The sequence below is a fragment of the Vombatus ursinus genome, unplaced genomic scaffold (assembly GCF_900497805.2).
Source record: "Vombatus ursinus unplaced genomic scaffold, bare-nosed wombat genome assembly UNPS02014662.1, whole genome shotgun sequence".
NCBI lineage: Eukaryota > Metazoa > Chordata > Mammalia > Diprotodontia > Vombatidae > Vombatus > Vombatus ursinus.
In genome coordinates, this window is record NW_020954440.1 from 985,552 (window position 1) to 1,110,703 (window position 125,152).

Consider the following 125,152-nt stretch of genomic DNA (forward strand, 5'->3'; position numbering starts at 1 on the left):
GAAGGTATTTCCTGCATGGATGGAAGCATTCAAAAAGCCACAGATGTAGGAGCCAATGACCAGGCAAATGCACACCCTTATGGTCATAGTGGTGGTGTAATGGAGGGGCTTACAAACAGCTGCATGGCGATCATAGGCCATGGAAGCCAGGAGGTAGCATTCCACTGTGGCAAAACCAACAAAGAAGAAAAACTGGGCAGCACATTCTGAGTAGGAGATGATTTTATTCCCTGAGTAGAGGGCAGCTGCCACCTTGGGAGCTACAGCTGAGGAGTAACCCAGATCTGCAAGGGAAAGATTACTGAGGAAAAAGTACATTGGAGTGTGGAGGCGGGTGTCAGAATGGATCAGCACTATCATTCCCAAGTTCCCTACAAGGGTGAGAAGATAGATGAACAAAAATACCAGGAAGAGTGGGAGATGAAGCTTGGGGTCATCTGTGAGACCCAAGAGAATGAACTCTGTCACTTCCGTGCTGTTTCCCATGAAATTTTTCTCCTTCTTATTTCTCCTTCCTATGGGGAAAAAGGAAAAGGTGCTGATGAAACAGGGATGAGGTCATTCGTGCATTCATTCAACAAGCAGTTATGGAAGACCTACTATACATCAGACACTAAGCTATGTGCCAGAAATACAAGAAGAAAACCTAAACAGCCCTTGCCCTCATTGGGCTTAGCTTGCATTCTCCTGGGGGCAGCTGTATGTATACACATGAATAAATACAAAATCTAGATGAAGTAGGTAAAATATATAGTAAGAAGAGACATAAACACCAGATACTTTCACATAATAGGTGATTGATATGACTTTCTTTATGTCTGGATTCTGGTCACTCCTGAAATTATAAGGAAGAGGAGAACCATTGGTCATTAAACAATTGTAATTTACGAGACAGGGAAAAATATTGGGCACAATTGGACTCATAAGAGCTTTAATCATTTATGGCTGAAGTTTTTTCAGCAGCTAAGTGACACATGTAGAGTGCCAGGCCTGAAGTCAGAAAGAACTGAGTTCAAATCTGCCCTTAGAGACTTCCTAGCTATGTTACTCTAGGGAAGTCATTAACTTCTGTCTCAATTTCCACATCTATAAAATGGGGATAATCTTAGCACCTACCTCCCAGCATTCTTTCCAGGATAAAATGTTTGTTGTTAGTCCTTCTTTCTCAAAGAGGACCAATGACATCAGGCTGGTGATGTTTTGACTTGCAAGTGAATTTGATTTAAGTGAGGCAGAGCTGTGCAAAGTTATTAGCCTCACTCTTTCCACCAGAATCTTCAGAATCCAGTGGCAAGGCATAAGTCAAGAATACTGGTGAAGGACCCCATGCAGTAGGTCACCTTGGCCTTTTTAAGCTAAAGTTTTCCCCAGGTCTAAGTTTATCTAAAGCAACATCCATTAAGTGGTCTAAGGATAGGTAAGAATGGAGGCAAAAAATGGTTTTATTTGCCTTCTCAAAAGAATCAGTCTTGGAGGGGAAGATCCTCAGGGTTTCTGGCCAGAACCAAAACAGTTGCTGTTTACACTCACTCCAAGCCCACAATCCCAAACAATAACCAAGTCAGGCTTACGCAAAGGGGCCTATTATTGGCCAGTGAGAGCCAGAGTGATTAGGGTTTGAAGGCATAGTCAAGTAGCTGCATTTGAATCCCAATGGGCTTTATCACAACCTGGTTTTTCAGAGCTGTACTTCAAGAAATCATATATAAAAACAGGATAAAATGAAAGAATATTTATAAAGCTCTTTACCATTCTTCAAGTATTATATAAATACCAGCTGTTATTCTCAAGCAGAGCTCTTTGACTCTGGTCCAGGCTCTCTACCTGGTTGTTTTTCCATGAAACATATTCAGTTGTATGGAAATTATTCAGAAAAGCCAGTGCTCCAAACTCTACCCTCAGGGGATAAACTGGGGAAAGTTCTAACTCCTAATTAAAACCAACATATTTTAGATAGTTTTATTTTCTATTGATTTTCCTCTTGAATTTATACCTTTTATTTCACTATAGCTATACAGATCCCTAGGTAGAGTAGTAATCAGGGTGGGGCCAAGGTGGAAAAGTTAAAGACACAAGGCAAGAACATCCCAGAGGAAACTTCTTCCCCAGCACTTACCTCAACCAGCAGCCCTGAAGACTGCCAGAGCATGCTCCCTCTCCCTTCATCAGGGCAGAAATCTGCATGTCCCAGAATGGTGCTTCTCCCTGATAACTAGAATGCTCTTCCTCTCCAATTAGCAAGAAGAAGCCTCACTGGGAATGAGAAGGAAGAAACTTCCCCAGGGTTACACTCCAGGTGAGCTCCCCCCTCTGCTGTCTGAGGCACAAAGATTGCTATTACTCACTGGGCAAAATGACGTGGCAGGATAACCAGGCTAGGGTTGGTTTTGTCCCCAAGAAAAGGGACCCTTGAAAATTCATTCCTTTGGACATTAGGGAAGGAATGACAGTGGGATGAGAAGGCAAGCAAGAGAGATTCTAAAGCTGGTTCTAAGATTCCCATTAAAAGGGTGGAAGGCAGGGGTGGAGCCAAGACAGCAAAGTAAAAGCAGTGACTCGCTTGAGCTCTCCCCCAAACCCCCCCAAATACTTGTAAAAATGACTCTACGCAAATTCTAAAGCAGCAGAACTCACAAAAACACAGTGAAACAAATTTCCAGCCCAAGACAACCTGGATGGTTGATCAGAAAGGCATATTGAGCCGGACTGGGAAAAGAATGCAGTTTGGCATGGGCGCGCAGGCCTCAGAGGACTGAAACACGGGCATCTGTGGTGGTTTCCAGACTTCTCAACCCATGGACACCAAAGACAACTTAGAAGGTCAGTAGGAAAAGTCTGTGTCTGCAGTGAGAGAGAAGCATGGGGTTCTAGCCCCAGTCCCTGAGAGCAGCCCAGGGGCAGCAGCTGCCTCCTGAGCTTCCAGGTCACAGACTGAGGGGGAATAGAGTAGCTGATCAGAGGGGGTTTGAAGGGATCTCTTTGCTGGGGCAGAATTCTCTTGCTTTGCCCATGCTTGGATCTGGGTCACAGTTCTGGGTAGACACCTTGGGGTGAGGAGGAACACAGGTGTGGTGGAGCTTATAGTGGCTGTGGAGAGGATACCCTCTTCACAGTTCCAAGACAGAAAAGAGTGCTTGTGGTCACTGATAGACCAGAGCACTAAACACCTCACCCTTGATCATAGCACCTTGGAAGAACTGAAAATTTACAGGTCCCTAGAAGTATCTCTGAAAACAGCTGCACAATACCCCTGAAACTTGGGACAGTACATTTTCCACACTGGAAACAGGCCCTGACCTTAACAAAGAGTTTATAACTCAAGTAATTGGCTGGGATCATGAGCAAGCAGCACAAAAAGAGTCAGACCATAGAATCAAGACTCAAGAGAAGCGTGGAGAGGTAAACAGGAAAGAGAAGTCATAAGAGACTTATTAAGGTTGAACTGTTTACATTCTACATGGAAAGATGATATTTGTAACTCATGAGACCTTTGTCAGTATTAGAATAGTTGGAAAAAAATATATGTATGTATAGATAGATATATAGATAGATACATACATACACACATAGGTAGATAGAGGGTGCAGGGTGAGTGGAAGATGAAAGGGTGGTATCTGGAGAATAAAATTAAGGGGCGAGAGAGGATTATACTGGGAGAAGGAGAAAGGGAGAGGTAGAATGGGTAAATTATCTCACATAAAACAGACAAGAAAAGGCTTTTACATTGGAGGGGAAGTGGAGGAAGGTGAGAGGGGAATGAGTGAATCTTATCCTCATCAGATTTGGCTTAAGGAGGTAATAACATACACAATCAATTGGGTAAGGAAAGCTATTTTACCCTACAGGAAAATAGGTGGGAAGGGGATAAGAGAGCAGGGAGATAATAGAGGGGAGGGCAGATTGGGGGAGGAGGTAATCAGAAGCAAACACTTCTGAGGAAAGACAGTGTCAAAAGAGAGAATAGAACAAATGGGGGGAGGTGGGATAGGATTAAGGGAAATATACTTAGTTTTTCACCACATGACCACTATGGAAGGGTTTTCCATGACTACACATGTATAACCTGTATTGAGTTACTTGCCTTCTCAATGAGAGTGGGTGAGGAGGGAGGAAGGGAGAAAATTCAGAACCCAAAGTTTTAAAAGCAAAAGTTAAAAAAAAAATGTTTTCACATGCAACTGGGAAATAAGATATACAGCAAATGGGGTATAGAAATCTATCCTGCCCTACAGAAAAATTGAAGGAAAAGGAGATAACAGAACAGGGAGAGAGCTAGAAAGGAGGATAGATTAGAAGAAGGGGTATTCAGAATGCATGCCATCTTGGGGTGGGGGGAGGGATGAGATGGGGAGAAAATTTGGAACTCAAAATCTTGTGGAAGTGAATGCTGAAAACTAAAAATAAATAAATTAATTAAAAATTTTTCTTTTAAAAATGGGTGGAAGGCTGGAAATACTCAGGAGTCTAGGCTGAAAACCTCTACTTAGTGGACTGGCATCAGGGAATTCTTTGTCTATTTTATGCAGGTTGTCCAAGTCATACTCTTTCTAATAATAAAGGCTTACAGGATTTAGAGCTAGAAGAGGGTGCCTAGTCCAACTAAAAGCTTCCTTCTATTGTAGAAAAAAACCAAGGCGCAGAAAGAAGAAGAGACTTGGTAATTAGCAAAACTAGAATTTGAACCCAGGTTCTCTAATTTTAATATCTCCATGAAATAAACAATGAAAGCTCTGTGGTGGAAAAAGTGAAAGGAATCTGAAATATATGGTATAATCTTACTGGATTCCCACAATAGCTGTGAGGCAGGTAGGGCAGCTGATGGCATCTTTATTTGACAACTAAGGAAACTGAGGAACAGGGTGGCTAAGGGATAAGGATCACACAGCTTTTAAGGAATAGGAGTAAGGCCTCCCAATCTAACCCACCACTACTTCTACATAATTGATGGAGTTGTGGAACCTGAACTCCCAAAAAGAAAAGACCATGTATTTGTGACCTGGACCCCTAAAAATCCCTAATCTTTCCCACACTGATATTTTGCCTGAGGCTTCTGGTCTATCCCAATCTACCTAGATACTCAATAATCCCTTCAACCGCCCCTTCACTGTGTTTCTCTGAGCACTTTACTCCTTTTGTTGTCTGTACCTGACCCACCCTAGGCTATTTACCACTCCTGAATCCCATCCAGATCTTCTCACTCTCTTTCTTGTATATAAGTACCAATCTTATCCCCATTAAATTATGCAGATTCTTAGAATCTCCCCTGCTCCTATTGGCATTACAATACTGCAGATTTACTAGGAATCTTGCCCACCTAACTAGTGTTATAATAAAACCTCCCTACTCTGATTAAAAGAAGGCTTGAGTGGTTGAATTCTTTAAAGGCAGATCCCCTGTACCCTTGCATTTCAGGGTTCCCAGCACCCCAAATTACACCATAAGCACAGTCACTTTTTTGGTGAGGCAAGTATAGGTAGGGGAAAAAATTCCTCATTAGTCAAGGTATCTCTGTGCTTTAAAAAAGCTCAGAGGAAACATCCTGCCTCCTGTCTCCACATCAGTAATGGATATCTAATGATAGATTTACTATAGCCACCATTCCCAAATGTGGGCAGGAATACTAGGTTGGAGATATTCCAAGAAGCCAAGAATCTAATTTTGTGTGCATTGTGAATGGGTTTCCAAAACTCTTCTTGACTCTTAATTCATCAATGTCCCTCACCTGAAATTGACCACTCTAGCATATTAGCTGAACTTGCTGTGATCTGATCAATCAGAAAAAAAAAAGTAACATTTCTGCCCTGGATTCACCTTATTGAACTATCCTACCTCAGGCTGTCATCATCATCCAATAATAATTAATATTAAAGGCCCCTGATCCATGGTGCTCTCTGTGCTTTCTTGATGTGAAATATTTCCACTCCATATTCCATTAATAAATGATGCCAAATGAAAACCAGAAGAGGGAAACCCGGGTAGTGATTCTGGGAGGATACTAGAGGGGGAGAAAGAAATGGCTTTACTAGCTGGTACTAAGATTAAAAAAAAAAAAAAGATGAGTCCCTCTGTGTGAGAGCTAGGGCTCCAAGGGAAATCATTGTGGGTGTCTCAATAAGACTAATGTTTTGAATACCTGTGAAGTTAACTTAATGGATATCAAAGTGAGTCTTCAGAGGGAAAAGATACTGAGAGTCATTCAGCCTGAGGTCAGTGAGTCACTAGACATTCCACAAGTGCCTACTATGTGCCAGGCACTATGTATGCTGAGGCCTGGAATACAAAGAAAGACCAAAAGTATCGCCTGCTCTCACAGTCTAGTGTTTGCTTGTTGCATGCAAACAATGATGTGCAAACAGGATAAATTGGAAATGTTCAACAGAGAAGGTGCTAGCAATAAGGGGGATTGGGAAAAACTTCCTATAGTTGGTGGGATTTTAGCTGAACTTGAAGGAAACCAGGGAAGGCAGGAGGTGAAGATGAGAAGCAGCTAAAATAGAAACTGAAGGGAAAATGCCTAAACATTTGAGAGAGAAAGAGACAGAAAGAGAGAGAGAGAGAGAGAGACACACACAGAGAGAGAGAGGGAGAGAGAGAGAGAGAGGGAGAGAGAGCAGACCAATGAATTGGGTGTGAAATTAAAAAAATAAGCACAAGAATAAAAATTCTGGATATTAAAGAGATAAAATTGAAAACAAGTATAGTGTTTGTAACTAAAACTATCAATCATTGTTTTGAAAAGACTAATGAAAGAGACAAAGTGTTCATTAATTTCATAGAGCCAAATCAAATTAACAATATTCAAAAAAATTAATAAAATTCAAAAAAAGAGAAAACAAAAATAGTTGCTTCAATCTATTTTGCTTAATTTTATGTCTTACAATACCAAAAATCTTGATAATATTGGATGCATATTTAAGGAAAAAATCTAGATTCAGAAAATATTTAAAATAGATTCACAAAATACAGAATTTATACCTGATCTAAGAAAAAGAGCTTGATCAAGTCATTAATGAACTAAAAAAGTAGGACTGGAAGTGGGATAGGCAATATGCCTGGGTGTCTGAGGACTTAGTATTTGAGTTCAAGTGGGGACCATCTCCAGTAGTCCTGATTTATATCTTGCCACTGTACCCAGATAGTTCCTGAGGAGAAAGTAAGACTGGTAACCTTGCACAGCCTTCCTTCACTTAAATGAATTCACTTGCCAGTCATGGAATCATCTTCCTGATGTCATGGTCCTCTTTGAGAACTAAGGACAGACAGCGACCTGTGAGTTATCTGAGCTGCACACTGGGAATCCAAATGCCATTTCCAGTTGGGCAACTCTGCTCCTTCTGTGCTCCTTTCCTTCCTTCCTTCTTCCTCCTTCCTCCTTTATCCTTCCTCCTTCCTTTTCCTTCCCTTCCCTCCTTCCTCTGCCTCTGTACATATGGGGTACCATTCCCTTCTGCGCAGGTGCTCTGCCTAAAGGATTGAAATTTTGATGACTGAAACTTACTTTACTGCCTAGATTTCTTTCTTAAAGACCATACCTTAAACTGAATTCACTCTGGCTCTCCTTGATTGGCCAGCAAAAGGTCCTAGCCCAAGCACCATTTAGTGGTCATTGTTTGAGCCCTGGTATCTCTGAGTGAATGTAAATAGTAATTGTATCTATTTGGGCCAGAAACACTGAGCATTTTCCCCTCTCAGACTGATTTTTTTTAATTCAGTAAAAAGGGCCATTCTTTGGCTCATTTGTTAATTAGGTTTAATCATTGCTTCAGTCAAAGTGAGAATTTGGAAAGATTTTACCCTAAAAAGGTCAAGGTCTCCCACTGCATCCTGGGCCATCTCCAGTCATGCTGATCTATATCTTGCCACTGGACCCAGATGTCTCCAGAGGAGAGAGTGAGGCTGGTGATGTGGCACACCCCTCCCTCACTTAAATTCAATTTACTTACAAGTCATGGCATCATCTTCCTGATGTCATAGTCTTCTTCCAGAACCAAGGACAAACAACATCTGAACTCAAGTCTTCAACAAGTGAAATATGCTGTCTCTGTTCAGAATTTATTGGGAAACATGGGCTCTATCAAAGGGGCAAATGATATACAGGAAAGTTTGATGGGATTATTATATGAGATAGGTGCACAATTATCCAGAAATTCTTTCACCCTGTGTACTCAGAATTTGACTTATACCTGCTGCCATTACAATAAGGTGAGGTCAGGAGTTTGAAAGATGACCTTAAACTAATAATTTGCTGAGCATTTGGAATGAAAGTGGAGTGTAGAGGCATGAGACCCTATAACACTGAAGTTCGTAATCTTTTTTGGTATCATGGACCACTTTGGCAATGTGATAAAGCCTATGAACTCATTTCCAAAGTAATATTTTAAAATGCATAAAATAAAAGGCATAAAACTACAAAGAAAGTCAATTATAGTGAAATAGTTTTATATATATATATATATATATATATATATATATATATATATATTTAATTCGCAAAACCCAGGTTAAGAAAGAACCCACTACAGAGGAAGGAAAGTCCAAGAAGCGTGCCCTAGTTTTGAAGTCAGGAGACCTGGGTTCTAATTCTGTCTGTGTCATAAACTGGATGTGTGACCACGGGCAAGTCACTTCTCCTCTCTTGGCCTCAGCTTTATCATCTGTAAAGTTATGGGATTAGATCAATTGAATAAGTATTTATTGGGTGCCTACTAAGTGCAAGACACTGAATGCAAAGACAAAAATTCCCCACAAACATCACAGAAATGAGCCCTTAGGTCTCTTAGTGCTAGCTGAGAAAGTCATCTCCTTCTCTCCCCAGCTCCTAGTACCATCCTATCTACCCAGTGACAGGAAAGGGACAGTGGGGATTGTCCCAGATCCCAGGATTCTATGGGCTTCAATTTACTTTGCCCTCAGGATGCTCTGACTGTACCTCATTTGTTTAAGAGAAGGTGGGAATCTTTTTGCACCCATCTATGAGCCTCTGTCTCCCAGAAAGTTTCCCTCCCCTCCTACCTAGTTTGCCATTATTGCCCACTAAGAGTTGGTTATTAGGACATACATACCTGGCGCCCTGAGGATGTGGGAGCTTTCTGTGATGGTTAATTTACAGCTGCCTCCACCTGCTGGCCTTAAATTGAAGGGATCTATGCCCAGCAAAGAGTTAGAGTCCAGGCTCCCACATGGCAAATGTCTCAATTTTCCAGGATGCTTCTGAGGTCAAGAAAATGGAAGGCCCAGGGCCCTGGTGCATGCGGTAGGTATGCTGGGGTGTGGTGGTGCCTAATGTCTTTTCACTTGAGAAGTCTGGTGAAGAGGAGGTAACAGGAAATGGTAGATTCCCTTCTTTCTGGTTTTAAGCCCAGTGCTCTATCCACTGAGCCACCTCACTGCCCTAGGGTTGCTAATAGAATCAAGAAATGAAAAAGTAGTATGCCAGAGGAGGAAGTCTGAAGCATTGTACAGAGGATTCGATTCAACAACATAAAAACAATCTTTGCCAAAGGAATGTTCTGTGTCAGACTCTGAATGTGGATTTTTGGTGCAGATGATTCAGTATGTCTCTGATGCTCAAGAGGTTTCAGATATCAAGGTATTTGCACAGGTTGTACCAGGAAGATGCTTTGACCTAAGCTCAGTTGCTATGGGTGGTAGGGATCATGGTGGAAGCTAAGATGGACCTGCCTTGGGTTTCCAGTGCAAGAGAGCACATCCCACTGATCACAGGGGCTGAGACCAGACAGAAACTTGCCTATGTGTATGTGCTCAAGTCCTCTGGGGCAGAGGTCTCCTGTGATTGAATCCCCAGGTTCAGAGTTTTGTTTACAATTAGCACAAGCAATTAAACTGTTATTTCTGGGGGTGCAGGGTGATGGAACCGTAATTGTTGCACAGAGGGACACTGAAAGTCATAGATGAACCAGGGAGAATCACATGATCATAATCATTGCATGTTAGAACCAAATGTGTCTTAAAACATAAAATCACAGAACTTTGAAGGAACTTAGAACACGGGACCTTACAACTAGAAAGGACCTTTGACCTGCTATGTTTTATATTCTAAGCTCCCTTTCAGCTCCAACATTCTATGTCCTAAGGTCCCTCATAGCTCATACTCTGTATTCTAAGGTCTCTTCTAGCTCTGACATTTTATGTTCTATGTTTTGAGCTGGAAGGGACTTTTGATACTGATTTAGTCTAGGCCTCTAAATTTATGAAAGAGAAACTGAGGCCCAGGTAGAAGGAACTTGTCCAAAGGCACATAGTTTGTCCAATGTTCTCCCCACTCTAAAATCATAAATGAGTGTATATCAAGAAGGAACTCTTTTATCAACTGGTTTTCAATTGTTTAGTAGAATTAACCCCCCCCAACAAATGAAATGTCCAACAAGGATGCCTGATGTCCATTAGATTAAAATTATATATAGCACTTCACAGCTACAAAGCACTTTGAATGTGATATAATCAGAGAATATTAAGGCGATAAATCACTTAATCCAAACCTCTAATTTTACAGATAGGGAAACTGAGACCCAGACAGATGACTTACCCAAAGTCACGCAGCCAGGTGAAGTTTAAAGTCCCTGATTCTACTCTCTGCCATTAAATCTAATCCTCTGTACAATGCTTCAGGCTTCCTCCTCTGGCATACTATTTTTTCACTTCTTGATTCTAGTAGTCAACCTTAGGACAGTGAGGTGGCTCAGTGGATGGAGCACTGGGCTTAAAACCAGAAACAAGGGAATCTATCATTTCCTGTTACCCCCTCTTCACCAGACTTCTCAGGTGAAAAGACTTCAGGCACCACCACACCCCAGCATACCTACCACATGCACTCGGGCCCTGGGCCTTCCATTTCCTGCTGTATGCAGTGTGTCCCAGAGCAAAGACTGCTGGAGGCTGGGCCTTTCCCATTTCCCCAAAGTAATCTTTTCCATCTGTACTAGAACAAGGCAATCTCCACCTCCTGCTTCCAGCCCAATCTCTCAATTAGGATATGGAGAACTGGGTAAAAAATTGTATCTTATTCTGTTTCCCGGAACCTCCTCCTCTGGTCAATATTGAAAGTTTACATGTAGCCAGTATAAAGAGAAAATAAGATTTGCAAAGGAGAACTTGGAAGTCACATACAAACTGTCCCAAAAATCAAGGAGCATAATTTACAAAGTGTATCATACATTAACCAAAATTCACATCCTGCTAGCATGTGCTGAATCAGTAGAAAACATCTGGGTGCGGCTCCTCCAGGTTTCTGGTCCTATGATTTGTAAATTCCACACGAGTTCCAGACCAGCAGAACACCAAAAGGTGCTGATAATTTTGAGATGATGTAGACACATTAACTTTAAAGGTTTTGCCAACCATTTGGAGATGATTGGAATATGTTAATGAGCTAACACCAAGGTGGCAAAAATAAGAGTCTCTTTCCCAGAAAACCCTATAAAAATGAGACCTTAAACTCCTGTCCCCAAGGACTCTTCCATCCCCATCAAGTCCTTGTTGTGAAGTGCTCCCAACCCTACTCATTGGTTCGATGAATAGTATTGTCTGCCTCTCCCCATCCTGATCCTTTTCCCCGTCCCTTCCTCACCACCCTCTCAGTACTCTAGTGTCTAACTGAAGTACAGTTGCACCTCTACTTCCCACACCGTAGTGGGCTTTCCTGGTTAGTGCCCAAAGAACTGAGTGTGCATGATCCTATTTCATAATTTCATAATCAATCTGAGAATCCTTCAGTGCAAAGAAAAGTAACACTCCCTTTGACTTTAGACATCCAATCTCTTGCTAGGCCTGTTTTTTGAGGACAGAGGAGTGGTTTTCTCTGCTCAGTAAGGATCATTCTGACACCTAATAACAACCCAGTGACCTCTGAACTCCTATAGATCATCATCCAAACCCCATGGCCTTCCTCCTCAACCTTTCCACCCCAAAGTTTCATCCTAACTTCACCCAGCCCTTTCACTGCCCTCTGGAAAGTTTGTTCCATAGACAGCAAATTTCCCTTTGTCTTAAATCTTTTCCTCTCCCATTCCTTCCATCTATTAGATTTTCCTGAACCCTGTGTTCCCTCTTATGACACAGCTTCCCTGGCTACCATTTCCAGTACTGGCTGCATCTTCACTCATTCGCCTCAGTTCACTTGTTAAGGAAGGGGAGTAAGAATGACTCTAAACAAATCCTAGAGCAGCAGAACCCACAAAAAGACAGAGTGAAACAAATTTCCAGCCCAAGACAACCTGGATGGTTCATAGGAAATGTCTGTGGCATCAGGCTGGGAGAGGAGCTCAGTTCAGTCCATACCCCACAGGTAGAGACAGGGCCAGAGGAATCCCAGAATAGGCCTCAGGGGACTGAATCATGAAAAGCTGTGGTGGTTTCCAGACTTAACCCACAAATGCCAAAGACAACTTAGAAGGCCAAGAGGAAAGGTCTGTCGCACTTGGGTAAGAGCAGAGCACAGTCTGGCCTCAGCCCCGAGGAGGTGGCAGTGTAGGCTGCTTCCAGAGCTCTTGGCCCACTGACAATAGGGGGATCGAGTGGCTGATCAGAAGGGGATTGCACAGATCTCTTTGCTGGCACTGAGGCAGGATTCTCTTGCTTTGCCATGCTTGGATCTGTGTCACCGTTCTGGGTAGCGGTCCTGGGGTGAAGAGGAGCACTGGTGTGGTGAAGCTTGTGGTGGTGGTGGAGAAAGAATCCTCCTTACAGTTCCAAGGCAGAAAAGAGTGCTTGTGATCACTCATAGACCACAGTTCAGGCCAAGAAAGGAGTAAGCACCTCACCTTTGATCTTACCACCTTAGAAGAACTGAAAATGTACAGGTCTCTAGAAGTACCTCTGAAAACAGCTACACAAAACCCCTGAAACTTGGGACAGTACACCCTCCACACTGGAAGCAGAACCCTACTTTAACAAAGAGTTTAAAAGTCAAGTAATTGGCTAGGAACATGAACAAACTGTGGGAAAATACTCAGACTATAGAATCTTACTTTGGTGACAAAGAAGATCAAAACATACAACCAGAAGAAGAAAACAAAGTCAAATCTCCTACATCCAAAGCCTCCAAGAAAAATATGAATTGGTCCGAGGCCACAGAAGATCTCAAAAAGGATTTTGGAAAGCAAGTAAGAGAAGTAGAGGAAAAATTGAGAGAGGAAATACTAGTAATGCAAGGAAATCATGAAAAACAAGTCAACAGCTTGCTAAAGAAGACCCCAAAAAATACTGAAGAAAATAACACCTTAAAAAATAGACCAACCCAAATGGCAAAAGAGGTCCAAAAAGCCAGTGAGGATAAGAAAGCCTTAAAAAGTAGAATTAGCCAAATGGAAAAGGAGGTCTAAAAGCTCACTGAAGAAAATAATTCCTTAAAAGTTAAAATGGAGCAAATGGAAGCTAATAACTGTGAGAAATCAAGAAATTATAAAACAAAACCAAAAGAATAAAAAAACAGAAGACAATGTAAACTATCTCACTGAGAAAACAACTGACCTGGAAAATAGATCCAGGAGAGATAATTTTAAAATTATTGGACTACTTGAAAGCCATGACCCCAAAAAAAGAGCTAGACATTAGCTTTCAAGGAAAACTGCCCTGATATTCTAGAACCAGAGGGTAAAATAGAATTTGAAAGAATCCCCCGATCACCTCCTAAAAGAGATCCCAAAAGAAAAACTCGTAGAAAATTATAGTCAAATTCCAGAGTTCCCAGGTCAAGGACAAAATATTGCAAGTGGCCAGAAGGAAACAATTCAAGTGTTGTGGTAACGTAATCAGGATAACACAAGATTTAGCAGCTTCTACATTAAGGGATTGGAGGGCTTGGAATATGATATTCCGGAGGTCAAAGGAGCTAGTATTAAAACCAAGAATCACCTACCCAGCAAAACTGAGTATAATCCTTCAGGGTAAAAAATGTAAATTCAATGAAATAAAGGACTTTCAAACATTCTCGATGAAAAGACCAGAGCTGAGTAGTCATTTTTTTTTTTTACTTTCAAATACCAAACTCAAGAGAAGCATGAAAAGGTAAACAGGAAAGAGGAATCATAACAGACTTTTTAAAGTGGAACTGTTTACATTCCTACATGGAGAGATGATATTTTTAACTCATGAGACCTTTCTCAGTATTAGGGTAGTTGGAGGGGAAATACACACACACACACACACACACACACACACACACACACACACACACAGGGCACAGAGTGAGTTGAACATGAAGGGATGATATCTACAAAATAAAATTAAGTGGTGAAAGAGGATTATACTGGGAGAAGGAGAAAGGGAGACGTAGAATGGGGTAAATTATCCCACATAAAAGTGACAAGAAAAAATTTATGATGGAGAGAAAGAGGGGGGAAGTGAGAGGGAATGAGTGAATTTTACTCTCATCAGATTTGGTTTAAGGAGGCAATAACATACACACTCAATTGGGTATGGAAATCTTATCTTACCGTATAGGAAAATAGGGAGGAAGGGATGAGAGAAGGGAGGGCAAATTGGAGGAGGAGGTAATCAGAAGCAAATACTTTTGAGGAGGGACAAGGTAAAAGGAGAGAATAGAATAAATGAGGAGGTGGCATAGGATGAAGGGAAATATAGTTAGTTTTTCACAACATGACTATTATGGAAGTGTTTTACATGACTACACATGTATAACCTATATCAAATGGCTTGCCTTCTCGATTAGGGTGTGTGAGGAGGGAGGAAGGGAGAGAATTTGGAACTCAAAGTTTTAAAAATGAATGTTAAAAATTGTTTTTATCTGCAATTGGGAAATAAGATATATAGGAAATGGAGTATAAAAATCTATCCTGCCCTACAGGAAAACAGAAGGGGAAAGGTATATGAGAAGAGTGGGTAGAAGGGAGGGTAGACTGGGGGAAGGGGTATTCAGAATGTACACAGGCTTGGGGTGGAGGTAGGGGAGAGATGGTGAAAATATTTGGAACACAAAATCTTGTGGAAGTGAATGTTGAAGACTAGAAATAAATAAATAAATTTTAAAAGAATAATTAAAAGAAAAGATACTGTCCTAAGAATGAAAAAAAAAATGTTCCTTGCTCCTTGTTGCCACTTTCAGGTTCTCCTCTTTTCTCCAACACTCAGTAACCTCACTTCCTTTAAGGTTCATGATATTCACCTCACCCAATCAAAATCCTGGAACTATTATCTACAGATTCCTAGGTCTTTCCTCTTCCTCCCTTAAAGATTTTGATACCTGGCTTCCGATTTTTCTCTCCTCCTCAAATCTTAACTCACACTAGAGGACTTCAACATTCATACTGATTCTCCTTCAAATATACTAACCACTCAGTTTCTCAACCTAATCACCTCCCATGAGCCATTTCGTAACTTTGCCTCACACACACACACACACACAAAAAAACATAATTCTGATCTTAACCATAACTCAAAAATACACCACCTCCATCTTCAAGAATTCTGAAAACCCCTTATCAACCATAATCTATTGGCTTTTTACCTCTCCATCAGTCTTCCTTTATGAAATCCTATTCTTCATTGAAACCATAATCTTCAATCCCTTCACCCCTCAATACTATCCCAGGCCATCTGCTCTGTACTAGCCAATCTCTCCCCTTCTCACCATCTTGATTCTTTTGTAAGACAATTCAGTCCTACATTGTTCTCCCCTCTTGACTCCCTAGCCCTTTTATTATGTCACTGATTACTTTCAGCCAATGCTCAGCCTTGGATCACTCCAGCCATTTGTTGCCTTCACTTTTTCAATTCTTCAATCATTCACATTGGTACTCCTGTTGTGAAAGATGATCATCTTAGTTCATGTAGCTTTTACATCTCTTATTTTCTGTACCCTTCATTTTTACAGTTAGTACCACTCTGTTTCTGACATCTGTTATATTGTATTGAACTCTAACTTCTCTCCTATATACAGCACATGCCCTGGAGCTCTTATTCCAATTCATGCTCACCCTGATAAGGCAGTTCTTCGAGTGTAGCTACTGTGTCTCCTCAGGGCTCTAGGGTTACCTCTGAGGGGTTGTTTTTAAATGTTATTGCTCACAAGCCCCCATCCATGTGCTGCCTCTAATGATTATCAGTTGATATCACTTAATCTAAATGAATTTTTAGAAAGAGATATTTTACTAAGTTAGTACAGTAAGAAGAGTTGGTGCAGAATATTTCCCTGAAAGTCTGTGATATATTCTCCCATAGGTACATTCAGAGTCCAGAGGAAAGTTGGCTCAGGCTTAGAGAACACATGAGGCAAAGAGAGAAACTCACAATTCCTCATCGCTGAAAGTCCTTTTCATTCTTTCACAGAGTATTTATGAAGTTTCCTTTAGATATGGCATAGCTTTTCTGCTGGATTCCTGGTAGAACGCTGAACCCTCCTTTCTTCTTCTCATTTTCCAGCATGGATTTGCCTCTTAAAACAAAGACTGCGACCAGCTACTGATTTCCCAGGGACAATGCTAAGATACCAATGGAGAGATTAGGAGTCCAAAATCCTCTTTTGAAAGTGACAAAGTCTTCCTTTGGCTAAGTCAAGGGAAAGGAGGGTGGAGCGAGAAGAAGGTCAAAATAAAAGCCAAGGAAAATATTTCCATTTCCTTCCACATGGCATGAACTCAAGGCCCCTTAGCACCCTAATTATGCTCTTCTGGATATACTCTAGTTTACCAATCATCTTCCTAAAATATGATGCCTCTGTGACACTCAAGATGTCATAAGACTAGGGAAGAGTACAGTGATATTCTCACTTCTTTATCCCTGGAAATTATCCCTCTCAAGATAGTCCAGGATTGCATTCAAGGTTTGGGTGACTATATCACATTGTTGACTCATTGGGCTTACAGTCTATCAGAATCCCCAGATTTTTTCATATAAACTTCTAAGGACTCCTCCATAACTTGTGCTTATGAAGTATTTTTTTAATCACAGCTTACAACTCCACACTTAGCTCTATTATATTCCATCTTGTTAGTTTCAGCCCAATTTTCTAGCCTGTGAAGACACTGGATTTGGATCAACAGGTAAAATGCAGACCAAACATCTTAGTTTAGCAGCTTGCCTTCACAAACATGAGTCTGGGAAAACAACAGATTGTGAACTTCTTAACTCTTCTTCTAAAATGTGTACTTTGGCTTGTCGTTAACCCTAACATAAGTATTCAGATTAGAATTTCAGCCATTCGTTGACTCCAACTGATTACCATATTTGATCCTCTCCTATCCCTCTAGAAAGAAATCATATCAATTATGTATGCTATCCATAATGTCTCTCTGGGTGGGTGTTTTACAAAGGCTGTGGATGGAAATTCCCACAATCATACTTGACCTCTAGAAGGCTGCAGGGGTTTCTAACATGGCTAGCTTCTAACTGGCCTCATTGGTTAGTCATTACTTTGACACACCAGATACACTGAGCCTGTGCCCATCCTGTCCATGTTTAAAACTTCAAGGACTACCAGGTGTCTCATAGTCTAATTCAACACAGCTATGGCTCCCATAATTAAGGCTCCACTTCTAGGAAATGACAACCACAGATGGAAGATGGAATTCCTATGCTCAGCCTCATTGCTGGGATCATGACAGACTTTCTATATAAATTCACTGGAACTCCATAGGGATATAGTCATCGGGTACTCTCAAGAGAGAATCAACTTTCAGCTTGGCTCAGTTTGAAGGCAACAAACCTGTAATTACCTGTAAAAGTACTATATTGAGAAATGTATTGATCATCTGGCTCCTGTCAGAGTGGTCCACTCTTAATAGCCTCCTCTCTGCTCCCACCTTCCTCCAACCAGCATCCCATAAATGTGCATTCTGAAGAAACTTGCTTGCCAGTTCTCTGCCTGACATGCCTGCTCCATCCTCTCTTGTCCTTTGACCCCTACCCATTCTTCAAGCCTAGCCCAAATCTCATTTCTGCTCTGAAGCCCCTCACCCCCACCATGGACCAACCCTGAGCTAACCCTAAGTTCCTATGAAACATACTGTCTGTTCCACTCATTTGGTACTGCTATATAAACAATGACTTTCTTTGTTATGGTCTATCTCTTTCTTTAAGCTCCTTAAAGACAAGGGCTTCGTGTTATTAGTCTAACACAACACCAAGCCTTAAACATAACAGGTATTCTATGAAAGCTTCAAATTTTTATTTGCAAGCAAGCAGAGGGGAGGAGCAGAACTCCATTACCTTGCTCATGAATTCTACTGAAAGCTCTCCAAACCTCAGGATCATTGGCTCACAGGCTATTGAAATGCAAGGGATCCTGGAGACCATATAATCCAACCCTCTCATTTTAGAGATGGAAAAACAGAAGTCCAGAAAGGAAGTGACTTTCTCAAGGTCACAAATTAGCTCAACTGATCATCGTAACAACCTGGTGAGGCTGGAACTCATTTAATGGGCAAGGAAATTGAAGTTCACAATCTAACACTGAATTTTAGTGTTGCAAAGCACTTTGACATCTGTTTGCTCACCTGATTCTCCCAATGACTCTTATGTTTTCCATGTGACCCAAGAACTCTCCTCAATTTTCAGTTGAGGAGACTGATATGACTTATCGAAGGTCACAGGGCTAGGAATTGGCTGAGCATTCAATGTCATGTGTTTGCCTCCAAGACCCATAATCTTTGCTCTTCACTACTCTCCCTTAGTACAAAGAGAGAGAAGACGTATTTTTTTCTCTGAACAAAGCCAGGCATACCGCAGTCATAGTTTCTAGTGCCATGCATCTTGGTGGGGAGAGGGGGAGGAAGAGGTAGACTATTTTCAATTAGAACAATAATTACACCCATGCTCATCTTCAGTTCATGAGCCAGAACTAATTAGTGCCTAACATTTGATACCTGGAAGGAGGCTCCGGTCATCTGGGCATGTGATGTCAATACTGGAAGGAATTTTAAACTATCTAGGCCAACCCCCTTACTTTTGAAAGAGGAGGAAGGGGGAGATATGTGACCTTGGACATGTCCATTATTCTCTCTGAGCCTGAGGGAAAAACAGTGAAGAGCAACCTGCCCAGTGGCAATGGTCAAAGACTTGGAATGGGCTAGTAGATTAAGAAATGAACTGGGAGGCAGGGGACCATTGGTATAGTCCTACTGCTGTTGCAAACTCCCTTTGTGACCTTGGGCAAATGCTTCCAATCAACCCTTGAGTTATTATTTTGTTGAATGTCTAGACTTAAGAAAGTGATGAAGACAATGTTAAGAACATAGTTTAAGCTTTAAAGTGTGTTGAGTATGAAAAATTTTGAGAACCAGTTGTTAAACTTACCACCATCCCCATGTGACTGGCACTTTTATCCTTGTTTTAAAGGCAAGTAAAATGAGGTTTATGGAGGTGAAATCATTTACCCATGATAACACAGCTAGTAATGATCAGAGGTAGGATCTGAACCCAGGTCTGATTCTAAGCCTTGTATTCTCTGAATACTGGAAGGGAATTGAGACATCATTCCCTTCATTTTGCAGAGACAGAAACCTAAAGTGAAGAATGGGGAAATGAGTTGCCCAGGGTCACAAAGGGAGTTAGCAGCAGCAGCACCAGGAATAGATCCATTGTCCTCTGCCTCCCAGTTCATTCCTTAATCTACTATGTCATGTTTTTCCCTGAATATCACACCCCAGTTTCCACCTGTGCATTTTTGCTGGTTCTTCCCCAACCCTGGAATGTGTTTCCTCTTCATCTCTGCTTCCTGTCTACCCTGGCTGCCTGCAAGACTCACTTCAACTCCTACCTTCCACAAGGGGCCTTTTCTCAGGCTCTTCTACTGCTAGTACTCTCCTTCAGAGATTACCTCCCCTTGACACTGGAGGTACCTTATATGTGCATATTTGTTTTTCCGTCATCTCCTCCTTTCGAATGTGAGCTCCTTTGAAGACATGGATCGTGTTTTTATGTTTCTTTGAATTCCCAGTACTTTTGCATCGTTTATGTTTAATAAATGCTTGTTGGATGACTGGCCATTGCACTTGTTTTTGAATATGGAAGATAGGCTAAACTTCACACCTGTAATAAAGTGGCTTCTTTGCACTCCAGGTAATGAACCTTAGAGAGTGGCGGTACCTGTGCTGGACTGCAGAGGCATCAAAATATGCAAGGCCCCATTCTTAAAGCTGTAGTCCCCATGAAAGGGGGGACCTTAAAGGTCTTTGGGTGATGGCAGAGGGGATAACAAAGCCCCCTTCCTGCACCTGCTGCCTTCACCACACACAATCAGTCCTCCTACCATGGAAAAGCTTTGAAAAACCCCACTACTGAAAGTACCAACTTTGAATCTCAGCCATCTCAATGCCTACCCATGGAAACCTATTCTCAACAAGAAGAAAAAAGTATAAAATGCTTCACATATGTTTCTTTTATTTAACCCTTACCCTGATTTTGTAATATAGTGATGTAGGACAAGCATCATCCTTGTTTGTCGCATTGGGAAAACTGAGGCTCAGCTGAGAATATTGAGTCTCAGAGAGGTTAAGAGTCTTACTTAAGGACGTACAAGCACTAAGCAGAAGGGACAGGACTCAAACCCAAGCCACTCTTCTGGTTCCTTTCTCTATGTCATTATGCACCTAAGTGGCTTCTCCTGGCTGTGTGCAGTTGAAAATAAGAATCAATCTCTTATTTCGCTACTGTTGAAATCCCCAAACATTTTGGGTTAGAAATGAATGGGAACTAAAAGCTGCATCAGCCAATTAATTAATGAGATACAAAATTCAGCATTACCTCTCCCAACTTGTGTATTCACTCTCTTTCGAGTATAAAACCAGATCAGCACAGTAGCAGGACTTGGGAGCTGAATTACCAAGTCATTACTATCTTAAGAGGCAGGGACTTTTCCAAACTGTCCTCTGGTTCCTGGTTGCAGCTAATCAGAGTGAGCAGCTAACATGAGGATGTGGCAGGGATCTGGAAATGAATAGAATTCTTGAGGAATAGGGCCAAATAGGGCCACAAGCCACTGTGTGCATGCAGAATAGGGCTGGCTTATTCCAGCTAATGTGAACTCACAGGTTTGTGTCAAGGATGTATTCTCAGGCACCTCCCTGGAGAACCATTCTTGGACACCATTGTCAAATCTGCCAGCTGAAGCATAAAGAGCTGGAGAGGTTTATATTTACTCTGCTTAAAGTTTGGACCAAAGGTGTGAATGGAAGAGCTTTGCCTGATGTTCTGGGTAAAAAGCAGTACCCGAGGTTCATGTAAAATCAGGGTCTTTCAAGAGGGAAAAAAATGTTGATTATTTTTGTTTGAGATGGAGATTAGATGGATTAGGGCCATGAAGGAACATCAATGACCATTTTTTTCTTCTCTGAAAATAATAGTAGTTAGCATTTACGTAACACTTTAAGGTTTGCAAAATAGTATCTGTCTACATCTAGATAAGCATACATATCTAATAACAGTACCTGCTTCCAAGGGTTATTGTGAGAATCAAATTATATAGGCAGATAGATAGATAGACAAAATATGAGATTTTCCTTCTATTGTATGATATTATACCATGTGATATGACATAATTATCTGTTATCTATAATTATATATGGTATGGTATATATTATATAACATATGATATATAATGTCATATGAGATTATATATTATATATTATTGTAATATAACATGTGTATCATATAAATATATATATACATTTAAAAATCTTATTTGATCCGTACAACAACCCTGGGGATCTAATGCTAATGTGTGTGTATGCTTGTCTGCATGCGTGCATGCATGTGTGTGTATATATATGCATGTGTGTATGAATGGGTCTCTCTTTATATATGACATATATGTATATATGTGTATATTACATACACATAGGTTTATACACACATATGTGTGTATATAGTGCTTTACAAACTTTAAAGCATTATGTAAATGCCATTATTATTTTTATAGAAGATAGATATATGTATATAAACATATATATATATAACATATAATTTTTTTTCTCATTTTATTCTTATGACAACCTGGGGAGGCAAGTGCTATTATTATCCCCATCTTATACATAAGGAAAATGAGGCTGATAGAGGGAAAATGACTTACCCAAAGTCACAGACCTAGTAAATGTCAGAGGCAGGATTTGAACTCAGGTCTCCCTGACTCCAAGTCCAGTGCTCTATCCAATGGCCATGCTCTGTGAGCAACAAGCTATGAGAACTGAGCACTCATGTATGATACTATTATTATTTCATTTTTATCTTTATGGTTCTGTGGAACTCAGATAGAAAAGGTCCTGGGACAAATTGTTACCCTATTATTAGGTTTTTACTTTTAAGATTTGGTGAACTATTGTGCTAGTAGATTGTATGACTGTGTTTTTTTGTAATTAAATGTAAGTGCTAGGATGTGAGTTCATCTTCTTCAGACTCATGGGAAGCATTTCTGGGTTGCCTCCAGTAGCAGCCGAGATGAAGGAATTCACATACACACCTTCCTGCTCCCACGTGGTTTTGATTTCTTCCTCGGTGTCTCTCAATTTGAAGAGCTTTTCATTCCATGTAGTTTGGAAGTTTCGAGTATTCTGTAGTGTGACACCTATTAAAAATATCATCCTTCAAATCTTTGTGAGTCAATATTTTGTGTGAGCATTTGAAGGGCTAGTGCTGTCTGTGCTGATGTTCATTGGTTAGATTATTCTTCAGGAGGTTTAGGAGTTTGTATTTGTAGTATGGGGATTTTGGCATTTTTGTTGCTGTTAATCATCATGATGGACAGAATGATGTAGTGGAGAGAGAAAATCTCAGAGTCAGGAAAATCAGGTTTGAAATTCCTCTTGGGCACATACTTGACCTCAGGCAGCCCTCTAAGGCTATGAGTGTCAGGGCACCGCTGAAGTGCATTTGTATAGTGAGTAGGATGTTGTGGACCAGTGAAATCAAAAGTAGAAAAGAAGATGGAGATGAGAGGGAAGATGGCAGACCAGACAGGGCACTGGACTTGGAGTCAGAAAGATCTGGTTTCAGACTCTATCTCAGATACTTTCTAGCTGTGTGACCATGTTCAAATCGCTTAACCTCTCTAAACCTCAATTTCTCCATCTGGAGACTGGAGGTGGAGTAGAACTCTATGACCTCTAAGATTCTTTCCAGCTCAAAATCTATAATCCTATGACTTCTCTGAGTCTTGGTTTCCTCATCTGTAAATAGAGGGGCTTTCATTTTATAGCCTTGCGCCTTCCAGTTCTAAATCTATAATGCTATGACCTCACTGAATCTCTTTGTCTTCATATATAAAATGAGAATAATTAATGTGAAATGGGGATGTGAGTACACCTAGGATCTGCCCCCCAAAACTGCTAGACCCAAAGTAAGATAATGCTCATAAAGGGCTTTCCACACTATTAAGAGCTATACAAAGAGCCAATGATTATTGCTATTTATCCCTACTCAATTGGACCTTCTTAACACAATAAAAACACCTACATCAGAAGGTTCCTGGAAGATCTGATGAGATAAATGGAAAATGCTTTGTAAATCTCAAAGTGTTTTATACTTTTGCTTGCTATTATTGTTGGCAGTTAATTAGATTTGCCCCTAATGTTCTAACTCACAAGGTTCCCATCCAAGAAACAGCCTTCCCCTCCCCTACCCCACCTCCAGCTAAACACATCAGTAGAAACTTCAGTTGGAATTACTTTCTGCAGAGGAAAATGGGATTTACTTCAGATATCAAACTCTGAATGGGGACTTAGAATAAGGTTTTAAAGCAGGCAGGCACAGCCACTGGTCAAGTCCTAAGGAAGAGATGTATGAAGTAATATCTGAAGCAACCTTGTATTGGAATGTAGCAAAGACATTTAATCCTAATATCAGATTCACGGATTCCGGCAAAGATAAATTCAAAAAAAGGCTCACTGGAGAGTATAAATGGCAATAGTAATTCATGGCTTCTACCAATGCATTTGCCCCAGTTCATTTTCTTTGTCTTTAAACATGCAGCCATATTGCTAGCCTGCACTGCTCTGCACTGTGCCTTGGACACAGTTAAATACTCCTCTTGAATTTCCATAAACTATTATTCTTCTTGTTTCACATAACCCAATTGTATTCTGTGACTTAGTGGACTACTTTATGCTTTGCTAGAGCAGAAACTACAGAAATTTCAGGCCACAAGACTGTAGATAGTTGGGAAGATCTCCTGAGTTGGCTTATTGCTTTTTTTTTTTCCTAACTAATCTTACACATAAAGATAGTCCAGTGTAGCAGATAGAAGTCAGGGCTTGGGATCCAGAAAAATTGGGTTTGGTTTCTGCTATGGGATCATAAGCAAGTCATTTGACCTCCATGTGGCCCCAGGAAAAACATAAGGACTTAACTACTAAGTCTTAGATTGGTTGTGATTTACAAATGTATAACAGTAGAAGGACTTCTCATTCTTGCTTCAGTGAGTTCACACCCCAAGATTCATAGGACCATTCATCTAGAGCCATAAGGGAACTTTGAGGTCATCTAGTTCAGTCCCATTCCAATTTACAGATGAAGAGACTGAGGACCATTCAGTTAAAGACAACTAGAAGTGCCAGAGATGAAATGCCCCTATTTGCTGGAAAGTTTAAACATTCCTAGAAAACCTCACCTGTCTGATTATTTTGCTGAGGGCATTTTTGACTTCTTTGTTCCTCAGACTGTAGATCAGGGGGTTCAACATGGGGATCACCACTGAGTAAAAAACAGATGCTATTTTATCAGTGTCCATGGAGTGGCTGGAGCCTGGTTGTAAGTACATGAAGATGATTGTCCCATAGAAAATGGAGACACCAGTAAGGTGGGAGGCACAGGTAGAGAAGGCTTTCTGGCGGCCCTCAGCTGACCGCATCCTTAGGATGGCGATGCAAATGAACAGGTAGGAGATCAAGATGACCAGGAGAGTAAAGAAGACATTAAAACCAACAGCAAAGATGACAACCAACTCTCTGACATGGGTGTTAGAGCAGGAGAGAGCCAGGAGTGGGGGGATATCACAGAAAAAGTGATGAACCACATTAGAACTACAGAAGGAGAGGCTGAAGGTATCTCCTATATGGATAGAAGCATTCAAAAAACCACAGATGTAGGAACCAATGACCAGGCAAATGCACACACTCACTGTCATAGTGGTGGTATAATGGAGGGGCTTACACACAGCTGCATGGCGATCATAGGCCATGGCAGCCAGGAGGTAGCATTCCACTGTGGCAAAACCAGCAAAGAAGAAGGACTGGGCAGCACATTCTGAGTAGGAGATGACCTTATTCCCTGAGTAGAGGGCAGCTGCCACCTTGGGAGCTACAGCTGAGGAGTAACCCAGATCTGCAAGGGAAAGATTACTGAGGAAAAAGTACATTGGAGTGTGGAGGCGGGTGTCAGAATGGATCAGCACTATCATTCCCAAGTTCCCTACAAGGGTGAGAAGATAGATGAACAAAAATACCAGGAAGAGTGGGAGATGAAGCTTGGGGTCGTCTGTCAGACCCAAGAGAATGAACTCTGTCACTTCCGTGCTATTTCCCATGAAATTTTTCTCTTTTATTTCTCCTACCTATGGGGAGAAAGGAAAAGGTGCTGATGAAACAGGGATGAGGTCATTCCTTCATTCAACAAGCAGTTATTGAAGACCTACCACAAGCCAGACACTGTGCTATGTGCTGGGCACACAGGAACAAAAACTAAACAGACCCTACCCTCATTGGGCTTACCTTGAATTCTGTTGAACACAACTATATGTATACACATGAATAAATACAAAATCTAGATGAAGTAGGTAAAATATATAGGAGGAAGAGAGACATTAACATCAGGTACTTTCATATAATAGGTGGTTGATATAGCTTTCCCTCTGTCTAGATTCTGCTCACTCCTGAAATTATAAGGAAGAGGAGAACCATTGGTTAATTCACAATTGTTATTTTAGAGATGGGAAAAAAATATTGGGCACAACTGGACTCATAAGAGCTTTAATCATTGATGGCTAAAGTTTTTTCAGCCACTAGGTGACACAATGGATAGTGTCAGGCCTGAAGTCAAGAAGATCTGAGTTCAAATCTGGCCTTAGACACTTCCTAGATGTGTTACTCTAGGGAAGTCATTAACCTCTGTCTTTCTCAGTTTCCACAACTATAAAATGGGGATAATCATAGCACCTACCTCCTAGGATTCTTGTGAGGATAAAATTTTTGATGTTCATCCTTCTTTCTCAAAGAGGACCAATGAACATCAGGTGGGTGACGTCTTGACTTGCAAGTGAGTTGGATTTAAGTGAGGCAGAGCTGCGCAAAGTCATCAGCCTCATTCTCTCCACCAGAGTCATCAGAGTCCAGTGGCAAGAGATAGGTCAAGACCAAAGGCAATGGCCCTGAATGCAGTGGGAGACCTTGGCCTTTTAAAGCTAAGGTCTTTTCAAGTTCTTACTTTGAGTGAGGCAACCCCCATTCTGTGAATAGACTGCTTTAAGAAGTGAGTCAAGGCAAAAGATGAAAATGTTGGAAAAGATGTGGGAAAATGGGAATACTAATATATTGTTGGTAGAGTTGTGAACTTATCCAAACATTCTAGAGAACAATTTGGAACTATGCCCAAAGGGCTATAAAACTGTACATACTTTTTGACCCAGCAATACTGCTTCTAGGTCTGTATCTCAAAGAGATCATAAAAATGAGAAAAGAACCCACATGTACAAAAGTATTTATAGCAGCTCTTTTCATGGTGGCCAAGAATTGGACATTGAGGGGATGCCCAGTAACTGGGGAATGGCTGAACCGGTTGTGGCATATGATTGTAATGGAATACTATGGTTCCATAGGAAATGATGAGCAGGCAGACTTCAGAAAAACCTGGAAAGACCTGTATGACTGATGCTGAGTGAAGTGAGCAGAACCAGGAGAACATTGTGCACAGTAACAACACTGTGCCATGAGTAACTTTGATAGACTTAATTCTTCTCAGCAATGCAAGGAATGAAAAAAAACTCCAAAAGACTCGTGATGGAAAATGCTATGCACACCTAGAAAAAGAACTATGGAGTCTGAATGTAGATCAGAGGATACTATTCACTTTCTCTCTCTTTTTTTTTCGTTTCTTCTTTCCCATGGTTTCTCCCATTGGTTCTAATTCTTCTTTACAACACGGCTAATGTGAAAATATGTTTAATATGAATGTATATGTAGAGCCCATATCAGATTGCATGCAGTCTTGGGCAGGGGGAAGGGAAGGTGGAGGAGAAAATTTAAATTCTAATTAATTAATTAATTAATTAATTCGATTTAATTCAAAATCTTATAGAAGTGAATGTTGAAAACTAAAAATTAATAAATTTTTAAAAAGAAAGAAAGGAGTCAAGGGATGACCCATTTAATAAAAAAATAAAAGCCAAACTGGGTGAGGAAGACACTCGGGGTTGCTGTACAAAGAGAAACAGTTGCTATTTTCAGAACTATGTTTCATGAAATCATAAATGCAAACTGAGGATAAAATGAAAGAATATTTATAAAGCTCTAGGCCAACCTGTTATTCTCAAGCAGACCTCTTTGGCTCTGGTCCAGGCTCTCCACCTTGTTGTTATTCTATGAAACAAAGAACAGTTGTATGGAAATTATTCAGAAAAGTCAGTGCTCCAAGTTTCACCTCCAGGAGGAGAGTAAACTGATTGGGGAAAGATCTAATGCCTACTTTTTCAAAACTTGTATTTTAGACAGTTTTATTTTCTATGGGATTTTTCCCTTGGATTTATGCCTTTTCTTTGATTATAGCTATGCTGCTCCCTAAGCAGAGCTGTAAGCATAGTGGGGCCAAAGTGGAAAAGTTAAAGGCACAAGGCAAGAACATCCCAGAGTAAACTTCTTCCCCAGCTCTTACCTCAACCAGCTGCCCTGAAAACTTCGAGGACATGCTGCCTCTCCCTTCATCAGTGCAGAAATCTAAGTGTCCCAGAACGACTCTGCTTGTCGCTGATAACTACAATGCTCTTCCTCTCCAATTAGCATGAAGAAGCCTTAGAGGGAAGGAGAAGGAGGTAGCTTCCCTAGGGTTATACTGAAGGTGAGCTCCCACCTCCTGCTATCTGACGCACAAAGATTGCTATTACTCACTGGGTAAAATGAAGTGGCATGATGGCCGGGCTAGGGTTGGTTTTGCCCCCCAAGAAAAGGAACCCTTGAAAATTCATTCCTTTGGACATTAGGGAAGGAATGACAGTGGGATGAGAAGGAGAACAAGAGAGATTCTAAAGCTTTGCTGGTTCTGAGATTCCCATGAAAAGGGTGGAAGGCTAGAGATACTCAGAAGGAGTCTAGCCTGAAAACCTCCACTTAGTGGACTGGCATCAGGGAATTCTTTGTGTGTTTTATGCAGGTTGTCCAAGCCATACTCTTCCTAATAATGAAGGCTTACAGGATTTAGAGCTAGAAGAAGGTGCCTAGTCCAACCAGAAGCTTCCTTCTATTGTAGAAAAAACCAAGGCCCAGAAAGAAGAAGAGACTTGGTAATTAGCAAAACCCAGGTTCTCTAATTTTAAGACCTCCAGGAAATACACAATGCCCTTTGGTGGAAAAAGTGAAAGGAATCTGAAAATATATGGTATTATTTTGTTGGATTCCCACAATAGCTGTGAGGTAGGTAGGGCAGTTGATAGCATCTCCATTTCACAGCTAAGGAAATTGAGAAACAGGCTGGCTAAGGGATTTGTCCAAGATCATACAGTTTTTAAGGGATTGGAGTCAGGACTCCCAACTGCCAACCCAATGTTCTTTCTACATAATCATGTTGTAACTTTTTTGGTGAGGCAAGTATAGGTAGGGGGCAAAAATTCCTCATTAATTAAAGTATTTCTGTGCTTTAAAAAAGCTCAGAGGAGACATCCTGCCTTCTGTCTCCACACCAGCAATGGATATCTCATGATAAACTTACCACCACCACCATTCTAAAATATGGAGCAGGAATACTGGGCTGCAGATATTTCAAGAAGACCAAGAATAGAATTTTGTGTGCATGGTGAATGGGTTTCCAAGACTCGTCTTGACACGTAAGTGATCAATTTCCCTCACCTGAAATTGACCACTCTAGCATATTAGCTGAACTTGCTGTGATCTGATCAATTAGAAAAAAAAAAAGTCCCATTTCTGCCCTGGATTCACCTTATCGAACTATCCCGCCCCAGACTGTCATCATCATTCAACAATAACTAATATTAAAGGCCCCTAATCCATGGTGCTCTCTGTGCTTTCTTGATGTGAAATTCTTTCCACTCCATATTGCATTAATAAATGATCCCAAATGAAAGCCAGAAGAGGGAAACCTGGGTAGTGATTCAGGGAGGATACTAGAGGGGGAGAAAGAAATGGCTTTACTAGCTGGTATTAAGATTTTTAAAAAGTCCATCTGTATATGGGCCAACACTCCAAGGGAAGTCATGATGGGTGCCTCAACAAGACCAATGTTTTTAATATCTGTGAAATTAATTTAGTGGATATCAAAGTCAGTCTTTATGGGGAAAAGATACAGAGAGTCATTGAGTCATTTAGCTTGAGGTCAGTGAGTCACTAGACATTTCACAAGTGCCTACTACGTGCCAGACACTATGTGAGCTGAGCTCTGGGGATGCAAACAAAAAACAAAGGCACTACACGCTCTCACAGTCTAGTAGGGGAGACAACATGCAAACAACGATGCACAAACAGGATAAATTGGAAATAGTCAACGGACAAGGCACTGGTGTAAAGGGGGATCAGGAAAGGCTTCCTAGAGAAGGTAGGATTTTAGCTGAACTTGAAGGAAGCCAGGGAAGTCAGGAAGTGAAGACAAGGAAAAGCTAAAATAGAATAGAAACTGAAGGGAAAATGGCTAAACTTTTTATGCAGAGAGAGAGAGAGAGAGAGAGAGAGAGAGAGAGAGAGAGAGAGAACAGACCAATGAGTAGAGTGTGCAATTAAAAAAATAAGCACAAGAAGAAAATTTCTGAATATTAAAGAGATAACAAAATTGCCAGTGTAGTGTTTGTAAGTAAAACTATTAGTCATTGTTTTGAAAAGACTAAGGAGACAAAGTGTTAGCAAATTTCATTGAGCCAAATCAAATTAACAATATCAAAAATTTTTTAAATAAAATTCAAAAGATGAAGAGAAAATAAAAGTAGTTGTTTCAAGCTATTTTGCTTAATTTTATGTCTTACAACAAAGAAAACCTTGATAATAAAAATGCATGCATTTTTATCCAAAAAATTTATATTCAAGAAATATTCAAAATAGATTCATGAAATAGAGAATTTATAACTGATCTAAGAAACAGAGCTTGATCATGCCATAAATGAATTAATAAAGTGGGGCTGGAAGTAGGATGGGGAAAACACCTGGTTGTCTGAGGACTTAGTATTTGAATTTAGGTCTTCAATTGGTAAAATATGTTGTTTCTGATCAGAATTTATCGGCAAACTTGGGCCCTATCAAAGAGGCAAAGGATGTCTAGGAAAGTTTGACAAGATTATAAGTTGAGGTAGGCCCAAAATTATCAAGAAATTCTTCTACCCTGTATACTCAGAATTTTACTTATACCTGCTGCCATTCTAATGAGGGTAAGGTCAGGAGTTTGAAAGATGACCTTAAGGTGATCATTGACTGAGCGTGTGGAATGAAGGAGTGTAGAGGCATGGGACCCTATAGGACAGAGGTTCTTAATCTTTTTGGTGTCATGGTCCCCTTTGGCAATGTGATGAATCCTATGACCTCGATTCCAGAGTAATGTTTTTAAATGCCTAGAATAAAACATATAGAACTACAAAAAAGCCAATTATAGTGATATATATATATATATATATATATATAATGTGATATATGTATGTATATATAATTCACAGACCTCAGGTTAAGAAAAAACCCATTACAGGTGAAGTAAAGTCCAAGAAGCATCTGTGGTATAGTGTCCTAACTAAGAGACCTGGGTTCTAATTCTGTCTCTGTCAGAAACTGGATGTGTGACCACGAGCAAATCACTTCTCCTCTCTTGTCCTCAGCTTTATCATCTATAAAATTATGCTAATGGACCAATTCACTAAGTATTTTTGGATGCCTTCTAAATGCAAGACACTGAATACAAAGACAAAATTTCCCTGCCACCAGTGTCCCCCATCACAGCCCTTAGGTCTCTCTGTGTTAACTGGGAAAGTCATCTCCTCTTCCCTGCTCCTAGTTGCCTCCCATCTACTTAGTGGCAGGAGAGGGACAGTGGGGATTGTCCCAGATCCCAGGATTTTGCGCGCATCAATTTGCTTTGCCCTCTGGATGCTCTGCCTGTACTTTATATGTTTAAGAGTGGGTTGGGATCAGCTAAGAAAGACTCAGCTCTTCTCAGCAACACAATGGATCCAAGACAAGTACAGAGGACCTAGGAAGGAAAATGCCATCCACATCCAGATAAAGAACTGATGGACTCTGAATGCAGGTCAAAGCATAATTTTCTCACTTCCTTTATGCTTTCTCGTGTTTTTTTTTTCCTTTTGGTCTGTTTCTTCTTTCACAACTGTGACTAATACGGAAATACTTTTTACACTATAGCACACATATAAACTATATCAAGTTGTTTACCATTTTCAGAAGAGGAGAGGGGAGAGAGAGGAGAAAAATTTGGAATGCACAATCTTGTAAAAGTGGATGCTAAAATTTTCGTGACATGTGCTTGGGGAAAAATAAAATAATATTTAACTTTTTAATTTTTTTTTTAATTTAAAATAGTGGGTGGGAATCTTTTTACACCTATCTATGAGCCTCTGTCTCCCAGAAAGTTTCCCTCCCCTCCTACCCAGTTTGCCATTACTGCCCACTAAGAGTTAGTTTTTAGGACATACATACCTGGCTCCCTGAGGATATGGGAGCTTTCTGTGATGGTTAATTTACAGCTGCCTCCACCTGCTGGCCTTAAATTGAAGGGATCTATGCCCAGCAAAGAGTTAGAGTCCAGGCTCCCACATGGCAAATGTCTCAATTTTCCAGGATGCTTCTGAGGTCAAGAAAAGAAACTGGTCTTAACAACATAAAAACAATCTTTGCAAAAGGAATTTCTGTGTCAGACTCTGAATGTGGATTTTTGGTGCAGATGATTCAGTATGTCTCGGATGCTCAGGAGGTTTCAGATATCAAGGTATTTGCACAGGTTGTACCAGGAAAATGCTTTGGGGGTAGGGATGGTGGTGGAAGCTATGACGGGCCTGCCTTGGATTTCCAGTGCAAGAGAGCACGGCCCACTGATCACAGGGGCTGAGACCAGACAGAAACTTGCCTATGTATTATGCTCAAGTCCTCTGGGCCAGTGGTCTCCTGTGGTTGAATCTCTAGGTTCAGAGTTTTGTTTACAATTAGCACAAGCAATTAAACTGTTATTTCTGGGGGTGCAGGGTGATGGAACCCTAATTGTTGCTCAGAGGGACACTGAAAGGCATAGATGAAGGGGAGAGAATCATATGATCATAGTCATAGCATGTTAGAGCCAAATGTGTCCTAAAGTTTAAAATGACAGAACTTTGAAGGACCTTAGAACACTAATGCATTGTTGGTAGAGTTGTGAACTGATCCAAATATTCTGGAGAACAATTTGGAACTATGCCCAAAGGGCTACAAAACTGTGCATATCCTTTGACTCAGCAATAAAACTTCTAGAGCTATATCCCAAAGAGATCATAAAAATGGGTAAAGGACACATGTACAAGAATATTTATAGCAGCTGTTTCTGTGGTGGCAAAGAACTGGAAATTGAGGGGTTGCCCATCAATTGAGGAATGGCAGAACAAGTTGTGCTATATGAATGTTTTGGAATACTATTGTGCTATAAGAAATGATGAGCAAACGGACTTCAGAAAAACATGGAGAGACGTGTATGAACAGATGCTGAGTGAAGTGAGCAGAACCAGGAGAACGTTGTATACAGTAACAACCACACTGTGTGGTGACTAACTTTGATAGACTTAGCTCTTCTCAGCAATGCAAGGATCTAAGACATCTCCAAAAGTCTCATGATGGAAAATGCTATCCACATCCAGAGAAAGAACTATGGAGTTTGAATGCAGATCAAAGCATACTATTTGCTCTTTTTTTCCCTTCTGTTTTGTTTTATTTCTTCTTTCTTGTGGTTCCTCCTATTGGTTCTAATTCTTCTTTATAACATGACTAATGTGAAAATATGTTTAATAGGAATGCATATGTAGAGCCTATATCAGAATGCATGCCATCTTGGGGAGGGAGATAGGAAGGGAGGGGGAGAAAATTTAAAACTCAAAAGCTTATGGAAGTGATTGTTGAAAACTAAAAATAAATTAATTAATTAAAAAAACAAAGTATATTTAAAAAAAGAACACGGGACCTTAGAACTAGAAGGGACCTTTGACTTGCTATGTTTTATATTCTAAGCTCCCTTTCAGTTCCATCGTTCTATATCCTACTCATACTCTACATTCTAAGGTCTCCTCTAGCTCTGACATTTATGTTCTATGTTTGGAGGTGGAAGGGTCCTTTGATATCAATTTAGTCCAGACCTCTCAATTTGCAAAAGAGAAACTGAGGCCCAGGTAGAAGGAACTTGTCCAAAGGCACATAGTTTGTCCAATGTTCTCCCCACTCTAAAATCATAAATGAGTATATATCAAGAAGGAACTCTTTTATCAACTGATTTTCAATTGTTTAGTGGAATTAACCCCCCTCACACACACACAAATGAAATGTCTAACAAGGATGCCCGATGTCCATTAGATTAAAATTATATATAGCACTTCACAGCTACAAAGCACTTTGAATGTGATATAATCAGAGAATATTAAGAAGATAAATCATTTAATCCAAACCTCTAATTTTACAGATAGGGAAACTGAGATCCAGACAGATGACTTACCCAAAGTCACACAGCCAAGTGGAGTTTCAAGACCTTGATTCTACTCTCTGCCACTAAATCCAATCCTCTGTACAGTGCATCAGACTGCCTACTTTCAAACCCTATTTCTTCATTTCTTGATTCTAATAACAACCCTAGGGCAGCTAGATGGCTCAGTGGATGGAGCACCGGGCTTGGAACCATGAAGACCTGAGTTCAAATCCAGGCTAGACACTGACTAGCTGTGTGACCCTGGGCAAGTCACTTAAGCCTATTTACCTCAGTTTCCTTATCTGTAAAATAAGCTGGAGAAGGAAATGGCTATCTTTGCCAAGAAAACCTCAAATGGGTTCACAAAGGGTCAGACGTGACTGAGCAACAAGAAAATAACAATCTTGTGAGACAGAGTAACGTACATATTAATAACTTAATTTTACATGTAATACTATTTGTCCTGAAGTTCCCCCTTGCTGCCTGTTGTGAGAATTACTAGGGGTTTTAGGAGAGGGGAGCAAAAGAGGAAGTAACATGACACTGAGGTCACAGAATGATGGTGAATAATGTGAAGAAAAACACTGGACATGCACGGGAAAAATGGCCTCTTGTGGGGATTGATATTCTATTCACTATGTCCTGGAAGGAAGGAAGGAAGGAAGGAAGAATTTAATGAGTACCTACTATGTGCTAAGTGCTTGGGATACAAATAGAAAGTGAAACCATCTCTGCTCTCCAGGTGTTCATACTCTAACTGGGGGAGACAATACGTACTAGAGACTTCAGTTGAAGGGCATCTGGAAAGGCCTGGAAATCTTAAGGGTCCATAAGCAGCTTAGATAAGAGTCCCAGGAGGTCTGTAGGGTGTAGCAGCAAGGCAGATGGTGCCTCTATGAGACAGTGGCAGATGAGTTGGCAAGGCACAGTGTCCCTCCATGTTACTGAAAAGACTGTAATTGGTGACTCACAGTTCATCAGAGCAGTATGCACAGTCATGTCCCCTCTGCATGGCAAGGGGCCTGAAAGAGCCCAGTCTATCATTATTGAGAAGTGGGGATTCTTTGTCCCCTACTGCACAAAAGGGGGAGGAATAGAGAAAGGATGCTGGGGGCCAGGCCAGTATCTTTTATCTGTGAAAGTTACATTTCCTGTTACCATCTCATCACCAGACTTCTTCAGTGAGAAGCCCCACCCCCACCCCCTCCCCATTCACTAGGGCCCTGAGCCTTCCATCTCCTGCTGTATGCAGTGTGTCCCTAAGCAAAGGCTGCTGGGGGCTGGGCCTCTCCCATCTGCCCCAAAGCAATCCTTTCCATCTGTGCTAGCACAAGGCAATTTCTACCTCCTGCTTCCAGCCAAATCTCTCAACTAGAATATGGAGAACTGGTGGAAAATTGTATCTTATTCTGGTCCCCCTGAACCACCCCCCCCCCCGGCCAAGACAATGAATATAGTAAGTTTATAAGTAGGCAGTATAAAGAAGAAATAAGATTTGCAAAGGAGGACCTGGAAGGCACATACTAATTGTCTCAAAAATCAAAGGAGCATAATTTACAAAGTGTATCATATATTAACTAAAATTCACATCCTGGTAATATGGGCTGAATCAGCAGAAAACATCTGGGTGCTGCTCCTCCAGGTTTCTGGTCCTATGATTTGTAAATTCCACACAAGTTCCAGACCAGTAGACCACCAAAAGGTGCTGATAATTTTGAGATGATGTAGACATGTTAATTTAAAAGTATTACCAACAACTTGGAGATGATTTGAATATGTTAATGAGCTAACTCCAAGGTCACATAGATAAGAATTAGTCTCTTCCTCAAAAAACCCTGTAAAAATGAGACCTCAAACTCCTGTCCCCAAGGATTCTCCCATCCCCATCAAGTCCATGATGTCAAGTGCTCCCAACCCTACTCCATGGTTCTATGAGTAATGTTGTCTGCTGATCCTCTTCCCCACACTGCCTCCCTACCTTCCCCATTCCATCCCCTCACCATTTTGTCTCAGTACCCTCTGTCTAACTGAAGTGTGATTGTAGCCCCACTTCCCACAGCCATAGTGGGCTTTCCTGGCTAGTGCCTAAAGAATGCCAATTCTTTATGCCTAATCCTATTTCATAATTTCATTATCAATCCCAGAACACTTCAGTGCAAAGAAGAGAAACACTCCCTTTGACTTCAGGCATCCCATCTCCTGCTATACCTGTTTTTGAGGACAGAAGAGTGGTTTTCTCCACTCAGTGAAGAACATTCTCACACCCGGTAATAACCTTCACATCCCAGTGACCTCTGAAGTCATGTCGACCATCATCCAAACCCCGTGGTCATCTTCCTCAACCTTTCCACCCCAAGGTTTCATCCTAACTTCACCCAGCCCTTTCACTGCCCTCTGGAAAGTTTGTTCCATAGACAGCAAACTTGCCTTTGTCTTAAATCTTTTCCTCTCCCATTCCTTCCATTTATTAGATTTTCCTGAACCCTGTGTTCCCTCTTATGACACAGCTTCCCTGGCTACCATTTCCAGTACTGGCTGCATCTTCTCTCATTCTCCTCAGCTCACTTGTTAAGGAAGGGGAGTAAGAATGTTCCTTGCGCCTCATTGCCACTTCCAGGTTCTCCTCCTTTCTCCAACACTCAGTTACCTCTCTTCCTTTAAGATTCATGATATTCATCTCTTACTACCCAATCAAAATCTTGAAACTATTGTCTGCAGATTTCCAGATCGTTCCCCTTCCTCCCTTAAAGATTTTGATACCTGACTTACAATTTGTCTCTCCTCCTCTCAACTCTTACCTCATACTAGAGGACTTCCACATTCATGTTGATTCTCCTTCAAATACCCTAACCTCTCAGTTTCTCAATCTAATAATCTCCCATGAACCATTCCACCACCCTGTCTCACACAAAGTTAGTCAAATCTTTGATCTTGCCATAACCCAAAATGTACTGTTTCCATCTTCAAGAATTCTGAAATACTAAGGGCAGCTAGGTGGTGCAGTGGATAATGCTCTGGTCATGGAGTCAGGAAGCCCTGAGTTCAAATTCAGCTTCAGATACAGGACACTTACTAGCTATGTGACCCTGAGCAAGTCACTTAACCTTAATTGCCTCACCAAAAAAAAAAAAAAAAGAATTCTGAAATCCCCTTCTCAGACCATAATCTATTGACTTTTTCCCTCTCCTTTGGCCTTCCTTTACATAATCCTACTCTTCATCCACTCCATGACCTCCAATCCTTTGACCCTTCGATTTTCTCCCTGCACTAGTCAATCTCTCCTCTTCTTCCCATCTTGACTCCTCGTTGAGACAATTCAATTCGACATTGTCCTCCTCTCTTGAATCCCTAGCCCTTTTGTTATATCACTGATTACCCTCAGCCAAGGCTCAGCCTTGGATCACTCTCATCCTTTGTTGCCTTCACTCCTATGCATGTGCTTCTGAATGAAGGTAGAGCAAATCACTCAACCATTCTGACAGTCTACTACCTAATCTCAACTAGGCTCTCATTGCTGCTAGGCAATCCTACTACATACATTCCTTGCCATCTCACTTTCCACAGTGGATCTTCCAGTGACAAGGCTAGTGAAAGGGGAAGCTGGGACTGGAAACCAACTCTTCTTGATTCAGATCCATAGACTCCTATATCAGTCTCAGTTGCCTCATCTGCGATTTTTTTAACCAAACTTGTGACTTCTTGGATGTAAGGAGCTCCTAGTAATGGACTTCCTCCACTGTAACTTACGGTTCTTTCCATGGAATCATACAGTGTTTTCCTTATGGAGACTTGGAAAATGAGTAGCTAGCTAGTCAACTATCTTGGTTCATTGGTGTCATCAATAAATATAATGCAAGACTCTTTTCTAGTATCTCCAACCCCAACAAAGTACAAAAAAAGTGACAGAGGATTTGTTTTTGAAAGGAGAGCTTAAAATCGGTTTTCCTGTTACATAGATTAAGTTCATCTCTGTGAATGCTGAAAACTATCTTTATGTGTAATTGGAAAAAAAATACTATTAAATCATCACCCGACCCTGTCAAGTCGATTGCTCCCCGCTGCTTATAGGCTAAAGTGAAAATTCTCTCCTCTTGTATTTATTGTTCCCACGATCTGCCTCTAACCTTCAGCCTTATTTTTCCAATGTTTCTTCTGAATCATTATTCCTTCCACTCAATATACGCCTTTTCCTCTCCTATTTCCTTCTTTTCCTTCTCTCTGTTCCCTCTATCTGGAGTGCCCTTCCCCTCCTTTATATTTATCCAAATCCCACCCATTCCTGGTACTGCAAAAAGGCATCAGAAAAACTGAATTCAAGTCCTGGAACTTGCTGTGCCAGGACAGCGGTGGACAGAGCACCAGGCCTGGAGTCAGGAAGACCTGAGTTCAAATGCAACCTCAGACACTTACTAGCTACGTGACTCTGGCAAGTCACTTAACCCTGTTTGCCTCAGTTCCTCAGTCTATAAAATGAGCTTTGCCAAGAAAACCCCAAATGGGGTCACAAAGAGTTGAACGTGACTGAACAACCACACTTACTGTGTCACATTTCCTATCACAGCCTCACTGCCCTTATCTGTAATTTTTCTTTTAGTCAAACTTGTGATTTCTTGGATGTAAGGACTTCCTCCACAGCAACTCACAGTCTTGGAGATTTGCCTAGGATATGGGGTGGTCAAGGGACTCCCTTAGCATTGCCCAGTCAGTAGGGGTCAGAGGGGGGATTTGAACTCAGATCTTCCTGATTCCAAGTCCAGCTAGCTATTTACTACACCAGGACGTCTTTCTCCTCTGTAAATGAGTGACAATAATCTACCTCTCAGGCTTGTTGTAAGGAAACTGTTCTGTAAAATTTTAAGTATAATCAGCATGGAGCTGTGGTTTTTAAATTAAATCCCACCTCCTCCATGAAGCCAAGCCTCAGATTCCTGGTAATTAGGGATCGTATCCTCCTCCATATACCATCTTTATAAATCTTGTTGTCTGAACCACTTATCGGACACGGTGTGTCTACATAAAAAAGATATAATAAATTAATAACAATAGCAGGAATAATAATAATACAACTTAGTTGGAGATATTACGAGAAGCAAATGATACTTTGTGAGGCCCTGGAGAGCAGGGATTGTATCTGAAACCATCTCTTTATATTCCCCCAGAGCTAAGCCTAGGGCCATAGGGACCTGAATAAATATTTCTGTTTTGAGTATTATGGTCCAGTCTCTGGGCTGGGCTCTGAGGATGCAAAGGGAAACCCTGAACAACTTTTTTCCTTCAAGGAGCTCCCATTCTACTAGGCTTAGTGATGACGAAGATATAAAGAAAAGAGCTAGTCACCATTAGAGCTCCACCGGCCGAGGACATTCCAGAATCCCAGAATCTTGAGTCGCTCCTACATCAAAAGAGTCTATCATGGAATATTAGAGATGTAATCAATCAACCAACAAGCATTTATTAAGCACTTACTATGTGTAAGACACTGTGCTAAGTGCAGGGGATACAAAAAAATCAAAAGTGAGCCATCCCTGCCCTCTGGGAGCTAACATTCTAATGAGGAACGCAGCATGGAGACATATGAGAATTTATAGATTATATATGAAACAGGAAGGGCTGCTGGAGCACCTGGAGGGATTGGGAGAGGAACCTGAGAGGTCATCTCATCCTTTTCATTTTACACAGGGGAAATGGAGCTCATGGTTTCTTTGATACTTTGATGGATTTTGAGCTTTCGTTCGAGCTTTTCGTTCGGGCAGCGAGGGAAGATGTCTTCCACCAGCACAGACTATAACCCATTTGAGCCTTCTCATCTTGCATGAATCTTATCCTTACCTTTCTATAAATCCCCCCCCACCCCAAGAATCCACCCAATGCCCTGGAGGCCTTTAAAATTTTATGGCTGAGATTAAAACATTAAAGTTGTTCATCCATCATGCCTTGCCCTCACTACAGCACCAGGTCCCCTCCTTTCCCAGTCACAGAAGTCCTTGAGGATGTCACTTAGTCAGCATGACCGCTTGTGTTGGTGTGGCAGGTGACATGGAAGTGGAGATAGTGAGTGAGGAGCAGTGCTGTCGTACTCATATCAAGGGGGCTGCATATTGACACAGGAAATGACAAATTAACATTCTTTATGTGGTGTCTTATATTTTTATTTATTTTATTACAGATTCCCAATTACATTTTAATCTGGTTTGAGCTGCCCTCCGAGGTATGTGGCTTGTGGAGGGATCCAAATTTGATGCCTCTGGTGCAGAGGACTCTTTCAAGATGTCTAACAATGAAAAGGAAGAAAGTTATGAATGAGATGATGATTTGAAGGAATTAAGGGATCGTGTGCAAGTTTTTATTTTTTTTTCCTAAGGATGCCAGAGATCTGGGCGTGTTTCTAAAAGGGAATTATCCAGGAGAGAGAAAAAGAGATGAAAGATGAGAAAAAAGAGCGTATTCACAATTCCACAAGAATGTCTCTGGCTCTCTCACCAGGCAGAGGAGTTGCAGGGTTAGACAGATCCAAATACTGTATTACTTGCTGCCTTCATCTTTGAAGTAATGCTGCCATCATGAGGTCATTTCAAGACTTTTGTATTATGGTCTTCCTTCCTAGAATTGACTAAAAGTCCACAGACATGCAAGGGTCCAGGAAGGAGGAGCAAAGGCTTCTGGAGGACCTGGGTTCCACTTTACTATCAGACTGGGCATTTGGCTTAAAGGAAATGATTAGACCAGAAGGTTTTGGAAGTCCCTCCCAGCTCTGGCTTCTGTGTTCAGTGTTCCAAACTTACTCTCAGCTCAGACATGGTATGTCTTATATTCTAAGGTTCCTCAGCTCTGATGTTCTATGATTTGAGATGTCTCACACATCTGATATTCCATGTTCTGTGTTCTAACATGCCTCCAATCTCTGACATTCTATGTTTTAAAGTCCCAGCTCTGACATTTTATATTACCAAGATAGAGAATGAAGTATAGTAAACAGAGGATTCAAAGACTTGACTTAAAATCAATCCTCTGACACAAATTAGTTGTGTGTTCATAGGCAAGTCACCTAATTTCTCACTATCCCAAACAACTTTATAAGATTATAGTCAATTAATCAATAAACAAACATTTACTAAGAAGCTGCCGTGTGCCAGGTACTCTGATAACGATACAAATATAAAATATAACACAATCCCTATTCTCAAGAACTTCTGTTCTAATGGAAGGACAACAAATACATATAGAAGTACTTATAGAACAAATAGAAATAGAATAAATACAAATGAATACAATATATTTAAATACCAGGGAGTTGGGGGACTTGAGTAGTTGGGGAGATCAGGAAAGGATCTGTGCAGAAGGTGAATAAAGAGGGGGATTCTATGGGGTGGAAGGGAGAGGAAATGCATTCCAGCCACATGGCAAAGCCAGTGGAAAGGCACAGAGATGTGAGATGAAATGCCATGCATGAAGAACAAAGACGCCATTTTGCCTGACTTGTAAAGAGTGAGACAGGGAAAAATGTATAACGAGTTTGAAACGATAGGTTCAGGCCAGGTTGTGAAGACCTTTAAAAAGCAAATAGTTTATATTTTATCCCAGAATCGACAAGAAGTCACAGGAGTTTACTGAGTAGGGAAAGTCGGAGTCAGAGACATTCGCTGTCCTGCTCACCATAGCAGTTGTTACAAACCTTTTCTTCTCTCGTAAAGCTTCCCATGCACTCTCTTCTCCAAACTCTTAGCTGAGAACCTTGCTGCATACGTCAATGAAAAAAAATGTCACAAAGAGCTCCTTCTTCTCTCCTCTTCCTCATCTCATATTATTTAACCGTCTTCTTTCATTATTGTTGTTCAGTCACTTTTCTGTGACACTATTTGGGGTTTTCTTAGAAAACATACTGGAGTGGTTTGTCATTTCCTTCCCCAGCTCATTCTACAGGTGAGGAAACTGAGGCAAACAGGTTTAAGTGACTCGCCCAGGGTCACACAGCTAGTGTCTGAGGCTGGATTTAAACTCAGGAAGATGAGTCTACTGGACCTGGCACTCTATCCACTGTGCCACCTAGCTACCCTTTGAAGGTAGGGCCTGTGTTAATTTTATCTTCATATCCCCAGCAGGGAGCATAGATGTTGAAATAATATTGAGTTGAATTGTGTAAAAAAAAAGATCATGATTAATAAGGAAGATTGACCCCTTGGTTTATGGCTTGATCTTGGAGCTCAAAATTCCATCTCTCAGCAACTTTTGGAACTCCCTTTAATGTTTGGAGCCCAAGGACCACAGCTTTCATATCTTCCACTTCATTTCCCACCCACTTCCCAGAGTAAGCCATTAGCATTTCTGTCTCTGGAAAAGTCCATCTTATTGAGAAAACCTTGGCATACAAATTAGGCAGAGAGGTGCCACATCTCTTTGATTCAGACTGGCTGTTTTTTAGGCCAGCCCTCGGGAAGCAGATTGCCTTAGATTCTGTAAGCTCTGGAAACCAGTCACTCTTGGGAACTGCTTTTCAATATGTTGACTCAGTAGGAGATTATAGGCTCAAGCTCACAACCCATTTCTAATTTATTGGTAGTAATTCTCTCAGTTTTCATTCTGGGCTCTGAAAGCTTTTTTGTTTATTTGTTTGTTTTCTAAGAATAACATGAAAAGAACTACCTGAGTGTTACAGGATCCTTCTTACTTGGTTAGGACTCATTCCCCTTGCTTTCTTTGCCACATTTAACACTGTAGATCACTCCATTCCTCCAAATGGTCAACAGTCACTCAATAAGCATGTAGTAAAAAACCTTCTATGTGTCAAGTACTGTGCTAGAGAATGGGAATACAACAACAAAAGTGAAATCATGTCTGCCCCCAAACAGCCTATCATCCAGGGTGAGTATCAACATTATATGTATGCAAGTATTCACAAAATAAACACAGGACAATTTGGGGGGAAAGAACTTGCATCTGGGAAGATTAGGAAATGCTTCATGTTGGACATGGTGCTTGAGCTGAAACTGGAAGCAAATTCTGAAAGATTTTAAGACATAGAGGTGAGAAGGAAATACATCCCAGAACTGGGAGAAGAGTCAGGACAGGGAAATAGAAGATAGAATGCTATGTATAAAATCAATATGAAAAGAAACAAGCATTTATCAGGCACCTACTATGTGCCAGCCACTGTGCTAAGCACTTTCTAAATATTATTTCATTTGATTCTGAATCCAATGGAAAGGCAGTTTGACCACAGTGTGGATATAACTAGGTTGGAAATGTAGATTGGGCCCAGGTTATGGAAGGCTGTAAATGCTATACAGAGAGGTTTCTATTTTACCCTGGAGGCAAGGAGACCAATAATAATCACTGAGAGCTAACAATTCCACTGAACTTTAAGGTTTACAGAGCATCTTATATGCTTTTTTTTCTTTGATTGTTGCATCCGCCCTGTGGTTCCTTACAGGGAGCTTCTTCTGTCTAACTGGGGAAAAAAAAATGCTGCCTACATCCATTCGTGTACGTAACATCTTCTACTCCCTTTAGCTCCCCTTGAGTCTCTAGTTCCTACATTATAAAATAGAGGAAAGGTTCTTTGATCTTGTTGGCATAGAGAATTCCCAGTATGGAGCCTCTTTTCACCCCAGGACTTAGCACAGTGCCTAGAACATAGTAAGCATTTAACATATGCTTGATCGATATTCACTCATTCATTCATCCATTCATCACAGATTTTAATCCTTAAATGCTGAGAGGGGAAGTGACTGGTCCAGAGTCATACAGCTATTGAGTATCAAAGGCAAGATCTGAACATAGATTTTCCCGACTTGAAGGTCAGCACTCTGTCCATTATATCCTGCTTCCTTTACGTTAATTATAACTAGTTTTGTTCAGTCATTTCAGTTGTGTCTGACTCTTCATGACCTATTTGGGGTTTTCTTGGCAAAGATACTGGAGTGATTTACCATTTCCTTCTCCAACTCATTTTACAGATGAGGAACTGAGATAAACAGGGTTAAGTGACTTGCCCAGGATCCCACAGCTAGTAAGTGTGTCTGAGGCTAGATCTGAAATCAAGAAGATTCCTGATCTTCCTGCCTTCAGGTCTGGCAGGCTATCCACTATACCATCTAGCTGCCCCAAAGTTGAGTTTACTTCTTTTAAAGCCTAGTTTACTTTATATCTAGTCACAATACAACTTCCCAACCAAATATAATATTCAGTTTACATTCTCCTCCTAACTCTCCTCACCCCATCCTTTATATCATGCTTTAAAGTCTGACTTGTGCTTTTCATTCATTATTTCATTTGAATCTAATAGCAAACACCTGTGGGGTAGCTACACAAGGTATGACTACCTCCATTTTACAGATTAGGAAACTGAGGCTCAGACAGGTTACATGATTTGTCCAGTCTCATGAAGTGTGAGAGACAGGATGTGAAGCCACATCTCCAGTGAATGTTGGGTCCATCCATTGATTGGTTGATTGTTGTCCTTGATGGTCAAAGAGGACCAAAATGACATGACTATGTTGGGGTCAACGTACAGTGTGTCCGACTGTGGCTGATCAGACAAATACAAGCTCAGAAGGCTCTACCGAGATCAGGCACAACTAGTCTGTATGAACATTTGGGAGGGAGATGTCTCTAAATCTGCACATCTCATGTTTCTTTTGAACTACTGCAATTCTGCTTTGCTCATAGAGCATAGCACCTTCTTGGATGTAGGCACGCCACGCTGGACGGTCACATGCCAGTGTCTCCCGTGTCTAACAGCCAATTCCAAAGTTCTTCAGAGAGATCTTGTGTCCTTGTAACACTTCTGACCTCTCCATCTTGCCTTGTGCGAGTTCTCCATAAAATAGTCATTTAGGCAAACGTACATTTGGCATTTGAGCAACATGACCAGCCCATCCCCAAGTTGCACTCTGCAGTAGGGTTTGAATACTTGACAGTTCAGCTCGAGAAAGTATCTCAGTGTCTGGTACCTCAGTGTCTAGTACCTTATCTTGCCCAATGATCTTCAGAACCTTCCTAAGACAATTCAAAGTGAAGCAATTCAATTTCCTGGTATGGTGCTGGTATATTTTCCAGGTTTCACAGATATACAACAATGAGGTCAACACAATGACTCTGTAGACCTTAAATTTGGTGGGCAACCTAATACTTTTTCTCTTCCACACTTTCCTTAAGAGCCTCCCAAACACTGAGCCAGCTCTGGCAATGTGTGCGTCAACCTCATCATCTATGTGGAAATCCCTGGGAAGTATGCTACCAGGGATCTAGATTTCTAAGCATCTGTCCAAGTAGCAGGTGGAGAATCCCGCTGACTAGTTCAATATTTATGCATTGCCAAGATAATGCTTCTCTGCCTAGGCAGGTAGGTGGTTTAGTGGATAGAGCAATGGGTCTGGAGTCAGGAAGATCTGAGTTCAAATCTAGCCTCAGACGCTTGTCAGCTGTGTGATCTTTGGCAACTTCACCTCTGTTTGCCTCAGTTGCCTCAAATATAAAACGGGGATAATAACAGCAGCAACCTCATAGGATTGTTGTGGGGATCAAACAAGAAAGTGCTAGCCCAGTACCAGGCACACAGTAGTCACTAAATAAATGCTTATTCTCTTCCTTTCTCTCTCTCTCTCTTCCCCCTTCCATTATGACTCCACCTACAGGTGAGCCATTGAAAAAGCATGCTGGGCCTAAAGGGAAAAGGCCTTGACTAGTAGAGTTGGGGTACTTGAAAGAATTGTATAGAATGTCATACTGCTGGATAAAAGCACAAGACTAGTAATATAGGATGACTCATGGGTTGTTGACGGCTACCTCCATACTCACTGAATCAGTGTATTGTAAAGGACCTCAGGAGTTATCTGTTCCAATCTTACCCTTCCTCGTTACTTTAGCCCATTCTCTTCTGGTCAGCTTGCCAGCTCTACCGTCTCTCTTCTGGCCTGCTCTGGATTGTTCTTGCCCTTCCTAAAAATGTGGTGCACAGAGTAAAACGTCAGTACTTCACCTGCAGTCTGATCAGGGCAGAATACAGAGGAAAGACCATTTCCTTCATTCTGAACACTGGCTCTCTTAACATTGGATCACAGATTTAGAGCCAGAAGGCAACTAAGAGGTCATGGCATTTTACTCTCTCATTTTACAGATGATGAAACTGAGGCTGAGGGAAGTTAATGATTTGCCCAGGGTTACATATCTAATAATGTCTGAGGCAAGATTTGAACTCAGGTCTTCCTGACACTAAGCCTGGCTCTCTATCCACTTCATCACCTAAACTAGGATAGCATCAGGTTTTTTGACGGCTACATCAATAACACTGTTGACTTATATTAAGCTTGTAGATCACCAAAAAACCCAGGACTTTTTCATATTAACTGTCATCAAGCTATACCTCCCTTACTCTGCATTTATACAATTGAGTTTTTGTACCCAAGTGGAAAGTTTTTACATGGTCTAAAAGGGAGTCATCAGGGGAACCCCTAGCATGGAGCTGGGCATTCATAATTTGGCTCCACTGGCAGGGACACATGCATGGTCCCCAATTGCAGATTTATATCAGCACCAATCAATCAAGAGTCACTGGTAACTTTAGCAAATGGCTGTATAAAATGTCATTGGCCCATTTGACCTGCTGAACTACTTTGCATCCTGCACCATCCCACATTCATGTCTTCTGCAAATTTTATATACATGCCTTCTATGGCTTCATCCAAGTCAGTGGTAAAAATATTGAGCAATACCATGCCAAGGGCAGTCCTTGGAACATGTCACTAGACCCCACCCTCCAAGCTGATGTCAATGTCTTAATGCCCATTCTTTGGGTCCAGCCATTCAATCAGTTACAAAGTGACCTAACTGTACAATAATAGCATCAATAGCTACTATTTCTATAGCACTTTAAAGTTTGCAAAGCATGTCTCTCTCTATCCTCACAACCATAATCTAATCCATCTCTTTTTATCTAATCCCTCGAAAAGAGCATAAGTGACTTTGTCTAACGATTGGCTAAAATCTAAGCACTCTGTAAATAAGCATTCTCTAATCTTCCATCTAGTTACCCTGTCAAAAAATGACCCGGCTGACATAACTTGCTCTTGATGGAGGCTGGGTTGACTTCTGATGACCTCACCTTCCCTTTCTAAATGTTTACAAATGACCTTTTAATAATTCATTTACAATTGTGCCAAGATCTAAAGTCAAGGTCACTTGCCTATAGTTTGCCATCAATGTACTTTATTTTTTTTTTTAAATTGGCACATTTGCCCCTCTCCAACTTTGGAGAAAAAATGACAAACCTGGTCCCCTAGAACTTTCAATTACCAAAGAAGTCACTGCCATGACCATACTAGCACTTATCTATGTGTGATACCACTGGTAGAGGTCACCATAATGTATTGGTACCCAAATGAACACACAGAATGCTGGGATCATTTGGAATTTAGTCCAATCAAACTGAACAAGCAAAGGTCCGCATACACTCAAGTTGCCAGTTCATAGACCTGCTATATGTCTGGCATGGTTTGGATAGTGTTAGAGAGAAGGAATAAACTAGGTAATTCCTATAGATCTCATCTAGAGGCAACATCCTATTGTGGACAGTATGGAAGAATGGTAGGTAGGTACAGAGAGCTAAAATGAGGGTAAAAACATACAATCCTATTTTAATCCCCAAGGAAGGAGCCTTCCCCTACTACCTTATCATGAGGCAGCAGGGCAGAATAATAACTAGATAAGAGTGCTGGACTTGGAACACCTAGATAGCAAAATGGATAGAGTAGTGGGTCTGGAGTCAGGAAGACCTGGATTCAAATCCAACCTCAGATACTTTATGGCTGTGTGACCCTGGGCAAGTCACTTAACCTTGTTTGCCTCCTTTTCCTCATCTGAAAAATGAGCTGGAGAAGGAAATAGCAAAGATACTGTGGTATCTTTGTCCGGAAAACCCCAAATGGGTCAGAAAGAGTCAGACGTGACTGAAATGACTGAACAAGATAAGAATCAAGATAACACCTCAGTTTGAATCCTGCCTCACACTTAGAGCAAGCCACTTAACTCCTCAGTTTCATGTGTAAAATGGCACTAATAAGCTTACCCACTTCACAGGGTTGTAGCTAAGATCAAATGAGATAAAATACATAAAATGTTTCTGAAACCTTAAAGTACTATAGAAATATAAGCTGTTATTATCATCCTACTGTGAGAAGAATGGAATCAAACAAACCTCATCTCCCACCTTCCCCAATTCTAACAGACCTCACATATAGCTCAGTGTGAGTCCTAGGAAGCACAGCTATGTTTCTGGAAATGGAGTAAACTGAAGAGTCAGGATTGATGGACTCAGACGTCAAAAGAGGAAAAAAACCACACATCCATATGTGCACGTACAGGGTACCTCAAAGTCTAATGGCTTAAAACTGAACTAAGATTTTGGGTATGTGTATTTATGTGTATATTTGCTACATTTCCAAGTCTATTGATCCCAATTTAAATACCTTTCTTCATAAGGGGATGAAACTGAACCTCTCTGGGTCAGCTGCTGCTTCTGCAAAATTGAAGGTTTTCTCGATGACTCACAACATAGGGATGACATGAGGTATGGGGCATGACAACAATGCACTTTGGAGCAGATTCCCAAGTGCCCCTGAACCCACAGAACTCACTTTTTGTGTGCACATGTCCTGAATTTACTTATCGGTGAACATCCTAATCACTCCCCACCCTATTCCATTTGTAAGCTCCTAGAGGGCAGGCACTTGCTTGTTGTTGTCAGTGAATCAGTTAGTGACTCCACTGGACGGCTGATCAATTAAATGGCCAAAGGAAACTTCCAGATTGGGCCACAGTACTTTGTAGATGCATCTTGAGATACACCAGACGTATCTTCAATGGGGCCCCAAAGGACTTCCTATCTCCAATCTTAGCTAGTGTAGACTTTGCCTTTATTCTTTTTCTTTTTTTCTTTTTCTTTTTTGGTGAGGCGATCAGAGTTAAGTGACTTGCCCAAGGTCACACAGCTAGTAAGTATTAAGTGTCTGAGGCTGGATTTGAACTCAGGTCCTTCTGACTCCAAGGCCAGAGCTCTATTCACTGCGCCACCTAGCTGCCCCTATTCTCATTCTTAAAGGGCTTTCTTGCCCTGCAAAAATGTGTTCTTCCCTTCCTTCTTCCTTTATTATATACTATACAGAACAGAGGGGGTGGGGAGAAGAGGGAGTGTCATTTGGAATAAAACAAATAAGTCACAATACCAAGCTATTTTATTTCTCAATGAGACTGGCACCCAAGAGCATGCAGTTAAGAAATATCTCCCCCCCGCCCCCAAAAAAAACCCTGCAATGTTTGAATTAGTCAGAATTCCAGCAACTCCAGAAGCTATGGCAGCAGAGTGTGTGTGTGTGTGTGTGTGTGTGTGTGTGTGTGTGTGTGTGTGTGATGAGCACACAGATAGCGACAGAACTGAGCTCTAGGTTCAGGTTTCTAGTAAGGAAGGAGCTCAGAGTAACTAGCACTTTTAGGGTCTGATTACCTTCTATAAGGATAAGAAAGTGTAGACAAGGCTCAGCATTGCCTGACTTAGTCCAGCCCACATGGGTAATCTCAAAGACTAAATGCACCTGCCATGCTGAGAAGAGTCTCCACACTCACCCCCCCCCCTGCCCCCCCTATCAGTCTGCTGAGAGGATCTTTGGGTTGTTTCATAACCTCCTTCCCCTCTCTAGCCCTGGGTGGTATCAGGAGGGCACAAGGAGCAGGCTGGAGTTAGAGAGGGAAGAGCTTAGTAAAGCACGGTTGACAATAGGCCTTGTCATTCTGTTCTCGGAAAATGCCCTTGGACAGCTGTGTCAGGCAGAACGCACACACAAAGTGCTCGGGATGAAACCTGTGCCCCATAGCACTGATGCAGCGGCCAGTGATGGGCTGCTCGCACCCATGGCAGATGGTTCCTCGCCGCTGATGATAGTGCAGCTCACAGAAAGGCTGCCCGTTCAGCTCAAAGAAGGAGGCGGTGGAGAAAGCCTGGAAACAGTCCTGGAGACAAGAGAAAGAACACGCAGGTGCTAAGAAGGGACCATTAAGCATTCCCTGAAAACAGAATCCCAAGGCCTGAGAGCCCACAAGCCTATCAGCGGAATAGCTGACCTAAGCACCTAGGCAGTAGAGTTGAGGACATCAACTCTTCAAGAATGCAGCTGCGCAAAGTCAGGACTAGGGAAGGGGTGGGGGGATAAGCATTTATATAGCACCTACTACATGCCAGTTACCATATTAGTCGTTTTACAAATCTTATCTCATTTGATCCTCACAACAATTTGATCCTGGGAAGGAGGTGCTCTTATCACTCCCATTAAGAAATAGGCAAACAACAGTTAAGTGATTTGTCCAGGGTCACTCAGTTACTAAATGTCCAAGGAGTGAATCTGAACTCAGGTCTTTCCAACTTCAGGCCCGCTGCTCTATTTCCCTGTCACCTGGATGCAGATCAAGGACACTATCTGTCCATTCTCTTTTAGAGGGGCCTGTCTCACATGCAGATTTGGAGGGAATAATGGGAAGAAAAGCATGGTCTTCTCTGAAAGCTCTCTAAGTCACAGGATCATTAGATTCGAATTTGCACAAGGACATAATCCAACCCCCCTCATTTTACAGAGGAAGGAAATGAGCCCCAGACAAACCCAGTGATTTTCAGTTCACAGTTCAGTTCAAAGATGTGGTCTTCAATCCCCGCCCCCCCTTACTAGTTCCAATGCTACCTAATTCTCTCTACGGCCCCAGGCTGACTGACCCCGCACACAAAGCACTCAGGGTGCCAGACAGTGTCCATGGCAGACAGGTAATTTTCCAACACAGGACGATTGCAGCCTCCACACTTGGGAGCAAACATGGCTAAGAAATCTTTCCGGCAGTACGGCTTCTTGTCCTTTTCATGGAATCCTGAGGAGACAGAGCCAAGGAGTCACGTCACCATGTGAAATAAGAGTCTTTACATCAAAAATCAAAATCGGCGGCGGCGTTGAGACCAGGTTAACTTATTCAAAACAAAATCAGCTGACTGGGGGTAGAGGCCTTTCCTCTGACAGTGAAAACTCACACTTGATCCCTGCTATCTAGGTCTAGGGGGCCTACTGTTTGGCACCGACAAGAGAACTGCCTGCCCTTCCCACTATGGGGACCTGACTATGATCTTCTTGGCTCCTGAAAGGATAACAAAGGCCTTTCAGACATCCTGAACTGGATTCCAGTAGACATCTTAAACTCAGTATGTCCCCAACCAGACTCGTTATCTTTCCTCCTCCTACTTTCCCTGTCACTGCAGAGGGCACCACCAACCTCCCAGTCCCTCAGGCTCCCAAGCCAGGAGGCATCTTGGACTCCTTACTCTCTCACCTCCCAAATCCATCTGTTCCCAAGGCATGTGGTTGACACCTTTACAACTCTCAAATACTCCCCCTCCTTTCCTCCAACATTGCTACCCCCAGTGCAGGCCTTCATCACCTCACACCCGACCTATTGTAAAAGCCTGCTGGCAGCCCTGCCTGCCTCCCATCTTTCCTATACCTCAATTCAGCCACTAAAATGATTTTCTTAGAGCACAGCTACGACCAAGTCACTCTGCCCCCTCCCCTACTTAATAAACTCTAGTGCCTTCCTCTTGTCTCTGGGAGTAAATATAAAATGTTCTATTTTATATTCAAAGTCTTTAATAACCAACCCCCTCCTACCCTTCCAGTCGTCGTCTTCTTCTTCTTTTGGCTAGGCAGTGGGGTAAAGTGACTTGCCCAGGGTCACACAGCTAGTGCATGTTATGTGTCTGAGGCCGGATTTGAACTCAGGTCCTCCTGACTTCAGGGCCGGTGCTCTATTCACTTTGCCACCTGGCTGCCCCCCTTCCAGTCTTCTCACACCTTACTTCCCAATGACCCTGGTCTCCTGGCTGTCCCATGAACAAAACACTCCATCTCTTGGCACTTGGCATTTTCTCTTGATGTCTCCCATGACTGGAAGGTTCTCCCTCCTCCTCTGGTCCCACTACTGACATCTCTGGCTTCCTTTAAATCCCAACTAAAATCCCACCTTCTGCAGGAAGTCTGCCCTATCACCTCTCCATCCCGCTGCCTTCCTGTGTTAATGTTTTCTATTCATCCTGTACATAGCTTGTTTGTGTTTATTTGTTAGCATGTTGTCTTATCAGATTGTGAGCTCCTTGAGGGCAGGGATTGTCTTTTGCCTCATTTTTGTATCCCTGGCACTTAGCAAAGTACCTGGTACACAGTAGGCCCTCAATAAATATTGACTGATTGACTGAACAACAAAATGTATGTATGGGAGCCAAACTATAGCCACACATATGGGCAAGGCGGCCCGCCTCGTGCAGCACCTTCACTTCCGCAAGGTGCTTCAGGCACAAAGCCTTTCAGTGAAAAGCAGTGCTTAGTAGATCCCTTTATAGTCTCTGACCTCTCTACCAATATGACTAGAAGAAAGCCATGCCAATGGCATTCCAAGTTCTTACTGTGTAAATGAGAGTTGAAGAGATTTCTTTTCTCATTTTCACCTTTTCCATTGAGAGGAGAAGCCCACCACTGGCAGTTTTTTTTTCCTTAGCAAATCTGGACAGAAGTGGGTAGAGCGAGCAAGGGCCAACTACAGTCTTGGGTAGAGATCCTCTCTTCTCCCCAGAGTCCTTGAACTATCCCCTGGGTCACTTGCTGATGTATTTCACATTACCCAGTTGACTCGGCTTTGCTGAAGAGCAACAGATAAATTAATACTATCTAAGGATTTGCTTTCTTTCAGGGGCAGCTAGGTGGCGCAGTGGATAGAGCACCGGCCCTGAAGTCAGGAGGACCTGAGTTCATAATCCGGCCTCAGACCAAACACTTGACACATACTAGCTGTGTGACCTTGGGCAAGTCATTTAACCCCAAATGCCTTACCAAAAAAAAAAAAAAACAACAACAACAACAACAAAAAAGATTTGCTTTCTTTGTTACCTACTAGTGATGCCAGTTCTTAGATTAATAAATGTTTGTTGGATGAAAGAATGACTTTCTTCTGGCATTTACTACAGATACAAGAGAGGAACTCAATTCTTCCCCTCCATCACACCAAAGAATTCCATAAATTTCACATGGCCCTAGTCTTACTAACAAAGGCAATTAAATTCACTGAGGTCTGCTATTGAGGCCAGAAAAACCTACTTATCATCACACTGGCCTTCCAACCAGTAAGACTGAACCATGCCTGGTAAATGACTGTGATGGTGAATAAAGCCACTTTCAATGTGGCTTTTGAAAGTAATGACTCAGTCACGCCAAATGACCCAGGAATGGCCCTCTGAGAAGCAGCTGCTCAAAAGAAGGGCCTGGGAGGCTCAAGAAAGAGGCAGAGACAAGTAACAACAGCCATTTCAAATCAGAAGAGTCTCAGGAGAGGAAGGATCAAAATTAATCAGCTAAACTTTGTGATGCCCCTACATTTAATAATGCAGCAAATTGAGAAAGTTTCAGTACTCAGTCCCTTGAGGCCCTCTCTGGGGCCAATTACCTCTGGAGGGCTGACGAGACTGACAATTAGAAGTACCACAACAGGGAAGGGGGTGTTGATGCTCGGTGGAGACTAAGAGCCATGAGGGAAATTAGTGAGCACCTGCAGGGCCAGGAGGGGAAACAGTGAAAAAGAAAGACAGGGATTCACCGTGGGCCTGCTGTTAGGGGACAGCACCTGCACCAGGGAGGGAGGGGAAAGGAAGCTCAAACCTTTAAGGGATGTAAAAAAGTAGAGATGAAAGTGATTTCTCTGGAGGTTAAACAGTCAAGCGGGCACTGTAAAGAACTTCATTGCTTATGGTAAAACAAAATATGCTTCCACTGCTAAACTGACCATAAGGTAGAGAGCTCTAGCTCAGGGTAATCTTCCAGCAGGCAGGTCTGAATACAGATGTTCACAACCAGGGGGGTGGGGGCTGGGGCTCTGATTCATGGACAGGCCTTTTGCGGCCAAAAGCCTCCATTCATAAATTGGTTTTCATTGATTCTTGTGGGAACACACTACCCAAACAGAAATGAAGATGGTCTCTCCATTCAAATGAGGCTCAGTCTGGGAAAGGAGCTATAGGCTTGGGTCAAGAATGCACGTTACCGGCAGGAATCTGGGAAGGGATGAACTTGAGCTACATAGCTCATCACGGTAACAAATCTGGCAGTCACGTAGGCCAGGCAGGCTTAAAGCAGGAGTCGGCACACAGCTACCCTTGGCCAGCAAGTGACAAGGACCAAAGAACACCTGTGTTCTGTTCTTCTTCCAAATTCATGCCAAGGGTCCCGAGGCATCTCCCGAGCCACACCTACCTTCCTCATTGAACACCTCCCCACAGTGGAAGCAGAAAAAGTGCTCTGGGTGCCAGGTTTGGTCCATTGCCGTCAGCACCTTCTGCAAAAGGGACACACACACCCCCCGTGTCAGAACGTGACGATGCCACCACAATCTAGGTCTGCCTAGTTGGAATAGCTTGGAGGGCCAGATGCATCCTTACTTACATCAAGAATGGGGGCAGCACAGTATGCGCACCGGGGGGAAAAGAGCTGGTGGTAGTCGTCGGAGCAATACGCGAGGCCGCTGCGCTCAAAGAAGGGGCTGCTGCAGCCCATCTCCTTTTTGCAGTGCGTGCAGACAAAATGTTCTGGATGCCAGGTCTTCCCTAGAGCTGTGATCACCTGCAGCGGTAAAAAAGATGGCCAAAAAACCCCATATATTAGATGCCTGCTAGGTGAGCAGCACTCCGTGGAACACTAGGTTACAAAGACAAATATGAAACAGGCCCGGCCCTCAGGGAGCTTCTATTCTACTGGGATATGGTATATACACAGAGAAGTAAATGCCAGGTGAGCTAAGGAGAGAGAACATCCATTAGTGCGGCATCAGAAACAGGTTCACAAGGAGCTGGCCCTTAAGCTGAGACCCAAAATAACCACTGAGCCTCCTCGAGGGTCTAACGCAGGGGTGGGGAACCTGCAGTTTTAAGGTCACATGTGGCTTTCTAGAGACTCCACCTAACACAGTCCTTCAAAATGGTGACAATGAGTCATGCAGGTATCTGCTCAAGGGTCCTGCAAGGAAAAGAGGAAAAAAAATCTTTGCAGCAAGTTTCTCTGATACAGGGCTTATTTCTCAAATATATAGAGAATTGAGACAAATTTATAAAAATAAGAGACATTCCCCAATTGATAAACGGTCAAGTGATATGAACAGGCAGTTTTCAGAGAAAAAAAATCAAAGCTGTCAACAATAGTCATACGAAAAAATGCTCTAAATCCCCAGGAGAAATGCAAATTAAAACAACTCTGAGGTACCACCTCACACCCATCAGGTTGGCTAAGATGACAGAAAAAGAAAATCACTAATGCTAGTGGGGATGTAGGAAAATAGGTAACTTTATGCTAACAAACTATTAGCAGAACTGTGAACCAGTACAATCATATGGACAGCAATTTGGAACTATGCCCCCAAAGCTATAAAACTGTGCATACCCTTTGAGCAAGGAATAACTGCTACTAGGTCTATACCTGGAAGAAATCAAAGAAAACGGAAAAAGGACCTATTAAAAATAAAAATATTTATAGCAGCTCTTCTTGTGGTGACAAAGACCTGAAAACTGAGGGAACGGAGGCACAAGTTATGATTTATGCATGTGATGGAATACTATTTTGATGTAAGAAATGAAGGGGATGATTTCAGAAAGACTAGAAGACTTATGGGAACTGATGCAAACTGAAGTGGGCAGAACCAGAACAATCTCTACAGTAACAACAATACCGTAAAGATAACCAAACATGAAGGACCTAATAACTCTGATGAGCACAATGGCCCACCACAACTGCAAAGGACTCATGATGAAAAATGCTACCCAACTCCAGAGAGAGAATTGATAGACCCAGAGGGCAGAATGAAGCATATTTTTTCTCCTCTTTTTCTTATTTTATTTTTCAGAACATGGCTGATGCAGAAATTTATTTTGCATGACTTCATATTTGTAATGGGTTTGGTATTTCTTGCATTCTCAATGGGGAGGCAGGGAAAGGCTGGAGGAAGGAAGAGAACCTAGCACTTAAGATAAAACAAAATTGAATTTAAAAACCTTTTTTAAAAATGAAGGATTCTGCAATCATTGGTGGCTACCCTTCTCACCTAACTTCCTCAGAAGGTTACCACTTCACAGAATTGGGTAAAATAATGACAAAATATAGACGGGAAACAAATGCTAAAGAAGAGAAAGGAAAATTATGATTGTTTTTAAGAAGGAAGATTTTCATTGCCAAATCTCAATTTATATTATGTAAGGTGCTCATTTTAAAAAAGTATCTGAAAATATTTTTTTAAAGTAACAAGTCAATATAACAGGAGGAAAAACCAGATATAGAACCAAAGTTAAGGAACATTAATGTTTAGAAATTCCCAAATTACAAAATATGGTGGTGGGAGGAAACCATTCATTATTCAGAGAAAAAAAAAATCCTCGCTGAGATTATTTAGCAGCATAGCAAAAAACAGAATTGTATCCATATTCTATAACAAATCCAAGGAGATCAAAAATCTTAATATTTAAATAAATACCACAAGAATTTCAGAAAAGGAATGATATATTTATCCCAAATGTGGAAAGAAGGGAAATTCATATCTACCAAACAAATGAAGGAAATGGTTGATGATAAAAAAGATTAATTTGACTGCATTAAAATAAAAACTTAATACAATAAAAAGTAATGCATCCATAATGAAAAGAACAGATTGGTGAAATTTTTGGTGGTAAAAAAAATATCTGCTAAAAAATCTTGACATTCAAAACCTCATCTGAATTGCCTCAAACTTGCAACAGCAATAACTCACCACTGGCTAAATGGTCATGGGGCAGGAACAAGCCACTCCTGGGGCAGATAGGGGTTGCTGCTTTTTTTTTTTTTTTTTTTTTAGTCTTTGTATCCCCATTGCCTAGCATAGGGCTAAAGACAGAACAGGGGCTCGATAAATACTTGGAGAAGGAAATGGCAAACCACCCACTCCAGTATCTTTGCCAAGAAAACCCCAAATGGGGTCACAAAGAGTCAGACGTGACTGACATGAATGAACAACAACAACAAATACTTACTGATTGATTAAAAATTAATTAACACTGAAAAACTCAGTTAGAGCTTGCCAAGAATGAGGGGAAAACGTAAATTAAAACAAGTGAACTTTTTATTTAAACAATACTTGTCACTTTGATGTATGTAAGGGGGCTACCTAATGATGATGGTGCTGAAACAAGAAGTACTATTACATTGTTGGTGGAGTTGTGAATTTTCACAACTTTGGTTACAGTCTTTCCCTTCCTCCAGCCCTCCCAATGGTGGGGGAAGAGGTGAAAGAAAGAGAAAGATTTTTTTTCAATTGAAAAAAATTAAATTTAAATTAGTATACCTTTTCTGGAAAGAAATCTGGCACAATATGCAATGAGTTATAAAACTGATCCCACTCTTTAACCGAAAGATCCCAGTACTAAAAGATGTTACTAATGGCAGGGAAGGGGTAACTACACAGAAATATTCAGAGTGGCTTTATTTGTAATAGCAAAAACTACAATCAGCCTACAAAGTCAGTGACTGATGAATGTTGAATAACTCAGGTCTACCAGTTTAATGTCATATTATTGTACCATAAGAAGTTAGAAATATAAAGAACACAAAGAAATATGGAAGCTTTAGATGAAGTGATCCAGAATAAAGAAAACATCCACAGAGTAACAATAAACAAAAATAATAACGGAAGCAAAATCTGATAATGTAAGCAGAAGATCAGAGAAGGAAATCCAGTAGAATGTCAATATCTTGCTTAAGTTGATATATACACCCTGGGTTCATGGTTCATGTATAGTTATCTTTAATTTTTCCTTATTTAAATGTCTTTGATAGCTATTAAAGGTTTTTTTTTTTTATCATAAGAAAGGAAATGAAGACCAGGATAATCCAAAATGTTTACCTTAGAGAAAACTCAGTCCTTGGTCACATACACACACACACACACACACACACACACACACACACACACACGCGTGACTGCACAGCACCAAGCCTGGACCTTCCTACCTTTCCAGCAATGGGTTTTTGGCATGAAGCGCAGTGGCCCTTGGGGATGGTGGCAATGCCAAGGTCTTGCAAGTCCTGTTCCAAACCCCCAAACATAGTGTCCAAGGAGGTGCTGGAATCTTTCTTCTTTGGCAGTGGCTCCTTGGGGCCATCAGACTTTACCATGACCTGCCAGCAGGAAGAACAATTTTAACAGACACGAAAATCAGCAGCCTCATGTACTTTCATGTTCACAAGCCCATCCCACATCGAGATCCCACTATTACTTATACACAACAACTGGTGGAAAGGCTATCAGCCAGGAAAAGTATTGAAAATAGAGGTGCCTTAGAGCAGCTAGGTAGCCCAGTGGATAGAGCACTGGCCCTGGAGTCAGGAGGATCTGCGTTCAAATGTGGCCTCAGAGACTTGACACTAGCTGGGTGACCCTGGGCAAGTCACTTAACCCTGCTTGCCTCACCCCGCCCCCCCAAAAAAAAGAAGAAGAAGAAAATAAAAGTGACTGGACTGGGCAGGTTCTTCTAGCCCTGATCTCTTACGACCCTATGTTCTATACCGGTACAGCTAAAAGAACACTGGCTCCGAGTCAGGGGCCGTGTCCAAATTCCATCTGTAACACACACTACCACGGTGACTTTATTCTGCTGGACCTCAGTTTGCCCCTCTGTAAAATGAGGTGGTTGGACTAGATCAGCCTGAGGTCTGTTGCAGCTCTAGATCTCTGCTTGGATGACTTCGGAACTAGTCTAGTACCTTCCCGATAAACCACGTACACACAATCCCAAAGTATCCTCGGAGGTTACTCCCTCATCCTAAGAATCTACCATGACACCCTCTCTGTCCAGCCAGTCAAGTCCAAGGGTAGATACGTAGTTCAGGGAAGCGAAGACTAAGGCAAAGATAACAAACATTTTCCAACGTCTGGAGGCCGTGCGGAAGGATCCCAGAACTCAGCCCAAGGGCTAGTGGTTGAATCAAGACAGCTTTCAGTTCAATGAGAGGGAAATGGTGCCCAACCATGAAGATAGCAAGCAGTGGTGGCCTCTGCAACACTGGGGGTATTCTTGGAGATGCCAGATGACTACCCATCAGACAGGTGTCCTCCGAGGAGGTTAAGGCCTCACCGGATGATCTCTCTCGCTTCACCAGCTCTAAGATACTATGAGGTAGTAGTGAAAAGTGCAATGAATTTGGAAATCAGGAGATATGAGTTCAAATTCTGGCCCTGATATCTACTAGCCTGGACAAGTCACTTTACTTTGCTTGATGATCTCATCTGCTCCCATGGATTTAATAACCATCTCTATGCTGATGATTCTCAGATCTACCTTTCTTGCCCTAACCTCTCTGCTGACCTCCAATCTCACACCTCCAACTTGATTTTCAGAAATCTCAAACTGGATGTCCAGTAGACATCTTTAATTCAATATGGTCAAAACTAAACTCATTATCTTTCCTCCTAAACCCTTCTCTCCTCCTACCTTCCTATTGCTGTCAAGGACAATACCATTCTCCCAGCCCCTCAAGACTCACAGCTTAGGAGTTATCCTGGACTCCTCACTATCTCTCACCCCCCATACCCAAAGTGTTACCAAAACCTGTTGATTTCATTCTTTGCGATATCTCAGAAATCCACATCTTCCTTTCCTCTGACAGTGACACCCCCTTGGTACAGACCTTCATCACCTCACACCTGGACTACTGAAATAGCCTCCTGGTGAGTCGGCCTGCCTCAAGGCTCTCCCTACTCCATCATCCATTCAGTCACCAAAGTGATTTTCCTAAGGCATAATAGGTCTGACCACGTCAATCCCCTTACTCAATAAACTCTAGTGGCTCCCTATAACTTTCAGGATCAAATATAAAATCCTCTGTTTCAAGCCCAAAGCTCTTCATAACGTGGCCCCTCCCACCTCTCTTGTCTTCTTACATCTTATTCCCTTTTTATACTTTACACCATATATGCTTTGATCCAGTGACACACCTCCTGGCTGTTTTACGGACGATATCCTCTGTCTCTTGGCTCCAAGCATTTACTCTACTGTTTTCTCTACTCCAAATCCTGTATAACCTTGTGGGTTTTTCTCAGATCTACACTTGGCACGAGAGGTCTGTGAACAGACACTGGATGACGTCTTGTTAGAAATGTTGTAGATAGGATGTGAGCTCAGGAAGGGGATTGGCGTGGGGAGCTTTTCAACATTTAGGATTCCACAATCAGATTTTGCCCAGTAGACCCTGTCATCACTAATATCTCACCTTTCTGGGCTTATATTTATTTATCCAATAAACATTTCATGATTATACACAAGAAATGATATTACATTTGTCTATGTTGGAGTTTTTTCATGTAAGTCAGGATTTTATTTTCCCAACTGGCTCATAGGCGTCTGTCAAAAAAAAAAAAAAAAAAACCAAAAAACCAAACTTTTCTGTATTTTAGGCACAAGTCTGCCAGAAACAACTTTGTGAATTTAGCATAATTCTAAATCCACACATTTCTAGCATTTTCTCTCGGTGATTATTCCCTCTTTATACCATACACAATGCCTTTGTACACAGCTGTTTGCATGTTGTCACCCTCACTGGAACGTGAACTCCTTGAGGACTTATGCAAAAAGTGACTAAAACGTTCATACCTTTTGAACCAGAAACTTCATTGCTGGCCTTATACTCCAAGGAAGCCATTGATGTAAAGAAAATCCCTACAGACACCGAAATATTTATAGCATCACTTTTTGTGATAGCAAAGAATTGTAAACTAAGTCAATGCCCATTGATTGGACAATGGCAAAACAAACCGTGGTACATGAATGTCATGGGATATTATTAGGCTGTAAGAAATGCGTATGGTGAATATAGAGAAGTATGGAAAGAACTTCACGAACTGATGTAGAGGAAGTCAGAAAGAAAATAAGAGACACAATGACTAAAACAATGTAAACAGAAAAAAAACACACAGACCCCAAATAGAAAAACCACAAACCAAAAGATCACAAGCGACTGTAGCAAAATTGTAAAGATCAAGTAGGACTCAAATGAAGAGATGTGAGAGAATGGCTCACCCTACCCCTTCGTGTAGGTGGGATGTCCACAGGTGCTACACATTGTACAGGTTTTTTGACTTTTTCAAGATGTTGATTGATGGTACTGATTTCTTCTCTTCATTTTCTCTCTCCATTTCTCCCTCTCCTTCCTTCCTTCCCTCCCTCTCTTCCTCTCTCTCCTCCCTTTAAAAATCTCTCTCTTTCTCTCTCTCTCTATCTCTCTCTCAATCTCAATCTCCCTCTCTCTCTCTCTTTAAAAAAATTACTATCTGTTTCATAGAATGGCTCTTAGGGTGGGGGTGGAGGGAACTGGAGAAAACACTGATGATGCCAAAAACATGACATTAATAAAAACTGATAAAATTTTTAAAAATTTAAGGCAACATTTGTAGGGATCTTGAACAAGGTAAAGTACCCTGTGTTAAAATACAGTTCGAGTTTAACATGCTACTGCATCTTAATCTTCTAAGGCTATTCAATTCCTTCCTTGATTACTTACCTCAAGGACTGAAAGGGCTTCTTATTCTCTGTGATAAAGATCCTAATCCAAGGGCTCTTAACCTGAGGTCCATGAACTTTTATAAAGTATTTTGATATTACGGTGCACAACAGAAATACTCTATTTCAAAAGAGTTTCCTTATTCTATTTTATGCATTTAAAACCATTCTTCTGAGAAGAGGTCTGTTGGCTTCAGACTGCCAAAAAGGTTCATGATGCAAAAAAAGTTAAGAAGTCTTGCTCTAAACTCTTCTGAATGGAAAGGCTGGTACTATCTCTACGTAGGTCATAGGGCTGGCACTTTCATTTCCATTTATTTATTTATTTATTTAGTGAAGCAATTGGGGTTAAGTGACTTGCCCAGACTCACCCAGCTAGGAAGTATCATGTGTCTGAGGTCGGATTTGAACTCAGGTCCTCCTCCCTCCAAGGCCAGTGCTCTATCCATTTCACCACCTCGCTGCCCTAGGGCCGGTACTCTCAGGGGATAAAAAAGGCAATAATCTTGACTGGACATGAGGTACTTTTTGCCTTCCGCAGGACTTAGGTTTTTGTTCTTGATCTTCTATATACTTTTCCAAAGGGAAAGGAAAAGTCTAGAAAGGATTTTAGACTACAGAAACATTTACTTCTTGATATTTTAAGTTGAATTAAAAGGAAGTTTTTCATATGTTTCCACATTTCTTAATGTTCATGGGCTATTATCACAGTCTCTTTTTTGTAGCACACTAGCGTCTAGCACAGTTCTAGGGATGCAGTCCAACATAACTGAACTGATTTTGGTCTGGGACACATAGGTGGTGGCACATGAATACACAAGTCATTCCTTGAAAAAGAATGGAAACCAGAATCTTTATAGAGGTCCTAAACAGAAAACTTAGCTTGATCATTATGTAGGTCATTGTTCCTTGTGAAAGCCTGAGGGCCAGGAAACACACTCACCTTGGCCTGCATCTGACACAGGTGAGCCATGAGCTCATCTAGCTGTGCAGCTGCTGAGGTGGCCTGAGGCAGCGGCCGGTCCTCTGCCTCCTGAATCTCACTACGGAGGAGAAGAAGAACAATACATATTAATAAAAGTCCCCACCGCCCAAAGCACTACTAACTGCAGTTTTCACTATCACTTCTCTAGCTTAACATCTGACCTCTAAATAGAAACAGTTTTCCAAAAAGGAAAAGTCAAAAAGATGAACTAAAGGCAGGTTGGACATTTTGTCCTATGCTTACTTACTCGGTTTTGGTCTCCAATTGCCACTAATGTTGAACACCAAGAGCTGTTCTCAGTTTCACACAGGAAAGTATGAAGTGTTTCGAAAAGCCCATTTTCATCAGTGCTAAGTAGTACTGAAGGGACCTGTACTCTTAAAATGGCTTCCTTGAGGAAAAATGACTTACCAATTTATTTTGCTTATTGTCTCTTCCATCATTTTCATTCATTGATTCAATGAACATAAATTAAGCACATACTGTGTGCTGAGCACTAGGTAAGGGACAGGTGGGAGGTAATATTTCTAGAAGCCATGGTGCCTGGCTTCATGAAGCTTACCTACAGTCGAATATATGACTAGAACATGGGACGCATAGTGCTACTGAGCTCTGATCACTATCCCAATCCTGCCATCAATGCACTGTAAAACACAAGAACTTGTTCCACCTAAGTCTCTCTTTTGACATCTCTAAGATAACATTAACTAAATATGGTTCCTCATTGCTGCTCAGGGCTGAATGATATGGCTCCTTCTTATAATAAGAAGAAGACAAGAACACTTCCAATGGGGTTTGCTCCTAAAGGCAAACAAACAAGGGAGGAGGGACACAATGGACAAAACTATAAAGGAAGGTTTCTCGCAGCTACGTGAGTAGGGACTTACTTTTGCAAATACCATTACCTAAAAGAGCCACATGAAGACCATATATCCTGTGGAGAACCACAAATACACATCATAAAAGTATTAAACTATATCCAAATATGCTAATGTTTTCACCAAATATATTTTCACCATCTCCCTTAAACACAGAGAATTTAAAAGGTGGGAATTTGAAAATGAAGAAAATTATTTTGTTATTTAAGAATAATTTACTATTTATCCTTCATCAATTGGTACTGAATCTAAGCATGCAAAAAAGTATCTGAGAGGCTGATTTACAAGTGACATATTCATTTATATTTCTACTTAAAATTCCCTAGAAATGCAGGTGAATAGATGCAAGCAGAAAACTACCAGCCCGGTATAGTCCCTGTCTTTAAAATTATGGCAAAGCTTTCCAGGCCCTTTTTTAATACCTTATTTCTGTTACCTCTGGTTTTGGGGTAACTAGGGAAAATAGCTGCCAAGCTGTTTCTTAACCTAAAAGAAAAACAATTCACTTACTTGTTTTTCTCCCTCACAGGTAAGGGGGTGGGTGGCTGCCTGTCTGCACAGATGCAGGATGGGAAGGAAAATGCAACTTCTTTCTAGCCTCATTTATTACAATGGAGGAGAAATAAAAAGGAAAAAGACCAACAGATCTTTGGGGTCCAAATAAAACAGTAATAGAAATAGCACTGTGGAATAGATCAAATGAGAAGTTAGAAGAGTCAGAAGATCTCAGTTTGAATCTCAGCTCTGTTATTTATCTCCCCCATGACCTTGAGCAAATTATTTAACCTCTCTGAGCCTTAGTTCCTTCAGCCTTAAAAAGAGGGAGTGAAAAATTAAGAATAAAAACAGCAGTGTCTTTTCTGCCACTATAGGTACTCTAAAGCCTGTGGAGTAAACCTTCTCAAGGGATCACTGTCCAGCATTTCCAGGGCTACCACCTGCCTCCAACTCCAGGGTAGGCTTCCACTGCCATGTTGATCAAGTACCTTAGCAGCCTCACAGGCAGAACAACAAATAGATGTGATTAATCAATAGTTGACATAGTCAGGTGGGGCTGTGATCCAAGGATATTAAGTTTATATATCTTGGCTGTCATATTGTTGGGCAAATCAGTTTCTCTCTGCTTGCTTGCCCAGATGAGAACAGGAGAAGGGAATATCTGGCCAGCTCCCCATCTGCTAGGTAGGGCAGGGCCATGAGAATTCTGGGATTACCTCTACTTTTCCAGATCTGGAAAAGAACAACAATCACTTACCATTATGGGAATCTGCAACCTAGACCTGCTCAGAAATGAGAAATGATGGTAACACTATGATAAAGTTATGATCACAAATATCATTATCAATCTAAACATTCATGGAAACCAAAATTTAAATAAAAAGATCAATGAAAATAGAATACCTGTAGACATTGGCCTCTTTAATCTTTGTAGTATACATCAGCTGCGCCTGAGACACAGAGGTATGGTGAAAGAAAAACAAAAAACCTCCATTATTTTGGGCATTCATTGACTGAAATCATCTGTAGCTATGGTTCTAATTTCATAAGGGAACCACGTGACGTTTCTTTCCTATGAGGGTCTTCTATACCTCAAGGGAGGACCATTCCAATACAGAAAGCCCTTCCTTCTAGGCAGGATTTGGATGAGTAAAGAAGGCAAGGAGAGAAAAAAAGTCTGCTCATGCCTATCCTGTGCCACCTAGATTAGAATCATAGGGCAGTTAGTCATGGCTTACCTTTCTATAATAAATTTAGCAAGGTTTTAACCCTGTGACTACCAACCACCAGGAATAATCTTTGAGAATTGTTAATCTCTTTTTAAGATACATCTGAGAAAGTCCCTTTCTCAGATGAATGCACATAAAATCTATGTTTTAGGTTTTTGGTTTTGTTTTTTCTTTTCTTGGTGGGGAGGAGTTGTATATATCTGTGGTTACAACGGTTCAAGGAACTGCTAATGAGAAAACTCCTTCTGCCAATGAAGACTAGAACCTTCTCTGAAACTTTTAGTCTTAGTGATCTGCTTGGACGTTCTGAGAAGTAAACCAGAGTTCACATGACCATTATAGGTCAGAGGTAGGGCTTGAACCCAGGGCTACTTGACTCTGATAACAGTTTGATATTTACTAAATTATGGTGCTTTTTATACATTGTATGTTATCTCACACATAGGTTGCTCTTCCTTCCCCATCTAATATGGCTGATTCCTTATGTAACCTATAATCAATGCTGGGTTCAGAGAAATAGGGGAAGACTTATATAAACTAATGCAGGGTGAAATGAGCAGAACCAGGAGTAAAATCTGCACAACACCACCACTACAAAGATAATTTTGAACAACTTCAGAACTCTGCCCACAGCACTGACTAACCATCATTCCAGAGGACTGATTATCTAAGCTACTCTGCTCCTGACAGACAGCTTAGTAATGAACTCAGGGGAGAGAATGAGACACAGATTTCTGGACGTGGACAATTTGGGAATTTGTTTTGCTATACTATGCATATTCATTACAATGGCTTTATTTACGTTTTAAAATGAGAATAAAAACAAGTACTTGGTTTCTTTAATTGAAAATTAAGTTTTTAAAAATTCAGTGTACACATATAGCTATATCTATTTCTCTTTCAAACAGCTTTCACTTCAGGGTACACCCAACATTGGGAAAACCCCTATATTCTGAGCAATATTTCAAATATCTGTGACTTCTCTTATGTTACTACACCTTCCAGCACAGCACATTGCAATTCCTTCCCACCTTATGGGGTCAACTTACTGTTGCGAGGGCCGACCTTCGTCACTGGTAGCCAGCCCTGTGGGGCTGAGGCCTCTGCTCAGTCCTCAGGGTGACAGGCACACAGTTCAGCCCTGAGCCAACACAGCCTGACAGGCCTTGCCGTAGCTTCTTCTTTGCTAGAACAACCTTCAAGGACTCAAAGTCATGGCCATGATCTAATGAGGCACTGAGGGAGGACTTATTAATAATCACGCACACGCAACCATTTCCCTACATGCCCAGAAAACTGAAGGAAAAAACTCACCGGCATGGGCTGTGTGTCCTCTGGGGCTGGACAGGCCTTGGCTGCTTCTACCACCTTCTTATCCTTGCTGGGTTGCAGGAGAGGTTCAGGATCCTCATTACTTTCCCCCAGGGAAGATCGTTCCAATTCTTCCAACAAAGCATCTGGACCACCACAGAATAAGGAACAAAAAACGGCAAGTAACACGTGACTCTCTTCTCACGAGAGCAGAACCTTCCAGCCCCAGCTCCCTGGTCTACCCTTCCATTGGTTATTTATTGTGCTTCCTATGGAATGAGATCACATAGTGCCTGGCATATAGTAGGCACTTAATAAATGCTTGTTCCCTTCCCCATCCCTTGATTCTATCTCAATGTACACACGCTGCTTCTCCAGAGTGGACAGTGGCGATGCTTTGAGCAGACTATGGCTGCTTCCTATTGTCTACTATCTGTGGTTCCGATATTATATTCCATGACTTCCTTAATGAAACCAGTGCTGATTTGGAATCTCAGACCTGGGTTAAAATCCTAGCTCTATCATTTAGTTTAAGATGTCTCGGGCAAGTCCTTTCCCTTTGGGTACCTCAATTTCCTTAGCTGTACAAGGTGTCTCCAAAGTCTTAGTGTACTTTTAAGCTTCACTAGCTTAAGGAGTTTGGAAATTGTCAGAATTGTGACTAGAGAACGGTGACTGAGACCTTGTCCCAGGCAGTAACAGCACTCTGGACCTTTAGCTGAGCAGGAACAACAGAGCTCAGCACCCAGTTAGCAAGAATAATTAAAATAGCAAGTTTCCAGATGGCTGTGGGTGAACTTCCCCATCCCACTGTGTTCTGCTCTTTTCTCCTCCCTTCCCCTCCCACATTAGCCTTGCAAGCTGGAGTCCTGGGATCTGTGACTCCTTGTCCTCTCACAAGGCAGTATCCCCAAGCCCATCACCTCTTGTGCCAGGTGTAGATTGTGGTACCCCCAAGGACAAAAATGTCTCCCTCTAGCTCTGGCCTGCGTGATTGCTAAACTCTTTTTTAGCTAGAACACACAGTGATGCCAGCAGGATGGCATTCCATTTTTCTTCCTAGTAGTCATATGGACCAAGTAAATCAAAGTAGGGGAAGGGTCACTGTTAGTTTGTCAATCCTGCCCATTTTTCTCAGTCTCAGGGCAATCAATGCACGGGTTTCAAGTCTCTGATCGGCCTTCTTCCTCTGGGTCCGTCACTAAACTCAGTGCTCTAAACAACACTCAGATTTAAATAGCAGAGATGATGCTGACCTGCACTGGTACAGGGAGTTTCCCCACCCAAGAGTTCCTCATGTCAGTGAAATCACAGTTGGAGTCCCTAACCCCTAAACTTTACTGCCTCCCCAAACATCACGGCTCCCCTTTCAATCTGCTAGCTTTGCTTAAATGATGTATTAGTGATTCCTAGCCTCGAGACAGACTTTTATTAACAATAGAAGCCAGAGTAGCCCTGTAAAAGCATTTACCAAGGAGGGTGTACTAGGTAGCTAGTTCAGTATTGGGGCTGGGGGGAGAAGGGGGGAGGGGAGGAAAAGAGGGAGCTTCAAAACCCACCTCTATCCCCAAATTCATTAAACCCAGTTAGTAGGCCTCACCCTGCTTTCCTCTATGTCATTTCTCTTAATACATCATGTTCTCAGGCGGATTTCATAATTTCAGGATGACTAATTTCAGTATGAACAATGCGGGGGAAGGGGAAGGGGGTACATGTTGGGAGAATGAAGTGATATAGCATACACTGAACACTAGACTCGATTCTACCCACTGCTTCTTGAGGTCTCATCAATAGTAGCCGCTAAAGACCATGGCGGTTTGGGTTTGTTTTTTTTAAATATATATGGTTCCATTAGATTACCTACACGTTACATGTACCAGATCACAATGGCAACCAAAACTTGCTGCTAACATAAAAAGCAACGGAGAGCGGCACAGAGTATAAACTAGTTGCAACATTTTATATTTTACGTGAGGAGCACAAAGGCTCTGTGAACACTGGTAAAGGAAGTGGGCAGATCATGAACTGAGACTGAGAGATAGCAAAGAGACGGCCTGTGAGGTATACTAGTCCTCACGACATCCACTCCCGCCCACAAAGAGAAAGGCCTCTGGAGCAGAGAGCAGATTATCTACGGAGGATCAAGGAAAAGAGAGACAAGATTGGCCCGAGATGGATGCCACTGGACCTGGTGGAAGAAGCACCCACCTAGGGATGCCAGGGTCGAAGAGCAGTACCTGGTCTTCTGGCATGAACAGCACGAGGTTCATTCCAAGTTACACAAAGGATCGTGGACTTAAGGGCTGGCAGGCAGGGACCTCAGAGGCAACCTAGTACAATCTGTAGCATTGGATAGATGAGCAAACTAAGGCCCAGGGAGGTTAAGTCATTTGCCCAAGATCACACAGGTGGTAAATATCAGAGGAAGGAGGTAAAAATGCAAATCCTCCTCTCTTCTCTTTCTTTTTTTCTGGGGGGTTGGGAGTAAGAGGGAGAAGGGCAGACTGTATTCATTTGGGGAACTTCCAGCGTGGAAATTCCCTCCATTGGTAGAGATCAACAGCACATTAATTTATAGACACAGAAAATTAAGTGATTTATCTACAGTAACACAACTCGTAAGCAGTCGTAGAGAGGCAAGATTTGAACCCAGACCTTCCTAAGTCCCAGGATAGTCCTCTAATCACTACACTGTGCTGCCTCTCTTTATTTTCCTCTTATTTCACTTTTACACCAATCACTACTACTCTTCCTCTCATTTTGTTGTGTTTTATCCAAGCAGCAATCTCAGCTGTACGAGGCTCTCACCCAATAAGCCAGGGAAATGGCTGGATGATCAAATCTCAAGCACCTTCCAAGAAACACCCATCCTTTTGATACATTAAGGTGACCGTATCAATTCCACTTAATTCAAAAAATGCTTGGCAGGCTAGCAATCTAGGCCCTCTAGCTGACCCACCATGACAAAGGGCTCGCCCAACACAAACATGCACAGTTCTTCCTGCTCTTGGGGTGGGGAACAGAAGTGAAAATCAGATCTTTCAGCTTCTCTGCACAACCTAATTAGCCTTCAAATAAGCCCATCTACAGATAGAACCCAAATTTTCATTCCCTTTTTGCCCCCACTCACCCAGTTCTTCCATCGTCACAAACCCAAGAGTCTACAGTCTCTAACTCCAACAGGTCGTAGGGTTGGAAGAACACAAAGCAACTAAGTGAGACTGCATGACGCACTCTCTAGATCTCCTTTTAGTTCCTGTATGTGCTTAGCACTTCCTCTCTTTTGATTCAATTTAGGGAGTTTTTTTCAACTTTTTTTATGAGTCACGTACTTTTCAAAGTATGGTTAGCAGTATTTGAAAAAAAAAAATGTGACTGATGAAAGAGAGAGCTTAATTTGGTCAAATGGCCTGACTGACAGGTTGGCTCTGGAGCCTTGAGGAACCATGTGGAGGATCACCAATAACCAAGATCACAAAGAGAGAACTTGGGCTGGATTCCGTGGAAGTGAATGACACATGTATATGCTTCAAGAAGTCATTCCTCATTAAAAAGATTTATTCCGGTGCTGCAAAACCTCAATCATTGACAATGTTTGTACATGTTTAAAAGTATTATCATTATCTGGAAGTCTATGCTGTTCTATGCCATCTTGATCTTTAGTTCATGAGGGAAATTTGATCCTCCCTTTATACCTCGCTAGGAACAAAATGCAAAGAACAGACAATCTATTACTGCTGAAGTTTTTATGAAAAGGAATAGAACCTGAATGGAAATTAGGGATTCCCAGTCTGCATTACTCTAAAGAACCATTGGATGTCAGTGCTGCTCCTATGAGCTTCAAGGAAATAACAGGAAGGGGAAACATTTATTAAGAATGAAGAAATGCTAATTATATTGGTGGGGAAGGGACCAGCCCCAAATACTGGAAGGAAAATAGAATTTTGCTGTTTGCCCTCAAACTTTGGATCTGGTACACAATTTATGTGAAACCCAGAACTGTATTCTGAGATACTGTTCCAGCAGTCTTCCTGGGTCCTGCGGCTTGGTTTCCTTTTGATTCCATCCCTTTGAGGATTTCTCCTTCTCTGATTAGACTTTTGTTGATAAAACTAACCCAGGGCCAAGACTGGGGAATAATAGAACGTATAAAAATATAAGTCTGAGAGATGAGTAAATGGAAATTGTTTTGGTATACTAGGCAGCTCAGGCTTGGCATAAACACCTGCTTGAGATGATTCTGGCAAGCAGCTCCTCAGACTGCCTTCCGGTAAAGCAGACATGTAAAAACCACAGAAACAGGTGGCTCCTGGGAGATGAAGGAAGCTGTGGAGGACAGGGCCTGTGAGGGAGACCCAATTCCTGGTGCCTTCCTGCAAGACGCCTTGACTATCTGTCCCTCTAATCCAGACTTGATTCCATGCACCTCCTTCCTTACCTAAGTAACTCCAAAGTTGAGTGATCAGGGTCTACTTCCCGATCACCTAGGCAGAGTACAGCTCTCATTAAAGGAGGGTCCCTACAACATATAACAACTACTATTTCCTCATAACAACGTTTGTAATCATTAATACAGGGATTAATCCTATTTTATAGATGAGGAAACTGAGGCTCAGAGAGGTGAACTGTGTTGCTTGGAGTTACAAAACTAAGAATAAAGATTAACTTCTCCAGGAGACTCAATCTCAGGGTTTTAGAGTAGCAAGAGCCTTGTGGGTAAAAAACAACTCCCTCATTTTAAAGCTGAGAAAACAACCAAAGGTCACAAAGATAAGTAGAAGGCAATATAGGACAACAGAAAGAGCCACGGAAGAGCCGGAAGTCAGAGGCTGGAGTTGTGTGCTCTGCTAGCAGATGGACCCTGAGAAAATCAGGATGAAAATTTAGTTTCAATGACCTAATCGGACTGATTCATTAAGCTGATGCCCAAACAGGTGAGTGCCATGGTGGAGTCACACACAAAGTGCCAGAGAGGCTTTGCTAAGTGCAGAGTACCACCCCACCCTATGTCCTCCCATGCCAAACGTGGGGCCCCTTCCACAACAACCCAGGATACAGAACAGTACGTTACAGGGCCCCCAGTCTGCCACAGCTACCGGGGGCACCCTGGCCAAGTCTCTTCCTCTCCCCTGGCTTCATTTGCTCATCTGTAAAGTCAAAGGTTGGGCTCAATAACTTTCCCTTCAACATCCAGCCGGAACCTGGGATTTCATTGGCAGAAGGAACTCCTTGATGGGCAAACTCCAATGCAGGCTGATCACTTCTCTACAACATAAGCCTCTCAAGCTGACTCCCCTTTCAGCGCACTGAAAGGTCAAGTGACTTGCCAGTGTTCTATAGATATTGAACCCAATTCTTCCAGGCTCTGAGGTCAGCTGTACTAGGTCAAATTGCCTCTAAGCTCTATATCCATGAAGTAAAATGATGATGATGTTAACAGTACTAGTTAGCATTTATTTGGAGAGCACCTATGTGCTAAGCACTGCATTAAGAGCTTTACAAGAGCTTTTATTATCTCATTTAATTCTCACAACCACCCCAGGAGATAGGTGCTATTCTGATCCCCATTTTACAGTTGCGAAAACTGAGGCAAATAGCGGTTAAGTGACTTGCCTAGGGTCACACAGCTAGTAAGCCTTCGAGGCAGCATTTGCACTCAGGCCTTCCTGACACCAGGTCCAGAGTTCTATCACTCCATCTGGCCACCTCACAGAGTTCTTGTGATGATTAAATCAGACAAGGTATATACGAAGGACTCTTCAAGGTCCCGATAGGACCCTAAATCTAGCAGACGCCAGGAAACACATCTCTCAAGTCTGAGACACATTAGGGTTGCCAAAATACTGCTCCTATATCCTTTTGGGATAGATCATACAAGTATGACTTATCAATCAATATTTATTAAATACCTATTATGTCCCAGGCACTGTACTAAGCACCAGGCTACAAAAAGAAGCAAAAAAAGATAGTTACTGCTCTCAAGAAGCTAATGGGAGAGGAGAGTTAAACAAATATATACAAAATAAGCTATATACAGGGTAACCAGGAAATAATTAACAGAGGGAAGGCATTAGAATTAAGGGGGATTGGGAAAGTCTTCCCTTAAAAGATGGGATTTTTAAAAAAATGGGATTTTGGCTGGAATTTAAAGGAATCTAATAAAGTCCATAGTTGGATATGAGGGAGAATGTTCCAAGCATGGCGGACAGTCACAAAAGTAAACTAAGTCTTGGAGAGGAAAATATGGCTCTCCTACAATCAAAAGGATGCAAATAGTACCATCCTAAAGAAGCTGGAAGGCCCCGGGGGCTCATTTAGTCCAAGCCCCTCCTTTTAGATATGGAGAAAACCGACAAGGCAGAGCCAGGATTTGAACCCAGGTATTCAAGTTCCAATTCAGAACTAATTCTCCTTCACCACTATGCAAAGCATTTGTTTTGTCACTTGCCTCATCTCTCATCACACCAGAGGCAGCTAGGTGACAAAGTAGACAAAGCCCAGAACTGAGTAGTCAGAGAGACAGATTTGAATCCTTCCTTAGCCACTTATTAGCTGTATGACCCTGGACAAGTCACTTAACCTCTCTTTGATTCAGTTTTCTTATCTGTAAAATGTGGAAAATGATAGCATCTAGTGGCACAGCAGAAAAAGTGGTGGGCCTCAAGTAAGGAAATCTCATCTTCCTGAGTTCAAATCCGGCTTCAGACACTTACTAGCTGTGTGACCCTGAGCAAGCAATTTAACTGTTTGCCTCAGTTTCCTCATCTGTAAAATGAGCTGGAGAAGGAAACGGCAAACCACTCCAGGATCTGCCAAGAAAACCCCAAAAGGGGTCACGAAGGGTAGGACACGACTAAACAACAACACTCCTCCGGCTGTTGTGACGATCACCCGGGCTAATCTTTGTAAAGCGCTTCGCAAACCTTCCGGTGGGTGGTCACTATCGTTTCACCTGAGAGGTGAAGCGGACAGGGATGGCAAGGAAGGAACTTGAGTGGACGTGGGGGGGGCGGGAAGCCCTGGGTTCCAATCCCACCTTGGACACTTAGCAGCCCTGCGATTTGGGGCAGGTTATTTAACCTCCCCGGCTAAATCTTCAATTAACGGAGGATAACGAAGGCAGAACCCCCCCCCCCGCCCAAAGCGGGCAATGTTGGTGAAGCGCTTCGACAGTCTTAAAGCGCAATGTCTGTCCGTTATCGGCAATAACTGCCGCTTCCTCACGCTTCGGCCTAGCTCCTTGCCATGTACGCGGGCCAGAGAGGACCCCCCATGGCGAGGAGGGAAGAGGAGCCCCCACTTCCCGGCAAACGAGTCCCATCCTCCATGAGCTCCGCCCGACTTCGAAGCGAAACTGCATTTCCCATGGTGTCACGCTTCACAGACTCACTCCCAGAATCCTCCGCACAGTTCCCGTCTTCCTGTACTGCCTCCAGCTAGAGACTCCAGACTCCGAACTACACGTCCCAGGCTTCCTGGACGAGAGGGGCCAAGCGCATGCGCCAGCGAAGAGGCGGGCTCCAGATCCCCCGCGGCTCCGCCCCCCGCAGTGCCGCCGCCATTTTGATACGGACTTTCATCCTCCAGCCGATGAGCCTTTTTTTTTTCTTAAAGGAGAAGCGACAGCTGAAAAAATTTACCCCCATCTCCTCGCCAGAACTGGCAGAGCTGAGGGCAGGAAGATCGAGAGAACTGGAAGAGGGGCCCGAGGCCCGGACCGAAGGCCTGCCCAGGACAGCTTCCGTGGCCTGAGAAAGAAGTGAGGGGAAGGAAGGGTTGAAAGGGCCCCGGTAGCACAAGCAGCCCCAGCACCTCGAGCGGAGTGCGCGCGCAACCTCCCTCCGGGGGCTGGAGGAAAGGAGAGCGCGGGGCGGGGCCTCTGGACGCGGGGAGGGAGGAAAAAAAGTCACATTGGGACTGTCGCGAGACGCGGCCATTTAACGGTGAGAGTGGGTGTGCGGGGGGGAAGGAAACCTCGCGCGCTCCCCCGGAGTCGCCTCCTGATTGGCCGAAAGGAGAAGTGCGGGCAGGGGGGCGCGAGGGGGCTCCTCGCGGGGGCGGATCCCAGGGAGCAGCCGAGCTTCGCTGATTGGTCGGCGGTGGGCGGGCGCGCGCGCGCCGCTGGCGGCGGCCCGGCTGTGAGTGGTGGTTCTGGCCCGGGGGGCGGGAGCGGGAGGGGGAAGTGAGGGCCGAGCGTGAGCCGGGCGGGTGGACGGACGGACGGACGGACGGACGGACGGAGGGACCGGGGGAGGGGGCAGCGGCGCGGCCAGCTCCGCCGCCTGAGGAGGGCCGCAGGCGGGGACGGGCGAGCCCCGATGCCGGGGGGGACGGAGGAGCCGCGACCCCCGGAGCAGCAGCAGCCGGAGCTCGAGCTCGAGCCTGAGCAGCAGCGGCCGGAGCAGGAAGGGGCGGAGGCGGCCGAGGCACCCCCGGAGCAGGAGCAGCAGCAGCCGCAGTCGCCGCCACCTCCAGCGGCGGCAGCAGCCGCGGCGGCCGGCGGGGCCACCGGCAGCCGGGTGCTGAGAGGAGGACGCGAGCGGGGCCGGGCCGCGGCAGCCGCCGCGGCTGCTGCCGCCGCGTCCCGTCGGAGAAAGGCGGAGTACCCCCGGCGGCGGAGGAGCAGCCCAAGCGCCCGGACAGGGGACGCCGCGGAGGCGCGGCGGGAGGCCTCGGCGGCGGAGCCGGCCCCGGCCAAGAAGAGCTCTCGACTCTCGTGAGTAACCGGGGCTTGAGACGCTTCCCCCTCCTCCCTCTTCCCCTTGTCACCGCGGCCGGCCCACCCCTCCCTCTCGGCCGCCGTAGTGCCAGCTCCACGTGACGGCGTGCTGTCTGCCCCCTGCTGGCGCGGGAGGAGCTTGACCTGTGTCAAGCTCTTTCGCCTGCGTTTATTGAGTGCTTGCTGTGTGCGAGATGACAAAAGGAAAAGTGGCCGCTGTTGGGAGGGCGGTGCTGCAGGCACACACAGAGAGAGCTGGGGCTGAGAAGAGAAAGGGAAACGCGCCTGCACGGCTGGCGGTGGGGGGTGGCAGGAAACGAGCGCACAGAGAGGGCGAGCTGCTGGCGCCTCTGGGGCTTCCTCGCTTTTTACTCGTGTTTGAGCTAGAGCTTCCTTAGTCCCAATCCCTAGCTTGGGAGGTGGGTGGCATCATTTATGGTAACTGTAGCCTCAGTGCTCATCAGGGCGGTGCTTAATAAAAGCTTGTTGAATGATGCCCAGAGGATTTGAAAGAGTATCTTGTGTTAACATGCTTCAAATGCTCTGCCATGCACGTGTTGTTTCCGTCTTACTGTGGGTACTCATTGATGCCAGGAAACTGGGGGTCAGATTCAGGTGACTTCCCCGGGGTTTGGCAGCTAATAAGTGTCCTTCCAGTTAAGGACTCCCCTAACTTCCAAAACACCTCGCAACACTGCTCCGACCAAGTGACTCACCCGACAGCTAGTATGTGACAGAGGAGGGGGAGGATTTGAACCCAGGCTCTTCTCCACATTCAGGTCACTTTCAACACCATACTGGTTCCTTGACTCTTTAGCAAAGAAACCCCTTCCCCGACGTTTACATCTTCCAGCCAATGTTGTTTCCCCTCTGAAGCGATCCTCGTAGCTCTTTTCCATAACTACAAATTGACTGTCGCATGCCTTTTTCTCTCCTCCTACTCTGGCGTCCAGCCTTAGCATTAGTTCTCTTCCGTGAAATCTTACAGCCCTTTCGGTATGTCGCTGTAAATCAGTCAAGTATTTATTAAGCACCAGCTGGGTGCCCTGCTGTGTGCAACAGGCACTTGGGGATAAAAGTGGGAAGATGAAAACAGTCCTTGATAGCAGAGTTTACCCCACTATACCATCTTTTATTGTTGCTAGCCTCAGCTTTCTCAACTTATTTTAAACCTTAGGTTTCTATATCTCTTTAAGTTTTAATATCCACACTACTTAGTGTATTATATAGGTGTCGTTTGAATTAGTACATGATTTATTCGATTTTTTTCAGATTTTTCCCAGTTCACACTTCACTCCTCCAATTATCTGAAGTCTAGTTCCATTTTTATTTTGACTTACTCAGAATTAAATTTTTTTTGTTGTTGTCAAATAAGGTGGGTGTTAATGCTTAATTTTTTTTTTCTTTTTAACTCAAGGAGTTATTTCCAGGTGTGGAAACTACTATTAAAATAATTGCTTTCCTAATTAGCTAGAAACTAACCCACGGGAAGAAAAAAAATGACATTGTCGCCAAACAAGACAAAAGCAATTAAATGTCACGATTAATACCTTTATATTGAAGTAATCCCCATTCTGTTACATTGACATTTTCAGCTTTTCGAAAGTTATTTAATCTAGCTGGTTGGAATAGAGTGCTAGATCTAGGGTCAGGAAGACTTAGTTCAGATCTGTCCTCAATACTACCTACTAGCACTAGCCACTAGTACTAGCTAGTACTACGTACTAGCAATGTGTTCCTGGGTAAGTTACTTAACTTCTGTTTGCTTCTGGCTCCTCAATTGTAAAGTGGGGATAATACTATTACCTACCTCTCAGGGTTGTAGTGAGGATCAAATGAGTTAAGTATTTGTAAGGCACTTATCACATAATAGGAACTTAATAAATACTTGTTTCCTGTCTTCTGGGCTTCACTTGGTTCATCTGTAAAAATGATGAGGTTGACCTCCTGGTTCCTTCTCAGCTCCCAAAACCTGTGATCTGAAAAAAGAAAATTCAAAGTGAAAAATTAACTAGTTGAAAATATAAGGAGAGTCTTAGGCAAAATTTATTTAGCAATTAAATGTTTCATACTACCAAAAATATGAATGGAAGTAATTGGAGTATGCTAGACAGAAACCAATATAGTTCAAAAAGAAGAGCATATTTGTTTCCAAAATTAGGACGGATTTAAAGTCACTGAATTAATGGGAGTGCTTCATCAGCTACTCATAAGTTATTTTTGGAATGGCATAACCATTTACTCTAGTTAGTATAGTTATTTTTGACCTTTTGTATCAGATGCATTAGAAATCCTATACAGACCTGTTTCTGAAATATGAGGAAATGATCTTGAAAAGATACACCTCATTTCCTCCTTTAACAATTGAAATAATTCAGAGGCTCATAGCTAAGTCACTGGTGCAGAAACAGACGCGTTTTACTGGTAGTATATACAAGCATGAACATCACATCTTGCTAGATGTAGTTGCAGTTTTCACTTGGTAGTCAGAAGAGATTTATAGTTCCTACTTTAGTCTCGTGGAATGGGTGGCATGATAGTAGGTAGGAGGAATTCCCACCTCCTTCCTTCTCTTTCACAGTGATGCTCAGCTTACGTACTCACTATATTGCCCTCAGAATTGTCTTCATTCAGTTATTTAAAGTTTGGTTTTTGAGTCAGGTGGTATAAAAAAGTAAAAAAAACAATTCTTTTCAATATTGTCCCCTTTCCCACTCACTTCTTGAAATTGAGTATTGCCTTTCTCTTGCCACAATTTATGTGTTTGTTGAATTCTTTTTACATTAAACTTAATTCTTTTAATTAGGAAAAAACTTACCTCAACCTTCTGACTGCAACCCCCGCCCGCATTTGAAAACAAGTGGAAAACAAAGCCCATTACAAAGATGTATAATTAAGCAAAACAAATTGTTTAATTTTCAATATTTGCAGTCTACCAGTCCCAGAATAACTTCGGGAGTAGTAACTGTATCAGCTGCCACGATATCCATTTCTTTTAGTGAAGGATGTTGCTGCCAAAGTTTTGAATTGTGGATCTACTCATGAAAGACTCAAACAGTATACTTTTTTTTAAGTCATGCTAAAGATGAATTGTGTAATGCTGTTTCTCGTGCCTGATATTGCCAGAAGGGAAGGAGGAGTAGCCCCCATTCTGGTTCCTTATCTCTCCCTCTTCTGATTCACCATTTCAGTAGAAAAGAATTGCATACCTGTACATATTTTCTACATTATTTCAGCCTCCAGAGTTATCTGCACAGAGTTGTGCTTAAAAAGGCACATACTTGTAAAAATTTCTTCTGCTAAGACAAGTTTTAATTATCATCTTAATATTAATATGTGATATAAACCCTTGGTTTCTTGAGTAGGGTAGGAGAATTCTGATTAATCAGGAACTTTGGTTAATGGAAGGTTATATACCACGTTCAGTTCACAGAATTAGACTACAGTAACTATACTATAACTTAATCCTTTCATTCAGAAAAGTTTTCGTCACTTCTGAATCATGATGAAAATCAGTTGTAGGTATAAGATTGGGGGATTTGCCATTTCTGTAACTGAATTTGGAAAGTGAGGGTTTTTTTTCCCCTTTTAAACAAATCTTAAATATCAGCTTATTTATCCCTTTGTTTATCAGTTTGTCTCCCTTTGTTGAAAGTAGATTGCAAAGAATTTGCAACTACAAATCTCAACCTAGACTACCAGTGAATGGAGGCTTCTGGTTATTAGGAGTGCATAATTAACCAGTTTTTATTATAATTGAGTGGTATTTAAATTTTCCATTGCTATCTTGATTATGTTTTTTTTTTTGCTTTGCTTATTACATTTCTAAAGAATTGTCCTCTTGGATTAACATGCTGTACAATTCCAAATATAATAAACATTTAATAGATGAAAGGTGAAGGAAATTTTGAGATATTAGATCATTTACTTTCTAAGAGAAAATATTTAATTTTGTGTCTGAAATAAGAACTAAAATTGTGCACAATTTTTGCTTGGTTTTGGTTGTATTCCCTTGTGGTGCCAAAATCATCCTAGTATTTTCTCTGTGTTGTGCAATGTGGGAATTACTAGAGCTATAAACTTTAGGTTTGGCAAGATTATAATGCAGAAAATCAAGCCAAGGTTTGAAGATAGTTATGAGTGCTCAAATTGGGAAAAGCATTTGCTTTTAGCTTGACATTTACTCTCAGGTCAAGCAAGACCAGCTGGAGCTATTTGCCTAAACTGGAAGTGTTTTCAAACAACATAAAGTTAAATATAACATGATATGTACGAGAACATGACCCGTTTGCATGCACCTTCAGTAAGGTCTTCTCTCTGCTTCCTAATTCATTTAGGGTCCTAAAGACGTAGACTTAGATTCATCAAAGGGCCTCTGTGGTCATCTAGTCCAACCTATTCATGAAGGGAGTTTCCGCCCTTACACGCCTGGGAAGTGGTGTTATCCTGTGGTAGCCAGCCTTTGCTGAAAGACCTCCCCCTCTAGGGGTGATTCCACCGCTTCTGCTTTTAGACAGCCTGAATTGTTTTCCTGACATCAAGCCTAGACTTGCCTCATTGCCGCTTTGACCCCGTGCTTCTTGTTCCTCCCACTGGGGACAAACAGAACAAATCTGGTCCCTCTAGCCCGTGGCAGACCTTCCAGTAGTTGAAGAGCCCAATCTATCGTGTCCGCCAGATCTTCTCTTGAAGCTGAACATGTCCATTTCCTTCAGTGTGTCCTCATATGTCATGGACTCAAGGTATTTCCCCATCCTGGTTACCTTCCTCTGGACGTTCTCCAGCTTATCAGTATCTTTCTTCCAGTGTTGCCCAGAACTACACACAGTCCTCCAGATAAAGTCCGAGGAGGGCAGAGGACAGTGAAACTCAACTCCCTGTTCTTGGAAGCTCTGCCCCTCTTGAGCTTTTTTGGTTGCCCCGTTTCACTGCTGACCCAGTGAGCTTGTGGGCCACTAAAACCTTGAGATCTTTTTCATAACAACTGTTGTCCCTGGCCTTCCTCTGGTTTGTAAAAGTGACTCTTTATATTCCACATGAAGGACTTGACATTTTTCTTTATTGAATTTCATCTTAATAGATTGGGTTCAATGTTCTAGCCTTTTCCCGTCGTTTCAGTTTTGTCTGACTCACCTTATTTAGGGTTTTCTTAGCAGAGACACTAGAGTGGTTTGCCATTTCCTTCTCCAGCTCATCTTATAGGTGAGGAAACTGAGGCAAACAGGATTAGGTGACTTGCCCAGGATCACAAGCTAGTAGTGCCTGAAACGAGATTTGAACTCATTAAAATGAGTCTTCCTGACTTCAGGCCTGTCACTGCTCTATCCACTATGCCACCTACCTGCCTGTGTCACCTATTAAAGGTCTTATTTACTAGCATTGAGGCATTAGCCTTTGTGCCTATAATTTTTTAACTTGTAAATGCTTATAATACAACTTTTCCATTAATAGAGATTTGTAGAAGTAGTGTAATCTGTATAAAGATGAGAGATTAGGCTGTAGGAAACCCTGCTCAATATAAACTTTTAAAAATGTGTAATGTAGCTTCAAAATCACAACTATAGTATTATACTCTTTACAACTTGTGGGACATTAATTGTTTTGGGAGGAAAGCTATGTTGGTGTCCGTAAGTGATTTCATGATTTATTGCTTCTTATGTCATAAAGTGGTATTATGAATAATAAGGATGAAGCACATTTAATAACCTAAGTTATAAAACCATGGTTTGGCTGCTTTAGGGAAAAGTTGTTTCATATATACAATCTCAGATCTCCTACCCATCTCCACACACAGTTATGGTGATGTAGGCACTGAACCATTCTTGAAACTTTTTGGTTCTAAAAAAAAATTATTTTAATGCTTTAAATTTTAACATAACATCACTATAAGTATGTAGGGATATTTTGAGTTGGTGACTAATGTCTTTATAGAGATACATGGCAGCCACTATCTTGATTACTTTACTGAAATGTGTTGAAAGAGCTTTCTTTTTTGGTCAGCACAAGCACAAATGATTATCCAGCTACTCTATTAAACCAAAATGGAATTTGCTTATGTTGTGGCTTTTCTCTTTTTCAGGAATTTGTTTGTAATATAAAAGAGTTTTCATTCATTTTTGTTAGATATATTGGAATTTGAAAAAAAAATAAAACTGAGTACTGTTCAGAAGCGTCTCATCTGCATTTGTTTAAAGTACCACATGGACAGTAATACTTTAAGAGCTCCTCTCTGGTTGTATGGCTTGTAAAAAACCATCTATATTTGAGTCAATTTGTACACATGAGAGAACTATGCTCTGAAATTTCTGAACTATCATTGAAAAGGGGTAAGTTAACCAGCCACTTATGAATCCTAGTGACATTTTCTTCAGCATAGTAGATAGTCACAATCTTATTTGGTTCCTAAAACAGTGTAATATATTAATATCATAAATGAGGAAATGCAGAAAATATTCCACTTACATTTAATCTTTCGTTTCTTTCAGATACACAGAAAAAGTAGTGGCAACCAGTAAAGGTAAGACTTTATTACCCCTTTCTCCATGCGTGCTTTATTTTGATTAACTTGTAAGATGAGAGAAAATGTAATAATAATTCATTTCAGTTTCCATTTAAAGAGGTCTTTCTTATTAGTTGAAAAGGGTCCTTTGTGCTGTAGTGGCTATTTAGGTGCCCTGCAGATTTAGGCATGAGGCTCCTCCGTTGACAATAATCTTCCAAATAATCATTGGTAGGAAAACTTATCTCTTGTATGGCACTTTCATTTTCTTTTATGACTTTGTTTGAAGAATTATTCTTCTTCTAGTTGGTATGTCGGCTATCTCAGCATTAATATAAACTGTTACTAGAATTGCAATTTGAGGAATAAGGAAAGAAGAAAAAGGTATCCTCATATATCAAGCCAACAAATAATCACTGTCCTTTTCTGTTGTAATAGGTTAGCGTAGTGGTTCTCAAAGTATAGTCCAGGGACCCTTAGAGGTCCTGGAGACCCTTTCAGGTGATCCACGAGGTCAAAACTATTTTTCTAATAAGGAGTCATTTTAATTCCTAATACTGTAAATATCAGTAGATAGCCACATAAACAAAAGCTGAAACGTTATTACTGTAATACTTTATAATACAGTAATAATCTACTATAATTTATTACTACAAGGAACTGTACTAGATGTTAGGGATACCACACAAGTGAAATAGTCCCTGCCTTCAAAGAGCTTATATAATGCCAATAGAAGGTTTACAAACTGGTTAATTTGCATTGGTTCTGTGAGTTAGGCACTACAGGAATTATCCCCGTTTTAAAAAGTGGAAACCAAAAAAGTTAATTGTCAAGTATTTATTAAATGAGTCACTATATTAAATTCTGGGGATACAAAGACAAAACTAAGATAGTCCCTGCCTTCAAGGAGCTTACATTCTACCAGGAAGATAATATGCCCATAAATAAATATATACACAGTATATACAAATGTATTAGCAGCTGTGGGAATCAAGTGTATCTTTGTGTGGAAAGTGACACTTGAAGAACATTTAAAGGAAATGAGATTCTCAGAGATGGGCAGGAGGAAGGCAGTGCATTCCAGGCAGTAGGGACAGCCAGTACAAAGTTAGAGAAAAGGAGATGGAATTTCATGCGTAAGTAATAGTAAGACCAGTTTGGCTGGACCATAGAATTCAGGAAAAAGTTTAGGTTATAATAAGGCTGGAAAGACTTGAAAGAGAGGTGTACATTTTGGGCACAAGCCCAATTGAGTAATTTGTTTTGCTTGACTCTGAATATTTATAAAAGTGATGACTTTTTTCCTCCCCCTCAGTGAGGGAAGGGTAACTGAGAGGGATGGATGGTAATTGTATCCAAAAAAACCTGTTACCCAAAAGAAGAATAAATATGTAAAAATAGAATATCATTTTTTTAAAAGTAATGCTAATAAATTAGGTTAGAAAGGTGATATGATAAGATAGGGCTCAGTTGTGTGGGGCTTTAATAACCAGACTGAGGAATTCTGTTTGGTCCCAGAGGCCACAAGGGAGCATTGGAGAGCCAGTCTTGGTAAGTGAATTATCCAAGTTCTAACTTTGATCACCATGTTGAAGCTCCTCTTTATTCCAAGTCTGATGTTGCCTGTCATTGAGTATAGTCATCCAGTCATCTGTCCATATATACAAAAAGATAGGCTAGGACTCAGATTTTTAAAGAGTGATACTTTATAATGTAATTGAGAATAGACTTTACGAAAAAGAAACTGTTGTCCTGGATGGATCCCTTGGTCTGAGACAGTGCGGTACAGGATAAGAGGGGCTAAACTTGGAGTCAGAGATTCTTACTTTGCATACTTTGGCAAGTCACCTAACTGCTGGGCCTCAGTTTCTTCATCTGTAAAGTGATGGGGTTAGATTAGATCACTTTAGGGTCCCTTCCAGTTCTAGATCTCTGATCTGTCCTCCCCTGTTAGTCATTCACTGGGTTCTCTTTGATGTCAGTTCCAATTGTTAAAGTACCTTAAAATTATACTATTTCTCTAAAACTGGAAAACCAATAGGATATTTACTCACTCTGTGCTTGGGCCTGTTTTCCTCAGCCTTTTTTCATCAGTTAAGAATTTAAGACTAGTTGACTGGCTATTGAAGGTGCCTTCACCCTGTTGTTACCTTGTTCTTGACATCATTAGCATTGCCTTATATTGAGGAATAAAGAAAGGAATAAATTTTAAAAAATGAGTGTCATTCCAACAGGCTTGGTTTTAACATGGATGTACCATCACAACTTAGTAATAACACTTTATAATAATAAAGCATACAGAATTCAGTATTTCCCTCTAAACTAAAAAGTTGTTGTGTAGTCAAGTCCAACTCTTTGTGACCCTGTGGACCACGTTGTCCAAGGAGTTTTCCTTGGCAGAGATAATGGAGTGGTTTCCTTCTCCACTGGATTAAAGCAAACAGAGGTTAAGTGACTTGCCTAGAGTCACACATCTAGTAAGTATATGAGGTCAGATTTCAACTCAGTTCTTCCTGACTCCAAGCCCAGCGCAGCACTCTATTCACTGAGCCACTGGCTGCCCTCTAAACCAAATCCTCTAAATTTCCTCTTTCTGTTGAGGAAAGAGGATTGTTATCCCACTTCATCACACTAGAGTCATCAGTAAGTGTTCCCCTCTCAATCAAGCCATGTAGCCAACTAGTTGGTAAGTCTTATAGGCGTTCTACTTCTTCGACATCACTTGCATTTGTAGCAACTCATCTTTGTAAATATTGTAGAAGATAAGGTCTTTGAGGGCAAGGATGTTTTTTGTTTTTATTTCTATATTCCCAGTATCCAGCACTATGCCTTGAACATAGTAGGTACTTAATAGTAGGTGTTGAATTGTTGAAACTTTACAACAGGAAGGATAAAAGAAAAGTGCAGACTGAAAAACAACTTAGAGTTCTGAAAGGAATGATCCCGTGACCATCTTCCATGTTGTTTTTAGCATTAGAAAATTGCTCTTTTGGGGCAGCTAGGTGGCACACAGTGGATAGAACTCCAGCCTTGGAGTCAGGAGGACCTGTGTTCAAATCTGGTCTCAGATACTTGACACTTACTAGCTGTGTGACCCTAGGCAAGTCACTTAACCCCATTGCCTAGCCAAAAAGCAGAAAAAGAAAAAGAAAAGAAAATTGCTCTCTGCCTCAAAAATAATCACCATTCTTACTCTGTGCTTAGTTTCAATTGAACCTTCCCATCCCTGTTGTTAATGTTGTGACCTTTTCATTTTGGACAGGTTTTTATGCTTAGAAGGTGAGTGTAGTGGAATTCTCTTTAGGTATTTGAGTATTTTTTTTTCTGAAAGGTCCAATATTATACATTTTAAAGACGTTTTTCTGATTTTTTTTGAATGTGCTAAAATATGAAGCTTTATAGGATTTTGAGTTGGAAGAGAGGATTTTGGGATTATCTAGCCCAGTTTGCTCATTTTACAGACAAGAAAACATTCCCAAAAAGGTTAAACGAATTACCCGGTGTCATGTAAGTGACAGAACCAGGATTCAAACTGGGATCCTCTGACTTCATCCAGCTCTTTTAGTATTTCATTGTGCTCCCCCTCTCACTTTTCATAAGAGAATGTTGCTTTCTCTTCATCCTACATGTGCATGTAATAGAAAAACAGAATCTAGTTTAGTTGACGTTTCTAACTTTCAACATGTATACAGATCTATGTACACATGTGTGTGATAATGGCATTACTTATGATCAGGATGAAAAAATGTCTTTAGATTACAGAATTGGAATGGTGAGTGGCAAAAACAGTATCATTTTCTCACCTACCTTAATAGGTTCTACCTTTGAAAACCCCTGAAACTTTGACTTGTAATCTTTATTTGCTTCTTTGGACCTCAGGTCTACTCATTTGCTAAATGGAGGGTTTGGACTGGTGATAATTAATTTCCTTCTGACTTCTCTTCTGTGTAAGCAAGGATTGTCTTTTCTGTCAGTAGCGGAACTTGAACCTCAATCCTTGACGTAGCTCTATTGGCAACTGTCTATTGTATTCTGGTTTGGCTTTTCTATCCTACCCTTTCAACTACAGCTCATTGTCGTCATCGAAAAAGTGTTTGAGCTTGTCCCTTGCGCTGATTTACATTTTATCAGTGTATTCAAGTGGGATCCCTACTTTACATCATTAACCTTTACTTTTTTGTGTTCTCTAAACTAAGGAAAGCATTAGGTAATAAGGATATTGCTTGCATTAACAGTTCTCTGAAAGATCTCTTTTAAACCTCCATTATAAAAGTGAGTATTAAGTCACTCTGCTTAGGAGCAGAGTGGAGTGGGAGATGGGAAATATACTCATTCAGTAAGATTCTTGGTGAGCCTCTTTTTTATCTCTTGGTGGTGCTTATCTCAGACCCCTGTTTTCAGCCTCCACAGCTCACTATTTCAAACTGATAATACCTAAATGCCAATTCAAGACCCAACTTCTTTATGTCCCCTAAATATTGTTTTTGAAGACCCATCTTTGACACATCTCTCTCTAGTCTGCGGCTCAGACCCTAAGCAGACCCAGCCCTGCTTCCTCACTTATGCATATACCTAATAAAATATGAAGTCTTCTGATAGTTTTTCAACCAATATGAAGTCCTGTGAGAGACCATTTGAAAATAATAGCTAATACTTATGTGTCATATCACAGATGTTATCTCCTGTCTTTCTGTTCCTAGCTACGTTGGGATTGGAGGTAGGGTACATTGTACAACATACTACTTTGGTGTGTTTAAAAATTGCCCAGTGGGGGAATATGCTTCATAGCATTGTTTTTAGGGATACAGTGCAAAGAAAGCTAGAAATGCTTATAGTTGAATTTCTGAAGAGTTGCATGGATAGAGAACCCTATTTCCCAAATGCTTTGTATTTCTTTCCAGGGGGAAAATTGATTCCTTAGCTTCCTAAAGTTGTACTTACAGGAAACCATTACAAACTAAGCTTAAGTGAAATTTATGATTTGTTTTAAACTGTGCTTTAAGTATTTTGCAGGTTTTATTTTGTGAGTTTCAGAGCATTGAAAATGTGGTGAACAGCATGTGAAAAAGCAAAATGAGTATATGGCAGTGCCATTTTTCTTACCTTTTGTCATTATCTTACTTCTTTAAGGTGCATTACCAGCAAAGGGAAGTAACTCTTGAGTTGCATAGCCACATAGAGTGAGGCCAGAATAGTTTTCAGATCCAGCTTCTCACAGACTCTGGTCCTTCCATTGACACCCCCACTCTGACCCTCAGCCCCCTTCCTCGATCTCTCTTTGCCTCTAGAACTTTGGGAGAGTCTTTTATTCCTGTGATTGCAGCTATGACAACTGTACAGCGGTCATTCAGGTCCTCCTAGGTCAGTTGTGTTCTAAGGTAAATGTGATAATGGCACTACCTTTGTTTTTCCCTTCTTCTCTCCTCTCTCTCCCTTACGTCTGGCTCCTTCAGCTTTATAAGCAAGAACCTTAATACGACAAAAACCTGAAAATCTCTGCAGCTTCTAGTCTGTATTCCTGGTGTTTCAGCTGGCCTTTTTGTAGCTCCTCAAGCCAGTCTTTAGCGTGTGCAGAAGTAATTTCCCTGGTGTCCTTTTTTTCCCTTGCCACCTCTGTTCCACTCAAATTATCCTGTCCTGCTAAAGCAAAGGCCTTGCCATTTTCTTGCTCGTTTTCCGGCTCAATTGCCCTTGTATCTCTTCTGCTTTCTTACTTATTTTTCTTACTTAACCCTTTCGTGTTATGGAACCTGTGTGAGGTCTTTCTTAGTACTAATGTTTCTTGGAACAAATGATTCCTCCTCCCTTGCACGTCTTGACTTCTCATCTTTTTATATAGATTCCCACATGATTCTGGTTTGTAAATTAGTGTTTCTTGTTTGCTACGGACTTAGTAGAACTGTGGACAACATAGTATATTTCCCCCTAAAGCTGTTGCCCAAAAGGAGGAAAAAGCACCTCTCTGAGTATTTCATAGAGAGGTGTAGATAAGACAGATATATATGTCTATACATCTACAGAGAGAGGGGTCTATTGAGATATATCAATATTGTGTATGTCTGGTTTCCGTATTGGTGGAGATGCAGGGCCAGAATCTCTCCAGACCTTAGCTTTCTTGAGTTGCTCAGTCCCACGAGTTCTTTACCTAGTAACCTTTTGATGATGACCATCTCTAAACCTGGCTATTGCTAGTCCACTCTGATAAAAAGACACACCCTTTCTCTGGGTCTGAACACATCACCTCTCCAGCTTCACGTAGGACGTTGCTAGAGTCTGTACTCTACGGACACTGCCAGTGAGAATTCAGAGTAGCACTTCCAAGACTTCTGTGTGGATACTAAATAGTTACTAAGTGGTAATAATTTCAGACGAGGATGACTTAGTAGATGGAGAGTTGGCCTGGGAGCCAGAATGACTTGTATTCAAATCCCATACTTAAAGGTACTGATCGACCCAGGGCAAGTCACTTAAACTCTCGATACTGTAAGCAACTCACTAAGATTATAAATTGAAGAGAAAGTGCTGACTTTTGGTGGCACCTGCATTGGTGCAGGGAGGTTCGTTTTCTGGAATTTCTACTCCTTAATTTCAGAGGGTCTAATAGGAATAATTTAAAACACATCTTGTGAATAACTCTGCGAACAGGACGTTTAGGAGGAGCAGAAAAACATCAACAAAGCATTGACTCAAATTACTGATGGATAAAATCTATGGCAATACTTCCTTCATTCCACCCATCCTAAATGATTGATTCATTGCTTTAATTACAGCTTCTTTAGTGGAGTTTAGTAGAAGGAAGTAAACTGAAGAATTTTTTTTTTTAGTTGAGCCAGTAAACTTCCATGGAAGTATAAAATTCCTTCTGGCAATTGTGCCTCTTTTGCATGAATGACAGAAACTTTATCTAAGAAATTTCTTTGTTGTATAGACCTGTTTCAGAGTCTCTCTATTGTAGATAATGTCGAAAGAAAAAAATTACCGAGTGAAGCATTCTTAAACAGAATGCTCCTAGAGCATCAGAGATTAGCCATATGTAATAATTAGCAAGTTTGAAACTGCTTAGGGATTTTTTTCCATTCACGAAATTGTTATTTACAGCTATTTTATGATAATAGCTTTTTAAAAATACTGGCTTACGATTTGCAAAGCGCTTTACAAATATCTCATTTTATTTTCATGCCTAAAGCATTAAGCAACTCTGAAAGCCAAAGGCACTGGAGCCACCAGGTCTGCCTTTGTCAGCTCCTTAACTCCATGATGCTTTGTCCAGATTTCTTGGTGATCGTGGAATGCTTATGTGTAGATTTGGGTGTCCTCTAATCTGAACTGATCATTTGCCAGTTATTGGAATGAGGCTTAAAAAAAAGGAAATGTGTTCAGAAGAACATGTGACTGGTAAATATATATCTTAGTGCAACTAAAATTCACACAAAAGCCTGAATCGCCAAAGAGTTTGGAATAGACTAGAAAAGTAAATTAGTTCGCCTTTTCCTCAGCCTGATTCTGACCCAGTTCCCCATCTCTCTCCCATGCTGCCCCTGCCCCACAGTATCGACAGTTTAAGCATGAAAATATCTTTTACCTGCTCTATTGGAGGGGGGAGGGGAAGCGCTCAATTAAACCGTGGTCCCCAAGATAGAATTTCTGGTAAATAGAGATTTAATCTGTTGCCATATTTAATAGTTCTCTGTTGACTGTTCAAAATACATAACCTATTTCTCTTTTTCTTCCTCTTTGTGTTTAACATTTATTTTTTAGGACAGGTTCAGTTGAAAAATTGACTGTTAGCTTAGTTCACCAAAAATAGTAAAATCATCTAGCATCATCATTTTCCACCGGGGGAGGTAAGGTGGGGGTAGAATCAACTTAGATTATCAGCATGAACCTTATGCACATATCTTAGGAATTCTGAAATGTCTATTTAAAATACACACACATACATACATATACCAAAGAAGACATATAATTTCTTAGGAAGTGTTATGACTCACTTGCTTATACAGCTGCTCTTTGAATTTTAATTTCTTTCCTGATCTGTGAAAAAAATAAACAGAAGGGGTTGGTAGAAGTACTATAGGAAGCTATAACTACTTTCAATTATGTGATCTTTAAGTGATGTTCTGATCTTTGCTATTCATACAGCTAATAATTGTCCTCAGTCCCGTGCTGTCTCTAGGAAAAACAAAAATGAGACATGGTCTCTGCCCTCATGGAGGTTGTATGTTATCTCTCTCAGTAGTTGGGAGATAAGATGTGTACACAAGTAGCCATAATGCAGGGTACAATGTAAAAGTGCAGTAAGCAGTACAAAGTTCCACAGTGAGGTAGAAGGAATCAGGGAAGGCTTTGTGAAGGTGGCGTTTTGAAATGTAGGCTTCTTATGCCTTATTCACCACCATGTTCTCTTCCATCCAGTGACACTAGCTTCCTGGCCGTTCCGTGAGCAAGACACTCCATCTCAGCATTCCCTGCCCCACGTGTCTAGAATGCTCTCTTCCGTGGCTTCCCATAACTCCAAACTGCAATCCACTACAGGAAGCCTTCCCTAACTAATCTTAATTCCAGTGTTTCTCTCTTCTAATTATTTCCTATTCATCCTTTACATAGCTTGCTTTGAATATATTTGTTTGCAAGTTGTCTCTCCCCCACCCCCATTAGATTGTAAGCTCCTTGAGAGTAGGGAATATCTTTTGCCTTGTGTATATCCCCAGCACTTAGCACTGTGACTGACACATGATAGGCATTTAATAAAGGTAGGAGCTAGACAGAGACCCAGGAATAGGCATTCTAAGAGAATGGAACATTATTAACAAAAACACTGAAGTAGGAAAGCTCTGGGACTTGTTGTAGGAGAAGCAGTTAGGCCCGTTTGCCTATAGTTGTCATAGTTGAACAGATAGGTGGCTATCAAATTGGGGGTTTTTTCTTAAAAGAAAGTAGGAGGTATGGTTTGAGCTTTAGCATAGTTCCTAAAACATTTTGGTAAGAACTAAAACAAAAAACATCGGGTAAGTATGTGTGCAGTACATCTGAGATCAGAGGTGATCCTTTCCTCTCTTTCTAATTGAGTGAGAACATGTGAGACACCCGTTCCTTTAATACATAGTATTTCACGAGTGCATCAGAGTTTAAAAAAAAAAATGACGTATGAGCTTCAGCCAGCAAGGTTGTTAGTCTTCCTTTCCTGTTAGGTGTCAGGGAAGGGCATCTTAAAGAAGATGGTATTTGAAATGAACTTTTAAAAAAGGTAAAGGATTTTAGCAAATGATTATTTACGGATTTAGATAAAGATGCAGAGGTGAGGGCATTTCCAGTCCACTGGGGCTGACTAGCTACGAGCATGATAAGAGGACAAAGAGACATCTATTTTGATTTATAGATCACATGTAGGAGGAGGCTCCTATGAGATAATGTTGGAAAAATAAGGTGGTGCTAAGTTGTGGAGGGCCTTGACTGCTAAGCTAAGGAGTTTGAACTAGACTTAATAGATAGTTGAAGCTCCTGAAGATTTTTGAGTTGAGTGATGGTATGACTGGGTTTATGCGTGAGAAATACTGTTTTGGACGTGATATGAAGGCTAGCTTGAATAGAGGAGTGGGTCAAATTGGAAAATCTGTGTTAGAGTGGATAGCAGTAGGAATTGGGAGGGGGGATTGTTTCAAAGATGGAATTGATAGGTACTGGTTCCCAGATGGAGAACAAAGCATGAAAGAGAAACCCAAGTTTATGAACGTGGTAGGCTAGGTGAATGGATATTAGTCACTAACTGAATTGTTGAAATCAGGGAGGAGAAAAGGTAAGACTTGTTAAACTTGAGGTTGCAGTTGGAAATCAGTGTGGAGGTGTGCTTACAGCTACTTGGAGAGGTGAAGCTGGACCCTGTCACCAGGAGAAGTTACAACTGGAGAGAGACATGTTGGAGCCTAGAGTTGGAAGTTAAAGTTCTGGGAGTGAGGGAGATTTCCACAGAGTAGAGCATTAAGAGAGAAAGAAGGCCAAGGATAGGCCCTTGAAATGCCTACATTAAGGAGTCAGAAAGATTAGAGGAGACAGTTATTTCCATATATTTTAATAGTTCTTAATTGGCTACTAAGACACTGTTTTGGTTTGTTTTAGTAAAAGACTGAAATCAGCGTATACAATAAATGTATTTTTTTTTCTGAGTACTTGTTAAAAGGTTATGGGAAGAATAAGGAAAAATAAGAAAGAGAATTACACTTGGTTTTTGGGTTTCTTTTTGGAATGGTTGTTGCCAGTGATCTGAATCAATCTGTTGTGTACTTGGCATGTGGACCAAGTGTCTCTGTTTTTTAGCATTGTGAAAATGATTGGTTCTTTGATACTGATAATTAACAGGGCATCGAAAATAGCCTTAGTATTTTCTGATTCAGGGTTAAAACGGGACTGTTTCCTTTACTTTCTGATGACATTTGTTCTGTAACTTATAAGGTTGTATACAGTATCTGGATTCCCTAACAGCCCTCGTTCTTTTTGACAGGGTATCGAACACCAAACGTTTTAGTATTCTCTCATATGATTCGTTTTTTGCCTTATTTTTCTGCTTTTTATAAAATGAAACGATAAGATGCTGAAGCTCATGGAATGAATGATGGTTGTATTATTTGAGGCAATAATGTGAAACATTTTTTAAAAGGTTACCAGTAGTTCACACTACAGCACTTTGAGATTTTTCTCTGGTCAGTGTTCCGAGGAAGCAGTAGCAGGGTATGTGTTAATCCTTAGCTATTTAAAAAGGAAGTAAGCATCCATCAGTCTCTTCTTATGTTTCTTTTTAAAAAATTTTAAATGCAGGGTTAAAATATTCAGAAAGTAAAAGCAAAGGCTAAAAATTTTTTAAAGAATAAAAGGATCAGTTTTCCAATACGTAGGAAAAGGAAGATAAATAATAAGATAGTATCATAGTCCAGCATTTTAAATTTCTTAATATTTACCCAACTGAAATAGCCTTATTTTTTAATGCATAATCATTTCACCATTATGTCTAAAAGAATTATGTTTGTATTTGATATGTTTGTTTTCTTCAAATGTTTCAGAAAAAAATATACTTCACTATATTATTAACCATAGTATCATCATTATGGGTACTCCTCTGATTATAGATTTAGAGCTTTAAGGAGCCATTAGAGGTCATCTACTCTAATCAATCACTTTACAAATGAAGAAACTGAGGCCCAGAGAAATGAAGTGACTTGCCCAGAGTCCTCAGGAGGGAGTGGCAGAGCCAGGAGCCTCCAAATCCAACACTTGTCCCACTATTTCATGCTCCTTCCACATCACTATCCCTTTATAACTTAAATGTATTTGGGAGTTTCTGTGGCCAAAAACCTTTCGATTTAGTTTGGTTATTCCTTAAACAACGAACTTTCTCATCCACAGCTAGGCTCATATTTGAGGTTTTCCCAGCGTTGCTGAGTCATAAGATTATAAATGGAGAGCAGGAAAAGCTCCTGTTTGTTTTGTCCGGCTCTCTTGTTTTGCAGATGAAGAAACTGATTCCCAAAGGTCCAAGTCACTTGGTCAGAGCCTCCCATATGGTCAGAAGCAGAGCAGGGAGTTGAGACCAGGTCTTGTGGTTCCAGTTCCCTTCTCGCATACCTTAACGTGCACTTCTGTATCCTGACAGAGTCAGTGAGGATGCTGGGGTCACTTGCATGAAATGAGGAGACAGTGAAAAAGGATTTAGCAGAGTGACTACAGTTGGGGGGGGGGGGGGGTGGGGGTGGGGAGAACCTTTAATATATACATTTAAATCAAGTAAGTTAAATGTTTAAGGAGATTAGTTGTATATCCTAATGTAGCCATGGCAGGACTTCAGAATAGAGGTTAACCACAAAAGCAATTTTTGAGTTGATTTTGGTTTAAAAAATATGCAAACTAATTGACATTGGTATTTTGTTGGAGCTTCAAAATTAGTCTAAAAAGTTCATACGATGTACAAAGTTTGATGCATTGATATAGAAATCATCCTTGTTGCAGTTGAGGTCTCAATACTTTGTTCACTAGAAACCCAGAGGAAGATTCCCTCGGGGAGGGTGCAGTGTAGATGAGAAGACATACCTGCACACAAATAACTCCAAAGAAGGTAAAATGGGTTAAGTGTCATAATAGAGATACAAACCAAGGGCCATGGGAATTCTCTGATTTAGTATCATAATTTCTTCCTAATCTTTTTAGCATTTTTTTTCTTTTAAGTAGTTCACTAATGTCTCTTTAAACTTATGAAATGGCCACATGATGGCAATACTGCTTTGGGGGAAAGACCATGGGGAATGATGAATCTTTTATAACAGGGCTGCAGAACCACAGAGAAATAATCTGCAGGTCACATAAGTTGAAAAAAAAAATTCATTTTGTTTTTAAGAGGAAAATATAAACTGCCTCCTCCCTTTTAAAATTAAGACCAGGAAACACAGCTCAATGAGTACAACAAATGTGACCTTGGACAAGTTGTTTTACTTTTTTAAGACCTTGATTTTCTCCTTTTAAAATGAAGTTGGTTTGAATGATCTTGTGATGTCTCAAACACATACAGGGAAACAAACAGAAGAGTTTAGAAGGATCTAATATTTATTTCAAAATGGTAAACATTGTTAAGATTTATAACAGCATTTTTATCCCTTTCTAAATCTTTCAAACAATGTGTTCTTGAAGTCCTCTCGTTTATTATTTTCAGAGGAGAAAAACCACAACTACTTGTTCTGGGAGGTAAGGAATGGCACATCATTTTACTAGCCTTGAAATGAGAGTATTGTTGCAGAAGACACTAAAAGTCATACTGTATTTCGAGTTTCATGGGTACATGTGGTTCTTTCATAGATAAAATTAAGCCAAGTGCTAAATTGGAAAAATTGGTGCCCTCCCTCTGCTGTGCACATTTAGTGACTTAAATTAGCTTGTGAAGAAATATTGCTTTATAAGAACATGGAGTTTTAGGTCTGGAAGTGACCTAGGAGACCGTCTAGATAGTCTCATTTGATCTTATTTTACAGGTGAGGAAACAGAGATCCACGCAAATCAGGTGATTTTTCTGAGGTCATACAACTAGTTATTGGTTGGTTTGGGACTAGAACTTGAGTCTCATAAATCTCAGTCTGATTAGCCTTCCGTTATACCATGCTTCATTCAATTTAAATGAATGAAAAAGCATTTAATAAGTGTTTCCTATGCACAGTACTGTGCCAAGCCCTGGGAAGCTCACATACTTTGGGAGAAATGACCCATACAGGAGGTTTCAGCTGCAGGTCACACGGGAAAGGTCAGTGGTCTTTAGGATTCAGTGGTAAAGCAGGTAATTGTTCATCTCCCTTCATGTCACGTCCAATGATAAAACCATTTGACAGGGGCAGGAACAGGGTTTCCCATGTCTACGGTAATTGTGTCTCCTGACAAGGGAGGGTTATAACCTCTGCAGAGGGACTTGGCAGGATTTCTCATTGAGCAGTGACTGCAGGGACCTGGCTGGACCAGAATTAGAACCAGAGCATTGTCATTTGGTAGCAGTTTGGGTTCTAGTTCCTTCTCTGCTTCTCAGTGTTCTGACTTTGGGCATGGCACGTAAGTTCTGGCCTTCAGAGATCACGTCGTCAAAACACCTTACCTGCTTCAGTGCGGATCTCTTGAAGACTATCCAGCTCCGAGGTATAAAATCTGATTCAACATATATTAAATTTCTACTTGTCCACGGCTTGGTACTAAGCAGTGGAGGTACAAAAAACAATTGTCTCTGCCATCAAGAAGCCTACATTTTACTAAGTGGTATGATATAGACGGGGATACGTAAATGTAGGATTATTGGAGGGGAGAGAGTAAACACTAAATATTAGGCAAATCAGCTTGTATGTTGTATATCTGAGCTTTAGCCTTGAAGGAAGTTAAGGATTTTGAGAGGTAGGGCTGAGGGATGTTTTTCAGGCATGCCATGTGCAAAGATGGAGAAATCAGGAATGAAACATCAAGTGCAGGAAATAGCTAGTAGAACAGTAAATCTCCAAAGGTAGATAGGAGCCAGAATAGGTAGATACCAGAATCCTAGACATTAATGAGCCACTGGAGCTTGTGAGCAGAGGATTAAACAAGGTTTGACCTGTGTCTTGGGAATAATTGGGCAGTCATGTAGAGGAGGGACTGGAGAGAGGCCAGACTAGAAACACACCCAATAAGCTGCTGCACGAGCTGAAGCAAGAAGGAATGAGGCACTGTATTATGGTAGTGGCCGTGAGGGGTGGGGGGAGGCGTAATGGGCTGAGAAGATTATTCTAGACGAAGGATTGACGTTCTAGAGGAAGGAAGACGTGGCATTCTGTTAGATCCGGAGGGTAAGTTGTCAGCGTGGATGGTGAGAAAGATTATTATTCCTTCATCAGAAATTAGGCAGTTTGGAGAAGGAGGTCAGTTGGAGGGAAGAGGATTTCTGTTTCAGACAATTAGTTTGAGGTGCTGATTGGACATCCAGAGGGAGATGCACATTAGTAGTTGGTAATATGAGACTAGGGACCATTAGAAAGATTAGGATTAGATATATCCATCTTGGAAACAATTGCACTCAATTGACTTGATGAATTCAGGAGTAGAGATTATAAAGGGGAAAAAATGCCCAGGCCAGATCCTTAGGAATGCCCTAAAGAGCCACTTAGACTATCCCAACCAACATTTAATGGTTATAGATGATGGTGATGATGATGATGATGATGATGATCCAGTAAATGACATTGAGAAAGAATGATCAGATAGGTAGGAGAAGCAGGAAAGAGTATAATATCACGTAAACTTAAGAGAATATCCAGGAGAGAGAGGGTGTCAGTGTCTCCTCTCTGTCAGCAGTGTCAACAGCTCTATGGAAAGGCCAAAGAGAATGAGAATTGAGGGGGAGAAAGACCATCACATTTAGCAACTGTGATCATTAATTACCTTGGAGAGAAAATTTTTGTGAGTGATATAGTCAGAATGCAGGTTGTTAGGGGTCAGAGTGAGCATGGAAATGGTGGACACCAAGTGTGGCTCATTCTTTTTAGAAGTATGACCAGGAGAGATACAGGATGATTGCAGCATCAAGTTAAGGTTTTTCAAGGTTGAGAGAGACCTGGGCATATAGAAAAGGAACAAGAAGATAAAGAAGTTGAAGAGAGGAGGAGAGGAAATAACAGACGGGTCAAGCAAAGGTACAAAATAAAGGCTTGATACGGGCAAGAAGGGCGACTTCATGAGAGACAGGAGTGGAGCAAAGGAGAAGAGTAGGGGCGTTCTGTGAAATAGGAGAGAGATAGCCTTGAGCTTCTCAATTTTAACAAAAACAACAATGACAAAGACCCACTTCTGATGAGAGAAGAGAAACATGTATAGGGATGCATTTAGAATCAAATAATAAAAATACATTTTAAATGTATTTAAAATCGGCTTCACAGTTACAAGATCTGAGAGGGAATATTTGGAGCGTAGCTGGTATGAAAAAGAATCTCCAGTGTGGCAAAAGCAGCCAAAAATACTGGCAACCAGGCACACAGATACATTGTTGGCGTAGCCAGCATTCAGAAAGCAACTTGGAACTACACCCAAATGAAATAAAGTCAACAAATATTAAACATCTCCTGTGTATTGAGGTGGAGGGAGGAGGTGGGGTGGCATAGGAGATGTAAGAAGACTAGGGGGAAGAGAGCCTAGATCATGAAGGACTTGGAACACCAAATAGGATTTCGTGTTTGATCCTGGAGGTAATACGGATCAGACCAGCGCATTCAGAAAATCATTTTGGCAGCTGAGTGGAACATGGAGTAGTAGACTGCGGAGAGACTTGTGGCAGGTAGCCCAACCAGCAATGCCGTTGTAGTGGTCTAGGTGTGAAGAAATGGGACATTGCCTCTAGGTTGTGGCAGTGTCAGAAGAAGGAAGGGGGGATATTGGAGAAGTGTTACGATGGTGAAGTTGATAGTCCTTGACAGCAGGTGGGATATGGGAGTGAGAGATAGTGAGGAGTCAAGGATGACAATTAGGTTGCAAGCCTGGGAAGCCAAGAGGGTGGAGGTAACAGTAATAGGAAAGTTTGGAAGGTGGGGAGCATTTGCAGGGGAAAGAGAATGGGTTCGGTTTTGGATATGTTGAGAGGGCAAGGTATCTATGGGGCATTCGGTTTGAAATGTCTAATGCATGGTAGCATATGTTGAAACTCGGGATCAGCAGAAAGGTTAGGGCTGGGTAAGTAGATTAAAGAGTCAAGCATAGAGATGATATTTAAATCCATGGAAGATTGTGAAATCATCGAGTAAAGAAGAGGGCTCAAGACAGAGCTGTGTGGGATATATGTGGTTAGCTGGCATGACCTGAGTGGAGGTAAGCAAAGGAGACTGAAAAGGATCGACACTTAAGAGAACCAGGAGAAAAGCAGTGTCATGAAAGCCTAGAGAAAAGAGAGCATCAAGAAGAGAATGATTGACAGTGGTAGTGGCTGCAGAGAGGTCAAGAAAGATGAGGATTAAAACAAAGCCATTGGATTTGGCAGTTAAGAGATCATTAGTAACTTGGAAGGGAGCAATTTTGGTTGAATGACAAGGTCAGGTGCCGGATTGTAGAGATTTAAGAGAGAGAGGCGGGGAAGTGGAGGCACCTATTATAGATAGCCTTCTCAGGGAGTTTAGCCACAAAAGGCAGGAGAGATACGGGATAATAGTGGAACAGAAGGATCAAGTGAGGGTTTTTTGAGGGTGGAGGAGACATGGGCATGTTTGTGGGAAAGCAGCCAGTCTTCAGGAAGAGATTGAAGATACATGAGAACGTCAAGATGATAGAGGAGACAGTCTGCTGGAAGAGATGGAATAGAACAGGATCATCTCTTCATGTGAGACCAGGGGTATTGAATATAGTAGCAGAAGGCTCTGAATGATGAGATGAGGAGGAGGGAAGTAGGAATGCATGGCAAATAGCCTCATTTTTTTTAAATTTTATTCTGTTTTTCATTGAAATAAGGAACAAATTTCTCTCAGCTGAGTTGGGAGGGGGGGAAGGTAGAGGGAGCCTTGGATGGGGTTTAGGTGAGATGAAAAGATTTGAAAGAGAAGGCTTGAAGGAGACCAGAAGGAAGAGAGGAGAAGGGAAGGTTCCAGCCATGAGAGACAGCCAGTAAAAATGCATGGAATTGGGGGATGGAAGGTCTTATGTGGAGGCCAGTGTCTCTGGATTGCCCAAGATAGTTCTTACCCAAAAGAGTCATTCATTCAGTTATGCAAGCCCTTTGACCCTACTGTAATAGCACTACTAGACCTGTAGCCTAAAGAGAGGGAAAGGACCCTCATTCTGTACAAAATCATGTATAGCAACTCTTGTTCATAGTGGCTTGTGGTGAAGAACTGGAAACTAAGGTTATGCTTATCAGTAGAGGAGTAGCTGAACAAAGTGTGGTATATGAATGCAGTAAATACACCCATGATAAATGATGAAAGGACCAACTTCAGAGAAACCTAGGAAGCCTTTTAGGAAAGTGTGCAGAATGAAGTGAATAAAACTTAGAGAATATATTTTAACATAGCAACAGCAATGTAAAGAAAAAACAAAAGATTTAAAAACTGATCAATGCAATGACCATCTGCTATTCCAAAGCACCATTGAGGTTGTGCACAATTAAATATTTTCAGATGTAACCCTTTCGTTTGTTTGTTTTTTCCCTCCTCTGTATATTTAATAGAAGGGTTTTATTTTTCTTCTGTGAGAGAACAAGGGAAGTTAACAATAAGATTACCAAAAGGAGAAAGGTTACAAAAGAGTTACTGAAGGTTATTATTTTAAGATAATAGCGGAAAAAAGGGTTATTTTTAAAATGTACGGTAAGAAACAGCAAAGTCAGTTGGCAACCCAAACAAGCATGTGGCTTTGAAAATAACCTGTTGCCTTTGGTGTAGGGAGGAAGAAGGCAGGTGTTTGTGGCATAGGCCTGTGTTGCATTGGCTCTCTGCTTTGTTTGTAGAAGCAAAAGTCGTTTTATATTTAATGTCGAGTTCAGAATTTTTAAAAACTGAAGTGGGAAAAAGGATAATGTAGCAAAAGAAAAAACCCTGAGTCTTAGGTTGCATTAACAAAGACCTAGTGTCCATGACTGGGAAGGTCCCACTGGCCTGCTCTGAGCTGAATACCCTCTTGAGTTCATATTTCAAAATAATGGATTTCCTTCTATTAGGAATAACTATCTTGAGCATTTATAAAGAGAGGGAGAAAGGGAAAAGGGAGAACTAGGCAGTGAACCAGTGTGGTCTTGCATTTAGATTCAAATCTCAAGTTCTTCAGCATTTTTCTGCCTATTTTTTTCTTTGTATTGGTATTTCAAGTTGAGGCAGAACGGCGTAGAAGATACGGTGCTAGGCTTGGAATCAGGAAAACAGAGTTCAAGTTGTGGATCTTTCTCTGACATTAGTCACGTGACCTCGGGCAAGCTCCTTATCCTGTTTGCTGAAATAGACGTGGACTCCTGTTACAATTCTGCCTTTGGGTGATGTCACCAAATGATAGACCTTTAGGACATCATAGGTTACATGAAGCAAAGTTACTACTATACTTTGTGACTTTATGTATATATTAATGGAATACCATTGTGGGCACATCAGTCAATCAATGAGCCTTTATTAAGTGCCTACAAATACACTAAATAGGCTTTAAGATCACTGAATTGTTGAAAAAGAAAAATAAATTCCTGTCTTATTTTTCATTGATAATTTTAAGAGCCTTTTGCATTTGTGATCTTCCTGTGATCACCACTTAATTTGGTTCCTTCTATTCTTGTTAGTCCAGAAAAGGTTAGGATGAAATAATTTGCGTTACACCTGATTCTTTCCATTCCTGTCATAGTGCGGCATCTTTTTAGCAGACCAGATGATGACTAAAATGATGGGCTTTTTTAAAAAGCAGAATGTCTAATTTGTATCCTGCCTTTGTTGGATGTAAAAATGGTATCATATGTCATGGCTATGTTTCACCTAACTGTTAACTCACAGAAGGGTATTCTGTGTCCTTTTTTATCTCAGATCCCAAGGAAGAGAAGGAGGAGGAAGACAGCTCTACCCTTTCTCAGGAAGCTCCCATCGCTGCTGCTCGGCCCAGCCGGGGCTGGCGTAGCAGCAGCAGGACTGCCTCACGCCAGTGTGATACAGAGAACACGAGAAGTTCAAGGTCCAAGACTGGCTCCTTGCAGCTGATCTGCAAATCAGAACCCAATACAGAACAGCTTGAATACGGTATAGTGAAAGTGGGAAGTAGTTGTAGAATAAGCAGCTGCCGGAGAATTTCAAGTGTGTGTAACACTGAATATTGGCTAAAGTAGCTTAACTTGGGGAAAGAAGAGCTTGCTCTTTTGAAATGATAACTTGCAGTTCTTTTGTCAGCAGAGGTAGAACTAATAGCATGTGCATATTTTTTCTCCAGAGATCGCAGAAGAACATCAGTCTCCTGGTGGAGTAAGGTAGGAAACTCCTTGGATACACTTTTATTTCGTTTGAGACCCTGGAACACAGTCATATTATATAAATATTTTCCATTTGAAAGGATGTTTAACTGTCAGTGAAAATTAGATGTCTGTGTTAATTCAGATTTTGTTTTTCTCCATTTTTGCTCTTAATTCATTGATGAATGATATCTAAAACCTCATTTTCTTCTTCTACCAAGCAAGAGGTTTGGACTAAATCTCTTAAGATCCCACCATTAAAACCCCATGATCCTAGTTGTTTTCTGGAATAAGGACTCCTTACTCTTGGAAAATTTAATTTCGGTATTTTTTAAGCCAGTTCTCAATCCTTTCTTAAAACAACCATGCAACTTCTTTTGACTACTAGGAGTTGGTAATGGAGAACATAAAAGATTAATGGGGTGGGGGTTGTTATTTGTTTTTTAACAGGTTTAGCCTTTCTCCCATTTTATTTAGAGGACAGATATATTCAAATATAGCAGCATTTCCAAAACTGATGTTAAAGAACCCTAGAATGTTTCTAATAGTATAAAGGGAGTATCTCAAAATTCTCAGAACAGTTCATTTTTTTTTTTTTTTTAACACTTGTTGCATTATTTTGTTGATAAGAGTTGAAGAGTTGCCACTTCAACGTTCAGCACAGTAAGGAGTCAGAATTCTGGAATGTTTGGAGATCATCGGAGAGAATAGGGAATTTAATCTTTTAGGAGAGTAGGATACTGTACCCAGATTCTCAACTACTTTTCTCGATAGATTTTTGAGATACCCATTGTTAAGTTAGAGGAGAGTTCATCAATTCTTGGAACTTCCTTTATGAGTTTAAGCTTTATAGTTCTGTTTGTTTTTGGCTGGGCAATGGGGTTAAGTGACTTGCCCCAGGTCACACAGCTAGTAAATGTTAATGTGTCTGAGGCTAGATTTGAACTCAGGTCCTCCTGAATCCAGGGCCGGTGCTCTGTCCACAAGCATTATAGTTTTGCAAGGGACTTTAAACTATATTTTTATACGTATGTATGTATAAGACATGCATAAACATACATATCACATGCTTTTATGCTTTTGCTAATTTCACCTCAAAAGTAAGGCCTTGGAAAAACAACTGACTAGATTTCACTTTGGCTAGATTACCAGAGTTGGAAGCCTGGCTAAATAATTAGGTTTGTTGAATGGTGATCTTTAAGAGATCAGGAATTAAATACAGCTATAGAATTTTCATCACCCCTTTGTTGTTTGACTTTCTCCTTTTAGTAGTGATGAGGAGGAGGAGGAGGAAGAGGAGATGTTGATCAGCGAAGAGGAAATACCCTTCAAAGACGACCCAAGAGATGAGACCTACAAACCCCACTTAGAAAGGCATGCTTCAAATTCCATTTGAAATGTAGTGATGTTTTGTTATTTTTTTAGTGTAAAATAATTGAGGAGCCTTGTGTGATATGTTGCATGCTTTTAATTGTCTTTTATCATGTTGGTTCAGTGTATGGGCATATATTCAGTTTCAAATGAATGCACACACACTTGTTTGTTTGCATATCCATTTTTCTCTTCTTTTACCCCTCCCCAATCTTGTCTTTCATTCAGATTGTTTCAGGAATAAACCTGACCCCCCCCCCCCATTTGCATTGTCCACCCCTTTGCTACCTAATCAAATGTTGCGAACTGCCTCAGCACTTAGCAGAATTATGATTCCTTCACTACTTTATTTAGTGAGATTTGTCTGTGTTGGGGACATCTCAGAATAGTGCCAAGTGCTATTTTCCTATAACTGAGATAGTAGAAAACTAATAATAACTCACATCTCTGTAACACTTTTAGGTTTGCAAAGCATTTTCCCTGTACCTGGTTTAAATGGCAAGTCTGTAAAATGGCTGTTGTGGCAACTGCTGAGCATATTGGACAGAATACATATTGTAGGAGATTGGGAGGAAAGGAAGAAGGTGATACAGAACTCCCAGGATTTAGATGAGGGTTCTTTGGAAGGAAATATGTCTTCACAGTATCTTGAACTCAGCCTCATCCCCTTCCTAGAGATGGTCCCTTACTGTCATGTATTTGTGTTCAGGGAAGCCCCAAAGCCACGGAGAAAATCAGGGAAGGTGAAAGAAGAGAAAGAAAAGAAAGAAATTAAAGTGGAAGTGGAGGTGGAGGTCAAAGAAGAAGAAAATGAAATTAGGGACGATGAGGAGCCTCCTAGGAAGTGAGTAGGAGATAATAATTAGAGATGTAAAATGACTGGAAATTTTGAAGCCTTGGGGGAATTTCTTTTTCCTGTGGGTTTTTAAAATATATGAGCCTGAAATTTGGGGTGAAAATTGAAATGTCTGCTCTACAATTTTTTTTTTTTCCACTTCTGACTTTGGCGGTTGCTCAAAAGAATATATTTTAGGTCAATGGTATGGTGATTTTAATTTACAGTCTTCCTCCCAGTAGAATGGAGTTTCCAGTAGCTGTTATGGCCTTTTAGAGTAATAACTATTCTTATGAGAGTTTGGTTAATGTTTCCCTTTTTTTTCCTCAATGAGTCTGTCGAGTGTTTCCAATCCTTCCCCCTCTGAAATTAGAACTACTACTTTTATGTCTGTGAAGACTCTTTTCTTTATCAGTTGTAAAGTTTTTTCTGTAAGGTGATAAAAGTCTTTAATAATATGATGTAGTTCTTTCTATAGCTGAAAGAAGAGTTCCCCAGGCTAGGGTGGCACCAGCACTCAGCTAGGAGCCAGGGTTTAGTCTCGGACGTACTCTTCTGCTCTGCCATTAACTTGGTTGGAATTAGACTAGATGAGCTCAGTTCCCTCTCTTTCTGCCAGTCTATGTGAGCCTCAAAGATGTGGTCTTCTAGCATGAAAATTGTCCATTCCCATAAGAAGGAAGGAAGAAAACAAGCACCTGCAATATGCCAGGCACTGTGCTAAGCGCTTTACAAATATTCTCTCATTTAATCCTCACCAGAACCCTGGGAGGTCAGTACTCTTATTATCTCCATTTTATGGTTTTGAGGAAACCAAGGCAGACAGGTTAAGTGACTTGCCCAGGGTCACACAGCTAGTAAGTGTCTGAGGTCAGATTGGAACTTGGGTCTTTCTTATTCCAGGCCCAGCTGCTTCTATTATTACGAACTTAAGGGGGGAAGTACTTAACCTTTCATGCCATTAATTTAAAAATAACATAAAATATCAATGGAACTATTAAAAGGCCAGGTGAAAGTTGGGCTTGTACTAAGTGTTTTCTAGTAGTAACTTAGTAGAATTTGTAAATAATGGATAAGGATCTGCATTCATGAAAACTGCCTATTATACAGTGAACACAGTCAGTTGTCCTATACTTAGAAAGCTATGATTCTATGTATTGGTAGCTTAAGTAGTCCCATGGTCTGTAAGTAATAGAGAAATGCCATATGACTCTTACTACAAAGAAAAAATAAGTGAGGAGTTCTTGTATTTAAAGCCAAGTAGGAAATGATTTGAATAAGCTGGGACTGTATTCCTGAAAGGAAAAGTTTTCATGTTCAAGTGTGAGCGATGGTCACAGTTTTAATAGAACTAAGCGTCCTCTGAAGTTACCGGTACTGCAGTTCTTCTGTGCGTTTTGCTTTTCTAACTGAATTAGGTGTTACCACAGAGTTGGTTCCTGATGTTTCCTGATGATTTTTTATCTACTGTGCTGTCATTTTGACTTCTTCAACTAGCGTAAGCTATACCCACACCCACAAAATCATAGCTCCCTGAGGTATTGACAGATTAACTCTTTTCTGTATACCTTTCATGGCAGGGTGATGTGCTTGTGGGAAATGTATAATGTGTTAAGCATATAACTTAATTTGTGTGATTGAAGTAATAGTATCCTAGTATTTTAGTTTTGTGAGGGATTTAGCGTTCATCTTATCCTGCCCCACCTGTAACGTAAGTCCAGTTAATAATTTTAAATGATGGTGAACTTTGCCTCCCAGAGAAGCCTGTTTTTGTTTTGTTTTGACAGTTGTTACAAAACTTCTGTCCATTTTTCTTCTTCCATATGACTCCCACTCACTTCATCCTAATAGATTGACCAGTTTCTCTTCTGAAGAAATGTATGTATAAAAAGGCAATTTACTACAAGGCTAGCAATCCTGTGCTTTTGTGAGCATAGGGACACTGAGCCCTGGGCTTCGGGGCACTTGGAATTTGGGTCTATTGGAATAGTGAGATTTGCCCTATTTGTTTTGTTTTAATGAGAGCTCTTCTTAAAGTGCACATTTTATTGAGGAAATTGTTCATTTCTACTAGAAATAGAACTTTCTTACAACAGGGTTAGAATGAAGCCTTTCAGGGGAAAAAAACACCACCACCCTTCCCAACATTACTAAAAATTTCAAAACTTGTGCAGATCATTTGATTTGTGAGTTGTTTTTCTTGCTGCATATGTGTTATCTAGCATGTCTCACATGTCTTTTACTCTTGATTATATGTCTTCAGACGCCCTTGGTCCTATGGGAATATTTTTTCAGCTTTATTCTGGAATACATTGAAAATCATTCTGTTTGTCTCTAATTTCAGGAGAGGAAGGAGGCGAAAAGATGACAAAAGCCCACGATTACCCAAAAGGAGGTGAGTAATTTATACCCCGTTCTTTTATATCCTTCCTTGGTATAAAGCAGTTTAACAGCAACCTCATAGATCACTAAGGTTGATATTTTCGTGAACTCTTTGTTTAGCTTGTTTGGGCTACTAGATTAATGTGTTTTACAAGTCCCACATTTGGGACCTTTCTGTTATCTCTATTAAGAATTGTGTGGATACTATTTACCAAGTACGTCCTAACTTTTCATCCCTTGATGATGCCATTCTTTTTTTTTTTTTTTTTTTTTTTTGGCTTTAATTCTCGTAACAGGAAGAAACCTCCGATCCAGTATGTTCGTTGCGAGATGGAAGGCTGTGGAACCGTTCTTGCTCACCCTCGATATCTGCAAGTAAGTAAAGTAGCAGAGTGCCAAGTTCACCTTCAGTTAGACCCAAGGAAGTTTTCTCCTCTGCTTCCTCAATGATTTCAGTTTGTCAGCTTGATTGTAACCATCAGTAGAGTTGTGTCAAGGCCATGCATGACTAAGAAAACTTGGGTTTTTATGGAGCAGCTTTTTTCTCCAAGTACCTAACTCTAAGCTCTTTGGAATCACCTGATTGATAAAATTATTCTGCGAGAATGACTTGACTACGTGGATTTTCGAGTCAAGTGGACGACACTGGAACTAAAAATCTGTTTTCTGGACACTTCTGCACTCTTACTACCCTGACCTTCTTGTGTTTTAATGCCTTTAACTCCTACTTGCATGGTACATGTTAAAAAAAAAAAATCTGCTCTTATTGAGTGTCTTCATTCAAAGACAAATTTCTTCATTTTCATCGTATTGTATTTCCTTTCACATTCTTTAGCACCACATTAAATACCAGCATATGCTGAAGAAGAAATATGTGTGTCCTCATCCTTCCTGTGGACGACTCTTTAGGCTCCAGAAGCAGCTGTTGCGACATGCCAAACATCACACAGGTAGCAGGAACAGCATCTTGCAATTGAAATTTTCTTTCTACCGATAAAGAAAGCAGAAAATTGATTGACTTATTTAGGCTAAAATATGGACATAATGTTTATTGTCATAACTGGGCACTACCTGCTGATCCTTTATTATCCCTCTTAAAAAGCCTATTTTTTTTTTTTTTAATGGATGGACCCAACAACTATTAAACACTTTCTGTGTGTGCAGAGCATCGTGCTAGGCACTGGTGGAAACAGTATTCCAAGTAAGACAGCCTACAATCTAAGTCTCCAAGTACCTAAACTAGCTCGTTAATGTGATCTTATTTTTTCAAATCTTACGGACACCAGCATTAACTTAGTACTCTTGTTAAAAATAGAATAATAAAATCAACATACAAATTTGGAGTGTGTTCCTCCTGTCAGCTTTAAAGGCAAGAAGTCTTAAAACTTAAGGGAATTGAAGACTTTATTTGGTCTATTTAGTATACCTATCTTTGAGTATCAATCCAGAAGTCTTTATTAAGAACCTGCTAAGTGCCAAAATTCACCCAGAATGAAAGATCCCTACAATCGAAGAGGCAGGGGCAGCTAGGTAGGTAGAGTGCCAGGCCTGAAGTCAGGAAGACTCATCTTACTAGCTGTGTGACCGTGGGCACATCACTTAACTCTGTTTGCCTCAGTTTTCTCATCTGTGAAAGGTGCTGGAGAATGAAATGGCAAACCACTCCAGTATAAAAATATTGCCAAGGAAACCCAAAATCACAATGGGATAACAAAGAGTTAGACAACACAGTCAAGGAGCAAATGTATTCAGAAGAAAAAGGAAGAGAATAAATAAAACCGTAGTTAGGGAAGGAGAGAGTACATGTGATTGGAGAGATCAGAGTAGAATACTTCAGGTATAACCTGAAAAGGGAGATGAGATGAGGCAAAAATGTGTCTCAGGCTTCAGGATACAAGTTACTTTATGAAAGCATGGAGATTGTGAGAGGGAGTGCTGTGTGTGCAGAAAAGAGAAGACCAGTTTTGTCTTTTCGTTAAGGGAAGTAATTGCTCTCTGATGAGGCTGTCAATTTAAGAGTTTATATTTGGTCCTGGAGGCAATAGGGAGTCTCTTGAATTGATTGAATAAGGGAGTACCAGTGTGAGATCTGCCTTCACTTTGGGAAGTCACTTTGTCAGCTGAGGAAAGGAGATCCTGGCGAGAAGAGAGACAGATTTGAGGCAGGGAGCCCAATGCCAAGACCATTTCACTAGTCTAGGTGAAAGGGGGTGGAAGCCTGGGCTACAGTGCTGGTGAGGTGAGGTATGTGGCACATCATCTACTTGGAATTGCCTAACAGTGACGCTCATAGCCGAGAATGAGTGAGGCTACATGCAGGAGGAACGATTGACAGGTTTTTGAATGACTTAGAATATGCATTAAATTCACTTTGTTTGTTTAACCCAATTAGGTTTTTTTCCCCTTAGACATTTTAATGGAAATTCACTTTGTCCATAAACAAGTGACTTTAGCAAATAATGAATATTACGGATCAACAGTTGTCTTACTGTACTTAGAGAAGTATGAATTTGGGAAAGGGACTCATCTTCTGTTGGAAGACATCTTTTTAAAGGAGTTGGTAATTAATTTAAGTGATACTGGCTGACTTAAGTTTCCACCTCATAAAAAACTTTTAGCAGATAAGTTTAAGGGGACGGACTGAAAAGGGGGGCAGTTGTTGCTCTTCTTGCTCTGACTTCAAAATTCAAAAGTTGGTGCTCATCCACCCTTGTGTGACACTTGTCCCTATGGAACCCTGCCTTATTCCTCCTAGGCTGTGGGGGGACAGAGCCAGGAATTGTGAGGGCGCGTGTTCTAGAGCCTGTCACCAAACACATCAACGAGACTCACTGGGAAGAGAGGAGGTAGGGAGATGTTGGTTGCAAACTCAGTGCCTAATTCTTAGGTGAAGTTCGAGCCATTGAAAGTGCACATTCTATCTAACTCTCCAAAACCCCAAACTGACACTTCTTTTTCCTCTTAGATGCATAGAGCAACATCTTGCCAAGGTGCTTCCAAGCTCTTTGCATTCAGGTTTCTAATTTTGTTATGAAGTATTACAGTTTTAAGAAAAAAGATATTAAAATATGGACTGTGTTCTTAGGGACATAAATAATTCTAAGACTAGAATTAATAGTAATAATAATAACAATGGCATTCAGATAGAGCTTTGAGCACCTTACAAATAATATTTCATTTTGTCTCCATGACCATCCTGGTAGGTAGGTGCTTTTATTATCTGCGTTTTATTAAAGAGGAATTTCAGGCTAAGCACAGTTACATGACTTGTCCAGAGTCATACAGATAGCAAATTCCTGAGGTCAAATTTGAATTCAGGTCCTTCCTGACCCCCAAGTCTGATCCTCTCTCCACTGTCACCTAGCTGTCCACAACCCTAGTAGTAGGATTAAGACTAAGATTCCAATTCTTTGCTACTGTGTGACAGAGTAAAATTTATTGGATGACACTTTGTTTCAGCTTGTAATTCTTTCTCACTGGATTTTACTTCAGAAGGACCTTTTCTAGATAAATAGTTGCCTTTAGAGTGATGTTCTGTTTCATATTGAGTAGTGCAGACTTCAAAAAATACAAGATTTTATTGACATGGAACCCATATCCCAACTTAGTGCCTCCATGGTTTTGAGTATACATTGAGTTGCTGTGGCCATATTTCGGGTACTGAGCTTTCTGAATTTATCTAGGTTGTTTTTTTGGATAACAAACTGCTGCCCTGTATCTTAAACCATTCATTCCGTCTTGGAAGGACCTGACGGCACTTCGATTCAGCTGACATAACTTTTGAAAATCCAGTCACTGCGATACCATAGTGAAGCATCGGAGTGGGACTTGGGTAGAAAATGTTGGAGAATAGGAAAGAAAAAAAGCATTGAAAGAAATGAGCATGCTGACTGCAAATGTGAAGTAGCAAGCTCAACACCCTTTCTTACCTTTTAGATCAAAGGGATTACATTTGTGAGTACTGTGCTCGGGCCTTCAAGAGCTCCCACAACTTGGCAGTTCACCGGATGATCCACACTGGCGAGAAGCCACTCCAGTAAGTGAATGCAGTTCTGAGTAAGAGGTGCCAACCCCACGCTCAGAAGGGCCAGAGCCTTCTTTGCAAATGTGCCGCCAGCCGGTCGTATTGATGCTGCCCATTGGCAAGGTGGGATTTTTCTTGGCCGATGAATTAATTCCTCCTCATCCTTCTGTTTTGTCACATCCCTCAGAAATAAGGACTAGACGACAAATTAGATTCATTTTCCTTCCAAATGCTTTCCTTTTTCACGTGAGATCTCAGTTGTTGATCGCTCCTAGACTGTGTGAGCGCCATTTTTTTCTTTTCTGTTCCCTTTTTGAATTACTGGTTCTCATGCTTCTCTGTTTAGGTGTGAGATCTGTGGATTCACCTGTAGGCAAAAGGCTTCCCTCAACTGGCACATGAAGAAGCACGATGCAGATTCCTTCTACCAGTTTTCTTGCAATATTTGTGGCAAGAAGTTTGAGAAGAAGGACAGCGTGGTGGCCCACAAAGCAAAAAGCCACCCCGAGGTGCTGATTGCTGAAGCTCTGGCTGCCAATGCTGGAGCCCTAATCACCAGCACAGATATCCTGGGTACTAACCCAGAGTCCCTGGCACAACCCACTGATGCCCAGGGCCTTCCCCTTCTTCCAGAGCCCTTGGGGAACTCGGCCCCTGCGGAGTGCCTCCTGCTAGATTCGGAAGGGATGCCCAAGGCATTCTGCAGCGGGGCAGAGCGGGTGAGCCTGATGGCGGATGGAAAGATCTTTGTGGGGAGTGGCAGCAGTGGAGGCCCAGAAGGGCTGGTCATGAACACGGAGATTCTCGGGGCCACGACAGAGGTTCTGATTGAAGATTCAGACTCTGCTGGACCGTAGGGGCATTGGGACAATTCAGACTTTGTATTTAAAAAAAGGAAAAAAAATGGAAAAAAATGACAAAGTTAAAACAGATTTAAAATACTAGTAAAAGTAACTGAAGGGCCTGCTCCTCCCAGTGTGGAACATAGCACACCCCCTTTCCCTCCATCCTTACGCCATTGGCCCCTTTATGAAAGTAATGCTGCTTTCACCAATGATAGACAGAAGAAACTCTCAAAGCAAAGTGAGGGAAATCCTCACGCCCAATTCAAGCCAGACAGACTTTCCTGACCTTTGGCAGACCTCTTCCTTCGCCTTTTCCTTTCTTAGACTGTCGTTTTGATGCGCTTGGCTTCTTACTCTTTTAACAGATTCCTGTCCTCTCAGTCTTATCTCCTCTTCTACTGCAGCCTTGGCATTCTTCTTTCTTCCCTATTGCAGCACTCAGCCTCACTTTGTTGTATTCCCCTGGATTCGGAGCTTACCTTGGCACTTTAGGGCCCCTCCTCAGGGTGAGCTGTCCAACAGCCCACATCCTTCATCCCCATTTTCTTTCATTTCCCACTGAGCTTTTGAAAGAAAGGCTGCATGGGGACCTCCACCTCCCTCCCCTTTCTTCCCAACACCTCCATATGGCTCTCAGTGGTGCTTACTTGCTTAGCAGCAGGTTTTCTGGAGAGGGAGGGGTTGCCCTCTATACATTCTCTGACTGGAAAACAGAGCTCTATGTTGGAGAGACACAAGAGTCCCAGACTGATGACAGAAATTTGCACTTTGAACATACGTGTTTTTGTGTTGTGGAAACACAATTCCTTATTTATTGACAAAAGGTCTGATTTTTTGTTTTTGTTGTTATTTTTTTTGTGGGGCTAGGAAAGTGAACTATTCTGATATGGGATCCTTCCCACAATAGGTACTTTTGGAGGCAAGACTGTAAGGTATAAGATATATAGCCAGCCCCTCAAATCATAGTTTTCTAGTGGCCTCTAAGAAGAGCTGGTCCTCAGCACTAAGAGAATCACTATAGTAGCTTAGTGATCGTTTGAAAAATCTTTTCAGGGAAGGGTGAAAGGCTTGATGAAAATTAGTGCCCTCTTTGGATTTCTAGAGCAATGAGCTTCAGTGTTTTTGAGAGAGAGAGGAGGGCTGTTTCAGGGTATGTATGAACTGCAAGAAACAAGAATTTCTCTTGTAAGTCTGTCTTTTTCCCCTTAGACCTTCTTAGGTCATTTATTCCCATCTATTGCTATGATATTCATCGCTTTGTCATTGTCTGCTTCATTCCAGTGCCCTCTGTTAAGACACTGCCTCTTAAGGGGTCAAAGCATGGCATCTTGTGATTTGATTTCATAAAAAAGTACCCAGCTCTGTTGCTCTCTGATGGTTTTGCCCTTTCTTCAAAAGAGTGAGGCTACAACAGATGTAGGGATACAGTCAACTTGCTGCCTTTCATTTTGAACTGGAATCTAGGGGCAGGGGAGGAGGGGTCCTCCATTGTCCCTTCTAGCAAATTTGTGTACCCTAAGTACTATCCAGGGGTATGCTGCTTTATGGACTAGTGTCTGGTATAACTTTAACCTTCAAAAGACTGCCTGTCCAGTCTCATTTTTAGAGCATCAGAAGGGCGGTGGTTGTCCTTGAGAAAGGCTTTATTGTGTACCTCAAGTGGTAGGCATGAAGTTGAGAAATGGGTGGTGACTGTTAGAGGAAAGAAGGTTTGTTGGAAAAGGTGAGGAACAGCTGCTTTTCATGAACACTAAAAATACAAAGGTTATCATTTTTCTATCTTGATTTTTCTTTTTTTTTTCTTCTCCCTTCTCTCCCTCCTTCCCCCCCCCCCCACACCCTTGAAGAAAAGCGTGACACCAAAATGTCATCTTTGAAAGAAGCTTGACTTTACCACTTGTTGCCGAGCAGGCCTGCCAGGAGAATGGGGAGTGGAGCTCCCACAGTGGACGAAGTCTCAAATACCCCATTGTTTCTTAGATTTGCAGGCCCTTGGCTGTGGGGGTAGAGAGTAAAAGGGGACAAGGATGGGGCCTGATGGGGAATATGCTTTCCTTCAAGCCCTAGGGGGTGGCCAGTTGACTTGGTATGTTGAGAACGTTTGAAAAGGCCACGAAACCTGATCAAATGGGGCCGCCCACATGAAGGCCCAGTCTGTACTGGCTACACCAGCTAGCACCCATTCCACCCCTCATCAGTTGTTTAGCCCTTTGCTTTTTTTCAATATATTTCAGTTGTGGTGGTTAGTGTCTTCACAGATACCACTGCCACTCCACTAGAAGCAAACTCCACACATAGCTTGTCTAAGGAAAGGGAGAGAGCTGTGTCAGATTCCCCTTCCACCCCCAACTAGTTCTAACACTTAGAAACTTCCTACTTCTCTCATTCCTTGTCCTTTTCTCTGCCACCACTCGCGTGCATGCAGTTTGCTTCAATTAAATTATTGTAGTTTGCAATAAACACTTTGTATTTTTCATGGGCTTTATTTTATTTTTCCTTTTGGGAACATTTGGGGAAAAGAACATGGTATGGAATTGGGAGTTGATTTCCTGCTCTCTTTTTAAGTAAACTAATATCTTGCATCCTTCCCCTTTGTGTTTTCTTCTCCATCCCCCCTCTCCTTTCCTTAAAGTTGACTTAAGTGCACTTCCGAGGAGCCTTACATGCACATCTCCTACCCCTGGTCCAGAAATAGTCCAATCCTGTTATATTTAAATTGTGTCCATTTTAGCTCTGTGTTCTCCTTTTGAATGGACACTTGTCACGTTGCACTGTACCTCAAAAGTAGATTACTGGTTGGCATGAGGCTGCAAATTGAGCAGGGAGCTGTGTTTTCTCCTTGTTTAGAGGGACATCTTGTAATCATTTTTGCATGATTGAGACACCATCTTAAAATGAGATTCAGATAGAGGTTTGGATGTGATAACTGGCCATGAGGAACTGGGCTTTTAGGGTGTGAAGCAGCTTGCGTATGGAAGTGCCTGTACCAGTTCCATACCTGCATGAGGCAGAGAGCAGAAGGGACACAGTTGGCTCTGACTAAGGCGTTTGATGAACCATCTTTCCCCTTCTCCCTCTTTGTCCTCTTCCCTCCTCCCAGATGTAATATTCAAGGAAAAAGAAGTAATGGATCAATTTAAAATATTTTATTTCTCAAAGACCTCTCTTTTTCGCCTGTTGAAACATGCAGGACCCTTCTTAATTGAATGGGAGAGACAGGTACTTAACTGAACCTAGGTTGGAAAAGTTATGTAAAAAAATTATAATAAAAGGGATACTCTGCTTTTCAATTCCTGTTGTTTTCTCTTAATCTAGGTAAAACATAATGAAAATAAATGTGTAAAGAAGAAAAATAAAAGTTGTCTTCATGGAAGCAACTTGTTTTCCTTGGTTGTATGGGGTTGCAATGATCCCAGGGGTAAAAGGTTATGTTGTCAGATTTGAAGGCAATAACTTGGTAGAAATAAGTTACGACATGCGGGGTGGGGGGCAGACAGCGGGAAGAGTGGGTGGAGATGGGGACAATACTGGTTATTGTTGGCTCAGTGTAGCAACCATTGTAAAATCTTTGATTTAGACTGGAATCTTGGTTTATAATTGTTGACAACAGTTACTGATGGTTCAGAATACTACAGGAATTCCTTTGGATGCTCAAGCTTCTTTCTACCAGGGGCAAGGGTGGAGGAGTAGATTTCATTATGGTTGGGGACCCCTTGTGGCAGCATTGGAAGGTCAAGATCCTGGTGGTTCTTCTGTCATATATTTGAGGGTCTAATCCTCAAGCACAGGCCAGAGCTATTATGGTAACTACCATCACTTCCTCATCCCCTTGCACCTGTGTTAGACCTCACCTGAAAATGATCTCCTTTGCAAATGAAAGAAACACATGCTGCTGACCAACTATTGAGGGTTTGTCCTTGTGAATTTGGCTGATTTTGTACTGATCCTTTGGCATGATGCTAGGCAAGGTTAGAACTAGAATGGGTGGCGTGGACTCTCATTTGGAAATCAAACTTTAAACATCATCTTCTCTTAGCTGACTAGTAGGTGACGATGTCCGGTACTGCAACACATGCACACGCACACACATAATTCTTAATTCACATCATCTCCCTGGTAATGCCAAGGACCTGGAGGAAATACCTTTAATAATAAGGCTGCTGTTCCTCATTCCAGCAGCTGCCTTAGAAGTATGTTCTCAAGCAGTTGTGGGAGGATCTTTGTGCTGTAGAAGCTAGAGTGAAGGCCACAGGGTAGGATTCGGAGACTCATCTTGTAATTGATTTGCATGCAGAGTGGATTTAAATCTTAGGATTTAAAGATAATTCTAATAAACTTGGGCACTGTATGCTTATGATGAATGGCCCATTTCAAAACGAAACTTAATGTCTTTAAATGGGGTGTGTGGAAGAAAAAATGAGGTTGCAAAAACTACACAGTCCTCTGATGAAATCAACTATCTGTGTATATAAAATATATTACATCAGGCGGGAGTTTCCTTAGAGGATTCCAGTGATCATGACTTTGTTGCTAAGTGCAAAGGGAGAGCAGTAACAGGAAAACAGTATGCCATGCAGTGCACTGGGAGGGAGAAACAAAAGAAAGGCAGGGGAAAAGGTCGATGGGGTAAAAAGTGCCCTTTGTTAATTCTGTGGGGACTGAAATCTGTATCTAGGAATGTGCTGCCACCTCAGAACCAGAGGGACTTTTTCTGTATCTGTTGTGTTAGTGTGTACGATTGGGAAGGGGGGGCGGGGAGGTGCGCAACAACTCAGAAAAGCTGAGAAGGCTCAATAGTTATTCTAGCTGAGCAAAGACCTCTTTGGTTGCAGACACAGCTCAGGTGGCTGTAACCCCTAAACTCAGTTGCTGTTTTCTGGAGAGAGGCTGCTGCTAAGAGGGATGGCTTTCACAGAGCACACCCCACTAACCCCTCACCACCGGGACCTCTGCACGCGTTCTATCTGGCTAGCACGGAAGATCCGTTCAGACTTGAATTCCCTCCTAGAGGCTTATGTAAGTATCCAATTGAAATGAACTGCTTCTTTCCAAACTAGCTACTGTTGTCTCTGTTCCTCACCACAGTTACTGAGAGTTCAAAACAGTCCTAAATGCAGTTAGGAAAAACGTGGTCACTGCCTGTTAATAAAAAAACGAACTGAATGTCAGAAAACATTACAAACAGTGGTTTTAAAGTCTTGGTCTATCTAGGCGTCTTGGTTATCTAGGGTTTGTTCAGGTCTGATTTAGGATGGGGGGAGGGATTGTTGAGATGAATAGGCAGGGATGGAGGCTGCCAGTGCTCTGAGGGAAAAGAGATGTTTGGGAGGATGCCTCTGGCTTCAACTTCTTAAAGGGTTATTCCTCTGCTGTGTCTTCCTTTTGAACCCCCTTTTCCAATCTCTTCTGTTAACATCTAGATCTCTGGGGATGTGAAGGTGAGGGGGACAATATTTCTTCCTTTTATCCTTCTAGGGATATGAGTCTAGGCAGCTGTTGGGTATTGAAAACATCACAGGAGATTCAACTCGCCTGAGAGCTTTAGTTGATAGGATCATAGATTTCATCCTTGAAAGGGATTAGACATCATTCCATGAAACTCCTCCTTTTACGATAAGGCCAGAGAGTTGCAGACTTCCCAGATCATAACGGTGGCAAAATTGGGATTTGAACTCTGGTTCTATGACTTCAAATCTATTGCTTTTTCCACTGTATCATGCTGTCCTCTCTCTCCCCACCATCCCCACCATGAATTAGGAGTTGTTTAGGAGACTTAGCCAGTAAGAAATAGCCTGGGAGCTATTGATGGGGTGATGTGAGTGCCTCTTATAACTTTGTTGTGAATTTATGCAAAGGCACTTCACGTAAAATACCAGGGTGTGGCATATATCTTCCAAATTTAGCTTTGTTGTTGTTTTTAAAGTTCATTTTTTTCCAGATGCATTTTTAAATGCCTTCTGTATGCAGAATGAAGGGAAGGAGTGATTTGTCTTAATTTGGGAAAATAGCTGCATGAAATCAGAAAAGGTTGGCAAATCAGACTCTCCCAAATTGTGATAGTACACATCCCTCTCGTTTGCTCTTGGACTTAGCACGCAGAAGCCTTACATCTGTTTTCCCTCCTGCCCGCCCCCCAAACGAACAAAGAAGTACACAAGCATTTAACTATAGAAAGAACTTCCTAGGAGCAGAGGATCCTAAATCCCTGAGAGACCGTGCAGGTTCCTAAGCAGGGAGAACCTCAACAGCCTCCCATGTCATCCTTGGGAAAACAAGTGATGTGAAGTGTTGTTCTCTGTGACTTCAGGGACTTTCCCATTCCCTGATCATATCCTCCAAGGAGGAGTCCTGGCTTACCACTCCATGCCTGGAGGCGCCCTGGCACCACCTGAATGAGCACAGAGATAGGCCCCAGCTTTCTAGATGGAGAACTTCCTCCTTTAAATTTCAATTCTGAGTGGTGTCTATATCAAGACAGACCTTTTGTTTTTTCTTTTCGGGTTTAAGGGCGTACCTATAGCTGAGTTGAGAAGATTTTATGCTTTCCTGTATTTCCTCCCTACATTTGCCCAGGTTGAATATCAGGGCCTGAACAAGAATGTTGACCTGGATTCTGTGGATGGTGTACCAACGGCCAGCACCGACCAGTGGAGTGAGCTGACAGAAGCAGAACGACTCCAAGAAAATCTCCAAGCTTATCGCACCTTCCACACGCTCCTGACGGAAGTCCTGGAGGATCAGAGGGTACAGTTCACCCCCACAGAGAGAGATTTCCACCAGAACATCCACAGGGTCCTGCTTCAAGTGTCTGCCTTTGCTTACGAGATAGAGGAGTTGATGGCGCTTCTGGGACATCAGGCCCCATCTCAAGAGACTGATAGGATACCAGGTGGGGGTGGCCCCCGAACCTTCTTGGAAAAGAAATTGTGGGGCTTGAAGGTACTGCAGGAGCTCATGCAGTGGACAGTAAGGTCCATCCATGACCTCCGGCGGATCTCATCTCCTGGCCAGAACAAGGACCCGGCCCGTGGGAGCCAACAACTTGCTGAGGCCCAGCAGATGTAGCTTCTCCTTTTGCTGTTTTCCTCTCATCTGTAGTGTAGCATTCATCACGTGGAAAAGATGCAGTTCTCATCTTCCTCATCCTCTTGATGACTTTTGTTTATTTAAGACGAGCTGGAGACACTTGGAAGGATGTCATGCTGAAAAATCCATTCCGTTCCTGCCTTTCAGGAACCATGAGCAAAGCTTGGCTCAGTGGGTGACCCTGACTCTGCAATGCTTTCTCACATAGTTTTCTTCACCACATCACTAAATTAAGAGATCGTGGGGATCTCCAGGCAATCCAGATATCCAAGATCATCAGTCATGACCCTTTGACTTACTCCACTAGTGTTTCCTCTTATTTGCCTTTTCCCATGAGACAGGAGACCCAGGTTATGAATGCATAATTACATATCTTGGGTCAGTTAAGAGAGTATAGGTGATTGTGCAACTTCTCAATACAACCTATTGACAATGTATAAGGACCTCAGGATTTGGAGTAGCAAAGAATCTTGGTTATGACCTAGACCAAAGAAACGCCGGTCATCATTGCTAGGAGACAGAGGAAAGCTGCAGACACCTTTTGGCCTCTTTCAGGAAAGGACTTCCAAGTCTTCTGATCCTACTCACTGGAGTGTTGGGATAACATATTTCTAATTTCTTAATAAAGTGTCTCTTATTTACAGTTATTAAGCACTAGGTTAGGCCCATACTAACCATATAACCTGATCCTTTTTTTAGGTGATCAAATAAACTTATGAACAATACGATTAAGATGTTTTAATATGTGATAGATGGATGGTATGCTATTCAGATGGAAAAGCTTATGGAACTCCTTGGTTGCCATATTTCTGGACTGGGTTGCAGGGCAAGGCATTCTCTGTTACAAGGTGGGAATGCCAGAGGATGTGATGCTGAAACACCTGAAACTCCAACTAATAGATTAAGTAAGGGTAGGCTGAGAGGAGAGGCTAAATCTTGTCAGATTAGTGAAAAAATCTCAACTGTGGAATATTGGAAACAAAATCCTTATATTACTTCTGAGGGTGGTATATATTATAGATGAACTAATTGGTTAATCAGAATGGATGAAATTGGCAGGTTTTATATTGCAAAGAAGCCCTGGGGTGTGCCATTTAATTTAAGACTGTCTTTCTACTCTATGAGATGCCCCTGTTCAATGTCTGACTCATCACAAATTCTCATTAGGACCTGGAATGCTATAAGGATGTTTTCTTCCTCCTCTCCCTCCACTTCCAGCCTCCGTCCGTGCCGCATAAACAAAGAAGATGCAATTCTCTTCTTGATCAGATAGAAAGTGGGCTATAGGAACTGAGAGGAGGGAGATGATGAATCCTCGTGTGGTAAGGGAAGACTTCTCAGAGGAGGTGGGGCTTAGTTTGGCCTTCAAGGATAAGTAGGCCTTGACTGGGCAGAGGAAAACCCTAAATATAGAGTCATGGAATGAGAATACTCTTGATGTGTTCACAGGGCAGCGTGAACACTGGCCTGATTGGAGTTAGAAGTTGTATGTTGCGGGGTGAAAGGGTAGAAAGGTAGTCTTATATCCCTCTTGTGGGGAGACAGAAATCAAACTATGAACTTCTGATTTTCGCCCTTTAATTTCACTTCCTGTTTACGATTTTCCCATTTTCTATAAGGGAATCATTTGTTACCATCACTGGCATTCAATATCCACAGCCGCACGTGTGTGTGTGTGTGTGTGTGTGTGTGTGTGTGTGTGTGTGTGTGTGTTTGTAAAGCTTTCCTCATTAATGAAGAAGGAAATGACTAGAAATTCTTAATGGGTGGTAATCAATTTTGAACTTGCTGATTCTGAGCAAATCCACCACAGATGACCAGGAAGGAAGTCTGCAATAGCCTCTGGATAAAAGATCTTGGATGTGTGGTAGATGAGAGGCAGAGTTTGGACCAGACAAAGGGGTCTTGGAAAGGCAGGGGAATTAATTATAAAAAGAGTCAGGAAAATGACCACGGAGAAATGTTCTTCGACAACCACTGAGCATGGTAGGTGTTCTCTTGCTAAACTGCAAGTTCTGCAAGGGTGGAAGTCTGCATCTTTTCAAGTATTTAGCATGGTAGTGTTGCTAACTTTTAATGAATCAATGTCTTACCTTATGTATGTTATAAGAGAGAATCTGCTTCCTTCAAGGATTTACAACCTAGCCACAAAAAATGTGAAGACCTGTAGATGAGGAAGATAAGTTTTGTCTTTTTTAGACAAAGACTTGAGGGGTGTGTGTGTGTGTGTGTGTGTGTATTTCAACATTAAGTTTGGAATGAATGAGATTACACCTTCCATGGAATATTAGAACTAGAAGGAACTTTAGATAGCAATCTCATCTATTTACCTTAATTTTATAGAGGAGAAAATTAAGGTCTAGAGAGGTTGTGACTTGGCCCAACGTCTTACACAGAGTTAAATATCTATTTGGAATTAGTGCCCAGGCCTCATAATTCCAATCCTGTTCCTCCCCACTCCCATTCCATGCTGCCTTCTAAAACAGAAGACCTAACCCTAGAACAGCATGGAGTGTGGTATAGTGGAAAGAGAACTGGATTTGTGAGCAAAAGATGTGGTTTCAAATTCTGGTTCTAAAAATTACTACCTGTGTGACCTTGGTGAAGTCACTTAACACCTTGAACCTCAGTTTCTTCATATTTAAAATGAGGGGGTGATGTAGTTCTAAGATCTCCTGAGCATGTGTCTAAGTTAGGATATTGAAGGAAAAGTTGATTCTGACCTAAAAAAAAGTTGATTCTAGTGTGTGTTTTGTTAGTTTTATTTACACTCCTTCAACTGAAATGAGTTCTTGGCCTGAATCTTAGTGTCTGCATCACTGAATATTATTGTGTCTATTCAGCACATGGGGTGCTACAAGCTCCAAATAGGCTGTACCCCCAGAATGTGAGGACAAATCAGCAGCAGTGACCTGCCCTTTGCAGATCCCTGCACTTTAATTTCTAGCCCACTTTCCCCCCAAATTGAAGAAGGTTCCCCTCCTTCCTTGGACCCCCAGGGCCTGTGAGGGTCTATAGGGGTCAATCAAGGCAATACCACCTAATCTTTTTTGAATTGGACCAAGAAGATAACTAAGAAGAACCAGGACCAAAGGTCCAATCGTGGAAATAACATGATCTTACAGAAACTAGGCTTTGGGTGAATAGAAATACTAACAAGAAAATAAAGCTTTTCTGCATCTTCTGGTGTCAAGTACAGGAAAGGTCTAGTAGACATCTTAGAATGATTTTGTATCGATAATCATCTCCCTGCCCCTTCGCCCCTCCCTCCACCCTCATCGCCTTGTGAGGGTAGCTCAGCATGATAAGCAGACACTAACGTAGTAGATCATTTTTGAGGTAAGAAAAAAAAAAGAAGTAGGATGGTTTGGTTATCTCCTTTGGAAAAAATAAGAAGTGAGATTATGGGTGTCTTACGAGTTAGGGAAAGGACAGAAATGGTATATTTTGGATGTTACTTCCCTAGGAAAGTGTAAGGGAGTTATATTGGGTCTATTGGAGAAATAAGGAGATGTTTCTCATAAACATGGAGGTCTTCTAAAAGGTAGTGGGATGGTTTCATGCCCCCCTGAAACAAAGTCAAATGGTTTATCATCCCTAAGCAATGAACTAAGGCAAGCTGATGACCACAGCTAAGCCCATCTCCCTGCTCTAGTTTCTTTGTTGGGAAATAGGAAATCCCCGAATTTTCCATGAGGGCTAGCAGAGACCTGGAAGACGCCACTTAATTTAACTTTTTCTATGTGTGTGTCATGCATAGTGTTTAACGTGTTCAGTTTCACCAGTTGCTCTCCTTTTGATGTGTGGAAAATAAGAGATGATGATTCCTAATTAAAAAAAAAAAAAAAGATGTCACACCTGGGGGATCCAGACAATAGTTTTTTTTCTTCTAACCTGACTTTGTTAGGTGGGACAAGGGAACTTTACAAGTGATACAGCACTGGGTTCCCTGAGTTACATTTTATTGTGTCGTCTGAGTGCAGTAGGCAAACCATTAGCACTATTAGACCACTGGGCAGAATGTCCAGGGCTGGGCAAATATATGGTCCCTAGGAAGACACTGTAGATTTCTCCTTAAACCATCAGGCAGATGCTGGATTGCTCCCTGGACTGGTCTCTCACTGATTTCTACTTGAGTACCCTATCATGTGGGAGAGGCTGGCACAGGAAGGACTAATTTTCGTTAGTTCCAAGTGTCCATTCACTTCTAGTTGTGGAAGATCTCACAAGGAACCTAAAGATGGCATTCCTGGGACCAGCACCCTAGAATCACGGGGAATGGTTATTCAGCATATTCCCTGTACTGGAGCATTCCTTTTAGGGGCCTGATGAGATTTGCGAAGAGATGACGATACCAAGGACAATGACGATAGCTAAATCCACCAGGCAACCAATTACATGTGAGAACAGAAACAGGAGTCTCTGTATACCGTTATCCTCAGGTCCAAATGGCGCAGCATCTTTAGAGGGGAAGTGCAGGCGAGCCTTCAGTCCTGTCAGGTGGAGTCTAGCCCAGACATTCTCTTACAGAATATTGCCCTTTAATCTGAACGTCTGAGTGAAAACTTAATTGCCACCTAGACCTGGGTACAATTTTAACCTGTAATTTACAGCGTGATGCTGTAAAATCATTATTGGTGGGTAGCTTCAGGCCGAGGCCCTACTCTTGTTCACCCTAACCTAGTGGCATTCTAATCTCCATGCTAGGTATGGGGGAAAAGAGGGACCAGGATATGGGGTAGCCAGCCTCTCCCTAGGCTTTTACAAATTACTAAATGACTCACTAATTAGCATATCCAATCTTCTGATTCTGGGTGCTTTGCTGATATCCACAACCCCCATCCCCTATCTACTGAGTCATTAAGTCACGCGCTTTCTCTCTTCCCCCTACCCTACCCCTCCCTTGGTGACTAGGTCTGGGCGTCCCTGAAGTCTTGTATAAATCCTTCTGAGCTCTTAACTCTCCTCTCTCCCTCTGGGACTAGTTCATCGTCTTCCCTCTTATCACAAGTGGTGCATTCCCCTAACTCTTTACTCTTACTCTTAGACTTTTGAATGCTGGCAGTCCCATAAGCTGAGCTTCAACTCTGAGTTTTAATCTGCTTAATTAATTTAATTTAATTAACAATCACAGTTTAATCTATGACCTTAAGAAAGCCACTTCATCACTTGACCTAGAGAGGAGTAAGCTTATTGTAGTGAGAAGCACGAGGCTAGGAGTCTCAGCTCTGCCACCAATTAGCAGTGTGACCTTGGACAAGTCACTTCACATCTCTAAGTCTCAGTTTCTTCATCTGTAAAATGAGAGGGCTAGGTCCAAAAGATGATGATGATGATGATGCTAATTAGCACTTAAACACAGTCTTAAGGTTTGCAAAACACTTTATAGATATTTCATTTTATTCTCACAACAACCCTGGAAAATACGTGCTATTATTACCCTTATTTATAAATGCAGAAACTGAGGTAGACAGAGATTAAGTGACTTCCCCTGGGTAACACAACTATGAAGTGTGGCTGAGGCTGGATTTCAATTCCATTCTTCTTGACTCCAGGTCCAACGTTCTATTTACTGCACCACCTTGCTTCCTCAAAATCTGTGTCCAAGCTAATATCCAGCTTGGTGACATAGATGTCCAAACTGGTTTCCACTCCCACGTCCCAAGATCTCTCCCAGTTCTGCCACTACCTAGATGCGGCTCCTTGAGCAAATGACTTCATATCTGTAAACCTCAGTTTCTTCATCTGTAAAATGGGCAAACTGGAACCGGATGATCTCTGAGGTCTGTCCCAGCTCTGACACTATGTTCTGTGACATAAAAGTGGTGTCTCCCCATCAGCTGTGGTTAATAGACTGGACTATTTCAGCCTGTGACCACTAGGGGCCGCCCCAGCCTAATTGATGACAGCCCTGCAGAAAAGCAGGGGGAGGAAGGACAAAGAGAAAGAGACTGTCTGTGTCTCTGTCTATCTGTCTGTCTGTCTGTCTCCTCCCCCCAACTTATCTCCCCTTTTCAGACCAGCCAAGTAAGCATCGACCACCCTCCATGCCCTCGAGTCCACTTCAGAAACGCAGACCTGACATGCTATGAAGCTCCACATTGATGAAGAAGCTTTATCTTTTACAAAAAATGCTGCACTTACTATCCAGAGAGACCAAGGTTCAAATCTTGCCTCCGACGGTCACTAGCTGCAATCATGGGTAAGTCATTTAATCAACCCAAGCCTCAGTTTCCTAATTTATAAAATGAAGAAACGTTTGCACTCTATACCCCACAGAGTTGTGAAGAAACTTTACTGACCTTAAAGATGCCAGCTATTATTCATTCCCCTTCCAGAAAGTGGGGGCCGAAAACAAATAGATCTCACTTTCAGCAAATGCAATCCACTAAAAATCCTGATTTATTATTTGTAGCTATAATTATGTTTTCCAGATGTTAGGCGGGGAAAGGTCTTAGTGCTGACATGAATCTCAAGAAAGCCTTCCAGCAGGCTTGGTATTCTTGTTTTCTGGTCCATTCTTATATTTTTGTTAGTGTAGGAATTCCCAGTGTGGAAAAATCCCTCCACTAACTCAGAACATCAGTTCTTTTATAGATGATCATTTTAGACAATTACCTGGAATAACACCAAGAGGTCAAGTGCCAAGAAAAAGGGCTTGTACTCAGGATTTTCCTAACACCAAAGGTGACTGACCTTCTAGCCACATGGTATAGTGCCTCTCAGGCTGGTATTATGCTTATTGTAAAGACAAGGTAGTGGGGAGAAAATATGAGAGCTAGAGGGATGTGGAGTGAGGACCTGGTTCAGCCTCACAAACAAGGCTGCACCTGAGCTGATCAAGACAAGTGGTTGATTGCTACTCCTTGGCTTAAAAAGCTGAGATGGAGCGAATTTCTCCATCTTCTGCTTGTCAGAATCATTGAGTCATCCTAAGGGTTTACATGTTACTTTCCATAAGCTGTATTTGGTGGAGAGGAAGAATGGCTACTCAGTGGATCTGGGGACTTGCCTTCACTACACTTGAAAAAGTAACATATTTATATAGCCTTTTAAGGTTTCTTTGCAAAGTGCATTTCCCACAACAAGTGGTATGTATCAAGGACACTAAAGTCCCAAACATCATCTAAGTGGTGAAGTGGATTGAGCACTGGGCTGAAATCAGAAAAATTCATCTTCCTGTGTTCAAATCTGGCCTTAGACACTTACTAGCTGTGTGACCCTGGGCAGGTCATTTAACCTTGTTTGCCTCAGTCTCCTTATCTGTAAAATGAGCGAGAGAAGAAAATGGCTAACCGCTCCACAACATCATTGCCAAGAAAACCCCAAATAGAGTCACAGAGTTGGATATGACTGAACTGAAGTCCAAAAATCACACAGACAGTAGCTAGGATGAGATCCAAAATCCTGATTTCTGATCTCACATTATAGCCGGGATAGCACCCTGCCTCTGGAAGGGACAAGAGGCTGTGTCTCTCTACTGACTTTTCCCCTTTAATCTTTGATAGCTTCATTCATCAGTCTGATTTTCGAAGGGTTTATGTGTTGTTTCTTTTCCAAACTCTCTCTCTCTCTCTCTCTCTCTCTCTCTCTCTCTCTCTCTCTCTC

General features: G+C 41.5%; 5 protein-coding genes across 8 annotated transcripts in view; 2 read left to right on the forward strand and 3 right to left on the reverse strand.

Annotated features, from left to right (window-relative positions):
• The window catches only part of LOC114042628 (olfactory receptor 1444-like), a 939-nt gene extending 453 nt beyond the window's left edge, over positions 1 to 486 (reverse strand). Inside the window, exon 1 of the mRNA XM_027861316.1 lies at positions 1 to 486. This exon is cut by the window's left edge and continues 453 nt beyond it. Coding sequence (XP_027717117.1) covers positions 1 to 486 — 486 coding nt within the window.
• A 24,064-nt stretch (positions 487 to 24,550) lies between these two features.
• On the reverse strand, positions 24,551 to 25,489 carry LOC114042634 (olfactory receptor 1444-like). The gene has a single exon (XM_027861323.1). It carries the CDS (start codon positions 25,487 to 25,489, stop codon positions 24,551 to 24,553), a length of 939 nt encoding a protein of 312 aa, XP_027717124.1.
• A 23,530-nt stretch (positions 25,490 to 49,019) lies between these two features.
• Positions 49,020 to 73,821, reverse strand: LPXN (leupaxin). 2 transcript variants are annotated; one of them, XM_027861311.1, is made up of 9 exons: positions 73,736 to 73,821; positions 66,349 to 66,491; positions 64,709 to 64,755; positions 62,388 to 62,487; positions 57,900 to 58,067; positions 54,318 to 54,494; positions 54,129 to 54,210; positions 50,564 to 50,712; positions 49,020 to 49,809 (listed from the first exon to the last, which is right to left on the reverse strand). In XM_027861311.1, exons 2-9 carry the CDS (start codon positions 66,352 to 66,354, stop codon positions 49,540 to 49,542), a joined length of 999 nt encoding a protein of 332 aa, XP_027717112.1. In that variant the 5' UTR covers positions 66,355 to 66,491; positions 73,736 to 73,821; the 3' UTR covers positions 49,020 to 49,539. The 2 variants fall into 2 exon arrangements, with proteins under 2 accessions (XP_027717112.1, XP_027717111.1); XM_027861310.1 differs by lacking the exon at positions 73,736 to 73,821 and adding an exon at positions 69,476 to 69,599.
• Positions 73,822 to 74,663: 842 nt separating this feature from the next.
• ZFP91 (ZFP91 zinc finger protein) lies at positions 74,664 to 113,831 on the forward strand. 2 transcript variants are annotated; one of them, XM_027861308.1, is made up of 11 exons: positions 74,664 to 75,061; positions 81,550 to 81,581; positions 100,586 to 100,795; positions 100,983 to 101,019; positions 102,271 to 102,375; positions 103,082 to 103,216; positions 105,552 to 105,602; positions 105,886 to 105,964; positions 106,425 to 106,539; positions 109,526 to 109,625; positions 109,960 to 113,831. In XM_027861308.1, exons 1-11 carry the CDS (start codon positions 74,664 to 74,666, stop codon positions 110,468 to 110,470), a joined length of 1,773 nt encoding a protein of 590 aa, XP_027717109.1. In that variant the 3' UTR covers positions 110,471 to 113,831. The 2 variants fall into 2 exon arrangements, with proteins under 2 accessions (XP_027717109.1, XP_027717110.1); XM_027861309.1 differs by lacking the exon at positions 74,664 to 75,061 and adding an exon at positions 79,347 to 79,806.
• An 856-nt stretch (positions 113,832 to 114,687) lies between these two features.
• Positions 114,688 to 118,308, forward strand: CNTF (ciliary neurotrophic factor). Of its 2 annotated transcripts, XM_027861325.1 has the most exons (3): positions 114,688 to 114,711; positions 115,291 to 115,474; positions 117,032 to 118,308. In XM_027861325.1, exons 2-3 carry the CDS (start codon positions 115,361 to 115,363, stop codon positions 117,521 to 117,523), a joined length of 606 nt encoding a protein of 201 aa, XP_027717126.1. In that variant the 5' UTR covers positions 114,688 to 114,711; positions 115,291 to 115,360; the 3' UTR covers positions 117,524 to 118,308. The 2 variants fall into 2 exon arrangements, with proteins under 2 accessions (XP_027717126.1, XP_027717125.1); XM_027861324.1 differs by lacking the exon at positions 114,688 to 114,711 and having other exon boundaries at positions 115,254 to 115,474.
• The last annotated feature ends 6,844 nt before the right edge of the window (positions 118,309 to 125,152 follow it).

Coding starts and splice junctions, on each gene's coding strand:
- LPXN (XM_027861310.1), bottom strand. Junction 62,488..64,708: donor AAAGAGGCCAATGTCTACAG/GTATTCTATTTT, acceptor TCTCCTCCGTAG/TGAGATTCAGGAGGCAGAGG. Junction 58,068..62,387: donor TGTGTCAGATGCAGGCCAAG/GTGAGTGTGTTT, acceptor TCCTGCTGGCAG/GTCATGGTAAAGTCTGATGG.
- CNTF (XM_027861325.1), top strand. CDS start 115,361: ATGGCTTTCACAGAGCACACCCCACTAACCCCTCACCACCGGGACCTC. Junction 115,475..117,031: donor ATTCCCTCCTAGAGGCTTAT/GTAAGTATCCAA, acceptor ACATTTGCCCAG/GTTGAATATCAGGGCCTGAA.
- LOC114042634 (XM_027861323.1), bottom strand. CDS start 25,489: ATGGGAAATAGCACGGAAGTGACAGAGTTCATTCTCTTGGGTCTGACA.
- ZFP91 (XM_027861308.1), top strand. CDS start 74,664: ATGCCGGGGGGGACGGAGGAGCCGCGACCCCCGGAGCAGCAGCAGCCG. Junction 105,965..106,424: donor CTCACCCTCGATATCTGCAA/GTAAGTAAAGTA, acceptor CACATTCTTTAG/CACCACATTAAATACCAGCA. Junction 106,540..109,525: donor ACATGCCAAACATCACACAG/GTAGCAGGAACA, acceptor CTTACCTTTTAG/ATCAAAGGGATTACATTTGT.